This window comes from Trifolium pratense, linkage group LG5, assembly GCF_020283565.1.
Source record: "Trifolium pratense cultivar HEN17-A07 linkage group LG5, ARS_RC_1.1, whole genome shotgun sequence".
NCBI classification, from domain to species: domain Eukaryota; kingdom Viridiplantae; phylum Streptophyta; class Magnoliopsida; order Fabales; family Fabaceae; genus Trifolium; species Trifolium pratense.
In genome coordinates, this window is record NC_060063.1 from 46295190 (window position 1) to 46433026 (window position 137837).

General features: G+C 33.6%; 4 protein-coding genes, 1 non-coding gene and 1 pseudogene across 6 annotated transcripts; 5 read left to right on the forward strand and 1 right to left on the reverse strand.

The window, feature by feature from the left end:
* The first annotated feature begins 4773 nt into the window (after positions 1 to 4773).
* On the forward strand, positions 4774 to 91169 carry LOC123885090 (annotated as a pseudogene).
* On the forward strand, positions 55814 to 68457 carry LOC123885086 (probable LRR receptor-like serine/threonine-protein kinase At1g05700). Its single transcript, XM_045934310.1, has 14 exons — positions 55814 to 55952; positions 56069 to 56215; positions 59211 to 59772; positions 60093 to 60604; positions 60708 to 60849; positions 61279 to 61350; positions 65493 to 65564; positions 65671 to 65748; positions 65981 to 66108; positions 66213 to 66430; positions 66553 to 66679; positions 67025 to 67087; positions 67338 to 67527; positions 67900 to 68457. Exons 2-14 carry the CDS (start codon positions 56074 to 56076, stop codon positions 68303 to 68305), a joined length of 2712 nt encoding a protein of 903 aa, XP_045790266.1. The 5' UTR covers positions 55814 to 55952; positions 56069 to 56073; the 3' UTR covers positions 68306 to 68457.
* A 1960-nt stretch (positions 91170 to 93129) lies between the features above and the next one.
* Positions 93130 to 99810, forward strand: LOC123884514 (probable LRR receptor-like serine/threonine-protein kinase At1g05700). Of its 2 annotated transcripts, none has more exons than XM_045933624.1 (13): positions 93130 to 93384; positions 93466 to 94003; positions 94280 to 94752; positions 95353 to 95494; positions 95580 to 95651; positions 95747 to 95818; positions 95916 to 95996; positions 96722 to 96867; positions 97172 to 97389; positions 97517 to 97643; positions 98003 to 98065; positions 98145 to 98334; positions 98488 to 99810. In XM_045933624.1, the coding sequence occupies exons 1-13, from the start codon at positions 93288 to 93290 to the stop codon at positions 98891 to 98893; spliced, it is 2625 nt and encodes an 874-aa protein (XP_045789580.1). In that variant the 5' UTR covers positions 93130 to 93287; the 3' UTR covers positions 98894 to 99810. The 2 variants fall into 2 exon arrangements, with proteins under 2 accessions (XP_045789580.1, XP_045789579.1); XM_045933623.1 differs by having other exon boundaries at positions 93220 to 93384; positions 95913 to 95996; positions 98488 to 99148.
* Positions 99811 to 99906: 96 nt separating this feature from the next.
* On the reverse strand, positions 99907 to 100003 carry LOC123887822. Its single transcript, XR_006801815.1, has one exon. It is a non-coding gene; the product is annotated as a small nucleolar RNA Z157/R69/R10 (small nucleolar RNA).
* Positions 100004 to 103873: 3870 nt separating this feature from the next.
* On the forward strand, positions 103874 to 110334 carry LOC123884513 (probable LRR receptor-like serine/threonine-protein kinase At1g05700). The gene is made up of 13 exons (XM_045933622.1): positions 103874 to 104100; positions 104181 to 104718; positions 104889 to 105361; positions 106570 to 106711; positions 107882 to 107953; positions 108049 to 108120; positions 108213 to 108293; positions 108469 to 108644; positions 108729 to 108952; positions 109036 to 109162; positions 109306 to 109368; positions 109452 to 109638; positions 109726 to 110334. Exons 1-13 carry the CDS (start codon positions 104007 to 104009, stop codon positions 110129 to 110131), a joined length of 2655 nt encoding a protein of 884 aa, XP_045789578.1. The 5' UTR covers positions 103874 to 104006; the 3' UTR covers positions 110132 to 110334.
* A 4969-nt stretch (positions 110335 to 115303) lies between these two features.
* Positions 115304 to 117005, forward strand: LOC123884516 (LRR receptor-like serine/threonine-protein kinase IOS1). Its single transcript, XM_045933626.1, has 3 exons — positions 115304 to 115432; positions 115536 to 116076; positions 116169 to 117005. The coding sequence occupies exons 1-3, from the start codon at positions 115336 to 115338 to the stop codon at positions 116632 to 116634; spliced, it is 1104 nt and encodes a 367-aa protein (XP_045789582.1). The 5' UTR covers positions 115304 to 115335; the 3' UTR covers positions 116635 to 117005.
* The last annotated feature ends 20832 nt before the right edge of the window (positions 117006 to 137837 follow it).

A 137837-nucleotide genomic window follows, 5' to 3' on the forward strand; every position in this document is an offset into this window, starting at 1 on the left:
AAATTGATTCAACGGTGTTTTACTCGAAACACTTCAAGAATTCGTTCAAAGGTTTTAAGGAAAATAGATCGGAATTCTTGCGGATCCGTCGCTTACGCATCACAATGAAACATTCATACGCAAATAAATCGATCAAGTTTCTCAAGATAAGATTAACAAAATGATTTGGGCCAATTTCTTGGATCACAATCCTCTCAATTAATCACAAATCCCTAATCTCTTAGGAGGATTTGTGAGTAATTGAGGTTTTAACACGTAATCTTCAAAATCACAACTGAGAATATTATCTCCAAAGCATTGTCAATTGTTCAACAATTCCTAGGTCTACAATAAACTTCTATTCTCATAGCAAATCAATTATTGAATTCATCACATTAATGACCAGTAAATGAAAAGCATTACACATAAGGAAAAGTTGATTGAGGAAACTGGATCAATTCATTCACATACAACTCAGTTACATCATGAAGAATAAGCAATTTCACCTAAGAATTCCAATCCTAAGTGGTTTAGCTACACATTTCACCTGAGAAATCTACTTGAAGAGATGAAGAGAGGTCCATTGCCATCAAGAATTGCGTCAATCTGGACGAAAATCGCTGAGGAACTGAGATCTAAGCTCTAAAACTCTATTTCTTCTTCAAAAGTTCGAACCCCATTCCAGAAAATGAGTTTTTCTTATATACAAATCATGACCACGCCGCGCATGGTCCCTTCAGAACACACCACGCGTCGCGTGGTAGCTGTCCACGCCGCGCGTGATCAACAGCTAAAACAAGATCTTCCACTTTCCTTAATTATGCGTCACGTGGTCCATTCACGCCCCCAACGTGATAACCAGACAAAATCTCTTCTTTGTGTTCATCAATTACGCCGCGCGTGGTATCCTATCACGCCGCGTGATAAGCAGGGAAAAACTATCTCATCTTCACAGCTATTGCGCCGCGCGTGATCCTCTCACGCCCCCGGCGCAATGCAACCCTGCTGCTCCTTAATTCTTCATCTCTTTCTTCAAATCCAAGTAACTTCCATACATGATCATTTTCCTCTTGTTTATTAGCTAAAAGATACCAAAAGAGGTCTAATATCTCTCAATTGCCTTGGAATAAAGTAGTGTGACGAGGATTCATCACTTGACTTGAGACTATGTAGGCTAGGCCGCAGGACCCTGTAGGTCTGCCTGACTTGGCCTATTCCCATCACTAACATATCTACCAAATACTAAACATAAGAGGTTACCTTCGAAAAAATTACATTATTTCGAGAGTACCATTAGTCCATACAATAACATGTCAAACTAACAACCACCCCAAGTTACTTTTCCTACTCACAGCCATACCCTGAAAACTCTCCAAAGACCCGGCACTACAAGAAAATATTCATTTACTGGCGAAAATTACTGGCGGTTTTGGCCCTCAGTAGCTTACTGGCGGCCTAAGCCCCTAATAATTAAACAAAACCGCCACAAACTAATCAAATAATATTTAAATAAAAAAATTTGAATTTATTGGCGGTCCTGGCCGTCAGTAATTCTCTTTTTAATTACCGGCGGTCCAGGCCGCCACTACTTAAGCAAGAATATAAAAAAAAAAAAAACTGACGCCTTCAGACCTTACTGGCGGCCTAGGCCGCCACAAAATCTTGGGAATATAAAAAAGTAGCCGTTGGAGGACTTAGTGGCGGTTTTGACCGCCGGTAATGTTCTTGAAACTTGCCCAGCCATTAATGGCGGCCTGGGCCGCCGCAAAGTTGTTGGAATTTGAAAAAAAAAATGACCGTTGGGGCTTAGTGGCGGCTTTGACCGCCAATAAGCTCCAAGTCCAGATTTTTACGAATTACATCCCCCTCTATATATATCTTCCTTCACTTCACAACTCTCATTTCCTACATTCCTTTCTCTATCTAAAATTTCTCCAACATCTCTCTAAAAATTCTTAACTCTTTATCATTTCAACTTTTATCATTTCACTCTCTAAAAATTCTCCAACTTTTTATCATTTCACTCTTGTTTTTCTTCATTTTGGTAAGTATTTCTCTAATATTCATGCAAGTTTAATATTTGATGTTTATATTGATATGATAAATTGTGTTTAATATTTAAAAAAAATGTTTTTTTAAAACAAAATAATTAATTATTAAATTTTATATTTAAATAAATTAAAATGTTTTTTTAAAGCAATTAATATTTAAAAAAAAGGTTTTTTTAAAACAAAATAATTAATTAAAAATATTTTTTTAAAAAAAATTCGAAAAGGCTGTAGTGGCGGTCCAAACCGTCGCTAAATGGTCAAAATCTGGGCAAAATTAGTGGCGGTCCTGGCCGCCAGTAGCTCTGTCGCAACCTGCAAGTCTGTGGCGGTCTGGGCCGCCAGTAAGTCTCGTCAATTCAGTTTTCGACGGCTTTGGCCGCCAGTAGTGTTACCGTCGCCTTAATTACTGGCGTATCGTGGCCGCCAGTAATCCGCCACTAATTTGGCCGTTTCTGGCGGTTTTTGGCTATTTCTGGCGGTTTTTGGCCGCCTTGTAGTGCGGGAATACCACGAGAAGGCACCAACTCAAAATCCAACCACCTACAAATACCGTACGAGGCCAGTGAAGTTGGACTGCAATAATTAAATCGATGTTCAATCGATTCAAACGCAAAACTACATAATACACACATGGAATCACCATCATCCTCGATCATTCCCCGATGATAGGGATTTTGGGGAATCGGCAACCTATCCTGAAATATTTGCCGATTAGAAAAGAATGCCACTTTTGTAGGAGTCCAAGTTTTCCATACATTTGGCAACAACCTTGCTTCCTCCGGTGAAAAGATCACTTCATCAACGGTAAGATGCCGAAGAACAAAGTAAGCCAATTTTACTGAAAAGCAACCACTTGTGTCGTCATTCCAAGACCAAGAATCAACCACTGTTGACATTGTTTGGCCATTAAGTTCTCAATACGTGGCAAACAAAATAAGGGAGGATTTGACAAATTGAGAAATATAAATCAAAATTCATTTATGAGAAATTGAGAAAATTGAAGTTTTAATTAACAAATCGGGATTTTAGAGTTCTGCTGAAAAAGGAGAAAAGAATAAGGGAAAATTAAAATAATCACTTTACCTTAGATTTCCAATCACCATGCACAGTGGCGGAGCCCCTCATGGCCCGTCCCAGATTTTTTTAATTTTTTTTTCCATAGGTATACTAATAAGCGGCGGTTACAAACCCCCGCTAAATAGTCTGTGTAGTTTGTCAGCATTCTGTTTTGCGGGGGTTTCTAACCTCTGCTATTAGGACGACCCACAATTCTGTAACATCTTTTCAGTTTGTGGGGGTTTCAAACCCCCTATTCTGGAAGTGTTCATTCTTATTTAGAGAGCTTTTAATCTTATATAAATTGTTCTGAATTTTTTTTCTCTATTATTAATAAGTCAAATATCCTTTCTAATTTACTTTTTAAGGTTCCTTTCAAATGTTTTGTTGTTTAATAATTTATAGATGTTTTAAAATGTACAGTTTATTTTGTCAAAGGATTGAATTTTTTTTTTTTGAGAAAAAAGTACTCAAATTTTTATTGAAAATAGAGTTTTAGTGTATAAAACTTCATGTTTGATCAATCGTTTGTTAAATAATTTTAATTTTTTGTTAGAGAGATTCATATAATATTATAAAATATAAATACAAGAACTAATTAAAAAGTATCAAGTTTAAACATGAATTGACATAAAATATATTTTAAAAATTTATTTATTAAAATTGGTAATGGTCCATCTTTTGACTATTTTTAGATATTTATATTAGACACACCCTATATATGATATGCTATTTTTTTAGTAATTTTTTTAGGGCATTCGATTTATATTTATAGCGGCCCCCTCCCCCAATTTTTTGGGCTAGCTCCGCAACTGACCACGCATCGTGATTTCTAGAAGATTATTTAGGGAAGAATTTGAAAAAAGTAAATGAAATTTGGTGAATATGGGAGTGGGAAAAACAAACATATGATTAAGAATAAGACGAGAAAGAAAATGAAATTTGACTTTTTTAGTATGTATGTAAAGAAAAATTGGAAAGTTTGGTGTGGCTGTAACCACACCAAGCCACCATGTGAGCCCGCCCTTGTCTACGGTGTTTTAAAAAATAGTTACTCCCTTCATTTCATATTATATGCAAATAAAATTTTACACTTATTAAGAAATGTAAAATACTTGGTAAAAAAATAAAAGTAAAATATAATAATTGGAAGTATAATTTGGGAAAAAGAAGAGAGAGTAAATTAAATGTAATTTTGAATTTAATTTCATGAGGATAAGTAAAAAGACCAAACTTATGTACAGTTCCATATACACAGTTCTTACTGTGCTATATACATAGGGGAAAATTATTTTTATTTAAAAACAATTTTCTTTTTCTTTTTTAATTAAAAAATATAAATAACTATACATTTTTGTGACAGGATCAGGAAAACTGCATCTAAAGAAATGCATGTAAGTTTTGTTCTTGTACTACAAAATTTATGTACAGTTCCATATATACAGTTCTTACATGGTGGAAGTTATTTTTATTTAATAACAATTTTCTTTTTCTTTTTTTTAATTTTTCTATCTTAAAATTGAAAAAAAAATTATATTTTTTGCTCATAAGATGAGACAAAAAAGAGATTTGTTACTGTATAATTTTGGACGTACTACTTAAGGCATGTGGGCGCTATATAATAATCTCAGATCCTTGTATAGCATTAAATAGCTAGAAGTCATCATTCATTAATTGTCTCCCTAATATGAAGCAAACCATAATGATGAGAAGAATGTTATTACTGCATTTTCTTTCAGTTTTGCTTGCTGTTGTTTCTATTTTAGGTTTTATGCAAGCTCAAGATCAATCAGGTTTTGTTTGTGAATTTTTCTATATCAGTTTTAGATCACATAGTTGTTACTAGTAATTACTGTAGATTGTAGCTAGAGGACTCACATGGATTGACATGGTGGTAAGCCTTGGGATTTTGGAGTTTCCATCTCTCAAGGTCTTCAACTTTAAATGACACCCCCGCAAGTGGGCGGTGAAATTGTTGCCCCTCGGATTAGTCGGTCCTTGGGTTAAATACTGAGTCTAAACAAAATTTATTTTTACTAGCAGGCCAGGCAGGCGCGTTCCGCACCTGCCTGTGTCTAACTTATGTCCAAAGAAAATGTCTTATGTTATGGTGAGTTTGTTAATAAAAGATTTTTGCCGCTAAAAAAAAGATTTCTTATGTTATGATGAGTTTGTTAATAAAAGATTATTGTTGCCACTAAAAAAAATAAAGGGTATTGTTGGTATTATGAAAAGTCCACACCAAAACTCATGTATGATTATTATTACTATATAGTTGGAGTTATCATAATTTGTTGCTGTACTTTTATATATATCAGGATTCATTAGCTTGGATTGTGGTCTACCTGAAGATGTGAGCTATTCTGCATATGAGACAGGCATAAATTACATTCCAGATGCCAAATTCATAAATAGTGGTATAAGTAAGAAAACAATAACAAAAAAAGTTAAAGGAATTGCTCTTCTACAACAACTGGAATATCTGAGGAGCTTTCCTAGTGGAGTGAGAAATTGTTACAGAATAAATGTAACAAGTGGTACTAAATATTTAATCAGAGCTTATTTCTATTATGGAAACTATGACGATCAAAATGAGCCACCACAGTTTGATCTTCTTCTTGGAGCTAATGTGTGGGATACAGTGAAGCCGCTCCCCGTAGAATCATTATCCGAAACAACTAGTGAGATGATTTACACTCCATCACAAGATTACATACAACCATGTCTTGTTAACATTGGCAAAGGGACTCCATTCATTTCAGCTATAGAATTGAGGCCTTTGAACAATACAGCTTATGTCACATACGTACTCAGCTAAATCAGTATTAACACTCCTCATGAGATATTACTTAGGTTCCAACACAGACTTAGAATACAGGTAACAAGAATATATTGCATAGAGACGTACAAGCTAAATTAATTTATTATCACTTTAATATTTGTATATATAAATAACATCAAAGTAAATTATTAATAATTGTTTTTGTATCATGTATAAACAACAGGTACAAAGACGATGTTTATGACCGCTATTGGGAGCCTTATGAATTATCCAGTGATTGGAGACGATTAAGCACCTCAATTAACAATGATGATCTACACCAGAATGAATATAAACTACCAGCAATTGTGATGAGCACTGCTGTTACACCAGTAAATGAAAGTGCCCCTTTAAAATTTTATTGGGATGCAGATAATGTAAATGACCAATACTACTATTATTTGCACTTTAATGAGGTTGAGAAGCTGGCTGGAAATGAAACCAGAACATTCAATATCACATTGAATGGAGAACCTTCCGATGGACCAGATATACCTGGATACCTGGAATTAGATACCATATATAGTACAGCACCTGTGACCGGAGCCAAAAGGTATCTATTTTCCCTTTCTAAGACAGAGAATTCAACCTTTCCACCTATCTTCAATGCCATTGAGATTTATAAAGTAAAAGACTTCTCACAATTGGAAACTCAACATGATGATGGTAAGCTAGCTAGCCCTTTGCTTTATTTGAACAACACGTTGCTCTGTCTTTAAATATACGAAAATCTTGATATATTTTCAAGTACTAGCTCTGTCATTAAATATAAGTTCCGTGTGAGAAAATCACAGAGATTAAGAAAGTTTATTTGTGGTATTAAATTTGTTGATAATTGTCAAGAAAGAGAATATGTGAATGTTTTATATGTAGGAGTTAGGGTTCGAACCCCAAACGCTCTATTTATTCATCTTTAAAGTGGAATTTCTAGCCATTAAGCAATTTCACCAAAAAAATAAATTGAAAGAGGTCTTTTAAAAAGGGACCAAAAAATTTCAAGAGAATTTTATATTTAAAAACGGAGGTTGTACTAATTAGTACAGTAATTCTGAGATGTTTTGTATAAACTATACATATTTATCCTGTTTTTTAACAAAAAATACTATAGTTGATACTATCACAAACATCAAGAAATATTATGGGGTGGGTAGAAATTGGCAAGGAGATCCATGTGCCCCAGTGAATTACATGTGGGAAGGCCTAAACTGCAGTGTTGATGACAATAACATCCCAAGAATCACTTCCTTGTAAGTTCACAATATCTTAAATAATTAAGCCATGCATAAATTCAATTATCCTCTGACTGAAATCATATTTGGAAATGGAACCAACCAGGGATTTGTCTTCAAGTGGATTGACAGGGAAGATAACATCTTCTATCTCAAAGCTCACTATGTTACAACACTTGTGAGTTCCTTAGTTTCATTTGCATTTTCTAAATTAATAAAGTTATAAGTAGGGGTGTGCATGGTTTGGAAACCACACCACACCACACCTAATTGATGGTTTTGGTTCTAAACCAAAACCATTTCAATAACAAACCGGTTATTTTTTAAAACTAATTTGGATTTGGTTATTAACCGGATCGAACCAATTTATAACCGGTTTGTAATAAAATTTAAGTTATTCACATGATCCAATTTTAAATAAGTGTTTCTAAAAGTAAAACCTCCGTTTTTAAATATAAAATTCTCTTGATTATATTTTTTTTGAAATCAGCAAAGATTTATTGAAACAAGGTTATCCAAGTACAAGGAATGCTAGGTTATCCAACATTTATTGTTTCAAATTAGGAATGATTATCTATCATGTCACTACAACATTTTTGGTCTTTGGCATATGCAACATGTGTAAATTGTTGCCTAAAAATGGATCAGGTGATACTTTATAATTGTTGCCAAAACAGTATTTGCAACGCCTAACAATTGTTCCCTAATGTACTTCTGGCAACAATTTTCAAATGTTGTTAGAGACAATAAATGTTGTAGTGGTTATTACTTCAATTTTCGTAAGTATCAAATTATAGACTGAGCATTACCTATAAGGTGAGTATGTCTCTATTAAATTTGGAAATTATTCTTTTTTTATTGGAGATTCAAAATTGTAATTCTGCATATGTATAAATTGTTCTTTTCAGGGATTTGTCAAACAATAGTTTAAATGGTCCCTTACCTGATTTTCTGATACAATTGCGTTCACTAAAAGTCTTGTAAGTGCCATGAAATATAATTTCTTTGATTACTATATATAAGAAGATAATAAGGTGTCATTTTTCCATGCTAGCAGAAACGTGGGGAAGAACAACCTTAAAGGGTTAATTCCAAATGAACTCCTTGAGAAATCAAAAACAGGTTCACTATCACTGAGGTATACCTCATACTCAAGGCTATATTATTCACAATATACTCTTCCGTCCCAAAATATAAGCAAAAATAAGTCACAGAAACGTGATGTATTTGTTTAAAAATTTAGACCAAATGCATATTCACTTTTGTTGATCCATTTTTAAATATATTTTGGGACGGATGAAATATTTAGAATAATGACAGATTTTCAAGAATAGGTTTTCAATGTAAAGTTAATTTCACTCTTTTTTTTCTTGCACACTTTATAAAAATCAATTCAACAATGATATTTGAATTGTTATATATTGTGAATTCTGTCTTGTCCTTCTCATTTATAAAATTATATTTTATTTATCATTAAAAAAAATGATATTCGAGTATTCTTCCTCTCAATAAGTTAAGTTTGGTGGAGGACTGGAGGTATATAAGGGTTTTAATGATGATAATGCCATAATTGTTTGGCCAATATCATCAATTTTGCCCAAATAAATTGCAAATGTCACTAATGACATAATAATTAACATCACCATCTTGACTTCTTTCAGAGTTGATGATAATCCTGGTCTTTGTATGACGAAATCGTGCTGCCCTTACCACTAATTGCATCATTTTCAGCATTAGTTGTTGTAATCTTCTTGATTTGTCTTGTATTTTGGATATTCAAAAGACAAAAAGGTACTTTAGTTATGACATCAGTTTTTAGTTTTTACTTGTTTTCTATCCCATTCATGTTTTTTCAACATTCTTGCATATTTTTTATCACTGTTGCAGTTACGTCTACAAATTCTAAGAAAAGGGATTCACTAGAATCAAAACATCGAGCATTCAGTTATACTGAAATTATCAATATTACTGATAACTTCAAAAGTATTATTGGAGAAGGGGGGTTTGGAAAAGTTTATTTTGGTGTTCGACCAAATCACACTAATGTTGCGGTTAAGATACTTTCATCATCCTCCGTGCAAGGTTATAAGGAGTTTCAATCAGAGGTAGACATTGATATTATAATGTTATGACAACTTGTTCATTTTTTTTATTTTAGTTATGTAATATTTGTGGGGTGTGCCTCACAATTCAAATAAGACAACTTGCTTAAAATTTAAAATGCAGGCACAACTTCTAATGATTGTTCATCATAAAAATTTGGTTTCGCTCATTGGATATTGTGATGAAAGTGAAATCAAAGCATTGGTTTATGAATACATGGCCAATGGAAATCTCCAACAACACTTATCAGGTAATTTATTATATTTTGTCCTTAAGTAAACTTTTGGTTAACATCCATAATAGAGTTGCAAACCTAACCTAGGTAAACATTTTAGTACACAATAGTTTATATGATAACGAGGATTATGGATAAGGTAGGGATAGGACAATATTCAGATTTTCAAGACTAATGCCTATTATAATTTGCATACAGTGAAAAATACAAATAACTTAAAATGGAATGAGAGACTTAACATTGCAATTGATGCAGCACACGGTAATGTCCTGTTTATGGCTACATCTTTCTAGTTTCTTGCATTGTGTACACCAACATTGAACTTAGTGTTGATTTTTAGGATTGGATTATCTGCATAATGGATGTAATCCGCCTATCATGCATAGAGATTTGAAACCTTCTAACATATTGCTGGACGAAAACATGAATGCCAAGATTGCTGATTTTGGTCTGAGTAGAGCTTTTGGTAATGATATTGATTCCCATATATCCACACGTCCTGCTGGTACATTTGGTTATAAGAGATAAGTCATATTTGATCTATATTATACATCAGATATACAATAAATCTAAAAAGTGACTTATATAATGGATTTGTATGCACTATATTCGTGATAAATAGTTGAGATAAATTTATCAATATGCTTCATGTTGTTAAACTTTTGGGACACTCTCTGTTAGAACACAAGAACTATTTTCACACAAGATAGTTTCAACACATGCGCAACTATGAACAATGAATCTCTAATGCTCAGATTGAGCTCAACACACACACACTGGTTTTCAAACAATGAAGAAGAAGATAAGGAAGTAGAGAGAATCTTTTATTGATCACACTTAACACAATATCACTTTACATCACTTATTTATAATGTGTTGCTTGTACGTTAGGTTACTAACAGACTAGTAACAAACTCCTAACTACCTCCCTAAAAACAAGCAATTGACATAACTGTCAAAACAGAAGCAGTTGGTTTCGCTTAGCCAAAGCAGCACAACTAGAAAAATAAACAAAAACTAGTATTTCTATCTTCCTTAATACACAAGCAATCATGCTTTAACTAATATGGATTAATCTCAACACTCTCCACAAGATCTTAGTCAATAATCAATAATATGTCTAATAGAAGAATAGATTGAAACGATGAAAAACATAAGCGTAAGGATCACTTATGTATGTTATTTATTTGTTAATAGATTTCAGAGAACAGGAAATACAAACAAAAAAAATGATGTGTACAGCTTTGGGATAGTTCTATTTGTGTTGATCACTGGTCGTCAAGCAATAGTCAGAGAAGGTGGAGAAAATATTCACATACTTGAATGGGCTATTCCTATAATTGAAGAAGGAGATATTCAAAATGTTGTTGATCCAAGGTTGGAGGGTGAATTTAGCATCAATTCAGCATGGAAAATTGTAGAGATTCACTACAAGAAAATACAGGATTTGCTACCAGAATTTTGCTACAAACTGGATTTCTAGTTAATCCCAATTAAAAATACCTCTGTTTAACCTATTCACCTAAAAGACTTCTATTAACTCATTTTTTCTTTATTTCTTTTATTGTTCCATGATTCCATCACTTATTACTGTATTTTTCTATTATTGATTATTTTATTTTTCTTACTCCATTACTTATAACTTATAAATTATAATAACTACATTTAACAAATTAAAATTTTATTTTTAATAACTCAAAATCGCACTCTCCTTCATCTCTCAAAATCACGTTCTCTCCAAAATCGCTCATCTCCAAAATCGCTTTTCTCCAGAATCGGCTTCGATCTCTCCATAATTGCTTCTCGATTCAGAATCGCAGAATTTCAGAATCGCTTCTTGATCCATAATTGCAACTCGATCTCACACCAGAATCACTTCGTCGGAATCGCTTTGTCACTTCGTCAAAATCACTTCGTCGGAATCGTTTCCTCGATCTCACATCATCCTTGCTTCGTCAGAATCGCTTCCTCACATCATCTCAAAATCACATTCTAATTCACTCAGAATCACTTGCTTTATCTGAATCGCTTCCTCAAAACCTAGAGACTATTAAGTTACTTCTCACTCCTATTTTCTCTGTTCTGGTAATCGATTTCTTCTACTTTTTTCTCTTTTGTGATTTATCAACTAAATTTCGTGTTTTGAATTTTGATTTTGATTTTGATTTGATGCTTGTGTGTGTAAGTAAATGTAATGTGATATATATTATGAGATAAAAAGTTTAGAATGATACATTGTGATCTGATGCTTGTATGTGCATAGATGTATATTGAGTAGTAATAATGTCATTGATGATGATCAAAGATGCTTGTATGTGCGTAGGTGTAGATTGAATAATATTGTTAACCTCATAGTAGTATTAGTAATGTTTTGGTATTTGGTTGAAAATTTAAATCTATTTCCTTATTGATTTTTATTTGCATATGTCCTATGATTTCCTTTGTAAGTTATTGCTTTTGGTTATTCACTGTTGCTGCTACCACAATTGATATAGACTTAACCAGTTATGATAAATTATAAGAATGATCATTTATGTGAGAATATATTTTCATTGAAGAATAAATGTAGGGATGATTGACATATAGTAGATGTTTCTTTCATTTCATGTTTGTGTGTCCACTATCATTAACCAAATTAAGTTTAGTGTGCCTTCTAAGAATGAGTTCATTACTAAAATAAAACACTCTTCTTTGTTTCACACTTGGACTGAAACCAACAAGGAATTTGTAGGCTAATAATTTCAGGTATCATGTTCCTCATTCCTGGCTGAAACCAACAGGGAATTTGTTGGTTATGTTTGAGGAATTGGGTGGGGAATATGTTACTTTTTGATTGTGTAGTGTTGTAGAGTACTAATCTATGAAGCATTGACACTTACTAACATACATGTAAACACCGATAATAGTTTAAGAAAATCGAAGTGATTGAAATAACCACTTCTGTCTGTATCTTGTTGCATGTTGGTGCTAAATAGTTGCTAATACTTGTCCATGCGGCATTCTGAATTTATTCTCGTTTTCAGGACGAACTGGAAGCAGAACTTAAAGAATAAGGCATGGCATATCAACACCACAATCGTGCAGGTAAATCACTTTTTGCTGCATCATATTCCTTCACAATTCAATGTCGTATGATCTTCATTCTTTACTTTATAGGGAAGATACGATGTTTGCTGTCCTATGATGTCAGCCTGGGATCTTCATAAAGCTTGGCCAGAGGTGGATTTTCGGGTAAGAAGAGAGTGTTGCTTTTGGTCATTGGTCTCGCTGACATTCACAATATTGTTCTGCATGCTATGATAATTATCTATGAAGTTTCTTGATAGAGATTTTAATGTCCCATTTTATAGTGAAGCATATCTTTTAATTATAAATTTCAAATGATGATTTTGTTGTTTACTTATATATCTTCTTATCAAGAAGAATGTTTCCACTTTATCTTGTGCAAAACTTGGTCAAGTTACTGAATCATATTATGACACTTGGTTAAATGTGTTGATATTAAGTATGTAAAATGAAAAGTATGTTCTCTATATCGTATTGAGTTAAATGCTCATAGCAATACCAAATATATATTAACTACAAATAATAATCAATGCTTAAGTATTCTCTGATGGACTTTTGAAGGTAGAGCTTATCTCACTAGTTTTCAATCTAGACTTTCAGAATTTGCCTCTTGTTTCATTAAGTATCCATTATGGTGTTTTTAGGTACTTGTCTGCACAATAACTCTGACATGGGGTGTCAATCTACCTGCTCACAGGTACATTGCTACATGCACGGTGTTGTGAAAGTGTGAAGTCCACAGTATCACACAACATGCCTGCACTGTGTTGCTACATGCCTTGCTAGATGACTGCTTTCATTTTTTTATTCCAATTCAGACCAGGTATGAAAGTGAATCCTTATCTTGTCTGATGTTTTGGTTTTCTCTGGTATAGCGTACTGTTTTTCATAAGGTTGCAGTTTTGGTGGGTATGGTTTCATTTTAATATATAGTTTCATGAAATAAAACACTATATAAGCTACAGGCATACCTATTAGCCTTATAGGTTCATTTGTTCTCTGATTCACATAATCTCTGTAAAAATTAGTCAGTTTTAGTAGTGATGTTCATTAAATGATTCAAGGTTGCTGGGGAAAGGTTTATAAGTTGAAGTTAATAAGTTTTTAAAACCAATCAGATTTAGTTAATAAGTCTCTGTAAATATTTCTTTACCACCCATCATAAGTATTGTTTGTGCTATTTTGTGCATGCAGATTAGCCCTAATGCAAGAAAAGGTACTAATTATGGTGGTTGTCAAATTACTCGTGCTAACTTATTGACTAGTGACATGTTCTGGTAATGCTTTTAACATCTTGCAAAACTGTATTGAATGACCTTTAAGAACATCCAAATCGTTTGATGGACCATTAGGATATTGGTGTAGTTATCTTTCCAATATTATTTCTGTTTGGTCCATCATCATTTATGTGTTTGTCTTAGTCAACTTGAATGTGTTTTATGTGAATAGTTCTTTACAAACTACCATAATTATATTTGATTAGAAAGGCTTCTTAACTCATCATTATTCTTTAATTCTGATGAATTAAAGTTGGAAAAAAAACTAAGCCACAAACTTAGTATTGCACGTGGAAAAAAAAATATTGATTGAATGTGTCTTATTCATCATTATTCTATATAGTGTTGTCTGGATCAATAATTTCACTAACTTAGCTCATGGGAATCTACTAATCTGTTGCTCATGGGAATTTTCAGTATTCATTTATAGTGTTATCAGGAGCACATTAAAAAATTTTCTCTGAATTTATTTTGTAGTTGATGAAGAGTGATCAGTCTCGGCTTTCCCTTGAAGCACATGAATTTGTTTTGGGTAAATTGAACTTTTCTTTTTACTGAGTTCTGAATTCTTGATAACTCGAGGCATTAAATAGATCAATATATTTACTTTGCTAATCAATTTCATGTTCAAATTATGCATTACATTAGTTCTGTTCATATGTTTATTAACACTAATCAATTTCACTTCTACATATTTATGGTTTTAATATTAAAATGTATAGTTTATATTGGATTTAAAGTATCATCAATATCTTTAAGTATAACATGCATATTTGTTTCATTTGCCAGTAATAAGATGTAATGAGAGTATATGATGCACATTTAACTTAGCTTTTTTGATGGATGATAATTAATTAACAATTAGCTTGGTTTTAGGAATGGATTCATAGTAATTAGCCTTTTATAATTATAAATTTTTTCTAAAATGCTTGAATTTGGCTGCGAAATCGCTAGGAAACATAACCTTTTCAACAATATTTAACTATGTATTAATTGGGAATTAGCTATGATTTCCTATATATTAGTTGCAAATTAGCTAGGAAATATTTTTCTAGATGATTTGCCGCCCAATCCATGCTAGGACCTATACGGCAGCTAATTCACAACAAATGCGTAGCAAACACTGTTTTACTAGCGATTAGCTACGAATTAGCTACAAGTGGCTTCGTAGCTAAACGCAGATTTTCTTGTAGTGATTGCCATGTCATGCACTTCGCCAAATGCAGTGGAAAGGCCAGACATGAGCCTAACATTAGCAGAGTTAAAGGAGTGTCTATCTTTAGAATGGTTCAGAGAAACTATGAAAACACAAGAGCTAAAGATGAATTTGTTTCTTTAGCTAATATATCAGAAACCACTATTTTAGCTAGATAACCACCATTTATAATAATAGTATACATAATTTGTAATATAGTTTCTAGGAATCAAAACATTAATTAATGTGTTAACTGTTAACTACTATAGTGTATAAGTGATGCTTAATTAGAAGCACGGTTTTTCTCCTAAACTATAATGAAGAAGAATAATGTGCACATATGGGAAGATAAATAAACTGTTTTTACTACTATTGTTTTTTATCAGTAAAAAATATTATTACAGGGTGTACTTACTACTATAATATAAGTGATGCTTAATTAAAAGAACTATATATTCCTGTTAGTAGTTGAGGTAGTAGTGATAGTTAGGAAATAGTTTGATAGAGTAGAATGCTTAGTTGATAGTTGAATAGATAGTAGCAAGTAGTGTGAAAGCTAATATTGGAACAAGATGTAACACATTAGTAGTCAACTTATTGTAGGAGGAGAGTAGTATATTGAAGCCTTAATGTTATTGATATTGCATTCCACAAGCTTGAGTACAATTGTACATAGTTTACCTATTTATAGGTATGAGTGTATATTCTAGATACTACATTCTAGAATTTTCATGACATTTTCCTAATACATATATGGTATTGATTTATTCCATGATCAACTTCTAAAGTGTTATAGTTCTAGAAAATTCTAGCATGTGCATCAATGCTAAGTTATTCTATAAACTACTAATGTACTCTAGAAATATCTAGAAATGTGCATCATATTTCAACAATTCCTCCTAAATGGTGCAGCATGATAGGCTCTAATCCAACCAAGTTAATCTATGGAAAACTATGTTAACACTAATAATGAACAAGATAAACTAAATATAAATATAAATTCATTCATAATAATGCATTTATAAATTATTCTATGCTCGGTAAACAAGCATGGAAACTTCTGAGAAATCCATAATCTCTTGTCACTAAATTGTTCAAAGCTAAATTCTATCCTAGACGGCTGAACCTGACTGCCACCATACCGGACCTTCTCTTATTCATTATTCATTTTGTTCTGTTTAATCTAGAATTTGTTTGACATTTGTTGCTGTTTTAGTATCATGGGATTGAGTAGATTAAAAATGGGATCCAGATGATTGTTTGAGTAGGAATGGTAACTAGCAGTTGTGTCAGTTTTTTTATTTTTTTTTGTTCATCGAAGAGCCTGCTATTACTTTCTTTTTGGGTGTTTTTTTGTCTCTGTATCTGTTTCTTCCGGTGTCTGGTGGTTCTAACTGTGTGCATTTTGTTAGCCTTGCAGTGCTTCTTCTTTGAGGCACAATGTACATGTTGTTGTGGCTGTTTTTTGTTTGCTTAAAAAGCTTGTGGGAGATCTGGTTTATCTTGTTTTTCAAACGTCGTTATTGTTAGCTTATTTATTTTAGTTGTTCAAGAGTTTGTAACATGATAATTTGATTATCTAGTTTTCTTTGAAATTTGGTAAATGGGTTGTAATCCCACCAGGTAATGAGGATCTGTGATGTTGCGCTCTGCTAAATCGAGAATAAGCTCTTCTAATTAGATGTAGAAGTATAGATCTTTTAGTTTTATCTGAAACTATATTGGTGTGTGTGCGCGCGCGCGTGTTTTTAGATTTGATCTTTGATTTAAATTGTGATTCTCTATAGAAAATCAACAGAGGTAAAATTAAGTGGTTGGTTACCAGGGAGCCGAACAATGTTAAGCTGAAGTAGTGGATGATTGAAGGATAGAGAAGCTGGAGTGTTTGAACATAAGGGGAAATAACATTTTCTTCTAGTATTTTGAACTGATTTAAATTTTGGTGGCCTTTTTGGATATTTTGTTGTATAGCTCACAAACAATTTGACGGTGCTCCATTTTATTGTAGTCATTCAACTCTTTGATGATCTTGAAGTTTATTTGATTTGTTAAGCTGTCATTATTTGTTTGTTTAAGTATCCTAATATATACTTGTTGAGTTTTTGTATGTTGGCTACATTTTGCAAAAACATATTTTAGCCAAGTGTTGAGACATATGTGCTGACCCCAAGTGTTGTGACAAATGTTGGTACACTTTGGAACAACACTTGTCTGTATATCTGTGCGCGCCAGCTAGCGGTTATTATTTTCTACTCAATCTTTTGAAGATTTGATTGAAGAATTGTTTCAAGGTTTCTTACAGAGGAAGGCGCACGTGTTTAATGTGTTTCAAGAGGCAGCCAAACCCTAGTTATATTTTCCAAAGGAATTATATTTTTGGAAAATATATTTTTGCGTTTCAAAAATAGAACTATTATTTTCAGAAATATATCACTACTGCCGCAATTCTAGAAGCCCTAATTTTGTCTTGAAGCCCAAGTCGTTCTACTACTATAAATACGAAGACAAGCATATGGTTTCAAGCATCTAAAATCGTGTTATTACAAAGCGTGAGTTTTAGGGATTTTAGAGTGTTAATTGTGAGCTTTTCTTGTGTCTCATTGATGCAAGCTTAGGACCTGAGTGTTATTGAATTGTAAGTGTGAACTTCTCCTAAGCTTTGAAGTACGGAGATTGTTCTAGTGTGTTGTGTGGTTTGCTCGCAAGCTTTTAAGCAAGAGTGAATCCTAGTTTCTTAGAAGTGTGTCTCCACCTTTTGTAATCGTTGAGTTCTATAACAACGCTGTCTGTGTTGTTAAGGTGAGAATTGGGACGGGGTCTCATATCTAGGAGTTCCTAGGTAGAAGTGTCATTGGGTAGTGATTAAGTGAGAAGTTGTAAACGGGTGAGTTTAGCTTCGAAGTAATACTGCTGATAGTGGACTTCATTCCTGGATTGGTATCCCCCAGAGTAGGCTTTAGGCTGAACTGGGTTAACAACTCTTGTGTGTTATTTACTTTACTATTTTTATTGTTTTATGTTAAGTACTCTGTTTATAGACAAGTGTTGGCGCACCGGTAACAACATCTGTCTACAACAGACAAGTGTTGATACACCTTGATCAACACCTGTCCATTGTGTGCCAGGAATTTCAATTGGCATCAGAGCAGGCACCCTGTTCTGAATTTTAGGGTGAGCTCCAGGGAAACTTTTTCTGGCAAGGATGGACAAAGAAGGAGGGTTTGTTACCAGACCACCTCTTCTGGTTGGTGCTTCAAACTATGACTATTGGAAGTCCCGCATGATGGCCTTCCTAAAACAAATTGATAGCAAGACATGGAAGGCAGTTCTGAGAGGGTGGACTCCACCTGTGAAGATGGACAAAGATGGTAAACCAACTCTTGAGTTGAAATCTGCTGAAGAATGGTCCAAAGAAGAAGATGAGCTTGCTCTTGCAAACTCAAAAGCATTATATGCACTATATAATGGTGTTGACAAGCACATATTCAGACTCATCAAAAAGTGTGTCTCTGCTAAGGAAGCTTGGACAATTCTTGAGACTGTTCATGAAGGTACCTCTAAAGTGAAGCTGTCAAAGCTACAACTCCTAACCACTAAGTTTGAGAATCTAAGAATGAATGATGATGAAACTATTCAGGATTTTCACATGACCTTACTTGATTATGATAATCAATTTGATGCCTTGGGTGAAAAGATACCTGAAGAAAAGCTGGTAAGGAAAATGCTTAGGTCTTTACCTAAGAAGTTTGACATGAAAGTCACAGCCATAGAAGAAGCAAAGGATATCACATATATGAAGCTGGATGAACTGGTTGGTTCATTACAAACCTATGAGGTAGCTACAAATGAAAAGACGGATAAGAAAAACAAAAGCATTGGCTTTGTCTCAAATGCTGAGGAAGAAGATCAACAGAGTGACACAGAGTCTGAAAATAGCATCTCTGATGCAATGGTTCTTTTGGGAAAACAATTTAATAAGGTGCTAAAGAGAATGGACAAACGCTCAAAGACAGGTGCAGCTGACACTGGTCGCAACACTTACAGGAATTTCAGAAAACCTGTAACAGATGAGAAATCAGCTCCAAATAAAGGTGTTCAATGTCATGAATGTGAGGGGTATGGTCACATTAGAAGTGAATGTGGAACCTTCCTGAAGAAACAGAAGAAGGGGTTAACTGTAACTTGGTCAGATGAAGATTCTGAAGGAGAAGCTGATACTGCAAAGGCTATACATGCGTTGACAAGTGTATGTACATCTGACACTGAATCATGTGAGGAAGAACTGACCTTTGATGAACTTGCTGAATCATATAAAAAACTGTGTCTGAAGAGTGAAGAAGTCTGCAGAGTCTCTGAAGAGCAAAAAGAAACAATTACTAAGTTGCAAACTGAGAGAACTGCCAATCTGTCAAGAATCTCTGAATTTAGTACTAAATGTGAAGAAAGCTTAAAGATCATTGAAGAACAGAAGGCAATTATCATCAACTTAGAAGCTGACAAGGTCAAACAACTAACTGAGATAGCCCATCTGAATGAAGAGGTAACTGAATTAAACTCTCATCTTGAGAATTTAAAGAAGCATGTTCTTAGGCTATTCAAAGGAAGTGATCTAGATGAAATCCTAGAAACATTGCCTACTCCTAGCAGAGCCAAAACAGGCATTGGGTATGAATATAAAAATGTTAATAGGATTATGGATTACAACAAAGAAGGGAAATACATGCCTGAGATAAGTAAACAACCTTCTCCAAAAATGCATGACAGAATGTCGCCACAACTGACTCCTAGACAGCAGAGACAAGTGTTACCACATATGGCACCACATCAGCAAAGATGGCAGAGACCTAGATTTATACCTAGACACAGAAGCAGGTACCACTCATGGAGATGTCATCACTGTGGAAGAAAGGGGCACATAAGGCCCTACTGCTACAAATTGTATGGGTATCCAAGTGAAATTCCTCAAGAGTCTGATCCATCCATTACTAAAACAAGGATGGAATGGAAGCAAAAGGATGATACAACCAATATCAAGGAGTATACAGCTGAAAGCAGTGGGAAAAGTTTGATTGCCCATACGTCTCTCAGAGCCTCATCAAAAGAAGATTGGTACTTTGATAGTGGTTGTTCCAGACACATGACTGGTGTTGAAAAATATTTAAAGGAGGTGAAATCCTATGCCACATGTTTTGTGACATTTGGAGATGGAGCAAAGGGGGAAATTAAAGGTATTGGAAGACTGATTGACCATGGTCTGCCAAAACTTGAAAATGTTCTCCTTGTAAAAGGGCTAACTGCCAATCTAATCAGTATAAGCCAACTATGTGATCAAGGCATGAAAGTCAACTTTACAAAAAATGAATGTCTTGTCAGCAATAATGGAGGAGACATCCTTATGAGGGGTGTTAGATCAAAGGACAACTGCTACTTGTGGATCCCTCTTGAAGAAGCTAATGTATCTACATGTCTCTTAACTAAAAATGAAGAGGTGAAGCTGTGGCATCAAAAATTAGGACACCTTAACCTGAAGAGCATGAAGAGGGTCATATCTGAAGAAGCTATCAGAGGACTACCAAGTTTACAGATACAGGAAAGCAATATCTGTGGTGAATGTCAGATTGGGAAGCAAACCAAAGTGTCGCACCAGAAGTTGCAACACTTGTCCACTTCTAGAGTTCTTGAGTTACTACATATGGATCTGATGGGGCCCATACAAGTTGAGAGTCTTGGAGGTAAGAAATATGTTCTTGTTGTTGTTGATGACTTCTCTAGATATACTTGGGTCAATTTCATTAGGGAAAAATCTGAGACTTTTGAAGAATTCAAAAATCTCTGCCTACAACTTCAAAAAGAGAAAGAGTGTGGCATTGTAAGAATCAGAAGTGACCATGGTAAGGAGTTTGAAAACTCTAAATTTGCTGATTTTTGTGCTGCTGAAGGGATAGCTCATGAATTCTCTTCACCAATTACACCTCAACAAAATGGTGTGGTTGAAAGAAAGAACAGAACCTTACAAGAATCTGCTAGAGTGATGTTGCATGCCAAAAATGTCCCTTACAAGTTCTGGGCTGAAGCCATGAATACAGCATGTTACATTCACAATAGAGTAACATTAAGAAAAGGTACTGCTACAACACTGTATGAACTATGGAAGAATAGGAAGCCTACTGTGAAATATTTCCATGTGTTTGGGTCAAAATGTTATATTTTGGCAGATAGAGAACCTAGGAGAAAATTGGATCCCAAAAGTGACAAGGGGATATTTTTGGGCTACTCAACCAATAGCAGAGCTTACAGAGTCTTTAACTCTAGAACGAGAACTATGATGGAATCAGTAAATGTTGTTGTTGATGATAGTGATACAACAAGTGCAGATCCAGTTGTAGAGACAGATGTCATCACACCTGTCCCTGCACTAGATGATGATCAAACTGAACCTGAACCTGATCAACATTCTGAATCAACTACAGAGACTCCTAGACCAAACAAAGGACCATCTACTAGAACACAGAAGAATCATCCTCTGGAACTTGTCATTGGAAATCCAAATCAAGGAATTTCAACAAGAAGATCAAAAGAAGCAATCTCCAACTCATGTTTCATATCCAAGATTGAACCAAAGAATGTAAAAGAAGCTTTGACTGATGAATACTGGATCAATGCTATGCAGGAGGAACTAACTCAGTTCAAAAGAAGTGAGGTATGGGATCTAGCACCTAGACCAGTATAAATGTTATTGGTACAAAGTGGGTCTACAAGAACAAAACTGATGAAAATGGTGATATTACTAGAAATAAAGCCAGACTTGTAGCACAAGGATACACCCAGATAGAAGGAGTGGATTTTGATGAGACTTTCGCTCCAGTTGCTCGTTTGGAGTCCATAAGATTATTCTTGGCCGTGGCATGCATCTTAAAATTCAAGTTATATCAAATGGATGTAAAGAGTGCATTCCTAAATGGATATCTAAATGAAGAGGTATATGTTGAACAACCAAAAGGGTTTGTAGATCCAAGCTTTCCTAACCATGTCTACAAACTAAAGAAAGCTCTCTATGGATTGAAACAAGCCCCTAGAGCATGGTATGAAAGATTGACTGAATTCCTTATCAGCCATGGATACAAGAAAGGTGGCAATGATAAAACCCTGTTTGTAAGAAAGGAGAAAGGGAAGCTAATGATAGCTCAAATATATGTGGATGATATTGTTTTTGGTGGAATGTCGCGACAAATGGTGGAACATTTTGTGCATCAAATGCAATCTGAATTTGAAATGAGTCTTGTTGGTGAACTAACTTACTTTTTAGGTCTTCAAGTCAAACAAATGGAAGACACCATATTCATCTCTCAGGAAAAGTATGCAAGAAACATTGTGAAGAAGTTTGGAATGGAAGGTGGTAGTCACAAAAGGACACCTGCACCTACACATTTGAAGCTTACCAAAGATGAGAAAGGGATTGATGTGGATCAAAGTCTCTACAGAAGTATGATTGAAAGCTTGCTATATCTCACAGCTAGCAGACCTGATATCATGTTTGCAGTAGGTGTTTGTGCTAGATATCAATCTGAACCCAAGATGAGTCATCTGACTCAAGTGAAGAGAATCTTCAAATATATCAATGGGACATGTGGCTATGGAATACTATACTCTCATGGTAATAATTCTACCTTAGTTGGCTATTGTGATGCAGATTGGGCAGGAAGTGCGGATGATAGAAAGAGCACCTCTGGTGCATGTTTCTTCTTGGGAAGCAATCTAGTATCTTGGTTTAGTAAGAAGCAGAATAGTGTGTCTCTATCCACAGCTGAGGCAGAATATATAGCAGCTGGTAGTAGCTGCTCTCAATTGTTATGGATGAGACAAATGTTGAAGGAGTATAGTGTTGAGCAAGATGTCATGACACTTTACTGTGATAATCTGAGTGCTATAAATATTTCTAAAAATCCTATCCAGCATAGTAGGACAAAGCACATTGATATACGCCATCATTTTATAAGAGAGCTTGTGGAAGAAAAAATTGTTACACTTGAGCACATTGCATCATAAGAACAATTAGCAGACATTTTTACAAAGGCTTTGGACGCAAGTCAATTTGAAAAATTAAGGGGCAAATTAGGAATTTGCCTATTTGAAAATCAATAGCAGTTATTTGCAAGGAGAGTGTACAGTAGTTACTTTATCCTCCCTCCTACACTCTCTGCACGTTTACATAGGGAAATCATTACAAAATTTATTTTCTTTTTTTCAAAACACGCATCCAACTGCTCAACTTCCTGTACTCGTTCCAAACACCAACAAAACTTCATCTTCAACATCTCTCGCTCAAAATCTCTCCAACTTCCTCATCAACATTGTTCTAATCTCTCTTTTTCTCAGAAAATTCTACTTCCAAATCATGTCTGACTCTGCAAAGTCTTCACCAACCGAGACCAATGATGTTCCATCGCTACAACAAGTGGTGATCGATGCTATTCCTCTCAACACCATACCTTCCACAAGCCCAACGATGAGGAGAAAATCAACTACAAAGAAGGATAAATCATCACGAACAAGTACAAATCCTTCATCTCCTGCTACAATTAAAGGTTCAAAGCGTAAAAGCAAGAAAGCGAAAGGTGAATCGAGTAAGTCGTTTACAATGTCTGAGCTTCATACTGATCCACTCCCTTCAAGTGGTGCTGCAACGCCTGTCACTAATCCTACAGTTGAGAATGTTGATACATCTGGTAAGACTTCTGTTAATTTAGGTTTTAATATACCAAAATCTATTAAAACCCTAGGTGTAGAGACCCCTGCTATATCTGGAAATTTGGGGAAAAGTATTCCTAACTCCCCTATTGCTGTTGATACTAATATTGGTGCTTCTACTGAGACCAATGCTGATGTTGCTGATGAGTTTCCCACAAAAACTGGTGCTGAGACTCATGTTACGCCAAGTGTTGCAACACATGGCGCTGCGCCAAATGTGGTGCCAGATGTTATCACATCTTTGGCACAGGAAAATCTGGTGGACTATTCTGAGTCTGATGAGAGTCCCCAACCTAAGGGTGCTGATAAAGAGACTGTTCCTGATAAGGTTGTCAATGAGAATCCTGAAGTTGTAATAGTAAATGAAACAACTGTGAGTGACAAGTCTATTCCTGCAAATTCTGAAGCTAGTGTGGCTAGGAGGACTAGAAGTAGGGCTGGTAAAGGTGTAGAGACTGCTAACACACCTGTCCAAACACCCAAACCATCTAGGGCTGGAAAAGGTACTGGTAAGAAGCCCCTATATGGACCTCCAAAACCTGTGAGTAAGGTGATCCCTAGAACAGAGGCTAAGAAAAGGAAAGCACCACCAACTAGTGACTCTGAGTTTGAACCAGAGACTGATGTTGCTGCATCTGGCAGCACATCTAGAAAGAGTATAGGAAGAAAGAAAGTTTCTCAATCTGTTCCCTATGCTCCCTTGGACAATGTTTCATAACATCTGGAAAATGGGTCTACTAGATGGAAATTTGTATATCACAGGAGGCTGGCTCTGGAAAGGAATTTAAAAGATGATATTCTTGATTGTCAAAGTGTTGTTGAAGCTCTTGAGTATGCAGGTTTGATGAAAACTGTGGTTGGTTTGGACAAGTGCTATGATAGGCTTGTTAAAGAATTTTTGATTAATGTGGCTGACAACTGTAATGATCCAGCAAGTCCTGAATATAGGCAAGTATTTGTTCGTGGGAAATGTGTAAAGTTCTCACCAACTGTGATCAACCAATATTTGCAAAGAAATTCTGACGAAGTGGCTGCTCTAAAAGTCACAGACAATGAGGTCTGCAAGGTCCTCACAGGTGGCAGGATTAAGGTATGGCCAAGCAAGGCAAAATTGGCTGCAACCTCTCTCTCTCTCCATTTTATGCTGTTTTGAATAGGATAGCTGCACACAATTGGGTCCCTACAACCCATTCAGGTGATGTAGCCAGAGGATTGGGAAAGTTCATTTATGCTGTGGGTACAAAGGCAAAATTTGATTATGGGTCTTATTTATTTCAAGAAACTTTAAGCCATGCTTTAACCTATGCTGTTGAGAAACCATTAGCTCTTCCCACTCTGTTATGTAACATCATCCTTGAGCAACACCCAGACATTCTGAGAAGCACTGATATTCCTTGTAAAAGGAAAGGGGTTTTGGTTATTGAGCAGAGGCTGCTTGAAGGGACAAATGTTGCAGCAGGTGTTGGCACATCTGTCCAAGCTGGGGTACTCACTAGGAAGCAGATGATTGCAGATCTGACTGAGACTAGCAGAGCTCTTGAGGCCAGAAAACTGAAAATAGATCGTGTGATTGAGGCCCTCAAGGCTAAGGAAGAGGATGACATTGAGGATTTGGAAGAGGACTCTGATGAAAATTCCTCTATATGATTTCTGATGTTCTCTTATTTTTTTATGTACTTTTGGTATTTCCTTTTTGTTCCTTTTATGGGCAAGGCCCTGGATTTCTAGCACCTGTGTGTGCATTATGGTCTGTAATAACTGCACCCTAATACTTCTATTATCTGCTACTCTATGTTTTCCTATGCATGATGTTTGTCTAAATTATGGCTAAAAAGGGGGAGTAGTGTGCGTGTGACAAGTGTGTGGACAGATGTTCTCACATCTGGTGACTGTTTCTGTGCTAATGTTCGTATGCTCGTATTGAGGGGGAGTGTGAGTAATATGCATGTGTTGAGGGGGAGTATTGAATATTCTTTCTCTATCTGATGAATTCAGGGGGAGTGTGAGTGATAGTATCTCTTGATCGCCTGAATATGTTTGATGACAAGTGTTGTGCCAAGTGTTATGGCACCTGACTAACGAGTCCACTATCCACTATGACTGAGAATTTATTTTTCTCAGATGATTATGGGAATTTATTTTTCCCTGTGGTTCTTATGATGAATGGATGAGCTTAAACTATTAGGAGTTTATTTCTCCTACTTCTTATCATCTGCTATGGGAGTTTATTTCTCCCTTGTGTTGTTCCATGAGGCTAGTTGTGTTTTTATTCCGCTGTTGCATTGCCTTTGATGCTACTTACCTCTCTTGGAAGTAGTTTTATTATGTGTTACCTTCTTTCCTAGTTGTGTGATCATGTTGACTCGAAGGAAAGGTAATACTGTATCTCTCTATATACTGGTCTAATATTGTTTTAGCCAAAATTTGCCAAAGGGGGAGATTGTTGAGTTTTTGTATGTTGGCTACATTTTGCAAAAACATATTTTAGCCAAGTGTTGAGACATATGTGCTGACCCCAAGTGTTGTGACAAATGTTGGTACACTTTGGAACAACACCTGTCTGTATATCTGTGCGCGCCAGCTAGCGGTTATTATTTTCTACTCAATCTTTTGAAGATTTGATTGAAGAATTGTTTCAAGGATTCTTACAGAGGAAGGCGCACGTGTTTAATGTGTTTCAGGAGGCAGCCAAACCCTAGTTATATTTTCCAAAGGAATTATATTTTTGGAAAATATATTTTTGCGTTTCAAAAATAGAACTATTATTTTAAGAAATATATCACTGCTGCCGCAATTCTAGAAGCCCTAATTTTGTCTTGAAGCCCAAGTCGTTCTACTACTATAAATACGAAGGCAAGCATATGGTTTCAAGCATCTAAAATCGTGTTATTACAAAGCGTGAGTTTTAGGGATTTTAGAGTGTTAATTGTGAGCCTTTCTTGTGTCTCATTGATGCAAGCTTAGGACCTGAGTGTTATTGAGTTGTAAGTGTGAACTTCTCCTAAGCTTTGAAGTACGGAGATTGTTCTAGTGTGTTGTGTGGTTTGCTCGCAAGCTTTTAAGCAAGAGTGAATCCTAGTTTCTTAGGAGTGTGTCTCCACCTTTTGTAATCGTTGAGTTCTATAACAACGATGTCTGTGTTGTTAAGGTGGGAATTGGGACGGGGTCTCATATCTAGGAGTTCCTAGGTAAAAGTGTCATTGGGTAGTGATTAAGTGAGAAGTTGTAAACGGGTGAGTTTAGCTTCGAAGTAATACTGCTGATAGTGGACTTCATTCCTGGATTGGTATCCCCCAGAGTAGGCTTTAGGCTGAACTGGGTTAACAACTCTTGTGTGTTATTTACTTTACTGTTTTTATTGTTTTATGTTAAGTGCTCTGTTTATAGACAAGTGTTGGCGCACCGGTAACAACATCTGTCTACAACAGACAAGTGTTGATACACCTTGATCAACACCTGTCCACTGTGTGCCAGGAATTTCAATACTCATGTTTTTTCAAGGTAACTGAATTAGAAGAGTCAAGAGATAGTAGGCGTTCTAAGTCTAGCTAGCATTAATTAAGGATCATGAAGCAACATCACGAACTAGGGAATATTTAGATATTTTGTGAACTTATTTTGAATGTTTGAACTACATTAGATTTTTTTTTTTCTTTTGGAGTTTCAAGTAATTTAATTAACTTTTTTATGTAGGGATGTTGTCACTATTGAATGAATTATATGAATGAGATTAAGTTATTCATATTTATATATTTGTGGATTTTAATTTTCTTATTCTTGTGTGGATGTTGTAATTGATATTTAATAAGCCATTAAAATGAATTACAAATGTTTTGAATTAATATTTAAAAAAAAACAACTTTGCGACGGTTTTGTAACTGTTGCAACCTTTGCTATTAAATATGGAAAAAACATAGGGACGGTGTGAAACTGTCGCAGCATCAATTGCGACAGTTGTAATGACGGTTTTCAAAATTGTCGCAAATTCTCTTGCGACACAAAAACTCGTTGCGCCAAAAACTCCTTCTCATTGGCGTCTCTCATTCTCTTTTCAGCATTACTTTCTTCTCCCTTAATGTAACACTCTGCCCTTTTGTTTATCTCCTGCATAGAGATGGCGGGCTTTTGCGCCAATGACTCGTTGAAATGTCCTGCTCTTAGGCCATTGTGAAATGTCGCTACAAACATCTCCTGGTTGGGATTTGAAATCTTAATAGTGGCTTCACTAAAACGTGTCAAGTATTCTCGGAGTGACTCCGTGTAAGCCTGACGTGTTGAGAAAAGACCGGTGGATGTCACCTTGACATGTCTAGATCCTGCGAATTGGTGGATGAACTTCTTATGGAAATCAGCGTAACTCTCAATGGAGTTCTTGGGAAGGTTCATGTACCAACGCAGCGCAGCATCTTTGAAAGTTCCTGATAGTAACTAGCATTTCAAGTGTTCCGGGGCGTTTACGATGGCGGTTTGCGTTCCGACAGCCATTAAATGCTCTACTGGATCTGTTTTTCCGTCGAAAGAAGGAAGGTGTGACGCTTTGAAGCCATCTAGCACTTGTGTTTCCCAAAGGACTTGAGCCAGGGGTTAGGAATCTACTACGGCTATACCTTCTTCCTCCTGAGCGGCTAGTCTCACCCTCTCATGCTCTTGCGTCTTGTCTGCCTCAAAAGATGCCATTTGCCTTTGGAGGCGTTGAATCTCTTGAATGGCGGCTTGCAAGGTTGTAGCATGATTGTTGACGTTTTCTCCAGCCATGTGCCAATGCTTTTTCTACTATGAGGTTTAAAATTTTGTGAACTTGAGGCCTAGGAATCGTTTTACCGGGCCCCATGATGGGCGCCAAAATGTTCTGGTGAACACTCGAAGGGGGTTGTATTATTGATATTGGATTAAATATTGTTACACAAGCCTAGACCATAGAAAGGTCCATATGCTTGAGAAATAAAAAAGTATGTATATCCTTGACCGTGAATGGCGCTCTTAGGGGTGGTTATTTTCCTCCTTATCCTCTGTTCCGGTGGATCATGGTGGGTGGTTGCTATCTTCTTCCTCAAGAATTGTCAGAGTGGGAGATCATGGGGGGGGGGGGGGGGGGGGGGGGGGGGGGGGGGAGATATTTTCCTCTGCTTAACGCCGTAATTTCCTAATATTGGTGCCATCCTAGTTTGTCCCGCCTTGCATTATTTGAAATTGTGGATTGGATCATATTGTGCCACTTCTTGTTGGGCGTTGGTAAAATCTTTGTATCCACGTCCGGTCCATACATTATATAAGAAAAATGGAATTAGTACAAGAGGTACTAAACCCACCTCAGTAGGAAAAGGATAGGTAGTACTCGTCACAAAACTATCGGACAACTTCAAAATTATGGCCTATACATACTTACAAAAAACTAACTAGCAATACAATCAAGGGGTTTTATACACCATTCATAGAATAAACACAAGGCATTAATCTTCTTAGCAACCAACCATTTCCACGAAGTAATTTGAATAATAAAGTTAATTAGTATAAACTTACTAAATTATCCTAAATATTCTTAATAAAATTTATACTTTTTTATTAAAAATATACATGGGACCATTATTTATCACTGAAACATAAAAAAATTGAATAAATAAATTTAAAATAAAAAACACAATAATTCCACTTATATTTTAACAATATTATATAATAATTTTTTAAATATTTAATTATAATATTATATAATTTTTTAAAAAATATTTAATTCTAAATAAATTTTCTACCTTAATATAATGACAAACTTAAATATTAAATAAAATCAATGGACCCGTGCGAATACACGGGTCTTTAAACTAGTTTAGTAACTAACAGAAAGGGGCTTTTGAGATTTCTTAAAAAATTTCTAAATATTTTAAAAATAAAATCATTTTATCTTTATTTTTTGGTTCTTGTTGTTAAAGTTCAGAGAGAAACACAAAGTGACGGCTAGGGTTTCAATAATATTATAATAGCATTACTTAACAAAATAAGGATTACAAAATAATTTATATTAATTCCTAATGGACTACTAAACTACTAACATATAAAGCCCAATACTTAAAGCCCTAATAATATTATTATCTAACACTTCCCCTCAAACTCACGATGCATTATCAGATAATCATCGAGAGTTTGTCAAACAAAAAACGAAAATCAAACTACTCTAACTAAATATTTTATTTCTAATACTACCCCTCAAGCTAAAGCGTACTAAGCTTTGAGCTTGTTACAAATCAACCCGAAAATAAACTAAATTAACTAATAGCTTCAAATTCAATTTCTTCAGATTTCAGACTTCGAATTGTGAGTATTCCCTCACCGGATTCAATGTGAGTATTCCCTCACCGGATTCAATGTGAGTATTCCCTCACCGGATTCAAATTTCAAATTGTGAGTATTCCCTCACCGGATTCAATGTGAGTATTCCCTCACCGGATTCAGATTGTGAGTATTCCCTCACCGGATTCAGATTGTGAGTATTCCCTCACCGGATTCAGATTGTGAGCTTTCGCTCACCAGACAGATTGTGAGCTTTCGCTCACCAGACAAACAGATTGCGAGCTTTCGCTCACCAGACAAACAGATTGCGAGCTTTCGCTCACCGGACAGACAGATTGTGAGTACTATCTTAACTCACCAGACAGAACCAAACAAAACCAACCATAACAAAACAAAACCAACTCAGTCAGAACCAAATCAAATCAAACGGAACTGAACCACAAAAACAAAAGATCCAAAATCAATCCAGAAAAACAGAACCAAGACATGGACAAAAGACCAAAATAAAATCAACTCAACCACCACACAGTATTACATCAGCATCACCCTTGTTTCTAAATCAAACTAATCAGGTTGAACCAAACAGATCAACAAAACTATAAATACCAAAGTACACGCATAGATAAAAACGACTAGAATTCCAAGCACTAAATCCAGAACAAAGCAAAGCATTCCGGCCACTAATAAGTCACAGCGGCGCTACTTGATGAAAACAAACAAAACAAAATCCAACTAGAAAGAAACAATTATCACGGCGATAACAGTAACACAACAACAATACTCTAACCTTCACTTTTTTTCTTCTTTCAATACAACCGAGCATCAAACGAACACAATAAACATATCCCCAAACTTTTAGGGATTTGATAGCGGAAGCGACAAATAATTCAAGGCGGATCGTACCATGCTCTCGATACCATGTTAAATTTCAGAGAGAAACACAAAGTGACGGCTAGGGTTTCAATAATATTATAATAGCATTACTTAACAAAATAAGGATTACAAAATAATTTATATTAATTCCTAATGGACTACTAAACTACTAACATATAAAGCCCAATACTTAAAGCCCTAATAATATTATTATCTAACACTTGTATGAAAAAGGAACAAATATTAAAACTCCCGAGTACTACACCAAAATAATTGTTGTGAGAAGTCAGAATCACCAACATTTTAATTTTCTTTCCTTCGTATTCTTTTCTCATCAACAGTATATGTGAACGGGCCTCAGTGCTATATCTTTTGGGATTGACGAGGTTATTTTAGAGAATTATTTTTGTCATTCTACTGGTTATTCACGCGTCTACATGTTTTTCATTTTATCCTTCTGCTACTTAAGTAGCGGAAGTTATAAAAAAATGAGAAATTTCGAGGAAAAAAATACCCTATCAAGATTTCAACCAATTTTCTACTTAATTAAGTAGCAGATTTCGAGCACGTCGTTCTCTTCTGCAGCTCATTTGGCTTGCTTTCGTTTGAGTTGTGTGGACGGAAAGAAATCATAGATTATTTAGAGGCTCAACAAGCACTTCTCATCAAATGTTGGATAAGATCAAGTTGTTTACCTTTAGGTGGTTGAAGACGACTGTGACTTTAGTTTCAAACTACCATAGCTGGTGGTCTGATCATCTGCTTTGTTTGGGTCTTGTATGATTTGTTTTATGATTTTCTATCTTTGACTCTTTGTAAATATTTGTAGTCTACCTTAATACGCTTGTGATGAGGGGACTGTTTTATTATTATATATCTCATTTTGGCTTGTTGAACAAAAAAAATCTTTAACCTTTTAGTTCAACTACTTAACCGGTTATTTATAAGGAGCTTTAGATGTTGGTTTTGGACTTAATCATATGCGGTGCCCAGTATGAAAGTTGATTTATATTCCTGCGCATGCTTCGTGTATGAAGCAATTAGCAGCTTTATAAATTTTCTTGTAGTGTTAGATGTTTGCTTCATTATTGATTTTGGTTTTGGAGTTAATTAATCAATCAAAACAGGTTGACCGGTGATTAACAATAATTCTATTAATAACTCCTAGATTGCATTCCTAGATATTTTGGACATATCTAGATAGATTCCTAGTACTAGTTTAATTCCTCACTACAACAAAAATGGGTCTTTAATAGCATTTTTTTTAACTTTTAACAGCGCTTAAAAACGTTATTACTGGTACCGCTATTATAAGTCATGGGTGCCTATAATAGCATTTTAAAGCGCTATCAATGTGCACTTTTAAGAGCGTTTTCCGAGAAAAGCGGTATCATAAGTCACATCTTTAATAGCGTGCACACAAGAAACGCTATTGTTACCTGTCAAATAAACACCTTTCATAGCGCCCGTGTGAAGGGAAATCGATATATCAGAGGCAGCGGAATTTAAAAAAAAAAAAACGATTTCCTTTCCTTGGATCATTACGAACTTAGAATGAATCAGTGATAGAATTGTTACCTCACAAAGTATGGAAATAGTTTCGATCACTAGCAAAGCAAAGAAGCGATGCATCTACTCAGTCCACACGAACAGAACTTCTCCGATGACCGGTGCTAGCCAATTCCACCAGAAATTCAGAGAGAATAGAGTTTAGAGAGCGGCGGCTAGGTTTTACTTTGTGAATTAGGTTAAGCTAACAAAACTTCATCACAAGGGTTCTATTTATAGAACCACTTGTGTGGTCATCAAACCAAGCACTGCACCGTACCTTACGGTGGACCGCATTTCTCTATTTTCATAAATTAAATAATAAGTCATACTTAATTAATTTAATTACTAATAAGTCCTACTTATTATTTTATAAATAAGTCTTACTTATTTATTTCTCTCATCTATCTGTTCTTTGTGTGTGACCCTATAGGTTCTCGTAACGTTGACAATAATATTAAATCACATATTTAATATTATAAACAGTGAGCGGTATCTAGCAACACATCACTGCTACCCAAGTGACGAGAATGTCATGTGATCTGACGAAACCTTTCCGTGATAACGATCTTGTGTATAATTACCCCTTTGCCCTTATATCTATATTGAACACAAGACATAGATCGTGTCACCCTTGTATGGTTCAATATCTTATTTCTTGATCCCAGAATATACTAAACAACGAATAAGCTCAATATCTCATATTGACTTAGTTCGGCGTGGCCACGCATTTTATCAGTTATATTCAATCAAGAGGCCTACAGATATTGCTCCTGTTATGTAAGAGGGGCAAATTCCATCTAGGTCACTCATGTCCCTCAGCATGATTTGTAGAGTACCCATCAACCGACTTTATAGTCATCCTGTTACGGACAATGTTTGAACGGCAACTAAGTATTCTACTCCACATCTAGGGTCCATAGTGGTTTCAGGTCGAAGGGTGGTATACACCATTATCACTATGAGAATAACTTATGACACTTTTCATAACATACAATGTAGCATTCTCATGGCGGGTCAATCCAATATAAATATTACTCCTAATATTTATATCTATGTGAAGACTTGATATCTCATATCCATGACTCGTGAGATGAAGTCATCGGTCTACTCACATAATAGTCTCTATGTTTTACTGTTATCCCACATCATAGTAAAACTTGACTATGGATACTTTAAGAATAGTGTCATTATGTTTAATGGAGTCTCACTATTAAGTCACACTTAATGTTCCATTAATTAGACTAGCTATTCTAGGGACTTTATTAGTTTGAAACAAACATAATAAAGAAATGCCTTATTATATATATTAAATATATAAATCAAAGTCATCATACAAAAGACGATTCTATCAAAATAGATTGGCTTTTAGGGCTTACTCCAACAATCTCCCACTAGCACTAAAGCCAATCAGATATTAACTCAACATCTATTGGACTAGCGTCATCATCAAGCATCTTCTATGCAAGATTTTCTATTAGTGGATAAGAAACTCTTTCCTATGTTGGTACCCGATACATCTTCCAATTTACACTTTTGATCTTCTATAAAAAGAAATCAAGTGTCAAAACTTGTATTTTAATCGTTGGTGAGATCTGGTTTTCCGTTGCTTGCAAGATTAAACCATTACCATCTTTAATGAGGTCAAGGGAATCTGCAATGTAAGGAAAACAATTTTCTGCCTCATCTTATGAGACAAACGATTCAAATCATATATTTGACCTTTGTAATAGATATATCAATCTTCTGAAGCTTGTAAGCTTATAGATTTGACATTCGAGCATAAAGTTTATTCCAGACTACAATCTGGGTATACTGTTCTTCGGTTTTGGATAATCAATATCATTGTAACTCATTTACAATGATCATTTCCAGATCCGATCAAGAAGTCATCCTTAGTGATTTTAAGATATCCATGGATATTCTTGATGGTGATCTAATGACAATCACTAGAAATAATTGGTACATATTGTTTATACTAATAGCATATAGTACATCTGGTCTAGTACATATCATGATATACATGATCAATCCAATTGCCAAAGCATTTGGATACTTCTCATGCATCCCTTTCTCATCCAATGAGGTTGGATATTGTCTTTGAGACAAAAATACATCATGTGGTGTATGCAATAATTTCAATAAAATTAAGCACATGAGGTGTCTGTACACTTCATCAAATTTGTACATAGGCTAAGGTTGATATATGTCAACAATCTATCTCTATAGATCTTGATTCCTAACTTTTAGGAAGTCTCACCTAAGTATTTCATCAAGAAACAATTACCTAATCATGTCTTACATGTGTAGTGTATGAAAATTGTCTTGATGATCAGTACGTCATCCACATACAATACCAGATTAATTTAAATACTCCCACTGACTTTCTTGTGTGCACAAGATTTCCTTTATTAATCTTTGTTTTCATAAAACTTGATCAATAAAATTGATAATTCAACTTTGAGAAATTTGAACAAATTCACAAATGAATTTTGTAATTTATATACTTTTCTAGCATCCTTTAGATTAACAAAACCCTATCCATATGTCAAATACATATGTAATGTCATTCCAATTAAGGAATAGAACCTCGTTATCTATCCGCCAGAAGTGTTATGGTGAGGCCATGTCCTTCAACTTTTGATAGGACATATTAGACTCATCTTGTTCTTGTGCTACTCGAACCGGCAGTCCAACAACAACCTTGTGGAATTGATTCGTGTTCCAATTTTGAAAGGATATGTGTTTTGTGTTACTTGAATTTACTCAAGTTTTACGTCACTCCCACTGTCTCTTTTAGAAACATATTTCTTCTAAAGAAATATTTCAGTTCATGTAATAAAACAACTTTTATCCTAGAGAGTGTCGTAAAATTAGTATCCCTTAGGTACTTCCACAAATACACATTCATTCAATTTGGGATTAAGTTTATCTAATAAACCTTACAATCTCAAACTATCATAAAGTCAAATAAGGTACTCTTACCTCCATATCGAATATGGTGTCTTTATGATTTGATTTATTGGAACTTGTTGTGGGTAAAGAATAACTGTAATTAAAATAATTTTTCAAAAAGAGTCGTAAGAGATATAAATGAACTATCTTATATGTAAACATGTCAAACATGATGTAATATAAATAGTTATTATTATACTTCTTATTTAAGCATTTACCATCACGACATGTTCGTATGGTCTAAATACTTTTCAAAATTTCCTTTACTTCATTCATTCATGAATTCTTTGAACAAATTCAAAGAATCATAGTTTGTGTCAAATACACATATTCACATCTATTAAACTTATTAGCATTGTAAATGAAGTAAGAGAAATGAAACAAGTAGTCCTTTTCTTGTCAATACAAGGTTTAGGCTCAATGCTTCTATTATTAAATGAAACTTAATAACAATTATTTGGTTCCATGTCAAACTCAACTTATACGATCAATGAAACTATTTCATTCTAAACGTAAGTTGACTTTATCTATAGTCAAATTTTTACTTCTTTAAAACAATTTCATATTTCAACAAATATGAAATTTGCATCTAGTATCATATACCTTAGATGTAAAGTAAATAATTTAACTTTCTATAACAAGATGTATGAAGAAGTCTTACTTCTTTCTTCCATTTTGACTCTTTCAAAACTATTAGTAGTTTTTCTCGTATTTGAGAACAATTCTCAATATATGTACCAATTCAGAAACTCTTTTCCGAACCTTATGTCCTTCGTAAGGACCTTTAGTAAAATATAAACTATATGCCAAATATATCTAATTATGAAGATAAGAATATTTGTATCATGATTAAAACATATTTAACTAGGTCTTTAATTAAATATGCTCCCACTATTTTACTCAAAACAAATGACCCTCGACATTTGATTCGGAAAATCCCGTTGAAAATTTTCTAGTGAGAATGAGATCCATATTTCACTTTGTTTTAAGTCAGCGTTGGGCTGATTACACAAAACGTAGTTATTTAGGTAGGAAACTGTTTCCAATTGTATCTCATACAACTCTCATATCCTTTCCGTTGGGTGAATAACACTTATTTTAATCCATCATATGAAATAACCCAACATTTGCTTCTAAAGTCATATAATCATATTATATTTTTCTTTAGTTAAGTTAAACCCAATAAATAGCAATCGGATAAACTGGTTATCTCACCGCAACTTATCAATATTGACAATGCACTTTACGTTGGCAAAACCTACATTAATCGATATTGATCTTGAAGGGTGCTATTGTTTGGAAAACATAAAACTTAATATAGACACATCTTACTAGTATAGAAAATGCACCTTGCGTTGGCAAAACCTACATCTTCAATATTAGTCTTTATGAGTACTTGAAGGATTTTTAATTAAATTTGATCTCACCGACATGTGTATCTTATACACGCGTTTCACTTTACATGACATTCATGTAAATATGCGTTTAATAATTATATAAAACATACATGGCAAATATAATTAAAACATACATCTCATGCATCACATACATAAAATAAAATAGACTAGGTAGTATGGTTATGACCTCCTAACGCACAAGAATTAAATAAACTACTTTATTACAATTCTTTGACCCTCGAGCAAACTTCTCAAGCTTCTCCATCGGTATCATCATTTGGCGTTGTCTCTTTTGAACTCGAGCAATTACATTATTTAAGTAACTAAATAAATAAATAAATAAAATGCACGACACGCAGGCCGTATTTTAAAATAAACCACGACACGCAGGCCGTATAAATTAACGCACCAAATATCTAAGGTCATAACCATATACCATATATTTAATGAATAAATAAATAAGTAATAATAACATCTTATTATTACTATTATTATTAAATTAATATTACATTGTTATGCCAATAACAACGTATCTTAACAAACTAGCGCAAAAAAAAAAAAATTATTCTTTCTGTTTTATTGGCATAACAAACTAATATTATTTCAAAATAATATCGCATCACATGGATATATATCAAATAAAAGTAAAACTGATTCAAATCTTTTAATCTACAATCAAATCTTTTGATTCATAAAAAATAAAATTATGCTAAATTTATGCTAAACTTTTAAATCAAATCTTTAACAATTAATCAAAATACTTTTGAATTAATTTAAATCAGAATCAAACCTTTTGATTCATCATCGCTTTAAAAGTACCAAATCAATTTTATTTGATTCAAATCTTTTAATTCTAAATTAAATATTTTGAATCAAATCTTTAATGATTCTATAATCATCAAATATGGTAATTTAATTAATCAAAACTCCTTTTGAATAAACTTTAAATAATTCAAATAATTAATTTTAAAAACAGAATCAAACATTTTGATTCATAATCGCTTTGAAAAACCCAATTAATTAAATTTGATTCAAATCTTGTAATTCTAAATCAAATATTTTAAATCAAATCTTTGACAATTCTCTAATTATCAAATATGGTAATTTATTTATTCAAAACCCTTTTGAATAATATATTTGCAAAAATTGATAATATTATCTTTTAAAACAATTTCAAAAGATATTTCTAAAATTTTGAAACAATTTCAAAATTAAATATATTTGTCAAAATCACTTTGAGTTACCATCTAATTTATGCATCAACATTTGATACGTTTTGCAAACCCTAATTATAATGGCACAACACATGCGCCGTTTATGAATCCTAATTGCAATAACATGATCATACCAAATCAAGTACTCTGATTTTTATTCTATATGATGATCGAATATTTTAAAACTTCACCAGATTCGGTTCCGAAGCACTTCACCAGATACGGTTCCGAAGTACTTCACCAGATACGGTTCCGAAGTTTCAAATATCAATTATCAAATAAACAAATATCATCTGACTTAATTATTTTATGATAAAAACCAGTATATCACATATACTATTATTGCTTAAGGTTTAAAGTTGTTGCGATGTCGATTTTAATTCCCTTTATTATTTAATTGATTCAAAAATGTTTAAACAAATTTAAACAAATTGTTTAAACAGAAGCAGTTCTAAACAGAGACATGTTTAAACAGAATTGCAATTAAACAATATAAACAAATCGCGTTTTAAACAATTTAAACAGAATAGCGATTTAAACAGTATTATGTTTAAACGATTTAAACAGAATTGCAATTGCGATTAAACAATTTAAACATAATCGCGTTTTAAACAATTTAAACAAATCGCGTTTTAAACAATTTTAAACAGAATCGCGATTTAAACAGTTTAAACAGAATCGCAATTTAATCATAAACATGTTTAAACGAATTAAACAGTAAACAAAACAATCCGATTCAAGGTTTCGTAATTGGCTCTGATACCACTGAAGGGAAATCGATATATCAGAGGCAGCGGAATTTAAAAAAAAAAAACGATTTCCTTTCCTTGGATCATTACGAACTTAGAATGAATCAGTGATAGAATTGTTACCTCACAAAGTATGGAAATAGTTTCGATCACTAGCAAAGCAAAGAAGCGATGCATCTACTCAGTCCACACGAACAGAACTTCTCCGATGACCGGTGCTAGCCAATTCCACCAGAAATTCAGAGAGAATAGAGTTTAGAGAGCGGCGGCTAGGTTTTACTTTGTGAATTAGGTTAAGCTAACAAAACTTCATCACAAGGGTTCTATTTATAGAACCACTTGTGTGGTCATCAAACCAAGCACTGCACCGTACCTTACGGTGGACCGCATTTCTCTATTTTCATAAATTAAATAATAAGTCATACTTAATTATTTAATTACTAATAAGTCCTACTTATTATTTTATAAATAAGTCTTACTTATTTATTTCTCTCATCTATCTGTTCTTTGTGTGTGACCCTATAGGTTCTCGTAACGTTGACAATAATATTAAATCACATATTTAATATTATAAACAGTGAGCGGTATCTAGCAACACATCACTGCTACCCAAGTGACGAGAATGTCATGTGATCTGACGAAACCTTTCCGTGATAACGATCTTGTGTATAATTACCCCTTTGCCCTTATATCTATATTGAACACAAGACATAGATCGTGTCACCCTTGTATGGTTCAATATCTTATTTCTTGATCCCAGAATATACTAAACAACGAATAAGCTCAATATCTCATATTGACTTAGTTCGGCGTGGCCACGCATTTTATCAGTTATATTCAATCAAGAGGCCTACAGATATTGCTCCTGTTATGTAAGAGGGGCAAATTCCATCTAGGTCACTCATGTCCCTCAGCATGATTTGTAGAGTACCCATCAACCGACTTTATAGTCATCCTGTTACGGACAATGTTTGAACGGCAACTAAGTATTCTACTCCACATCTAGGGTCCATAGTGGTTTCAGGTCGAAGGGTGGTATACACCATTATCACTATGAGAATAACTTATGACACTTTTCATAACATACAATGTAGCATTCTCATGGCGGGTCAATCCAATATAAATATTACTCCTAATATTTATATCTATGTGAAGACTTGATATCTCATATCCATGACTCGTGAGATGAAGTCATCGGTCTACTCACATAATAGTCTCTATGTTTTACTGTTATCCCACATCATAGTAAAACTTGACTATGGATACTTTAAGAATAGTGTCATTATGTTTAATGGAGTCTCACTATTAAGTCACACTTAATGTTCCATTAATTAGACTAGCTATTCTAGGGACTTTATTAGTTTGAAACAAACATAATAAAGAAATGCCTTATTATATATATTAAATATATAAATCAAAGTCATCATACAAAAGACGATTCTATCAAAATAGATTGGCTTTTAGGGCTTACGCCAACACCGTGCCCCCCAAACGCTATTATAGGTCTACTTTTAATAGCGCTTTTCTAAAAAACGCTATTAAAGGTCTTCTCTAAAAAATAAACTTAAAAGAGCTACACAGATTTCATTAATCATAAAATCAAAACACTACATAAGACATTACCATACAAAATTTTGGTTAAGAATCTCAAACAATATAAATTAATCATATATATATATATATATATATATATATATATATATATATATATATATATATATATATATATATATATATATATATATATATATATATATATATATATATATTACAAACACTTGTATAATGACACAAGTTAACTAGCATGCCACCAATCACAACAACATCTGCTAAAATTAAGCAGATAACAACACAAAGAAAAACATAAAAGGAAAAATTGATTGAACTATATGGTACGAACTTTGCAGCACTCAAATTCATCATATATAGGACCTCTATGTTCTTGTCTAAATAACAGGTGTACCGGTTCTTTTTCTTGCCCATATGAATGCATCATTCCTGAAAGCATCACAAAAATATCTCAAAAGATAAACATTTCAATTGATTCAAGCAGAGACTTGCACTAACAGGTATTCCTTATTCCACACACATACAAATTCACAACTATAAAAAATTATATTAGAAATGTGAGACAACACTTATTATTGGATAATTGGTAGAGTACTTGTGATGAACACAACCAGAGTATTGCATTTACCTGGGTTATTCTCAAATTCTAATATCAAAATCACCAAGGCAAAACTTCCAAATGATAGAGTTTCACACTATTCTTTTCCTTTATGTTCACATCATGTAGTGTACTCAAATTAGATAGAAACAAAAATGATTAACAAATTGAACTAAATCTTTTGCAAATCATGCTTTACAATTGAAATGTGCTCTATAACTGAACATAAACCAGAACTTAAGCTTATGATGAACAAGAATGAAATTTTACCTAGCATTTTGCATTTGCATTAGAAATTCAAATTGCTCCTTCAAGACATCAATTTGTGAAACTTTCTCCTTGAATGCATTAATTACAGTCTGTATTAACAACAGCTGAACCTTTGTGATATAAGCTTCTTCATTGATTTGTTCCTGTGAGCAAATTAATATATGAACAAACCACAAATCAATAAAGCAAAAATCCAATGGGACAAAAGATGAATTTTAAACCCTCATCAATCATTTTATTACAGGTTTTATAACAAGCTCCTAAGATGATACATTCATAATCCACGAGTCAATTTTCCATAATAAAAACATTGATCATATTCCATATGACATTCTTCTACCAACACAAATGTTTAAACCATACATCATGATAATATAACCCCAAAAGTGAGTACTATTTCTACATTAAAATTTAAGTTCTAAATGTATAAAAACCACATCTAAACATAAAAAGAAGAATAAAAACTGAAATAAAAAGAAGAATCGGAAACAAAAGAAAAGAAATTCAGAAAACAGTAAGCGAATGCGTGAGAAAACTTACTAGAATTATGTTACAGAATTTATTGATAAGCGATGTCAACACAACTGTTTTCAAAATCGAATGCCTACGGATGAAAATCTTGATTGGACGGGTTGGATTTGGCATAACTTTGTACCACCTTCATCATCTTTTGTAGTTTGGTGCTGCTTTCAAAATCGAATGCCTACGAATGAAAATCTTATGAAGCGGGGATGTGTTGTGGTCTCTGCCTGTGACCTCTGCCTATCTCAATCAGAAACAACGCCTCATTTGTTTCTCACGTGCAGCTTCGCGAATAATTTATGGAATTTGCTGGGATCGATTCTGCAGATCCAGTTTAATTGCAGTAGTTTTCATTCGATATTTGAAAGTTTGGACGAAAATTGGAGTGTTTTCGTTACTGTAACGACCCGATTTTTAGTAAATCGATATTTTATATATTTGCATATATTTTGGGTTAGTGTTAAATATTTATTTACGCGACGCATAATTATTTATCGCGAACATAAGTTTGTGAGCGAAACCTTTGCCATGTTAGTGGGCTTGGGGCGTGTGATAGAAGCTTAATGGGCCTAAGCCATTGGGCTTGGTTCAAGGTCCATAGAGAGTGGTATAAGTAACCAAGTCAAACCAATGAATAGTATCACAATTCATTTTTCATGAGAAGTTAGAGTTTGTGAGCTTAGAAGCAAGAGCAAACCCTAGGAGAGCAAGAAGAAGAACACGAGCAAGGAGAAGAGATTTAGAGGTCAAGAATCATCATTCAATCCAAGGTGAGAGTGGTTAAGCATAAGCTTGGGTGATCCAAGAGAGGGGAGGTGTCTAGCCTCCATTCCTAAACTCTCTCATCCAATTTCTTTGGGGTTTGGGTGAAGTTTCTTTATCATAAACATGTCTTTTCATCTTAGTATGCTTAATGAACATCTAGGAGGGAATATGTATATGTTTGATGATGGTTTTGCATGTTTATGCAACTTTGCTTATTTTGCAAGAAATTGACATGATTTTGATTGTTTGATGTATTTGGATGTTTGGAAGAGATGATTAATGTTCCTTGATATCATATATGCTTGGAATTGTTGTTTAAGAGAATTTATAACATGTTTGAATGAATTTTTGGTTGGATTCAATGTTAAACCGCCTTATTGAAACTCAAGAACAGATATTTTTCTGGTGTAGTTCGCTAAGCGACCAGGAGTTCGCTGTAGCGAACATGTTCGCTGAAGCTCGCCAATGCTCGCCATGAGCAGGTGACTTCCTGGTGAGGTTCGCCATGTCTCGCTGAGGCTTCGCTTAGCGAAGGCCTCTGTGACAGCAATTTTTGTTAATGTTTGTAAAGTGTGTGTATCCATGTATTTGGTTTCGTTTTGGTTTGGAATTATTATATGTTTAATAATTGTGTTGTGTAATGGCATTTATATAAAATGTCAAAGAAGTATATGTATTTTGTATATCGGGTTGTCCGATAAAGAAGAATATCAGTTTGTCTGATAAAGAAGTTTAATGGATTATGTTATCCATGTAGTGAGCAGTAGCTTCGTGCTAAGTGATTATCATATGTTTGGTAAATGCATGACATTCATAAATTCATGCATTATTTAGGGATATCAGACTTGTCTGATAAAGAAGGATATTGGACTTGTCCAATAAAGAAGAATATCAATGGTAAGTTCCTTGATAAAGAAGATGGTACCACATGCATTAGTCGTGTCTAGGTTGGCATGACATTGAATGTTTGGCATTAGTCGCATTTGAGTAAATGTGCAATTATGTGTTATGTGTTATGTGAGTTCTTTGTGTTGTCCGAAACGACGTGAAACTATCTGGTTGTGTATTTGTGAGTATGTGTTATCTGGTGTATTGCTTATTGAGGCATGTGTGTGAGTTAGTAATGCGTGATAGGTTGAATATAGGTGCGTTTCTATATTCGTATGTATGTGATTATGTTTACTAACTCTCTACCTATTTGTTATGTGCTGGACCTTTAGGGGTTCAGGTATTTAGGTCGAGGTCTCGTTGAGCTTTAGCTGCAGATCGTTTTGGTGTGGAGCACTTTTGTGAGGAGCTAGTGTAGGCTACCTTTGTATAGCTTTGTTAAGTTTAGATTGGTTGTGATGTATATTAGTGCTCTGGTATTTGTAACATCGAGTCGGGGATCGTTTGTATTCCGTCGTATATCGATGCGAACATCTTAACTTATGTTTTATGTAGATGAATTATCTTTTGAACTATTTGGTTCATTGCTTTGAAAATCCTTTATGTTATGTTTTCCGCTGCGACGTTTCGTGTCATGTGCACGATCGTTTTGAAAAATGTTTTTCCGTGGCGCTCCGGCTACTTATCTTTAAAAAGTTTTTAAGATCACGTTTTTAAGGGTAGTTAGTTCGGGGTGTTACAGTTACCAACACTGCTACAGTCGCAGTTCTTCATGTTTTCCATTCCATTTGGTTGGCAAGAAATGACATTCTCTTCAGAAACACAAAGATAACTATGTACGCTGCACAATCGAAAATTCTAACGGCAAGCAATCTGAGCGCGACATTGGCTCCCGGGCTGTCAAACGCAGCAGACAATGCGATTCTGCAGAAGTTCCAGCTTGCGCCCAGGCCAGCAGCTGCATCATCGAATAAATTGGTGTTTTGGCGGTCTCCAATCTTAGGATGGATGAAGGAAAATACAGATGGAACGAATGTCTCGGCTGCTTGTGTCGGACTGTTTCGCGACCACACAGCAAGGTTTAGGCAAATTCACAACTTGTAAAGCATGATAAGAAATCAAACATGGTAGGCATAGTCTTATCCTCCATTCAATTTGATTTCAAAGTATCTTTTTCTAGAGTTCTAATTCTAACATATATGAAATATATTCTTTGTTAATATAAAGTTCAGTACATTCAAATTGGGATATGCATAATAGGTCCACTAATCCAAATATCAAAAATAACCAAGTAACAAACCACAAATACAAAACAATTGCTTTAAACCCTAAATTAATTGTACTAACAAACCACAAACACAAACCAAACACCTAAAACCCTAAATCAATTGTAGTAACATACCACAAAGCAAGCAAAAGTGAAGGAAGAAGAGGCAACCTGCAGTAGTCAGAGCTAAAAAATTGAAAGAAATCTGCAATTGAACATAGGGCTCAACATCAAATTTCTGCAACTCAGGTAAAATTGAAAAGTGAAAACAAGGATGAACGTAAACAAAAGCAGAAAGAAATTGATCAAAGGAATGACCTGTTTCATATAATTGTTCGCAGCGAGGGAGAAGGGAGGCGTAGTCGTTGATAATAAAAACAGAGTGGATGAAAATTCGAGTACTGTGTTGCTATTTTTAGAATTTATGAGTTCTGGGTTCAATTGATTTTTCTTTTAGGGTTCAAGGAGGGAAACGATGGAGAGAAGGAGGTTTATAGGGTTCAGGTGAGTTTAACTGAGAAAAGACAGTTTATGAGTTCGACGGAGAGGACAAAGGTTTCTAGGGTTTAAGTGATCGAACTGCTGAGGGAGAGAAGAAGAAAGATGAGTTCGATACAGAGAAGAAGGTGACTAGACTTTGATGAAACGCGTGATGAATGTGTGAATTTTGCGTGATATTTTTTGTTACATATTTATTTTTATTTAATAAAGAATCCTATAATAACGCTTAACAAAAAGCGCTAACAAAGGACCACCTCTTTAATAGCGTTTATCCACAAAGCGCTATTAAATGCCTCCGTTATTTTCCAGTTAGCACCCTATAATAGCATTTGTTTAATAAGCGCTATTATAAGCCATATCTATAATAGCGCCCGACCCTAAAACGCTGTTATAAGTCGCTGGGTGTAATTTTTAATAGCGTTTTACATAAAAGCGCTATTAAATTGGCGCTATTATATGTCAAAATTGTAGTAGTGCCTCCAAGCAAGCATGTCTGTCTTTTAGTCTGTCTTTTAGTATCTCCTTTATTCTATTTATTTAGTCAAAGTGTCTTATTACATGACTTTGTTACTTGGCGTTATCTATGGGTCTTCTGAATCAAACAAAGAATATTCTTGTTGTTTGATTAGTTTGCTCTTAACTTCGGTCGTTAGCTTCCGTTAATTGACCGACTCTACTTCGCCACCACTTTTCTTTTCTGAGTTTCCACAACATTATACATACTTGACCAAATTTGCACCGCACGGTACTCTTCCATGGAAAATTCTCGTAACCAAGCCATATAATATATCTCTATCTGATGTATTTGACAAGCATGTCTAATAAATTCTTCTAGACACATTTCTTATTGTATTTTTTGTTAATCTATTTTGATAAAATTACAAACATTTTCATATTTTATAAAGTGGATATATTAAATTTTTAAAATAAATCAATTAATGATCATAAACTGTGTTGAGTGTGAGTTAATTATAAATCTCACTTATTAGAAGAGTTAATGTTGAACGATATATATAGGTGGAGACCCTCTTTGTCCTATTCATGGTTGATCACTTGATCCTTGTCTCTTTCTTTTTGAGGAGTTTTCTTTTTCACACATGATGGTGCCTTTGAGGGGTTATTGTTTGTTGCTGGTGTGTCTTCTTGAAGTTTTATTTCAATGTTTATTTTTCTGTCTCACCTTATAGATTGTTATGTCTGATGGAGTTTTTTTTTTTATAAGCAAAGATTGAATTATAAGGAGTACAAGGGGTACCCAACCCTTACAATTCTTATAGCAACCATTACATGCTAATAATGCAATTTAAAGGATCCTTACACCAATCTGAAAAAACACAAGAAGACTTACTAGCTATTTTACCTATAAACCAAAACCATGAAATATAAATAATCTTGTCTTCTAAGGCTTTCCAATTAATAGCTTCTCCTCTAAAAACCACATTGTTACGCGCACGCCATATACACCAAGTGGTGGCCAACCAAATAACGTGACGAGCTTTTACATATTTCTTATTTTTCAATAAAGCTCCAAAAGAGGAAAAATGTTTCCACCCGTCATCAAAAGAGATGAAATCCACATTCATCCATTTAAAAATCTGCTTCCACAACTTTTGAGAAAAAGAGCAATTAAAGAGCACATGAGATAATTCCTCTTGTTCTTCAAAACAAAAAATGCAACATAGCTCATGCGGATTAACATGGATAGATTTTCTTGCCAAGGCCATTCGAGTTGGAAGTCTTGATAATAATAACCTCCATCCAAAAATGCTTACTTTGGATGGAACATCATTTAACCATAATTGTTGTAAAGCTTTCACTACATTTTCATCAATAGCCACAACAACTTCGCGAGAGTGAAGGAACTCGTAAGTCGAATTCACCGAAAAATACCTGATTGAGTAAGCCTCCATCGTCTGTTATCTGCGTCATTGCTCACATTAGTCCTGAACCACGCATCATTCTCAATACCCCCAATCTTCATAATATCACGCCACCACAAAGATTGACCTTTGACATTGCTAAGATTAGAGTGCAAAAAATTATCAGCCAAGCTCCCATATCTATGCTCTAATAGTTTGGTCCATAAGGTATTATGATCACACAAACCTCTCCACTTCCATTTACAAAGTACAGCTTGGTTGAAATAATTTAGATTCTTTATACCCAAACCACCTTTATCTTTTGGAAGGCAAATTGTGTCCCAACTAACCCAACAAATCTTCTTAATATCAGAACATCCTCCCCAAAGAAATCTCCTTTGGATAGTAATCAATTCTTGTAACACACACACCGGTACCTTGAAAAAAGAGAAAAAATATAATGGGAGACTAGAGAGTACCGAATTAATGAGTGTAACTCTTCCGCCGAATGATAAATTTCGACCACTCCAAGTATTAAGTCTTTTCTTCATAGCTTCCTTTATAGGATTTCAAGTGACCTTTCTCCTTGGGTTAGCTCCAACTGGAATTCCTAGAAAACGAAAAGGAATTGATTCTACTTCACAGTGTAAAAAGGAGGACGCTGCGGACAAAAAATTATCATCAAGATTAATGCCACAGAGTTTACTTTTGTAAAAATTAACCTTCAGTCCCGATACTAATTCGAAACTTCTCAACACAGTTTTAAGCGACCACAAATTCTCCCACTTCCCTTCACCTACTAGAACGGTGTCATCTGCAAATTGAAGAGTGTGAAATTGTAAGTCATCATGAACTTTAAAACCATGATAATTGCCATTGTCAACAGCCTTCTGCATTAAGCGAGTGAGACCTTCTGCAACTATATATCAAGAAAAGAAAGGGAGATAACGGATCCCCTTGTCTCAGCCCTTTACCAACAACAAAATCCGCTGTAGGACTACCATTTACAAGCACAGACAATGAACTAGTAAAAATACAGGCTCTCATCCACTTCATCCACCTCTGCGCAAATCCCATTCTCCGCATCATATACTCCAAAAAATTCCAATTAACCGTATCGTACGCCCTCTCAAAATCTACCTTCAATAATAAACAGTTGTCTTTTCTTCTCTTGGCAAAATCAATCAGTTCATTCACTACCAAAACTCCATCCAGAATTTGACGATTAGGAACAAAGGCCGTTTGACAATCTGAGATCAATTTACCGATAACTTTTTTTAGACGAGCCGCCAACACCTTTGAAAGGATTTTATACAAACAACCAACAAGGCAAATGGGTCTATAATCTGATAAAACCTGAGGATGATCCTTTTTTGGTACTAGTGTCAAGAAAGATGCAGTGATCGCCTTTGGAAGGGAAGCACTACTGTGAAATTCGTTCAGAAACTCCATAACATCTGTTTTTAAGATGTCCCAGCAAGTTTTCAAAAAGTTAAAGTTAAACCCATCAGGACCCGGACACTTATTGCCATCACTATTCCACACAACCTCTCTAACTTCCTCAACCGAAAAGGGAGATAATAAAGAAGAATTATCTGCTTCCGACAAGGAGTTAAACGAAAGCCCATCTAGAGTAGGACGGTTACGCCATTCTTCGGTGAAGTTATTAGCAATATAATTTTTTACAAAATACTTGATCTCATCGACCCCTTGAACCCATTTGTCACCATCTCTCAACGCCACTAGTTGGTTATTCCTCCTTCTACCCTTTAAAGTCTGATGAAAAAATTTGGTATTAGAATCCCCTTCTTTAACCCACTTTGATCTAGACTTCTGTTTGAGTAAGCTATCCTTAAAATGAAGTTGCTTCCAAAACTCCTTATTTAGACCCTCTAACAAAAGGTAATCAACATCCCCATTAGTACTTGAAAGAAGGCCTTCAAACTCATTAATATCGGAGACTGTCTTCTCTATGTTTAGATCCAAATAACCAAACACCTCCTTGTTCCACTTCTTTAGACTCTCTCTAAGAAGTTTTAGTTTTTCTTTCAAGACAAAAGCTTTTTTACCCTTAATATCGTAACTTTTCCAAGCTGATTCCACAAAACCCTTAAACTCTGGATGTTCTAACCAACCGTTTATCACCCTAAAAGGTTTAGGGCCCGAATTACATGACGAGCTGAGGAGCCAAACCGGACAATGATCAGATATATCACGGTCTCCGACCCATTACCCCTTAACATCATTCTTCTTCAAGAAGCCCTCTGATAACAAGAACCTGTCTAAGCGGCTCATAGCTATACCGTCTGGGCTAAACCAAGAAAACTTCTTCCCCAGCACAGGTATATCAATAAGCTCCATGTCATCCACAAACTCTCTGAAAAAGTTAACCTCACTCCTCCTAGTAGCAACACTACTTCCTTTTCTTTCGGATAAATGAAGAATAGCGTTAAAATCACCACCAATACACCATTCACCACTCTCCCCTCTTCTAAGATTCAATAAGTCTTCCCATAATTTTCTTTTGCCCGCTAGATTACAAGGAGAGTACACATTAACAATGTTCACCCTCATACCCTCCCAATCAACACAAAGCCCCACAAAGCCATCACCATAAAAGATATTTAGCAATTTGAATAAGTTAGAGTTCCAGATTGTTAAAATACCTCCAGATGGTCCTACTGCCTCCTTTGCCGCCCAGTGAACATCTTGATGCCCCCACAAATTATGAATCATAGAATCATCAAAATGTGCTCTCTTTGTTTCTTGTAACATACATAAATCAAACATACCTTTTTTGAGAAACTGACTCAATCTCCCCCTCTTAGCACTCCCCCCCCACCCTCTCATATTCAAGGAAACTATCTTCATTTGGCACTCTTTTTCTGTTGCGCCCTTAGAATTCTACCATCCTCATCTCGTCTTTCATTATTTTGAATGTGGTGAATACAGACATCTTCATCTTCCTCTCCTCCTACACCTAAGTCTCTGGCCCCCTTCCAAATTTTTGACGTAACTTCATTTTCTCTATTCTTTAAAAACACCTTGTTACAATTTCTAATATCTGACGATTGCAAGGAGCTACAACAAAGTACCGTGCCTGCTGAAGAAACAGAGTTGGATGCAATATTTGGTTTCTTAATTTTTCCAACAGGATTACGCGTGCACTTGTCGTTCTTTACCTCGAGACCTTTAGCAGATAAACCAGTAGAAGTTTTATTTCTACTAGTGTCACACAAAGGGGGGCGATGATGAATTTTGTTATTCTCCTTAATCAAACCAATGCTTTTTTTCTTCGGGTTGTTTTTAACCCCTCCTTGCGCAACACAGACAATAGGCTCCAGAATATGATTCAGCTTAGAATTAGCTACGGAATTAGCGCATCCCATGACTCCCTTAGATACTGGCTTGCAACCCATTCCCCTTTCTTGAGATAAATTCAAGTTGCTGGACAACACTGGACTGTTAGCCTTGGGTTCACTGCTAACTGTACCTTTCTCCACACTATTGACCGCCGGGCTAGAAATAAATTGACTATTATTAAAAGAACCATTATCATATACGCCCAACTCACCCTGGTCATCGTGAGAATCTGAATGTAACGAAAAAACATTATTATTGGGTTGATTAGGAATAACTTCTTTAGGCAAACTTTCCTCTACGATTTCTACAACCTCAACTCTGTTAACATTTGAATTTGGAAGAGCAACCAAAGCCAAAGAATGCATTGTCTCCTCATCCAATACTCTATCTTGCTCAACGTGATCAAGGTTATCACTTGCTGAAACAACGTCCTCCATAGATCCCAACTCTTCTTCCTCGTTAGAACTATCAAACGAATCATCACGACCGTCATAATTGGGCTTTGCAGGACTAAGAATACGCATAGGCCCATAAGAATCCTCAATAATTCTCATCGAAAAAATTTCTCCATTAATAATTGCCTCAAAAACATCATCAATAACCTTGTGACTTTTGGTCCGCAACATCAAACGTGCAACATCCATGGTGTTTTTCTTCATGGTGCCATCATCCGCGTTAATAAACATACCATAAGCCTTGCAAATGAGGTCGAAAAAATCAACATTCCAAGCATGTGCTGGAATACCGTACACACGAACCCACGACACTCTTTCATTATCCACTGCGCTAGTTTCCCATGGTTTTATAAAGCTGAACCATTGTTCCAGCCAGTCCTTTGCGTCTGCCTGAAGTGCCTGGAGCTCGCCCTCCTCTTGTTCTTCCATCAAGACCAGGTTCGCACCTAGAGGTGTGATCTTTACTCCATAATAACCTTGACTATGAAAACCTTCTTGAATATTATACGACATTCCAGGTTGGATAACTTTTCCCACAAAAGCTCGCTTTAGACGTTGTAGTTCTTCTTCGTTTGCACCAAAACTCACCCTACGTAATCCTTGATTGATCTGGTATGAAGCACCAATGTTCTTCGCCCCTTTCTTGACAGCATGCGCATAAGAATTGTTATGATCTTCAACGTGAATATGAACAGCTTCTCTGCCATGATGCCTTTCTTCCCTCCTAGCCCCTGTGTCATTGTGGCCCTTACCTCCAGTCACACAATCTCGCTGCCTATCCTCTCTCTGAAAACGTGAAATGTTAACAGAGATTTTGTCCCTGCCAATTATGACCCCGTCGAGTTCATACTCAAAGCTCCTTGAGTTACTAACATTTTCAAAACGTGCAAACTCAAAGCGCCTACCTCTCTTGTCCCTCCGATCTGGGATAACAACTTCTACGATATCTCCGTACTTGTGAAAAATGTTTGACATTGCCTTCGCTCCGAAACTATCCGGAAAATCATTGAAAAAATAAGTGACATAAGGTATCTCCTTTTCCCTATGTTGTCTTGTGGTTGTTGCAATATCGATTCTGTTGTGGCCGTTATTTCTTCGTCTCTGTTCCTGCCGATCACTCACTACAAGAAAACATCAATTTACCGACAAAATTTATTGGCGGTTTAGGCCCTCTGTAAGTTTCTGGCGGCCTAAACCCCCAGTAAATGAAACAAACCGCCAAAAACTTAAAAAAATAATATTTAAAAAACTTTCTTTAACTTACTGGCGGCCTTAGCCGTCAAAAACTTATCAAATTTTTTCTTTAAACTTCTGGCGGCCTTAGCCGTCAAAAACTTATAAATTTTTTTATTCTAAAAATTGAGAGATACTAGGAGGGGGAAAAAATGAGGGGAGTTATTATTTTTTTATACACGTTTTAGATTCATCAAGTACCCACCACCTCTCACAAAGACACTCTCTCCATGCCAAAGTTACTCTACTGCAAGTCTGCAAAACAAGAAGAAGAAACAAGAGCAAAACCAAAAATGGGTTTTTCCTTCATCAATTTCTCTTCTCCACCATCAATTTCTTTGCCTTTTCATCATCATCAAACAAACCTCATCTTGTAGTGGAATTCCTTGGTGACACCTCTGATGAGATTCACGACGTGACAGAGGGCAGTATCGACGACGGCGGAGGTTTTCCGAACGAGACATCGATCTTGAGCTTCTTCTTGCCATTCTCATCGGTGATATGAGATCAAAACCACTGTCATCAGATCTGGTCTTTCTTGTTCTTCTTTTAGCCATTCTTGCGGCGGAACAAAGCGTTTTCACCGGCCAAACCAGTATCATTTCTCATCCGATCTGCATCTTCATCTCCCTCAGCTACCGATTTAAAACAAAGTTTTTCATTTTTTTTATTTAGTATTTTACAGTTAAATAAATAAAGGGGCAGAACAAAAAAATAAAATAAAAAAATTAAAGGGACATGTGATTACTGACATACATAACTGACACATTCTGATTTGCTTGCAAAACATAATATACATATATAATATATGGGCGGTGTATGCCGCCAGAAAAGTTAGAGAACAGCTGTATAACACTTTTTGGCGGTCTAGGCTGCCAATAAGTTTACCAACGAGCGTTTTATTGGTGAATTTTGGCCGCCAGCTGGCCGCCAATAAATTTGAATAAAGTGGCGGTTTTACCCACTTACAGAGGGTTTTTGGCCCTCAATAAATTGTGTTTTTCTTGTAGTGACTTCATTCCAATCTTGCTCGCTATTGCGTCCCATAGTTGTGGATATAAAAAGATAGCTCTGATCGCTAGAGTGTAGACGAAAGAAAGATGAAAAACATAAACCTGGGCATCAAAACACAACTCAAAAGATCAAAAGTATACTGATAGTTGTTATATCCTTGATGTTGCTTGATTTTGCTAATACTGATCGTCGTCCCCTATCCTTATGTCTGATGGAGTAATAGGAGTATACTTCCGATACTTTCTTGCTTTCCTAAACTTTTTTTTTGTACTTTTTTCAATTCATATATCATATGTTTGTACTTTTTTCAATTCATATTTAAATTTATATATCATATGTGTGAATTCTACGTTAACTAGAAGAGTATATATAGAACATTATTTTAAGATACGTAGTTTACATTTTTGATGATCTACATTATTCTTATTATGAGGTCGTCTAATATGAATTTGGTTCATGGTGAATTCTACTATTTTTAGTAAATTTTAATAAAAAGATATTTTTGTTTTCAAATTTTAATTATTATATTTTTTTTTTACTAAAAATGGTCATGTTCAATACTAAACATCCATAATAGAATGATATTAGTGTTTTTTTTTTTTTTTGATTAAGTAAAGTTTCTTTCAGTATTTAATTTTCATTCCTTTGTCACTTTTTTAGTACTCGTTAGTATCTACTTCTAATATATTAAAATCGATTATCACTAAATTTACTTATTTATCCTTATTAGTATTAACCATATTGTAACTTTTATATCATTCATTGTACTTTCACAAAAAAAAAAACTAAAATGCACTTTTGGCCCCATAAATTTCACAAAGTTGCAATTTTAGCCCCTTAACTTTAAAAATAACAGTTTTGGCCCCTTAACTTTAGTCCATTTTGCAAAACCTCAATTTTGACTAAGCCAATACATAGGTGGCAACTGAATTAGCTGACTAAGACGCCATGTGTGTAATTATTTTAATTTTAAAATATAGGGGGCAAAAAGAAAAATATAGAAAGAATATAAGATAAATACAATAAAAAGATGATATACTTAAAAATATGAACAAAACAGATTATAGATAAGAATTTTTGAGTTTTGATTACCCTAAATATTCCTAATAAAATTTCTAATTTTTGATTAAAAACTATACACGGGACCATTATTTGTCACTAAAATATAAAAAATTGAATAAATATGTTTAAAAGAAAAAACACAATAATTACATTTATATTATAACAATATTATAGATAGGAATAAAATAGAACAATCTATACGTATAAAAATAGCAACAAAACATATTAATACGAACAAACTTAAACAAGAAAAGAAACATAAACAATATTACTATCAAGTTTACTACTAACCACTAATAATAATATAATAACGTTAATTAGTAGTATAAACTTACTAAGTTTGGGAGAAAAAACACAATAATTCCACTTATATTTTAACAATATTATATAACAATTTCTAACATATTATATAACAAACTTAAATATCGAATAAAAGTACAATGGACCCATGCGAATGCATATGAGTCTTTACCCTAGTTATTACCATAATATAATACTATAATAAATATTAAAACTTAAATATTTTTTTTAATTATATATTTTTCGTGAAAGAGGAAACAATCCTAGTCTAGTTGAGTCAAGTTTCTCTCCATTTTATCTCTTTATTTATTCTCTCTATTACTGTAATTTTGAAAAATAATACAGGATCCATAAAGTGTCATATTATTACATTTATATTTTTAATTTTTTTTTAAACGATAAATATATTAATATTATTAATAATCAGATCTCTACGTATTTTCAAAACTTTAATAATTATAAAAATGGAGAGATTAAAAAATGAAGAGGAGTGGTTGGTCCTTAAAAAATCCTACAAAAGAAATTTGAAGAAGATTGTGTAATAACTTGGGATCACTTAAGTCTCTTTTATGCTTTGATATTACTTGAAAAAAATTGTGGCGTGTAAAATAGCAATGAATATTTTTGAGTGATAATGTTGCACATCACATTTCATGAAAACGATTAGTTACGTGGAATTATCTATGTGTATTCTGAATAAACAGACAAAGGTTCTTTTTTTTAGCACACACAGACAAAAATTCTTGTGTGACAATGTTGTCACTACATAGCTTATGTTAATTGACTTGGGTTGACTGACTCAATGTCATGCCTGCGTTCTACTAAGCACCACACACTCACACAATAGTTTTCTGTGGAATATTTTTCCTAGCCAAGGGGTCATCAAAGTCTGTCTCTACGCAATTTATCTCTTTCAAAATGGAATCTTCTATATATTGTATATTAAGCTATTAAATTAATGATTAATTTTATGAATAAAAATATTATTGATTATAATATATTTTAGAGATAAAAATTTCATAAGTATAAACACAATTTTACTGTCGTCTAACGAAATAAAAACACAATTTTATTGTTTTAAGTATTATATTAATTAATTTGTGTCAAAAAAAAGTATTATATTAATTTTTTACATTTTTTCATAAATTTTTTTTAATATTGACTATTATGAGAAATAAAAATTCAAAAAAATATCAAACTATATATTTTTTATAATTTTGATAAATAACATTGACTATCATGACCGAAAAGGTTGTATTATATCTTCTTTCCCTTTGTGAAGGTTATTATAAAATTTTTAATGATAGAAAAAATGATTTCTTTAAAAAAAAAAGTATTTATTAATTTATCCATTATTTTAATGACTAATGTACCCTTGAATTTTCTATTTTATTATTGTTTTTTAAATAAAGAGGAGTTTTGTAGTGTGTGTATAACTATATATATACCAAAGTATGTCTGTGAAAAAGCTGGTCATCTTTGAATCATAAATATCAAGTTAATTTTTGGTGAGTTCATTTATTATGATTTTTTCTTTCTTTCTTTCTTCTTCTTGTTTAGTAACATATGATTCCATGCAGAATCGGCTTTGAATTCTACATTTTCTTATAATTTGTTTTTACAGATAGCATGGAAAGAGAATCACCACGACGGATAATGTTAAAGGCGTGCATATGGCTTGCCTTTGTGCCATTTATTTGCATCAGTCAAGCCAATTCAGAACAACTAGACAAACCTGTTTCAAGAGAAATTGCTATCAATGAAAATCCAGGTATATATCAAAGAAAAATTTATTAACCATTTAAACTTAATATCTTGAAAGAATGAATTATAATCTTAACATGTTTTTTTTACTAATTATAAATCTCAACTAAACAAGGTCATTGTTACAAATCAAAGGAATATATTATTGGTACATCACAACAAATAATAGGTTGTTATAATCTCAATCTTTGAGTTTCTCACTTTACACTTTACTCGCTTTAGAGAATCAAAATCCTAACAATACATATTATTTAATTATTTTTAAAATACATATTATTTAATTTTTTTCTCTTTCTACTTTTTCTCAATTATGTGAGTGACTAAATTAAGTGTCTAAATATTGGTGACCATACAAGTATTCCTATTACATTAAAAAAAAAAGTATTCCTATTGATTGTGTCCCTTCCGGTCCTCCTCCACAACAAAAACCTCCGCAAGTCCACTGTAAACTTCGTCGACTACTAACCCACATCTACGACCAGCCAGTTGTTATTATATGGTGACAACTAACAATGTCGGTGGAGTGGTCTCGAACATATTTGGATTTCGTGAAAGGAGTTGGCGGTGTATTCATAGGAATTTGACTTTAATTGAAACTAGCATAATACCTATGCGTACGCACAGGTCGTGGCGTTGTCGCGATTTCTTTTATGATATTTTTGTCTATAATTAAAAATTGATATTTTAGTTACTTAAATTTTTCATTAGTAGTGACTTGTTTTTTCATGTATAATGGTTAATTTAAATTTTTATCAACAACATTTTATCATGTGTATAATAATTATTTTAAAAAAATTATTGATGACAACTTGTCACACACGTATAATATATTAGTTATTAATAAAAAATCATATTTAATTCATCCTTAATAAAAAAATTAACTTTTGCAAAAGAGATTTCTAATGTATTTAGGATGCATTGACTGTGGAAAAAATTCAAAATTTTTAAGCGTAAAAATATATAAATTCATATTTAATTCATCCTTTTTTAAAATAAGTATATTTTATGTATCAATGTCAAACATCTATCATATCATATCCATGAGATAAAAACTAGGCACACGTATTAATATATGGGTATAAATATAGATCTACGCAGAAATTATAAACAAGTAGCACATGTATTAATGTATAAGTAGAAATATATGTCCTCATAGAAATATTGGTCCCCGATAAAAAAATAGGCATGCGCATTATCATATGATTAGAATATAGATCCCCATTGAAATTATAGAAAAAATAAACACGCATATTAACATGAGTATAAATATGACCCCGTTGAAATTATAGAAACTAGTTTGGACCTCATGCCAAGCACGGTATAACGCTTCTTTCGAATAATTTAACTATTAAATTTATTTGTTGGTTTAAATATACTTTTAGTCCTCCTATTTTATAAAATGTGAAATTTTGGTCATATTTATTATTTTTTGACAAATTTGGTCATATATTTTTTTGCCCAATTTTTGTCCATTTATCGTAAAAAAATAGATATTTTATCATTCTCTTTATTTAACCTTCAATTTGATGACTTTACACATTTTTTAATGACATGACACATGATATGTGTTTGTGGCAACTTCATATTTAATTTATTATTTAAATTAAATTTGATTATTTCTTAAATTAAAAACATGATTATTACCATAAAAATTAGATTTTCTTTTAAGAAATAATCATCATCATTACCATCAAGGATAAATATATTTTTGGTCCGTTTAAATATACAAATTTTCATTTTTATTCCTTCTAAAAACTTTCTTTAAACCGTGGTCCTTTTAAATATACCAACTTCTAATTACAATCAAAGTAGTGTTTTTTATAAAAGTCCCTGTTTCATTTTTTAAAGGATGAATTTGCAAACAGACTCACAACATCTAAGTTGATAGCATACAACAACAAAATGCTTACAAATATGATGAAATTAAAGAGTCTGAAATACTAAGTTTCCAAATATGCAACTTGATAACGCCAAAGTCATTGGTTGAATTTGCATTGAATTGAATCTAATCTGACAATTTGAATCAAATAAACATCGCACACGACGGGAAATTAAAACAACGCCGCACCAAGACAACGAACGTCGCACTTGGATCTCAATTCCAAAAGCTAGTTCATAGGGTGGTTTTATAAGCATTTATAGAGTTTGTTTGAAGTCCCACATTGCTTAGGTTCCCGGACTGTGGAGTGTATAAATAAGTGAGGGCAACCTTGCCCGATAAGCTAGCTTTTGTGGATGAGATCCGAGCATATTTAACATGATATCAGAGCCGTGGTTCGGCTTGGTGGGGGAGCGGGAGTGGAAAAATGTTGGATTTATAAGAGAGGTGAGCTATTAACCTAATGCTTTAAGATTTTTGGTGGAGATGTGGCGTCTCTCTCTTGTAGTGCTAGAGCATTGACCCCATGGTTTCTCGCGGTCTCCCCAACAAATGGTATCATAGCCGGGTTAAGAAATGCAATGTGGCCATTTGACCCAGGACCACACTAGGCGTGAGAGTGGGTGTTGAATATGTATGTTGTTGGAGTTTGTTTGAAGTCCCACATTGGGGTTTGGTTCTCGGGCTATGGAGTACGTATAAATATGTGAGGACAAACTCACCTATGAGCTAGCTTTTGGATGAGATCCGAGCATATTTTTAGGTAAAAATTACTTTAAACCACCCGTCTGACGAAGAAGAGGAAAAAAAAATTAGGTTAAGAGAATGTTTGGCTGCTGTGAGAAAGAAGAGTAAGAAAAGATTTTGTGTTGTTGTTATCATCAACATCGCGACTGGAACCCTTTTCATAAACTTCTAACATCCTTTACAAAACCCGTGTTACCAAGTTCTTTCCCTTGGGAACCGAATTGAAATGGTAAGACAAAAATTTACACAAACTATAATTCACAAATGCAAGAATTAATATTACAAGCGTTTGTACTATGATGAGTTTTTCTAGCTACTAAGAACTTAAAGATTACAATTTGCATCTGAGTATAATATATAACTAACTTGTTTGTAGGTTTTATAAGCATTGATTGTGGATCAACAGTTGGTTACTTGCATAATGAGACTGGAACTTGGTATAACGCAGACAAAGGATTTGTTGAAACAGGAGAGAATCACGTGACTTCATCCACTATTAACTTAAACTATCTCTACTTTGGGAAACAGTTGACAACATTGAGATGTTTTCCAGAAGGAGATAGAAACTGTTACACCTTGAAACCAAGAGAGGGAAAAAATAATAGGTATCTCATAAGGGCTTTCTTTTCATATGGAAACTATGATGGAAAAAATCAAACACAGTCATTTGATTTGTATCTTGGAGTCAACCTTTGGGACAATATTAATTTCACTTATAATTACCATTTTACTGAGATCATTCACACTCCTTCAAGTGACACTATAAATGTGTGCCTTGTAAAGACTGGTCCAACAATCCCTTGCATTTCTTCATTGGAATTGAGACTTTTGAACAATTCAATTTATCAGAGTCATCAAATAATCTCCACCAGTGATCCACAGCCTCTGTTGAAAATGGAAGCTAGATTCGATGTTGGTCCCTCGTCCTGTTCAACCAAGTAATCATCAACACCTTAATTACAATAGTACTTTTTTATTTTATTTGCCTTCTTATCTTTGAAATGTTGTTAGTTATATATATGCATGTGAATGTGTGTGATAATAAAAAAGAGCTAACTCTGGTTGGTCATAAAATTTAAGGCAATAGGAATAACTTGTTATATTATGTGTAACTCTCTCCGTTATATATTATAAGCAAAATTTAGATTCTTTCAATAGCACATGTGATTAACTTATGCCCAATTTTTAATAGCATGTAAATTGGTGTAATGGTAACTTTTTCACTGAACCATTTGATTTCTTCTTGCCTGCACAAAAGACACTCTAGGTACAAAGATGACGAGTATGATCGAATATGGACTTGCGACAAAAATTTGTACGGAACAAACGATTGGTATCCGTCGGGTTTGGATGAATCAATAAATATTGATCCTGAAACCAATAATGATGCTTATAAAATACCAGCTCAAGTATGGAGAAGTACAGTCCAACCAGAGAATGTTTCACGCCCCTTGGGATTTGTCTATACTTATACGTATACACCACCCCTAGACAAAGCTTATGATTATTATGTCTACTTTCACTTTTCTGAAATAGAAAAACTTTCAGATGGAAAAAAAAGAATCATCAATATCACCCTCAACTACCAACCTGTGTCTCAGCCTTTAGTTCTGGATTACTTAAAACCTGTTACACTCAATTACAAAAGTCAAAGTAATGTTTGGTTTAACATCAGCGCAGCCCCACATTCTGATGCTCCTCCTATACTAAATGCGTTTGAGATCTATAAGTTCATAACTCAGGTTGATTCACCAACAGATGCTCGAGATGGTACATTACTTAAACTCCGTACTTAATTTTTTTTTACTTATAATACATGAGACTAGAATGAATTCCTTACAATAATATATTTAATAACTTGAATTATGTTAAGTTGGTGCAATCATGGATATCAAAAGTTCATACCAAATCTATAAATTGAGTTGGCAAGGAGACCCGTGTCTTCCTAAGCAATATGCATGGGAAGGTCTTGTTTGCAAAGGCGACAGCGACACCATTCCAAGGATCACATCTTTGTGAGTTATATTGTCTTACTAATAATATTTATTTTCTTCAAGTGTTTACACTGTTAAAATTAATCTAATTTCAATTGATACCACCTAAGAATTGAGAGTTGGACCTAACTCAACCTTACAAAACCAGCTTGTAAGGTGAGGATTGCCTCTACTTTATAAAAAAGACAAAGGAACCAGAGGGACAAATGATTTAGGGTTTCTCTTCTTATGATCATATGGATCAAAATCTCTCAATAATATGTTTTCATGATAAAATTCGGATAATTTGTATTTCAATTTGGCGGAAATTTTTGAATGTAAAGTTATGTCCAATGGCGTAAACATTTACAAAGATTAATCCTGACTCATAAAAAAGATAAAACTTGAGCTAAATTAAAATGAAATACAAAAATGCAATTTTGCCTTATGTTAATGGTAAATGATGAACAGGAACCTGAGTTCAAGCCAACTAGCAGGGGAGATAAATATTTCGTTCTCATATCTTACAGAACTGGAGTATCTGTGAGTGATTATTATTGCTTATTAATTTCTTTCTATGTACAAATTATTATAGTAAATATTTAACCATTGTTTTGTTTCGTTGACAAATTAACAACAAGCATCACATGCACTTTTATGGACCAGTACTGAGAAGCTTAATTGTGAACCCATCTCTTTATCCTTAATGATTAAAATGGGGATTACAAGTATACATATAAAATGAGGGTGAGTTCACAGAAAGAGAATAGATCATATTGCAGGGAATTAAAACTACTAACTGTTTAGAAAAACAGAATTAACTAGCTGAAACTAAGTCTAACTGTTATTTGAAACTGTAACTGACTTAATAGTCCCAACAAGTTGGAGCTTGGTAGATATCCATGCCTAACTTGGAAGCAAAAGTAGAAAAATGGTTTAGGCAGAAGAAACTTCGTAAAGAAATCTTCCAGTTGACCTTGGGATGAGATAGGAAGCAAACACATAACTCCCTCTTGCAATTTGTTGCGAACAAGGTGGTAATCTATCTCCACATGTTTAGTTCGCTCGTGAAAAATTGGGTTTGTTGTAATATGTAGTGCGCTTTGGTTGTCACAATATAGAACTGGAGCACAAGAACTAATAACTTGTAAATCACGCAATAGGCAAAGTAACCATTGTAATTCACAAATAGCTTCTGGCTGCTGCGAATACTCGATATTCAACCTCGAAGACGAACGTGACAGTCTGTTGTTTGTTGGTGCACCACAAGTTCATGGATGAACCAAGAAAGAAGCACATTCCTGAAATTGATTTACGTGAACCAAGACACCCTGCCCAATTTGAATTGATGAATTCCGAGGGAAGAACAGGCCACAACCAGAGCAAACTTTGAGGTATCGTAGAACACAACAGCCTGCATTACATGTGATGAGCAATGGTGGGTTTAGCAAAAAACTGGCTGAGCTGTAGATTAAAGAAGGTAATGTCTTTGTTAGTAGTTGAGGCATTAGTGATAGTTTAGAAAATAGTTAGATAGAGTAGAATGCTTAGTTGATAGTTCAATAGTAGTAGCAAGTAGTGTGAGGATCACTTAGAGCAAGGATATATTGTATTGCTCTCCACTTGGATTCAATTACAAATGATCCATGGTTACATAGTTATAGGTGTGGATGGCACATTCTAGGTCCTTGATTCTGGATCTTTCATGATATGTCCTAGTACTTACTTATTCCACTAACTACTCAACTAATCTAGAAAGTTCTACAAGTTTACATCATCACTTATTAACTAATAGTTATAAATTCTACAAGTTACTAATATATTCTAGAAAATTCTAGAAATGTGCATCACATTTTAACAGTCTTGACGAGTAGTAGCTAAGTAGAGCAAGCGTCCTAGTGTCCTACAAGTCTTCTGTGAAAGGGAATGTCATCATATTGTTTACGATTGTCATTATGCAGCTTTATGGATGGATCAGATGGGGTGGTGAGTGGTTTAAATGCTAAAGATCCTGAATCGGCAAGCAGATCTAAACAATATTTCCGTTGACTCAGTGAGATTCCAAGTGTAGAATGAGCTACGTCGAAACCAAGGATGTACTTCAAAGTTCCAAGATCCTTGATTTTGAAGGAAGTGTCAAGGGTTGTCTTGATTAATTGGAATTCATGAAGAGAGTCTCTTGCCAATATAACATCATCAACATAGACTACTAGGATAGTAAATGTTGAATGTGTTTTCTTAACAAAAAGAGAGTGTGTTAGAAATAATATAAAACCATTGATGTGGCTCTATCCTAACAGCTTAAGCTTTTGGGATAATCGGTTATTTGACAAAGTGATATGAAGGGGCTTGAGAATAACCATGTTGGATTAGGAGGGAAGCTAGTTTTTCATACCATTTCCTACTAGCTTGTTTGAGTCCATAAAGTAACATGAGAAGCTTACACACTTGGTTTGGTTTAGATGGGGTGATACCTTGAGGTAAAACCATATAGACATCTTCTTGAAGATCACCATGAGAAAAGCATTATTTACATCAAGTTGATGTAGATGCCATTTGTGAATAGATGCCTATGCAAGTACCATGTGCACTGTTGTAGGCTTTGCCACATGAGAAAAAATATCACAGTAATCAAGGCCCTCAATTTGGTTATAACCCTTTGCAACCAAACTTGTTTTGAACCTTTCTATGGATCAATAGACTTGATATTTGATCTTGTATATCCACTTGCATCCAATAGGTTGAATATTAGGAGGAAGTTTCCATTTGCCGGTTTTCTCTAAAGCACTAATCTCAGCTTGCATAGTTTGAATCCAACATTTATACTTACTTTCCTCAACATAACTCTTTGGTTCAATGTGAGTGATAATGAATAAAGAGAAACAATAGTGTGAAGGTGAGAGTTTAGAATAAGACACAAAATTAGAAAGAGGATACAAAATACCCGATGAAGATTGGGGAGGTTGATCAGAAAATGAGCTGCATATGTAATCTTGAAGATATGATGTAGGATGCCTGTCTTGAATGATGACTGTCTGGTGACAGGTTAATAGTCTGTTGTGATGCATCAGATGCAGTATGTTGAGGTGCTGCAGAAACAGGGTTATGTGCTTACAGGGACAGGATCATAGCAGGGAGGAATATTAGAGTGATATTGCAAATTGTAGGTAGGATAGGTATTGGATTTTGTGTGATATGGGAGTATATGCAATGTAAATCAAATAGAGCATAACTCTTAATTAACTCCTAAAGAATAACCTACAAACAAAGATTTCCTAACTCTAGGGTCAAGTTTTGTGCTATTTACATGCATAGAAGATGCATAAGACAGTGATCCAAAAAATTTAAATTCATCTAAGGCAAATAAAGAATTATTTAACAGTTTAAAAGTAGATTTATTGTTTAGAACGGGGTGCTGATTCTGTTAATAAGGAAATACAGCATGTAAAGTGCATAGGACCAAAAAGACTTCGGTAATTTTGATTGAAAAAGTAAAGCTCTTCCAACATTAAGAATGTGTTGATATTTCGTCTAACTTGAAAGCATGAATTAAGGGCCGTTGTCAGTTCTGATGATTTTAGGTACATTATTGTGTTGATTTTCAACCAAGTTTATAAAATTTTGAACATGACTCTGGATCTCAGATTTTGATTTCAATAGTATGATCCATACATATTTAGTACAATAATCTAAAACAGTTAAAAAATACTTGTGACCATGATTAGAACTAGTAGATAAGGGACCCCAAATATCAAAATGTAAGAGATCAAGTTTATTAGATGCTCTGGAGGTACTAATTACATATGGTAATTTTCTTTATCTAGCATAGTCACATATGTCACAAGCAAAATGCTGATCTACATTTATAGGTGAATACAAGTGAGGCATTTAGGAAAGTCTATCATTTGATAAATGCCATAACCTAAAATGCCACAAGGCATTCTGAAAGATAGAAGTAGAATTAGCAGAAATATTTGAAGCAGCAGACTTGGTGACAGGAGCATCATCAACTTTGGCATCAATCACAAGTCTGTAGTACAATACCTCGATTTGATCACCCAAACCAATTGTCCTCTTGAATTTCAAATCCTGTAAAAAACAATGATGAGGGAGAGATGTCATGCTTACTTGATTGGATCTAGGTGAGGGTATTTGCTGATTCAAGTTTGTGTGTTGGATTTGGTCTCATCACCACCTGAGACATTTGCAGCATTGTGATTCTTGAAATAATTTTGTGGAAAAATTGGTACCGGATCCTCCACGATGACCTTCAATTTTCTAGCATCAGAAGCATTAATCAATGTGCTAGATTCATCAGGAAGTTCTAGGGTTTGAGTGTTGCTCTCTTCTTGAACAACTAAAGAATAAATCTTGTTGATTGATGGAAGAGGATTCATCAAGAGAACTTGTGTTTTTAAAAGAGAAAAATGGTTGTTTAAACTGGGGATTACAAATATATATATAATGAGCGTAAGTTCACAGAAGGACGATAGATCCTATTGCAGGGAATTAAAACTACTAACTGTTTAGAAACATAATTGACTAGCTGAAATTAAGTCGAACTGTCATCTGCAACTGTGTCTTGAGGCTTGTTTGGTTGCTTGCATTGTGTAAAAATGGCTTGCTCCTAATTTCTATTGATCAGATCAATATCAATATTTTGACTATTTATATGTATATTCAAGGGATTTGTCACACAACGAGTTGGAAGGACCTTTGCCGGAATTTCTAGGAAATCTGCCAAAGTTAAAAGTTCTGTAAGTTTGAAGTTTCTCATTTAATATTAACTACAATAAGTTGGAAGGATCTTTGCATTCTCTTTGATCAATAATTCAAGCTATATATAATTCATTTTCATTGTAGTAATCTAACCGGAAACAAGCTTTCGGGTCCAATTCCGGATGCTCTCAAGCAAAGGGCAGATGCAACTTTGCAATTAAGGTATACATTAGACTATTTCATATGTTGTGGGTTATGTTGTTTCACACTTTTTTTATCAATACATTTTCCTTAAATGAGGTTTAATCACTATAATATATAGGTTTATCATCTTAATCAAATAGTATGTATAGTGGTTTCTGAACCAAATAGTATATAATGCAAAGATCAAGAATGATGTGATAACTAATATCGTGAAAACTTTGGCTTCTCTTGGATTTTGGCTATTCAAAAGACATACTATTTGTATAACGGGTTCATGCAAAAAGAAGAAAATTGTTGTACCACTTGTTGCATCACTTTCAGCATTAATTGTAACCATTTTGGCCTCTCTTGGATTTTGGCTATTCAAAAGACAAAAAGGTACTTTGTAGTAACATTTTACCTAGTAAATGAATTGGCATTACTGTGAAGTCATGGTCAAATTAAAGTGAATCTTTACTGTTTGAATAAATTTTTTCATGTAGCGGTGCTTTCAAATCCTAAGAAGTATGGTTCATTGAAATCAAAACATCAAGTATTTAGCTACACAGAAATTCTTAATATCACTGATAACTTCAAAACTATTATTGGAGAAGGAGGATTTGGAAAGGTTTATGTTGGCATTCTACAAGATCACACGAAAGTTGCTGTTAAGTTGCTTTCACCATCGTCAAGGCAAGGTTATAAGGAATTTCAATCAGAGGTTAGACATTGAATTTCAATCAATGCAACATATTCAATTTTTATATTGGTCAAGTAACATAACATGGGGATCCTGCATTATTTTCACAGTTAACTTTGGTAGAAATAAAATTTAAAATGCAGGTACAACTTCTAACAGTTGTTCACCATAGAAATTTGGTCTCTCTCGTTGGATATTGTGATCAAGGTGAAATCAAAGCATTAATTTATGAGTACATGGCCAATGGAAATCTCCAACAACTTCTATCAGGTAATTTATATTTTCTCTGAGCCATCGGTTAACAGTGTTATCATGCATATATAATAGATTTAGTACTTCAAGATTATCTACATTTTAAAGGTTAACCTCAATAAGAGTCATTGTCATAAGCGAAAACTAACATAACATTAACAGTGGTGGAAGTGGAATTCAAGATTTATATTATAACCTAGGGATTTTAACCTAGAGTCATTGTCATAATAAAACTTTTTAGTACAAAATAATGTATGTCATAACAATTTCTATCAAGATTTATATTATAACCTAGGGATTTTAATTTTGACATGCGTTTGTTTTAAAGACAGCATGTTTCAACTAATGCCTATATGCATGCAGAAGAAAATCAAGATATCTTAAGTTGGAATGCGAGACTTAAAATTGCAGTCGACGCTGCACATGGTAATGTACTATTTATGAGCAATGCTATTTGTTATGAATGATTTATACAAGAAAGAGAAGAATACATAAAAAAAGGAGATTTGACGAATCAAGTTCGGCCTGATTATGCATGGAGAGTGAGCGGTTATTACTTGAAGAGACATTGTCTTTCTAGTCAATCTTCTATGATAACAATAATCATTTTCCATTAATTATTGCACCATCTTGCTTGCATTGTGTACCCTTATATTTACACTTTGTGGATTTCCAGGATTGGAATATCTGCATAATGGATGTAAACCACCTATTATGCATAGAGATTTGAAGCCTTCCAACATACTACTAGATGAGAACTTGCAAGCAAAGATTGCTGATTTTGGTCTAAGTAGAGCTTTTGGTAACGATAATGATTCTCATATATCCACATGTCCTGCTGGTACATTTGGTTACCTTGATCCAGAGTAAGTGTAACATTTCAAATTGAATTCGATCAACCAAATTTAAATAATTTTTGTAGCATTTATGTCGCATAAATATTCATTTCAAGCATTTAATTTCATGACTTCAACCCAAATCCTTTTAATTAATAAGTCTAACAGTAGTTGCAAAAGAAATGGTTGTACAAATATTTCAGTGGTAATATTACATGATAGCTAGTGTGCAAAAGAGTTAGATTCCTATATTCATTTCATTTTAGTGTAGTTTTTTTATTACATATATTTGCACATTGCACTTAGTTTCATTTGGTTTGTAATTTGTATAATAAAAAGAAAACAAGAAATACATAAGCTTAAGGATAACTTATGCAGTTTATTTGTCTGTTTTCATAATAGATGTCAAAGAACAGGAAACACAAATAAGAAGAATGATATCTACAGCTTCGGGATAATTCTATTTGTGTTGATCACCGGAAAGAAAGCCGTAGTAAAAGTACCTGGTCAAAACATTCACATACTTCAATGGGTTATTCCCATAGTTAAAAGTGGAGATATTCGAAACATTGTTGATACGAGGCTGCAGGGTGAATTCAGCATCAATTCAGCATGGAAAGTTGTCGAGATAGCCATGTCCTGCATTTCACAAAATGCGGATGAAAGGCCGGACATTAGCCAAATATTGGTAGAGCTAAGTGAATGTCTATCTTTGGATAGAGTTTGGAGCAATGGTGAAAGAGCAAGAGATATAAATGAAATGAGTTCTTTAACTGCTGAAGTAGACACTGCTCCATTAGCTAGGTAACCATCTTATGATGATCTCTTCATCTTATATTCAGTGTCACTCTGAAATCTGAATGTCCTAGTATATATAGTAGCCATATTTTGTATGATATGTAGTATAATAATTTGTATCTTTGAAGTTCTCTAGGAACAAAAAGAGTTGTGTGCCAACAACAACAGTACGAGTGATGTTTAATTAAAAGTACTATATAATTCCTCCTAAACTATTAGGAAGGTCGCATGAAACACAAATAAATTGTTAGTTGTTACTCTAAAGACCAAAATTTTATTGATGCATTTATTTTACTAATTATACTCTGAATCACAGTGTCACAATGGGTTACTGATATCCTATAAGTGTCTAAGTTTGTAATTACAAATTTTTTATGAAAAAGGTAATCGATACAAGAAAATATAAAGGTTTTAGATTGCGGTCCGCAGTATTGCTGATGCGGTAGCATCCATAACTGCATCACACTGCAATTGCGGTGTAATTTTAATTCACATATACGGCCGCAACGTAACCGCATCAGAAGCTGCATAAGACGATTTCATCCATTTTTGTTATTTAAAAAGAAAATTGAAGGACTAATAAGTTAACTGAAGGACTAATAAGTGCAAACTGCCTATTAACTCTTGTTTGGATTGATGGAATGCGATGGAATGGAATGGAGTATAATAATGTTTTATTATTTGGATTTGTAAAATAATAATTGAATGGAATGGAATAGGATGGAATGAATTCCATCAAATACCACCACTTACCTTTAATTTTGATCATATTCTTTTTAAAATATCTAAACAATGGAACGGAAGATTTATTTCATTCCGCTCCATCCCATTCCACCACACCCTATTCCGCTCCGCTGTATTTCATTATATTCCATCAATCCAAACAGAGCCTAGATCATCTACGTTTGAGTGTGTGAGAGGTTGAGTACTTTTTCATTCTTGAGTACTCGATAGCTGCATCTGAAATCAACTAGAATATAAATAATTAAAATTAAACCATTTGAATTAGTAAAACATGTTTAGGTATTATATATGATTTCGACTCTTATGCTTTGGAAGCTATGTATACTAGCGGCCAAACAAGCACGTTTGTGTGATCCACGTTTTATATTCTGCTAACGTAAATAAATTGTAAACAGTACTTTATCATAAGTTTGATTTTTATTTAAATTAATTTGTATATTTTCAGGTTTGCTCAAAATAAAAATTGTACTTTACGTGTATTGGTCGACACCATAGATAAAGTACCAACTTTGAAAAAAAAAAACATAGTAACATGAATTATGTAAGTTTACCGATAGAAGTAAAACTAAAAGAATGAATTTTTTTTTTACGGTACCAAAAGAAGCATTTTAGTTATATTGTGTTATTCAAAACATAGTTACATAGAGATGTTGAATCCAATATAAAAATTCCTTTATTAATGAAATGTGATGAAATACGACTTAACAATAACAAAAATTTAAACATATCTAAATTCAATCGAACAACCAATAGAGCATATATTACAAGCATATCTAAAGGCAATCTTAAAATAAACATCAAAATTTCAAATTTAAACATATCTTAAAATAAGCATATATTACGGGCATATATATATGCTTATCAAAAAATGCAACAAAAATGCAAAAATGAAAGCATGTGACATGAACTTAGTTAAAATGTGATAAATATAATTAAAAACAACTTGGCTAAACTTCACCACATTTTTTTCCTTATAAAAATGAAGAACTAAATGTGGACCAATCAAGAAAAATAGAAGAGGGAATAAGTTAGAGAAAAAAAACCAAATGAATGTGAATGAAAGCTCAAATTGGAAAAGATTAGCTTTCCATTTTCAATTTTATAATTTCCCTAGTGTCTTTGTTGGTTACACAAAAGATTTGAATGAGGTTTTCAAAGAAGATAGGTGATCAACAAAAACTTAAAAAAAGAAAATACCTTTGATACTATTCTAATTCTTCAACAATATCAAATATCCCATGAATTATAGAATCATGTGGCGCAAAACACAGTGTGTAAGAATTTTCAGTAAACAAAATGATGCAAGCGGTTTCAAGGTATGGTAGTGATTATGTTATGAGTTAGTTCCAATATTATTGAAGGACAAAATTGACAAATAAAAATCCAAACTAAAAAATGATTATGCATGCAGTTATCAATTCCTAGAATCAACCAAAGTTAAAAATAAAAAAAAAGTTCACACCAAAAAAAGTATCATCTTTATTATATGTATAGATATCTTAGTAAAAAAAAATTGTATATACCGCAAATCTTTTTATTTTTTTACTTTCCTGTTGTTTTTTCTATGTATGAATTGTACAATTGACCCGAATGGAACACCAAAGAGTACTTTTTTAAAGTATCGCTATTTTATTGCAATTACCATGTAGCACGTGCTTTGAACAAAATTAATTATCATTAGGATAATACAACATTGGTTGTTCATAACAGAATAAATTTATAATAGTTGATTGATTGAATAATTAAGTCAATGTCTCCTCCTTATAAACATTGTACCAGAAAAATAAAAAATAAATAAAAAAGACGACTCCGTCACCTCTAGATGGAAAAACGAGAAAAGTATTCGTCAAAATAAAACTTAAAAGCAAAATAGGTGATTGATAACAAGTAATTGAAGTCTGAAGAGAAACATATAATATAACCCACCATTTCAATTTATTTTTAAAGCAAAAATTAAGATATCTCAACTATATATATTGACACTTTAAATAAGTCATCTAAAAAGTATTATAATAAAATATACTGTATTAAATAAATAAAAATACAAAAGAATTTTGGAGAATATAGATTAAAATTTGAGGTTTGCAAATTTTTCTAACTCATTAAAAAAGTTTAAAAAAAAAAAAAAAGATAAAACTTTAATGAAGGAAAAAAAATTCAAAGATAAGATATAAATTCAAACATAAATATTTCAAATTAAAAAATATATAAAAATAAATAAACAATTAGTTCCTCTAAATATACTGAATTTTATTTTTAATCTCTCTAAAAAATTTCTTCAAACTTTGTTCCTCTAAATATGGATTAATTTTCAATTTTAGTCTCTTTTACAAAAGTTCATGTAACATGTTTAAAATGACTTATTTTGATGTCATATATTGTTCAAACCTTAAAATATCATTTGTTTAGTTATTTAACTATATGTTATGAATCCGGAGAAATCACACCAATATAAATTCTTTAGTGTGTGGAGCAAACGAATAAGCAACCAAACCAACAATAGAATAAGCAATTAAACTCAAAAGCTAAAACTATGAAAGCGATAAAGAACACGATGAAATTGTTTACCCAGTTCGGTTAAAATCAAACCCTCATTTTCTCTCTCATCCACTCTCTCCTCATATATGCAAAATGAACACAGCAACATATATACTGCGAACTACGCATGGGGCGCAGGAACTGGCGCATGGTGCGCCAGTGGCAGCAAGCAATCCTGCTTCTGCGACTCATACCCTGCAATCTTGCGTCTCATGCTCCACAGGCGGTGGCAAAACCAGTTTCCTGCATTTTCTGCATCAATTTTAAGGCAAATTCTCAACAAATTAACTAATTATTCTTTATTTTAACAATTTAATCTTTAAGTTGAAGTTATAGATAAATTAACAAAATATTCCTACCAAGTAAACTACAATCACAAGATTGAAAGTTGATAAAGGGAAACCAATACCTATTTAACTCTATTATATATATATATATATATATATATATATATATATATATATATATATATATATATATATATATATATATATATTGGTTTACAATGAGCTGAGGATCGAACCCAGTACCTACATGCATGTATTCTTTAATTTCGTACTCCCTTCGTCTCGAATCTTTGATCCTTTTAGATTTAATTTTAGTTTTGTCTCAAATCTTTTTTTTTTATTTTTTTTATTTGTACTTTCACCACCAGTTTAATCTGGTTCGGGGGTCAGTTTTGACATCAAGTGATTTTAGCTCCCTCCCGATCGCAGTTGCGGGGGATCGAACCGAGGTCCTCCCTACCAAGTTCAACCTCAATCACTACTAAACCAACTAACGCGATGATAGTTTTAAGAAACCGGGGGTCTCAAATCTTTGGTTCTTTTAAGAAACCAATTCACAATTAATGATACTTTACCATTTGTACTTTTACTAAAACTAAATTATTAATTAAATAAAATTTCTCTTTTTTAATAAAGTACGTAAAAATAACTTAATATATCAATCTTTATTATTTTTTAATTTGCATGAAAATTCTAAAATGACTAAAATTTTGAGACGGTGAAATATATAGTATGGAATATATATTCCATACTACTTGTGTATATAATTATGATATGTGAACATAGAAAATGAAAATCTACACCATTGGTCAGACTTTTTGAAGTTTTATTTTTTTTTTCTCAATATTGAGGTGAAAACTTCAGCTGATGGTGTGGTTGTTTCATTTATTTTATTTTTTCTGAATGGCAAAATAATGTGGTTGTTGTTGTATAGGGACTATATGCTGATGTAAGATGTTCATGAACATGATTCCGTGTTCAAATAGCAACACTGTTGTGTATATATAGCAATAACGGCGTGTCTTAAAAAGGTATATCTATAAAAAGTTGTTCATATTTTGTATCCATTTATATAGAAGGAACTAAGGATAGTATATATCAAGTTTTTGGTGAGTTCATATCTGTTATAGTTTTTTTTTTTTTTAAAACTTTTTACCACCAATTTAATCTTGTTCAAACTATAGTTCTTTCTATCATATTCAACATCAATTACCACTTAACGAACGGTTATTTGTTATAGTTTTTTCTTTCTTCTTCTTGTTCATTAATTGATATTAGGCTTTGTCTAACATGCACCGTTTGATAGTTTTTAAATTTTTTTGAAAATCATTTAATATCTTATTGAAACTCATCAAGATTAATGATATTGAATAAAAATCCATAAACCGTTAATTTTGACAGGTCTAAATAACATATCAAATGATTTTCAATTTTTTTTTTAAAATTTATTGATGATCTATATAATATAAACTTTCTATCCAACGATGAATTTTATAAAATTCGTATTCATTATAGTGTTTTTGGTGACTTATACATGATGCACAACTTAAGACATTTTTGGCTGTATATTATTATACATTACATATTGATGGCAGATTACATGGAAAGAGAACCACCAAGGATGATGACTTTAATGTTAAACGCGTGCGTATTACTTACCTTGTTGCCAATTATTTGCATTAAACATGCCAATTCGGAAAACACACTTGTTTCAAGAGAAACTGTTGAAATTAATGAAAATGAAAATCCAGGTACGTACAAGGAGAGAATTTTTTTTTTTTTTTTTTTGGTACATACAAGGAGAGAATATCTACTCGGTCTAAAGATGAATCTTACTACTTTTGATAAATTTTATTAAAATATTATATTTATTATCTACTTTTTATATATTAAAAAATTTATATACCCCCTCTAATAGAAAGTTTATATTTTAGATTCATTGAGAATATAATGTATCTGGCTCATATTATGTACCAAATACATATTCTTAATGAATTTAAAAAGTAAATTTTTTCTTATATCTAAGACTGGAGGGCGTATATTTTTTTTGAATGAAAAATATATTATATATTAATATAAAAAATTAATAAAGTAGAAGAGGAGACCTTTTGAATGGCTATTAATTTGGCATATTATTGTGTGGACTTCCCTTGTTCCTTTTATGAGTACACTCTATTTTATGCTGGAATCGATAAAGTTTGTTGGGGTGTCATGTTGGGTCTCGACAGATTAGGAATATTGGAGGTCCTCTTGTTGTTTTGCTCTACTTGTGATTGATCTTTGTCTCTCTCTCTCTCTTCTTGAGGGAAATCTTTCTTCTCGTGGTGGTGCCTTTGAAGGGCTCTACCGTGGTTGTGGCGTGCCTCCTTTGTAGTTTTATTTGTCGGTTTGTTTATATCTTATACCTTAGAGATTGATAATTTTCGATAGAGTGTACGTCTGGTATTTTCTTATTTTTCTGAACTTTCAGTTATATTTTTTTTCATTTCTATATTTAGATATAATATATTTGCCATTCAAAAAAGAAATGACTGTGGCTTATTAAAATATAGGTTTTATAAGCATTGATTGTGGATCAACAACCGATTACTTGCAAGAGGATACTGGAATTTGGTATAAAACAGACAATGAATTTGTGGAAACAGGAGAGAATATTCATGTTAACTTAAACTTTGATTACATTGGGAAACAATTGACCACATTGAGATGCTTTCCAGATGGAGATAGAAATTGCTATACGTTGAAACCAAAAGAGGGAAAAAATAATAAATATCTCATTAGGGCTTTATTTTCTTATGGTAATTATGATGGCAAAAATGAAACCCAATCTTTTGAACTGCATCTTGGAGTCAATCTTTGGAGAAAAATTAATTATACAACTGACGATGATTACCATGTTGTGGAGATCATTCACACTTCTTCAACTGACACTATAAATGTGTGCCTTGTAAAGACTGGTCCAACAATCCCTTGCATTTCTTCATTGGAATTGAGACTTTTGAACAATTCAATTTATCAAAATGATGACATAGTTTCCACAAATGACAATGCTCCACTACCTCTTTTGCAACTTGATGTTAGGGTTGATGTTGGATTCTCGCCATGCACTTCTTCTTCGTCCAAGTAAACATCCATACCTTTAATTACGATGCTTTTTAATCTGCTTTCTTAACAATTTTATTCATGCTTATGCGCATAGATATGTCATGAATCCTATATATCAACCTAATGAAATACTTTGTCATGTCTTAAATATAAGTAAAAGTTTGGACCAAAATCATGCTAAATTAAATTAGAAATATATATATAAATCCTAGATAGTTGTGGAATTGTCTATCTAAACCCTAATTCACAAACCAATGAAAACTTTTCATTTAGCCATATCATCCACTTACATTCATTTAATGTGGGGTACTAATTGTAATTATTATTATTATTATTATTATTATTATTATTATTATTTTGGGTTATTATTCATTTACATTTTTTTGTTCATTTTATTATTTTTTGTATTTTATTGTTTTTTTTTCAAAAAGGTTAATGTTTTTGCTAATAATTTTTGTCCAATCTTTGTAAATATAAGGAGTTGGTCGATTGTCAGGACTACTTTCTAATGTTAGTAAAAAAAATAGATAAAATAAAGTTTACTAATGGTTGTTATGTCCTGTATGATTTTTATCATATTCGATATTTGAGTATGAGTTAAGTTGGTTTATTTTTGCTCAAATAAGTTTCAAATTAATATAAATGTCAAATTCGATAATACAGTAGTTTTTTTGTAAGAGATAATAAAGTAGTTTATCCAACTCAGAATCCTCCAATGAGATTTATAATATAAATAAAAACTTATGTTTCAACATCGATTGTTTTCCATGGTCAATTATATTTCCATAGTTATTTTGAAGAATGAGTTAAAGATATTGCTAATCAATGTTAATGAAGAAGATACCAAAGTAACTTCAAATCTGTTGTATAAATAAGTTTTTTAAATGTATAAACATCGATATATATAATTCCTAGATAGTTGTGCAACCACTAATCTAACTACAGTGTATGAGTATGACCATAAATCGTTTTCATAGTGACATGATAATTTATGGATTACCAACTTATTTTGGTAGCTGTAATAGGATCCATTGTAATCTTTTCGAAATGTATAAACACATATTTAATATCTATCTTATATTTACATCACTTTATTATATTTTTTTTTAATGAACATCACTTTATTATTATTATTATTATTATTTTGTTTTTATTGATGTTATTATTATAATTTTCATAATACTTATTGTTTCAATTTATATGAATGATTTTTCAACATTATAATATAAAATACCGCATAACACCCGTGCATCGCACGGGTGTGGGACTAGTTAATAAAAAATAAAAAACAAATGATATTTAGCGAGGCTACTATTCCGTCACACAAATGCACCCAGATTCCGTCACAAAGCTATTTAATGACGGAATTTGTTACGGCCCAAAATCCTTAAATATTTTCAACGTCGCAAAATATTTGGTAGATAGAATCAAATAAGATGTGCATATGTAGTTTATTGAAATATGAATGCCAGATAAAAAAACTCAAAAGGCACACCAAAAGTTAAACACTTCTACCAGACCACCACAAGAAGATTCAAGGACCCTCCGAAAGAGAAAGGGGCAATGATCAACCACCAAGAAAGACAAATACAAGAGGCCTCCAGTCAACTAGATCTGACGACAGGGACAAAGCTAGTAGGGGGATCAGTAGAGGCTACAGTCCCCAACTCAACAACCCGACGGACTTTATCGGTTCCAGCAAAAAATAGGGTGCATATCCCACTCAACAACCGCGTTTTCAAAGATTATAACGAGTCGCGGTAGCCTATCCTAAAGAAGTTTCCAAGAGAATACTGCCACTTTTGAGGGGACCCAAGTTTTCCATACTTTTGGGAGCAACTGTTTTTCCTCTTTAGAGAAAAACACCTCATCAACAGTGGACTGGCGAAGGACCATGTATGTAAGCCGACTTTACTGAGAAGAAACCACACGGGTCATGCTTCCAACACCAAGAATCAACTGCTATAGAGATTGGTGAGTCTATTAGAATTTCGAGAAAAATGCCCAATAGATTAAGCTCCCAGACAAAAAGATCTCTTCTCCACCTTAAATCTCAAACCCATTTATATTCAACCCAACTATACCCATCTCCCCCACCTTACAAGCACTTTGAAAATGCCCCCACCCAAGGATCGAACCAGAAGGAAGTTGTGTGCCCATTACCAACCTTTTTAGTGAACCCCTTTAAAAACCAATTTGAAATTGTATCCACGAAACCGTCTAGTAAGAACACATTCCTCCACTAGCCCGAGGTATTCCTAAGACCCTCAAGCCTCCCTCTAAGATGAGGCGATGGAAACAACGGGCCATATATTGCAAAAAATATATTATACAATTAAGAGGTTCTATATTTTCGTTGAATGCATAAGTAAACATATTACATTGAAATTGCATATAAATTAAATATATCTTTTTTTGGGTACTAAATATCTTTTTCTTTTGTCTAAAAAATTATATCTTATTAGTTACATTTAGACTTCCTTATTTGGTCTTTATTTTTTATTTTTCTCTATGTACGAATACTTTTCTTTTTATTTGGCATTAAAAAAGAAGTAATAAAAAAATCTCAATAATATTTTTTTTACGGTAAAAGGTTTATCTCATTTCATTTATAATAATATTGATAATTTTGTTTCTTCGTGTACAAAAGATTCTCCAGGTATAAAGACGATGTGTATGATCGGATGTGGTCGTACGACTGTGATTTTTCCGCCTACAATCAAACGGATGGTAATTGGTATCCGTTGAGTTTGGGCGCATCAAAAAATATGTCCTCTAATAATTCATACAAATTACCAGCCCAAGTAATGCGGACTGGAACCCAAACAAATAATGTTTCATCCCCCATGACATTTACATACGAAAATTTATTTATTCAACCCCAAGTCACAAATTATGAGTATTATGTCTATTTTCACTTTATTGAAATAGAGAAACTTTCAAATGGAAGAAAAAGAAAAATAAATATCACCCTCAACTCACAAAATGTACTATCTCAGCCATTAGTTCTTGATTACTTGAGGCCAGTTACTCTCAACTTCAAAACTCAAAATGGTGTTTTGTTTAACATTAGCGCAACCTCGGATTCAGATGCTCCTCCTATACTCAATGCTTTTGAAATCTATCGAATCATAACCGAACTTAATTCGCTGACACACGCTCAAGATGGTAAGTAAAATTTTTACTATATATGAGACCACATTATATATCCGGTGTAATATTTGAATATATGACACTTTTCAATAACATTCGATTACATACACATTCTACGAAACTCAAAGTTGGATTCAATGTGTATGAAATTTAATGTTGAATTTTGTAATAACTTATTATGTTAAGTTGATGCAATCATGGATATCAAAAGCTCCTACAAGATCGATAGATTGAGCTGGCAAGGAGACCCTTGTCTTCCTAAGCAATATGCTTGGGAAGGTCTAGTTTGCGAAGGTGACATCATCCCGAGGATCACATCTTTGTGAGTACTCGTCTTCTTTTTTTCTTTTCTTTTTTGTACACCGAGGGTCTGTTTGATCTGCAAAATATAGAATTGGACAGAACAATCCCTTATTTTTTAGCAAATCAAACACACCCTGAGTGAATATTATTTTGGATTTTTCGTTATGTGTACTTTTGCTACTTATTGGGAACTAAATTAAGATACTTTTGTCTTTAATTTCAAACACTCTAAGATATATATCACTTTTTTTTTTTAATAAGCAAAAGATATATATCACTTTAATTGTCTCTAAAAATTGATTGATGGATTATTTTTCTTATGATCATTGCAATCAAATTCTTTCACTTATTACAGCCCAAGTTTAACTTCAGGTGAAATTTTTTTTATAATTTTTTTTTATGGACGAACTCTGAATTAATACAGTTCACTTTCTTCTGAGAATCAGATATTTAATACACACAAAAATTAATAATTACACAATTTCTGGATCAAATTTGGATAATTTGTGTTTCAATTTGGCGGGATTTTTTAAACTTGTATTATGTCCAAAGGTGTAAACATTTACAGATATAAAAAGCCAACTTAACCAATAGAAAAGATAAATGAATAAAGTAAAATAAAAAATTTAAAATTAAAGATATAGAACCAAAAATATATTTTTTCCTTATGTTTTTTATGAAAAGGAATTTGAGCTAAACTAATGAGAAAAGGTCAGATTAAATTGCAATTTTCAGCTTAAATTAATATTAAATGATGAACAGGAACTTGAGCTCAAGCAAACTGACAGGGGAGATAAATATATCTTTCTCATATCTTACAGAATTAGAATTGTTGTAAGTATTATTATTGCTGAATTATTTTTGTATGTTCAAATATCATAAATATATACTTAATATATATATATGTATGTTCCAGGGATTTGTCACATAACAATTTGGAAGGACCTCTGCCAGATTTTTTGGCACAGTTGCCAAAGTTAAAAGTTCTGTAAGTTTGAAATTTCTCCATTTTAATTTTTAACTTCAAATTTTCTCATGTTTTGGTGTGCTTAATAATATCTTTTTTTTCTGCTCAAAAAAAAAAAACTTCAAATTTTCTCGTCCTAACTAATTAAGAGCTCATGTTTTACTGTATTTAGAAAATAGAATACACAAGTTTTGAGACTTCACTTGATATATTTTTGCATTCTCTTTTATATATCAATAACTCAAACTCAAACATACAATTGATTGTAGCGATCTAACGGGAAACAAGCTTTCCGGTCGAATTCCAAATGCTCTCAAGCAAAAGGCAGATGGAACTTTGCAATTAAGGTATATCAAGTGGTTATGTTAATGTTGTTTTAGTGGAAAATGTTGGTTGCTATTATTTTGTTAGCGAATTTGAAACTATGACATTCTTATCGCTCTAACTGCTGTGTTTCGCAAAAATGTTCTTATGCGATACTGCTGTGTTTCGCAAAAATGTTCTTATGCGATTGAAATACAACAGTTAGAGCGATGGAAAATGTTCCACAATAACTACTAATATTATTAATTTTTTCAGCGTGTCCGATAATCCTGATATTTGTACATCCGGTTCATGCAAGAAGAAGAAGTTTGTTGTACCACTTATTGCATCAATTTCATCATTAATTATTATAATCCTCTTAATCTCTCTTGGATTTTGGACATTCAAAAGACTAAAAGGTACTTTATAATTCAATTTTTTCGAGTAACCGAATTGACATTGAATATTTATTATATGATATGGAGTATTTTTTTAATGAATTTTTTTTCTTCACTCAGTTGCACATTCTAACCCTAAGAAGAGAGGTTCATTTGTATCAAAACATTTAGCATTCAGTTACACTGAAATTCTCAATATTACTGATAACTTCAAAACTATTATCGGAGAAGGAGGATTTGGAAAAGTTTATCTTGGTGTTCTACAAAATCACACCCAAGTCGCGGTTAAGATGCTTTCACTGTCGTCAATGCAAGGTTTTAAAGAATATAAAACAGAGGTTAGAGATTGTACTGGTACATATATATATTCAAGTTTAAAAAAAAATTCAATTTTAATTTAAGTAATATATTAAAAGGATAATTCTGCGCCATATTGAAAAAATTTGATAGCTAGAGAAAAAATTTAAAATGCAGGTACAACTTCTATCAGTTGTTCATCATAGGAATTTGGTCTCTCTTATTGGTTATTGCAATGAAGGTGAAATCAAAGCATTGATTTATGAATACATGGCCAATGGAAATCTCCATCAACATTTATTTGGTAATTTATATTTTATAGTGTCAGCAGCATGCATAATAGATTTGGACTTTCAAGACTAATGCCTATTTGCATGCAGTGGAAAATTCAAATATCTTAACATGGAATGAGAGACTTAACATTGCAGTTGATGCAGCACACGGTAATGCATTATATTTAAGGAAGTATGAAGTATCTTTAATTTTGTTCCAGTACACCTAGTCACACATCAATTGTGAAATCTGGCACGCAGTGAACACAATGCTGCACAAGATGCTATAGCACACGTTGCAGCAAGACAGTCGCAGAACACAGTAAATAAATAAATAAATTGCAGAACAATAAATAAGACAGGAAATTGTTAACCCAGTTCAGTGCAACGTCACCTACTCTGGGGGATACCAATCCAGGAATGAATCCACTATAATAGCTCTAGTTCAAAGCCCTCGACCAACACCCGGTACTTGACTTATCACCTAGACACTATCCGTGCAATCCTACCTAAGAACCTCTTAGATAATGAGACCCCGTCCCAAATTCCCTCTAACAACACGTACCATGTTGCTGTCAATAATAATAATCAAGATGGAGACACTCTCCTAGAAACTAGACAACACTCTTGCTTAAAAGCTTATGAGTGAATCACACAAACTAACTCCGTGCTTAAAAGCTTAGGAGCAGCTTACAATAAACAATACAAACACAGTCCTAAACTTGCATCAAAACGATACAAGAAAGGCTGACAAAAGACACACACTCTAAACCTTAAAAACTCACACTTTGTAAAAAACACGGTTTAGAATACATGAGTAGAATAGCTTGAGGCTTCACATATTTATAGTCTTCAATTGTCTTGATGGGCAAGTTAGGTCTTCAGACTTGTACAGCTGTGAGAATTGCGGCCCAACCCTAAATTAATTTCAAAAATATAATTTGTTTGTTTCATGTTGTACCAAACAAAAAAAAACGCCAAAAATATAATATAATTATATTTTTGTTTTAAATCACTTTCCTTTGACCGACTTCAATAAAACTTGCTGAGTAAGTCTCGTCTTGCCTAGACGCACGTGCCTGAATATATAATTGAAGCAAATCTTGACTCAGATTTGAAATAAAAAATTCTGCACGAAAACAGAGCTTCAGTATGCTGTACTATAATGCTACAGCATCTCAGTTCAACATCTGGCTGGTTGGCTTTTGCAAAATGTAGCCAATCAAAACACCAACAATCTCCCCCTTTGGCAAATTTTGGCTAAAACAACCTTAGGCCAGTGCATAGAGAGATACAGTCTAAACTTTCCTTCGAGTCAACATAAGCACACAACTAGGAAAGAAAGTAGAACGATGCTAAGCTATTTAAACTTTCCTTCGAGTCAACATGAGCACACAACTAAGAAAGAAAGTAAGAAATTCATCAGATGAAAAGATAGCTAGCACGTAAGCATCAGAGGCATGCAACAGCGGAACATAACACATCTTAGCCTCAAAGTACAGACAGAGAGAAATAAACTCTCACATAGTGGATTCAAGATCGGAGAAATAAACTCCTTAAAATTTAAGCAATGCCACAGAGAATAGGAAAAATAAATTCCTATATAAGCATGCATATTAAAAGTAGTAGAAAAATAAATTCTACCTACTCCCCCTCAATTTATGCATAAACATTCACTCCCCCTCAAAACATGCATATCACATAAAACATGCTATACTAGATGCTATAGCATTTTTCATCACATCATGCACACAAACACTTTTACTCCCCCTTTTTAGCCATAAATTCTGACAAATAAAGTCAGTACCACACAGTAGGAGCAGAACTTCCACAGAGTTATCAGATCATAGAGAAACATAGAGTGCAGAGAGAATCAGAGCATAGGAACTCATAAAGTGCATATGACAGACCATCAGGGCATAGAAAACCTGGAGTATCGGAGCCAAAAGACATGGATTGTACGTGTTACAACCCAGAGAGTCATCAGGGCGTAGCCCTACAAATTAAAATCCAAAAGGACATGCAAATAAAGCATAAGCAGGTCACATAGAAGGACTTGCGTCAGAGTCCTCCTCCTCTACCTCAGTATCACCACCTGAAATATCATTAAGAACACCAGGATTGACATTGAAAAAAACACCTTGAGGTCAACAATCATTTGCTTCCTAGGCAAAACATCAGTTGACTGATTGACAGAGGATGCAGCACAGTCTGCAGCATGTGTTACTCAAACAGTCTAAAATCAAAAGACAAATCACAACCTCTCTTACTAGAAACACCAGCCTTAGTACAAATGTCAGGATGTTGAGCTAGAATAATGTCACACATCAGTGTAGGAAAGACTATAGACATCACAGTACATGACTTACCATGCAGAACAGTTTCATCAAGAATATAAGAACCAAAGGCAAAAGGTGATCTGGTCCCTACAACATATATAAACCGAGCCAAACCTGTGGCCAGAGTATTGGAATGAGTAGTTAGAGCCCAGTTGTAGTTTTCATCAATCCGGCTGCATTAATCAAATCAACAAGCTTTTGGCATTGTAAAAAATCTTCACTTAAATTCCTTTCCACATCAAGCCTTCTTTAACCTCCTAGTACTAGAAGTAGGAGTCCTCTCAGTAAGGTTGAGATTGTCCACATAAATAACATTTGAATCTTTCTCAGCAGATTCATCAACATTCAAAGGAACAGACATAGTTTTACCACTATCATCAACATAAGGGATCACATAGATATCATGAACAAAAACATTATCAGTAGTAGTTGCTTCAGAACCCTTTTCTTTGTCAGGAACAATAACATCATCTGGAGACTCGGGTATCAAGATGTTATCCAAATTTTCCCGTGCTGCAGTAGTTGTAGCATCATGTGCAGCATCTTTCTCAGGAACACTCTTCTTGACATGTTCCAACACAGAGTCATCTTTGACTTCAATTGGAGCGCTAATATCATTACCAACAAATGTTAAACACAGTAGGGGAGAACACCACATAACTTTCTCTGACAAATACTTTCTCACCACAAGAAACATCCTTATCATTAACAAACACACAGTTCTTACCAAATCTTCAGATGTTTCAACATTACCCATAACAGCGTGCATTACTAAATAAATTGAAGAGAAAACTGCACGCCACACTTGCAATAATTGCTATAACTCTTCAGATAGGCAAACACCAAGTTTGCCTCGCAATTTTTCAAATTGAACCGCATCTAGAGCCTTAGTAAAAATATCAGCCAGCTGTTCTTCAGTGGCAATATGCTCAAGAGTTACAATACCTTCTTCAACTAGATCTCTAATAAAATGGTGCCTAATATCAATATGCTTCGTCCTGCTATGTTGGATAGGATTCTTTGAAATATTGATGGCACTAAGATTGTCACAGTACAATGCCATAGCATCTTGTACCACATTGTACTCCAGCAACATTTGTTTCATCCATAATAGCTGGGAGCAGCTGCTACCGGCAGCTATGTACTCTGCTTCAGCTGTAGATAAAGATACACAATTTTGTTTCTTGTTGAACCAAGATATAAGGTTGTTGCCCAAAAAGAAACAAGCTCCTGAGGTGCTTTTTCTATCATCTGCACAACCTGCCCAATCAGCATCACAATATCCTACTAGCATAGAGTTCTCACCATGAGTATACAAGATCCCATAATCACATGTACCATTCACATACTTCAAAATTCTTTTCACTTGAGCAAGATGACTCATCTTTGGCTCAGCTTGGTACCTAGCACATACTCCTACAGTAAAAGTAATATCAGGCCTGCTGGCTGTAAGGTATAATAAGCTTCCTATCATGCTTCTATAAAGACTTTGATCTACATCAACTCCCTTTTCATCTTTGGTAAGCTTTAAATGGGTTGCTGCAGGTGTTCTTTTATGAGTAGCACTTTCCATACCAAACTTTTTCACTATATTTCTTGCATACTTGCTTTGGGAGATAAAAATAGTATCTTCCATCTGCTTTACTTGGAGCCCAAGAAAGTAGGTTAGTTCACCTACAAGACTCATCTCAAACTCAGACTGCATTTGCTGCACGAAATGCTGTACCATCTCACTAGACATTCCTCCAAAGACAATGTCATCAACATAGATTTGTGCTATTAGAAATTTGCCTTGATCTTCTTTCACAAATAGAGTCTTGTCATTTCCTCCTTTCCTGTAGCCTTGACTAGTAAGGAAATCAGTCAATCTTTCATACCATGTTCGAGGTGCTTGTTTTAATCCATAAAGAGCTTTCTTTAATTTGTAAACATGATTTGGAAAGCTTGGATCAACAAACCCCTTTGGTTGTTCCACATATACTTCTTCATTTAAGTACCCATTGAGGAAGGCACTTTTCACATCCATTTGGAATAACTTGAATTTTAGAATGCATGCCACTCCTAGAAGTAATCTAATGGATTCAAGACGAGCAACCGGAGCAAAAGTCTCATCAAAATCTATCCCTTCAATCTGTGAATATCCTTGTGCCACCAGCCTTGCCTTGTTTCTGGTCACAGTTCCACTTTCATCAGACTTGTTCTTGTAGACCCATTTGGTACCAATTACATTTGCATTTTCAGGTCTAGGAACCAAGTCCCAAACTTCATTCCTCTTGAACTGATTTAGCTCTTCTTGCATAGCATTTATCCAGAACTCATCAGTCAGAGCTTCCTTCACATTTTTTGGCTCAAATTTAGACACAAAACAAGCATTAGAAACTATGTCAAGTGTCCTTCTAGTAGTAATTCCTTGATTGGGATTACCAATAATCAGGTCTGTAGGATGATTCTTTTGAGTACGAGTAGACGGTCCTTTCTTTGGAGTAGCAGAGATTTGGTCAGATGCAGTAACCTCTGTATCATTCTTTGATTCATTAGTAGTTTCACAATCTACATCACCTGGTATAGATGCTGTAGCATCTTCTGCATCATCTTCAGCAGTTTCACTTGAGGTGTCATCTATTACCACATTTATAGACTCCATCATGGTTTTGGTTCTATTATTATATACTCTGTAGGCTCTACTATTTGTTGAGTATCCCAAGAATATGCCCTCATCACTTTTAGGATCCATTTTGGTTCTTGGTTCTCTATCAGACAAGATGTAGCATTTACTACCAAACACATGGAAGTGCTTAACAGTAGGTTTCCTCTCCTTCCATAATTCGTATAGAGTAGTTGTTGTTCCAGATCTCAGGGTGACACGATTATGAATATAGCAGGCAGTATTCATAGCTTCTGCCCAAAAACCATGTGAAAGCTTCTTTGCATGTAACATTACCCTTGCAGACTCTTGTATAGTTCTATTTTTCCTTTCTACTACACCATTTTGTTGTGGTGTAATGGGAGATGAGAATTCATGTATGATGCCTTCAGAGGCACAGAAGTCAGAGAAACTGGAGTTCTCAAACTCCTTACCATGATCACTTCTGATCCTTAACACCACATTGTTTTTCTCCCTTTGAAGTTGAATACATAGATCTTTGAACACATCAAAGGTTTCTGATTTCTTTCTAATAAAATTTATCCAGGTGTATCTAGAAAAGTCATCAACAACAACATATGCGTACCTTTTTCCTCCTAAGCTTTCAGTTTGCATAGGACCCATCAAGTCCATGTGTAGAAGTTCAAGAACTCTGGTGGTGGTAAGATGCTGCAGCTTTGGATGAGGCATCTTGGTTTGTTTTCCAATTTGACAGTCTCCACATATGCTACCTTCTTCAATTTTGAGGTTTGGTAGTCCTCTGATGGCTTCTTTAGATATTGCTTTCTTCATGCTTCTTAGATTAAGATGGCCAAGCTTTTGGTGCCACAGTTTTACTTCATCTTCTTTAGTGATTAAGCATGTTGACATATTTGCTTCTTCTTGAGGAACCCATAGATAGCAGTTGTCTTTTGATCTGACACCTTTCATCAAAATCTCACCTTCGTTATTTGTAACCAAACATTTAGACTTGGTGAAGTTTACTTTCATTCCTTGGTCACATAGTTGACTAATACTTATCAAATTTGCAGTCAATCCTCTTACTAACAACACATTGTTTAGTTTAGGCAAGCTATTACTTCTGAGCTCCCCTATCCCAACAATTTCTCCTTTTGCACCATCACCAAAAGTAACAAAGCTAGTTGAATAAGACTTTATTTCAACAAGAAATTTACTTATCCCGGTCATGTGTCTTGAACAGCCACTATCGAAGTACCAGTCTTCCCTTGATGAAGCTTTAAGTGATGTGTGAGCAATCAGAGCAGTAATCTCTTCTTCAGGTTGAGTTGTATCACTTTTCTTCTCATTTTCTCCTTTAGGTTTCCATTCTTGTTGAGTAGGAGCAGTTGTGGAAACAGGTTTGTGCTGAGGACGTCTGTTAGGGTACCCATATAGCTTGTAGCAGTAAGGCCTTATGTGCCCTTTTCTACCACAGTAATGACATCTCCAAGCATGGTGCTTTCTTCTATTTCTTGACATGGGATGCTGCTGATGATGCTGCGGCTTCTGATAAGGCATCTTTTGCTTTTGAGTTTCTTTAGGCTCCATGTACATGAGGTTAGGACTGTAATTTTTGAATTTGTTGACATTTTCATAGCTAAGCCCAATATTTCTAGGCTTTCGAACATTTTTCTCTAAGATTTCCTCCAGTTGTCCATCAGCCTTATGAAGTTTGTCAAGATGCTCATCATCTTTATACAACATGTCAGAGAATTTTCTCAGCCGCCAAATGTCAGTATTTAATTTTTCAATGACTTCTTTAGCTTCTTCAAGATCAGAGGATAGATAGTTTACCTTCTTTTGAAGTTCCTCCATCTTTGAGGTATTCTCAAACTTTTCTGCTTTTAACTCATTGATGGTTACCTTTTGTTTCTCAATAACCCTGCAGATCTCAAGATCAGAGGATAGAAAATTTACCTTCTTTTGAAGTTCCTCTATTTTTGAGATATTCTCAGATTTTTCTGCTTTTAACTCATTGATGGTTACCTTTTGTTTCTCAATAACCCTGCAGATTTCTTCACTTTTAAGACAAAGTTCCTTGTAGGATGCAGCAAGCTCTTCATAGGTTACCTCTCCATCATCAGATTCTGTATCAGATGTAACAATACCTGTTAAGACTGAGATATGTTTAGCAGTTACAGATGCTGTATCATCTTCTGAGTCATCATCCTCAGACCAACTGACAGTTAGTCCTTTCTTTGCTCTCTTCTGATATGTTGGGCACTCAGGTCTGATGTGACCATATCCTTCACATTCGTGACATCGAATGTTTCTGTTTAAGTTTGATTTTTCATCACCCTTTGGTTTTCCTTGACTCTCATTGCTGCGCATAGTGCTTGGAGCATTGTTTTTGAAATTTGATCTGGGTCTCTTATCCATTCGTTTCAGAACTTTGTTGAATTGTTTTCCCAATAACACCATGGCCTCAGAGATACTCTCATTAGATTCTTCTTCATCCTCCAGTTCTTCTTCATTATTTTTAGATGAGAAGGCAATGCTCTTATTTTTCTTTTCACTTCTTCCATTTGCAACACTTTCATAAGTTTGGAGTGATCCAACCAGTTCATCCAGCTTCATCTCAGATATGTTTTTGGCTTCTTCCATAGCTGTGACTTTCATATCAAATTTCTTTGGAAGTGATCTAAGCATTTTTCTTACTAACTTTTCTTCGGGAATTTTCTCCCCCAAAGCATCAAATTGATTATCATAGTCTAGAATAGTCATATGAAAATCTTGAATTGTTTCCTCCTCCTTCATACGTAAATTTTCAAACTGAGTAGTAAGAATCTGTAATTTAGACATTTTTACCTGAGGAGTACCTTCATGAACAGTTTCAAGAATCTTCCAAGCTTCCTTTGCTGAGACACATTTTTTGATTAGTTTGAAGATGTGTTTATCTACCCCATTGTATAATGCATATAATGCTTTTGAGTTTCCCAAAGCAAGCTCATCCTCTTCTTTAGACCAGTCCTCCTCAGCTTTTAGTTTAAGTGTTGGCTTTCCATCCTTGTCAATGACCACGGGGGGGTCCCATCCTTTCAGAACAGCCTTCCAAGTTTTGCTATCCATAGATTTTAGGAAAGCAATCATGCGCGATTTCCAATAATCATAGTTGGAGACACCAACTAGAAGCGGTGGTCTGCTTACAAGCCCTCCTTCCTTTTCAATGTTGCCAGACATTTTCCCTGGAGCTCACCCTATAACCAGAAAGGGTGCCTGCTCTGATGCCAATTGAAATCTGGCACGCAGTGAACACAATGCTGCACAAGATGCTATAGCACACGTTGCAGCAAGACAGTCGCAGAACACAGTAAATAAATAAATAAATTGCAGAACAATAAATAAGACAGGAAATTGTTAACCCAGTTCAGTGCAACGTCACCTACTCTGGGGGATACCAATCCAGGAATGAATCCACTATAATAGCTCTAGTTCAAAGCCCTCGACCAACACCCGGTACTTGACTTATCACCTAGACACTATCCGTGCAATCCTACCTAAGAACCTCTTAGATAATGAGACCCCGTCCCAAATTCCCTCTAACAACACGTACCATGTTGCTGTCAATAATAATAATCAAGATGGAGACACTCTCCTAGAAACTAGACAACACTCTTGCTTAAAAGCTTATGAGTGAATCACACAAACTAACTCCGTGCTTAAAAGCTTAGGAGCAGCTTACAATAAACAATACAAACACAGTCCTAAACTTGCATCAAAACGATACAAGAAAGGCTGACAAAAGACACACACTCTAAACCTTAAAAACTCACACTTTGTAAAAAACACGGTTTAGAATACATGAGTAGAATAGCTTGAGGCTTCACATATTTATAGTCTTCAATTGTCTTGATGGGCAAGTTAGGTCTTCAGACTTGTACAGCTGTGAGAATTGCGGCCCAACCCTAAATTAATTTCAAAAATATAATTTGTTTGTTTCATGTTGTACCAAACAAAAAAAAACGCCAAAAATATAATATAATTATATTTTTGTTTTAAATCACTTTCCTTTGACCGACTTCAATAAAACTTGCTGAGTAAGTCTCGTCTTGCCTAGACGCACGTGCCTGAATATATAATTGAAGCAAATCTTGACTCAGATTTGAAATAAAAAATTCTGCACGAAAACAGAGCTTCAGTATGCTGTACTATAATGCTACAGCATCTCAGTTCAGCATCTGGCTGGTTGGCTTTTGCAAAATGTAGCCAATCAAAACACCAACAAATTGGAAGTCGAGGTTAAGGGTAGTTTATATACAACACTCGCACATCTTAACCCACCGAAACGCCTTTTACAAAAGGACAAAATTGTGAGGGATCAAACACGGCCCAAAGTGGACAATACATCGGAACGTGGTGTGGTGCACTCGGAACATTAGCGTTAGAAGGTGGGGGCAGACGACATATGCCTTCTAGCCCCTTAGCCTCGACTAGGGGCAACTGTTCCAGTAAACCTCGAGGCTAAAGGTAGTTTCTATACAAAATCCACACACCTTAATCCTCCTCTTCTCACATCGCTTGAGAATCGAGACTAAGGGTATATACAACACCCACACACCTTAACCTACCAAGGTGCTTTTTATAAAGGACACTTGTGAGGGATCACACATGGCCCGAAGCTCACAATACTTTAGAACGTGATGTGGTGCACTTGAGGGTAGAACGAAACAAATTTATTTCATTGTGTACCCTTACATTTTAATTAATATGGATTTTCAGGATTGGATTATCTGCATAATGGATGTAAACCACCTATTATGCATAGAGATTTGAAGCCTTCCAACATATTGCTAGATGATAACATGCATGCCAAAATTGCTGATTTTGGTCTAAGTAGAACTTTTACTAATGATGATGATTCTCATGTATCCACACGTCCTGCCGGTACATTTGGTTATGTTGATCCAAAGTAAGTGTTAATATTAAATATTAAATAAGATTAACCAAATTTCAATATTTTGTTTAGCATTTCCATGACTTCGATCAAATGATTTTTTTTAAATTAACAAGTCTATATTTTAAAACAATTTTAATTACCTTATTTAAAGTTGCAATACATAAGCTTAAGGATTACTTATTTTTATGTTTTGTCAAAAGATTTCAGAGATTTGGAAAGGCAACTAAGAAAACTGATATCTACAGTTTTGGAATAATTCTATTTGAGTTGATCACTGGCAGAAAAGCACTAGTAAAAGTATCTAATGAATACATTCACATACTTCAATGGGTTATTCCCATTATTGAGGGAGGAGATATTCAAAATATTGTTGATCAAAAGTTGCAGGGAGAATTCAGCATCAACTCAGCATGGAAAGCTATAGAGATTGCCATGTCATGCACTTCAACAAATGCAGTTGAAAGGCCAGACATGAGCCTAATTTTAGCAGATTTAAAAGAATGTTTATCTTTGGACATAGTTCAAACAAACCGTGATGAAAACACAAATGCAATTGAAGAATTGGTTTCAGTGGCTACTATATCAGAAACCACTCTTTTAGCTAGATAAATAACCACTATTTATAATGATATTTTTGTTCAATATTATTGTCACTCTAAAGAATAATGTGCACATATATTTGTTGTATCATATATAATGTCCTAAACTCTAAAGAAAAATGTTTGTTGTCCAAAATTTGTTATCAATAAAGCTATTAGACCAACAATGAATTAATCCAAACTTTGTTCTTGATTTATTTGAAAATGCAAAATTGTCTTTCAATTTACTTCCGATCTATCAAATAAATGTTTGATTAACATTGCACGTCAACATTGTAAAATATCGGGGTCTTACATTCTACCCTCTAAAATAGTTTCGTCCTCAAAACTGCTGGGTCTTACAAGTAGCGCCTAAAGCATAACTAAAATGAATTTAAGTAATGTCCCTGCGTATAAAATAAAAAAGCTTGTGAGAACAAGAAAAGCCTAGCTTCCCCTCAAGCTGAAATCTGAACCCAAACTCTGAGTTGTAGGAAAGAAAAGGTAGCTTAGTATCCTGACTGTGTAACTTTTTAGAAGAATCATGCCATGACTCTGGTGGACAATAATAGGCAGTACACAGACGCATGATTATTATTGACGGTTGATATACAAGAGTTGGGTATCAGACCTGCTGATGTTTCTTGTAGCCTGCTGGTTTTGAGACTGTGTTTTAGTTTCCCAGTTTTCGATTACATGGTTATTCAATGTTTTGAGCCTCTGCCATTATTGGAGCTTTTTTTTGGCTTCTTTGTTCTTCTTCTTTTTCACTGGCAGCTTATTGCTTTCTTTTGTGGCAGCAACTTATTCATAACAATGAACTGATGTTATCTAATATATTCTTACTCTGCCCTTTTATGCAAGAGATATGTTTGATGATTTTTAAAACAGAACTGTATGAACTAAGATTATGTGCTAATTTTTTTGACCAAATCATGTTTGTGATGTGTGGTGCTTTATCATTTAATATGATATACAGGGTTATTATATTACTTTTCTGTGTAAGATCGCATATGAAGTAACCTTTATTAGCGCAGTTTATGAGTTTCTTGCAATACAAGCAATCGTTGAAGAATGTTCTAACATCTAAACGAAAAAATAGATGATTGTTATAATATGAGTTTCTCATTAGTAAATGAAAGACCATTACAACTATTTATATGGAAGTGAGCGACATTTTTGCTATTTCAAAAAATTGGAGGGATTTTTTTTTTAGATGACATATATAAGAGAGAGAGAGAGAGAGAGAGAGAGAGAGAGAGAGAGAGAGAATAAGAGGATTAAATTAACCGATGATCACAAATTCAAGTATAAAATTGCATATCTACGTTTGAGTGTGTGAGAGATTGAGTACTTTTTTATTTTTCAGCATTCGATGGCTCCATCTAAAATCAACTAGAATATAAATAATTGAATTAGTAAAATATGCATGTTTAGGTATTATATACTTTTTTGAGTAATAAGTATTATATATTTGGACTCTTATTTTTATGGTTATATTGGAAATCAGCTACATGTGAGTGTGTGACAGGTTGAGTTCTTTAATATTAAGCAACGTGTTTTTTTATTTAAGAGTTACATCTGAAAGAAAATAAATAATTAAAATTACACCATTGAATTAGTGAATTATGGTTGGATTTTTAGGTACGACATACTTAAAAATCACACCATTGAATTAGTATTGGAAATAAATATGAATTGATTGCTTAGATATTATATAGTTGGTTTTTTAATAATCCATTGTCAAAGTATAACTCGATAATTGCTTATTATATTAGTAAAATCACACCATTGTCAAAGTCCTAGATTATTTCTGATTCTATTAATCATCCAATAGTTGGTTGTTTAAGATTTTATCATTGGAGATTGAGTCAAAACAAAAAGGAGAAGAAAAAAAAGTCTCTTAAACATTTTGTAGAGTATTTTGAAAAAAAAAAAAAAAACAAATAATACTAAAACATGACACTTGTTTTCTTTACTTTGGATTTACCGTACTTCTTGTACTTCTTGTACTTATATTTGCAATTAAAAAAAAAAATAGAAAAAAAAACATGACCCTAATAAAATTGACAGCATTGGTCATTGGATATGTAATTTGAACCGAAATGCGACTCTATAACAGTATATATTATTACTTGTGACTTGTGTATTGCTAATTATCTTCTTAATGAAGCAAACAATGGTGCCAATGTTACTGCATTTTCTTTCGGTATTGCTTGGTGTCCTTACTATTTTGGTTTTGATACAAGCTCAAGATCAATCAGGTTCAGTTTGTTTATGAATTCGTATATAGCTAATTTATGTCACATAGTAGATACTAATTTTTCTTTGTTCATATGTCTCAGGATTTATTAGCTTAGATTGTGGTCTACCAGAAAATTCAACCTATTCTGAGAAGCTTACAGGCATAAATTACATATCTGATTCCAAATTCATAGATACTGGTGTAAGTAAGAGGGTACAAGGCAATATAACCGGTAAACAGCAACTAGATTATGTGAGAAGCTTTCCTAACGGAGTGAAAAATTGTTACAGAATAAATGTAACAAATGGTACTAAATATTTAATCAGAGCTTCTTTCTATTATGGTAACTATGATGATTTAAATGATCCACCACAATTTGATCTTACTTTTGGAGCTAATGTTTGGGATACGGTGAAGTTCACCAATATATCACTCACCACAGTAAGGGAGATCATTTACACTCCATCAAAAGATTACATACAAACATGTCTTGTTAACACTGGCAAAGGGACTCCATTCATTTCAGCTATAGAATTGAGGCCTTTGAACAAGCAAGCTTATGTTTCATACTCAGATAAATCAGTATTATCGGTCTTCTTTCGATTTGATGTAGGCTCCGTCACAAACTTAGAATACAGGTAAGATGGAGTCAATTAGCATAGTCATAGACACAGATACGATAGTGACATTTCGAAACTCGTAACAATTTGTGGATATCAACTAATTGAATGACACTCCTCATCCTCACTCGTGTTAGTAATAAACACTAACACGTATCAGACACCGGATACGTCTTCGATAAAAAATGTCAAAGCTACAGAAATAGCAACAAATTAATTAATTAGCTAACTTTAATATTTATATAAATAAATTATTGATAATTTTTTTGGTCATGTACAAAATATAAATAACAGGTACAAAGATGATGTTTATGACCGCATTTGGCGACCTTTTCCGTGGAACGAGATGAAACAATTAAGCACCGACGATGATCTATTATTTCAGAACATTTATAACCCACCAACAATTGTTATGAGCACCGCAGTTACACCAGTAAACGACAGTGCCCCTGTAAAATTTAGTTTTGATGCAGAAAATGTAAATGAGCAATTCTACACATATTTGCACTTTAATGAGGTTGAGAAGCTAGCAGAAAATGAAACTAGAGCATTCAACATCACAGTGAATGGAGAGCTTTTGGCTGAACTTGAAGTACCTATATACCAGTCAGCAGATACCAGATATACTCCAACACCTTTGACTGGAGCCACAAAATATATATTTACCCTGTCTAAGACTGAGAGTTCAACCCTTCCACCTATCCTCAATGGCGTCGAGGTTTATAAAGTAACAAATTTCTCACAATCTGAAACTCAACAGGATGATGGTGAGCTAGCCTTTTAGTTTTTGAAAAACATACTTCCTACCTAAATATAACACTCTCTTGATGTATTTTCATTTGTTTTTTTTTTTTTGTTTGGTCAAGCAGTTTATCGGCTAGATATTCACTTTTAAGATGAATAAGTGGGAGTTTCAGGGTTTAAACCCCGGTCATGCATATAACATGCAATCTCCCAAGTCCCAACCAACTAAGTTATCCTCACGACGGGGAATATTTTTCATCTGCTTTAATTACTACCTCCGTCCCAATATATATGACCTCTTTTACAAATGCACAAGAATTATGAAAAGTAGTTTTTACGTTAAACTTGTCAATAATATACATTCTTTTTCAAATATTACCCTTCAATTCTTAATAGTAATAGTCAACAAATTATTGAAAGAGTAATTTCAAAACATTCTTCCATCGAAACACACCGAGTATTTTCAATAGTGCGTAATTTCTTCTGGTTCACCTATTACTCTTATGGTTCTCTTTAACTCTTTGTACTTTTCTTCCATTCTCTGTTTTAATATATTAATTTGACATTTAAAATAAAAATCTATTACCAAATTGCTTGATTTTAATGATTTACTCAAATACTAGTTGATACAATCACAAACATCAAGAATGCTTATGGGGTGGCTAGAAATTGGCAAGGAGATCCATGTGGTCCTGTCAAGTTTATATGGGAAGGCCTAAACTGTAGTATTGATGATGGCAATAACCCTCCAAGAATCACATCTTTGTAAGTTTACAAACCCTTAATTAAGTCATGCATAAATTCAAAAACTTCAATTATCCTCTAAAATTATATTTGTAAATGCAACCAGGAATTTGTCTTCAAGTGGATTGACAGGGGAGATAGCATCTTCCATATCAAACCTCACTATGTTACAATACTTGTGAGTTTCTAATTAATCCCGTTCAATTTGGAAATTATTCTCACTTTATTGGGGATTTAAAATTGTAACTTTTCATTTAAATGTTTTCATTTCAGGGATTTATCAAATAATAGATTAGAAGGTCCTTTACCAGTTTTTCTGACGCAACTGCAATCACTAAAAGTCTTGTAAGGCCAATGTGGATGCATCAAATGTAACTTCAGTGATTATTAGTATAAAAGATAATGTATGATATATTGATATTTATTTGTCTTGTGTTAGCAGAAACGTGGGGAAGAACAAACTTACAGGGTTGGTTTCAAATGAACTCCTTGAGAGATCAAAAACAGGTTTACTATCACTAAGGTATATCTCATAATCAAAGCTACATTAATTCACATTATATTCAAGAAACGTGAGCCTCTGTAGAAGCTTTTAAATTGTGGTTGGGGTCGCGGTTGCGACTGTGGCCATTGCGGTTGTGGCCGTTGCAGTGTGAAATAATTTTCTACCCGCACAAACACAGAATAAAAACTATAATTATTGTAATTTCTTATATATCTTTTATTTATAATTCTCTCTATGAGTGACAAATTTACCAAACCCAGTGCAGAAACCAAACTTCCATACACAACCTAGAAACCTAGGCCAGAACAACATTAGTGAAAATTCAGTTGTTCAGTGTGTTTCATCTTCTTCTTTTCTTCAAATGTTCATCTAGATTCTAATTTTATACCTGTTGCGGTTCGTTGCGGTAAAAACATTGTTGCATTGCGGAAAAATGTTGTTGCATTGCAGTTTCGTTGCGGCATCGTGTGTGATTTAAGTTCACACCGTAATTGCGGTCTGATGTGGTTGCACTGCCGTCCGCATCCGCAATATTGCGGCCACATCAGGTGGTGCGGTCCGCAATTTAAAACCCTCTGTGCTGATTTTTTGTCGCACAGTTGTTTTTCTCGTCCTGCCAGTGCAGTGGTGTTTATTTTATCTGTACCTATTCGAGTACATCTTGTGTCCGGATATGTCCTATCAATATATTAAGAAAAATAAAAAAAGATAACTAATATTTAAGCACTTTTGATTTCTTTCAGTGTGGAAGATAACCCTGGTCTTTGTACACCAGAATCATGCAAAAAGAAGAAGAAGAATTTATCTGGACCACTTATTGCATCATTTTCAGCATTAATTGTAATCCTCTTGATTTCACTTGTAGTTTGGAGATTCAGAAGACAAATTGGTAATTCTTGGAATACATATATACATGTTCATATTGATTTGGTTTTAGTAACTCAATTAAAACTAGCATTTAACCTTAGACCATTTGATCTTGATCCAACGACCACGAATGTATCTGATGCTTGAATGCTTTTCACTATAGAAAACATGACGTTTCCTATTCAATTCCACTCTCTGTAAAATTACCTGCATTCATGTGCAAAATAGTGTTTTAAATTTATGTCATCTTTTATTGCTTTTCTGCCACAAAATATTTTTCCATGTTCTTGCATACTTTCATTCGATTTTCTTTAACATTATTGTAGGTACATCTTCAAATTTTAAGAAACAGGGTTCCATGAAATCAAAACATCAAGCATTCAGTTACACTGAAATTCTCAATATTACTGATAACTTCAAAACTATTATTGGTGAAGGAGGATTTGGAAAAGTTTACTTTGGCACTCTACAAGATCAAACTCGAGTCGCTGTTAAGAGGCTTTCACCAACATCAGTGCAAGGTTATAAAGAATTTCAATCAGAGGTTAGATATTGTATTCAAGTTTAAAAACAACATATTCTCAATTTTTATTTTAGTGAAGTGATATAATTAAAAGGAGAGTCCTACATTATATTCAAAGTTAATGATAGAGATAAAATTTAAAATGTAGGCACAACTTCTAACGATTGTTCATCATAGAAATTTGGTATCCCTCATTGGATATTGTGATGGAGGTAACATCAAAGCATTGGTTTATGAATACATGGCCAATGGAAATCTCCAACAACTCTTATTAGGTAATTTATATTTTATCAACAATATCAGTTATTATCAATAATAGATTTACTATGATCTGGTTAATATGAATTTTAAAGGTTAACATATGTGAAGAATTTTTTTCATCAACAAAACCCAGATAAAAATTTTAAGTGCACAATAGTTTATATTATTACTAAGGATATACTAATGAATATTTTACAACTGTCTGTTATGGAATTTGAACTCCGTTTCTTATGGTTATAAAATCAAACTCTTCAATGGACGACAAAGATTAAGAATAAGGCAGGAATAAGGGCAAAAGAAATGATTTTTTCTCCTATGCCTTCTTTTTAAATGCTTGTCCAGAATTTCAAGACTAATGTCTATTTTTTTGCAGTGAAAAATTCAAAAATCTTAAAATGGAATGAGAGACTTAACATTGCAGTTGATGCATCACACGGTAATGTGTTATATATGGAAACGTCTTTATTGCATTGTAGTGTACCTTTACTTTCCTTTTAATTAGTGTGGATTTATAGGACTGGATTATCTGCATAATGGATGTAAACCACCTATTATGCATAGAGATTTGAAGCCTTCCAACATATTACTGGATGAAAACATGCATGCCAAGATTGCCGATTTTGGTCTAAGTAGAGCTTTTGGTAGTGATATTGACTCTCATATATCAACGCGTCTTGCTGGTACATTTGGTTACATTGATCCTGAGTAAGTGTTCGATATAAACGTCAAATAGCATTTACTTTACATTAATAATCATTTCAAGCATTTGATTCCATGCCTTTGTACACAAGTTCTTTTTAACATAATAACTTTAAGGATTAATTACTTATACAATTTATTTATTTGTTTTGTCAATAGATGTCAAAGAACAGGAAGCACAAATAAAACAAACGATATCTTTAGCTTTGGAATAATTCTATTTGTGTTGATTACCGGTCGTCAAGCAATAGTAAGAAAGGGCGAACAAAGCATTCACATACTTGAATGGGTTACTACTCTAATCAGAACAGGTGATATTCAAAATTTTATTGATCCAAAGTTGAAGGGTGAATTCAACATCAATTCTGCATGGAAAATTGTTGAGATAGCAATGTTATGCACTTCAAGAAATGTTGCTGAAAGGCCAGACATTAGAAAAATATTGGCAGAGCTAAATGAATGTCTATCTTTGGAGATAGGTCAGAGAAATAATGGAAGAGAAAGAGTTATAGTTGAATCTATTTCTTTAAATGATCTAACACAAACAGCTCCCTTTGCTAGGTAACCATAATAGGATGATCTCTTCGTTATATGATCAATGTCATTTTGAATGTCTTATAGTCTTAGTATAGTAGTCCTGGTTTGAATGAAATGTAATATAGTATATATTATTTTGTATTTCGAAAGTTTTCTGGTTCTAGGAACTAAAAGAGAGTTGTGTGCCAACTACTATAATATGAGTGATGCTTAATTAAAAGCACGTTTTCACTCCTAAGCAATTAGGATTATTTATGTGCACATTTTCCGCCGATTGTCTCGTTGATTTGGTGAAACTTTTATCTTGAAAATGAGTTTTAAGTAAAAAACCTGGCACCCCTTATTCCTTTTATGAGTGGGGTATGCAACCTATTTGTTGTCGGTACTGATAGAGTTTGGTGGGGCGTGGAGCTAGTTCTTCTGAGGTTTGGTTGGTTGGCGGCGTCTTGTGTGTGTTGTATTTCTTTGTAGTTGATCCTTGTCAACCTCTCCGAGGGAGAGATTGCACACTTTATAAGTGAGAGGACCCATAAATCTAATGTCTTAAGGTTTTTGGTTAGAGTGTGGTATCCAACTCACAAACTCAATGTGCATGATCCATCGGTTGCCCTCTCGTGATCCAACAGTGGTATTAGAGTCGATGGTTCGACAAAGGGTTCGACCGGCTCCTTGTATCGAAAGTTTTTCTAACAAAGGTGGTCAGACGGCGGATCCCATTGAGCACAGCAACGACCGTACAAGTTCAATTATGTGTGCATTTGGCTTTGCATGTGTGTGTTTTCTAGATAGTTGTATGTTGAATGTTCTTCTGATTCCTCTTATTTTCTATTTTGTTCTTGTACTGTTTCTGTATTTTTTAATATTGTTTTTTCCTCCATTAATAAAACTTTTAAGTGGTCGTTAAAGGTAGCTCATATGGTAGTTACTATAACGACATTATTGAAAGGGTTAAGATTCGAACTTTAAAATTTTCACTTTTCTACATTTATAGTGTGTGAGTCTAGTCGGTAGACTAAAAAAAAATTAAATATAATCAGATTGTGTGTGCTCAGACAGCCAAGGGGTTGATAATCAGATTCTGGGTGAAGTTGTCCAGATCAGAAACTCTAGTCCACATAAGTATCGTCACCGCACAATATTAAAAACCAAAATTCATAAACAAGAAAAAAAATAACAAAATTGACATTGAAAACATACTCTAAAATTAATTTTGTAAAAGGGAAAAGGATTGTGTGTGTGTGATGATGAATGAGAAGTGATTGATTAAGAATTGAGGCAATAGGATGGATCTTAAGCTTCAAATTGGAGGGATATTAATTTTTTGAAAAATTGAAAAAAAGGATATTAATTTAAATTTTATAAAAAATTAAATATAATTCTTTTGTAATAGTAGTTTTATTATTTACGTATAAGATATATCATATATTTATTTGGCTTATCTAACATGTATATATTATTGAGTTATTTATTTGATCACGATTTATATCAAAAATTAAACTTGATTATTTTCTCATGATTTTTATTTGAAATTATATAAAGTTATTTGATTAGTTATTTAAATTTTTTATTTATAAAATTCAAAGTTTTAAAAAAATATCAATTGTTTTACAAGAGTAATTTTGTCATTTAAATATGTAATATATCTTATCATATTATTATGAGCAAGTACGTATTAAAAACAAAATATAATAGTTATCATGGTTGTTATCCTGTGTGCACCAAACACGGGATATGATAACTGAGTATAACTGTTATCCTACTGTTATCATATCCTATCTTTATCCTGTTTTATATTTTAAGCTGTCACTATGCACACCAAACATGCCCTAAATGCATTATATCCTATATTTTCAATAACTGAAATATTATCGGATCACATACATGTGTTTGTGCTTCATTGTCTATCTATGTTTGAGTGTGTGAGAGGTTGAGTACTTTTCCTAATTTTGAGTAGTGGATAGCTGCATCTAAAATCAACTAGAATATAAATAATTAAAATTAAACCATTTGTAATAGTAAAATATGCATGTTTAGGTATTATATATTTTGACTCTTATTTTTGTTATTATATATTGGACATCAGCTACGTGTGAGTGTGTGACAGGTTGAGTTCTTTAATACTCCCTCCGTCCCTCCGGGTGCAAAGTGAGCGACTGCATCGGGTCTCTAAATTTTGAAGACCTCAACCCAAAATTTTGAGGTTGTATAATAATAGTCATATATTGTTAGTATTTATAAAATACAAGCAAATATAATCAATAGATTAATTTTAAGAGCCTATAATAATAGTTATATATTATCAATGTTAATTTTAAGACCCTACAATAATTACAAAGATTCTTGATTAGGAATTTTCTCACCTCGCAACCGAATTTTCTTCATAAGCATGAGCCATGGAATCGAATTCATGACCACGTGTTTAAGGGGACGAACATTCTTACTACTTAAACCAATTCATTGTTGAATGTTTCTTATGTTACTTATAATTTAAATAAAGGATAATTCTTTTTAATTTTTTAACATTTTCTTATATAGGGTCCAATTTTAATTTTTAAGCCGGGCCTCCAAATAGTCGGGACCGGCCCTGCCCTTTTTATAAGACTTACTTTGACTAAATGCACTATTCATATGTCTTGTTTTGACCGTATTTTTCTAAGAGGATATAAATGTAAATATTATCATATAAGATCTTGTTTGATTTGTTTCGATGAATATTTTCAAAATATCAAATTTTTATAATTTTTACTCATTGACAATTAAAGATATTTGCAATTAAAATCATGTATTGACATACATGCAGTGATAATTGAGTTCTTATATTTTGAGAAGGATGAAGTATTAAATATTAATCAACTGCTTTTATATTTTGGAAGCAACGTCTTTTATATTTAAAAGTTACATCCGAAAGAAAAATGAATTTGTTGTATTCAACTAGAAAATAAATAATAATTAAAATTAAACCATTGAATTAGTAAATTATGAATGAATTTTTAGGTATGACTTACTTAAAAATCACACCATTGAATTAGTAAGAAATATGAATGAATTTTTTAGGTATGATATAGTTGGTTGTTTAATCATCCATTGTCAAAGTATTACTCGATAATTGCTTATTATATTAGGAAAATCACACCATTGTCAAAGCACTTGATAATTGCTGATTATTAATAATCCAATTGTTGGTTGTTTAAGAATTTGTCATTGGAGATTGAGTCAAAACAAAAAGAGAAGAAGTTCTTATTTGAGTTGTTTCTAAAAACTACTCTCTCTAGTAAACTATTAAAATTAATAAACATTTACCAATTTTAATATAAAATAAATTTTATAATAATAAAAATTAGAGAACAAATTAAAATACCATTCTATTAAAATATAGCATAAATAGTAGAATCTATCTTCAAAAATTAAATGACCCCTAAAAAATGCAAAAAATAAATAAAGTCGTTGTCTATTTAAATTATAAATAACATAAAAAAAAAATAAAAAAAAATAAACAGATTTTAACCAAGGACCTTGCAGTTAGGGGTGATCGTATCCGAACCAATCCAAAAGTAAAACCGCAAATCGAACCAAACCAAACCGAAAACCGCAAAAACCGCATTTGGTTTGGATGTATTTGGATGGCTTTCTTACTGAACCGCAAACCGCAAAACCGCAAACCGCAAAAACCGCAAAAACCGCGGATAACCGCAAAAACCGCATTAAGTTACTATTATATATTTATATTCCAATATCGTAAAAGAAAATATATTTATATTTCAATATACATGCCCAATTACCAAGTCAGTCGACCAAATTAATCGAACTTCAAGTTGTTTTTATTTTTTGTACTGAAATTTTATTTTGGTGTTGTAATGTTATTTTAAATAAACAAATTTTATCGGTACCGTGATGTTATTTTGAAAATTCAATTTTTTTATATATTTAAAATTGTAAGTTACTATAATGTTATTTTGGATAAATAATTTTTGTTGGTACTACAATGTTATTTTGGAACTTCAATTTTTTATTTTTTTTTATGCTTAAAATTGTTCAGTACAATCGTTATGTTTTAAACCGCACCAACCGAACCGATCCAAACCGCATTGGTTTGGTTTGGTTTGGTTTGGATGACTTTTTAAAAATCAACCGAACTAAACCGAACCGCATGCATTTTTATCTCGCGGTTAGGATGACTTTTATGCTCAAAACCGAACCAAACCGCACCGCGATCACCCCTACTTGCAGTAGCAAACATTAGAGCCTATCACTAATCTATTAATACATATTTAATATTTTATAAAACTATTTTTTTTTCTCTTGATTAGAATTCTATCGTTTTAAGATTTCACCTTCTTAAAGTGAATAAATTGAATATCTAGAACTGATGTATAAAAAAATAGAATATCTAGAACTCAAACTGTTATGCATATAATGCGATATCTTTATCAATTGAGTTAAACTCACGTAAACTTTTAAAACTACTTTTATCACAAATTTATATGAATCGGACCAAATGTAATTCGGTTCACATTCCTCTTGCATACTACATGAACCCCTCGTCGGATTAACAAAAGTTTATTAATCACACACTTGAACCAAAGTACACAAGAAGCATATGGACAAGCTAACAATAGAACAGAACAGTAAAACAGATCAAGTCCAACAGGGGCCAGAACAGAGTCACACCACACCAGGAAAGGCAATCCCAAAAAAAACAGAAGAAAAAAAATTCTCCTAAACATTTCACAGAAGTAAGGTCTTCTTAATTCTCATGACTTAGACTTTTTATATCTGTTAAGAGACTAATTCTCAAATCCGCAGCAACAGTACAACAGATACACATTGAATTTTTTATGAGACTTTCTGTATCTGCTAAGAGACTAATTCTGTCTAGAAAATAATATATATATTTTGTACAGTATTTAAAAAAATAATACTAAAACATGACACTTGCTTTCTTTATTTTGGATTTATCGTACTTCTTGTACTCCAATTTATATGTACTTGTTTAGACTTATATTTGCATATTAAAAAAAAAATGACACTAATAAAATTGACAGCATTGTATATTGAAGCATAATGCGACTTTATAAGATTACTTAATTTACTTGTGTATAAGATTATCACTCATCATCACTATTTTGTGTATTATATTCCTAATGAAGCAAAGAAAAGTGGCAATGTTACTGCAATTTTTTTCAGTATGGCTTGGTGTCCTTACTATATTGGTTTTGATACAAGCTCAAGAACCAGGTTCAGTTTGTTTATGAATATGAATATAGCTGATTTATCTCACGTATATAGCTGAATTTTTTCTTTGTTTTATGTGTCAGGATTCATTAGCTTAGATTGTGGTCTACCTGAAAATTCAGACTATTCTTCATTGGAGACAAAGATAAATTACATTTCAGATGCCAAATTCATAGATACTGGTGAAAGTAAGAGGGTAAATGGCAATATTCCTGTTAAACAGCAACTACAATATGTGAGGAGTTTTCCAATTGGAGTGAAAAATTGTTACAGAATAGATGTAACAAATGGTACTAAATATTTAATCAGAGCTTCTTTCTATTATGGTAACTATGATAATCTAAATGATCCACCACAATTTGATCTTACTTTTGGAGCTAATGTTTGGGATACAGTGAAATTCACCAATTTATCAGGAATCACAACCAGTGAGATCATATATACTCCTTTACTAGATTACATACAACCATGTCTTGTCAACACCGGCACAGGGACTCCGTTCATTTCAGCTATAGAATTGAGGCCTTTGAACAAAGAAGCTTATGTTTCTTACTCAGCAAAATCAATATTATCACTCTTCTTTCGATTTGATATAGGTTCCATCACAAACTTAGAATACAGGTAAGATATAGACACGACACTAGCACATATCAGACACCAGACACGTCTTCAATTGGAAGTGTCAGACTGTCAGTGCTACGGAACTATCAACGCATCATTAATTAAATAGCTAGCGCTAACTTTGATATTTATATAAATCGATTATTGATAATATTTTTGGTCATGTACAGGTACAAAGATGATGTTTATGACCGCGTCTGGTTACCTTTTGAGTGGAATGGCATGAAACAATTAAGCACCGATGAAGGTCTATTAACAAAGAGTATATATAACGCACCAGCAATTGTTATGAGAACTGCTGCTACACCAGTAAATGTCAGTGCCCCTGTACAAATATTTTTTGATGCAGAAAATGTAAATGAGCAATACTACGCATATTTGCACTTTAACGAGGTTGAGAAGCTTGCAGAAAATGAAACTAGAATATTCAACATCACAGTGAATGGAGTGTCTTTGTATGAATTTGAGGTACCTGTATACCGGTCACCAGATACCATATTTAGTCAAACACCTATGACTGGAGCCTCAAGATATATATTTTCCCTTACTAAGACAGAGAATTCAACTCTTCCACCCATCCTCAATGCCTTTGAGATTTATATAGTTAAAGACTTCTCACAATCAGAAACTCAACAAGTTGATAGTAAGCTACCTCTTTTTTTTTTTTTGAATGGCAAAGATATATATATATATATATATATATATATATATATATATTTATAAATATAAAAAAGGGGATACACAATACAGTGATAAATCCAAAGTAAAAATGAAAGCCGGAAGTACTCACAGTAAGCTAGCTCTTTGATTTATTTGAAAAAAAGAAGGGTCATGCTAAACAGTGTCCCTGGGGCACTTGTTAAGTATACCTAAAAAGGAAATAAAAAATAAAATTTATATTAAAAAGACAACTTTTTGTACTTTTGAGGCATTGAATGTACGCATTTCGAGACAAAATTTCTATTTTAACATGCTTAACCAGTGCCCCGGGGGCACTGTTTAGCATTTTCCAAAAAAGAATACTATACACCTCTTAGATATTTCTTTATCAACATGATTATAACTATTTTTCATCTTTTTCAACAATCCGTAATAAATACTATCATGAAATTATGTGATTGAATGAGGGAATTAGAAATTTTAGAGAATTAAGAATTATAAGCAATGTTTTGACTTTGTCAAAAAAAAAAATGTTTTGAGATAATTTAAATTTTTCGGTCAAAATTCCCTTTGGATGATTAATTTGGAAAATTTTTAAAATAATAGTAGAAATTTATGAAGTATTTTGTCCAAGTTAAATTTAAGGAATTTCAAACGACACCAAAAAGTGAGGAATTTGAACTTCCTTCCTACAATATGTTTCGAAATTTTTAAATTGACCCCTATATTTTTTTAATTGCAAATTGACCCCTAAATTTGTTCAAATATTGCAAATTGGTTCTTAAAAATTTTCAACTCATAATATTTATAGCCTTCACATGATTAGTTGGTTGATTTCAAGCATATTTATAGAATGGTTACAATTTTTTATAGAAATCATAATGTTACGTAGTGCTTCAAGGAAGCAAAAGTTATGGAAAACAGTTGTGTTTGAAATGCATTGATAAAATTCTTGTAGGAGATACTATAATTCTTTCTTTTGAAGGATAGACTTGTAAATAATATTAATAATCAACAAATTTAATAATACTACTTCTATTTTCTTCCTTTACTAGTTGCTTTATTTTTTTGATTTTGAGTACTTCTGATTATCTTTGACTCTTTTACTTTTTTCCATATTTTCTTTGTTATAATATGTTTGACATCCCAAAAAAATCCTTTTGAACTATTTGTCTTAATACCAAATATTAGTTGATACTATCACAAACATCAAGAATGCATATGGGGTGGCTAGAAATTGGCAAGGAGATCCATGTGGTCCAGTGAAATATATGTGGGAAGGCTTAAACTGCAGTATTGATGATGGCAATAACCCTCCAAGAATCACATCATTGTAAGTTTACATTCCCTTCAATAAACCATATGCATAAATTCACTTGATCTTTTTGGAAATCTCAAAATGACTTAATTGGAGGAAATCCATTTGTCGTATATTTGGTTGAAGGTTAAAAACTCTCCTAACCCTTGTTTCTACTATGAATGAGAGTTGCAATCGATTTTGTACTGAAACTGTTAGCGTCTTGTGAGGTGGTGACCGTGGTTCTTGGTGGTCTTGGTGAGGTGTGAGTCTATTCCTCGCCTTCTATTCCGATGATTTCTTTGTTGAGTGGCTCCAGTTTAATTTGGAGCCGCTATAAGAGTACTCTATCTAGAAATTGTTTATATATTGTACTTTCATTTATCCGTACTTCTCTGCAACGTTGTTTTCTTATCTTTTTTTTCTTCTCTATATAAGACGAAGAATGGTCGGGAAAAACAGAACTACAAAATAAATACGCCGTATATAAGCGGAACACCGGTGAATAAAGCCAAAACCATACGCCACCTAATAGAGGAACCCTTCTAATCTCATTCTAAGAAGGAAAATCCTCGGCCTCCAAACCACTGAAGACCATCAGCCTAAGCCAAAAAGATGCAACTAGACTCAACTCCCGAACTCGAATCAAAAGTGCTCGGCACATCAGAATCTAAAAAGCAACTCCTTGAGCCAAAATTGATGGGGAAACGGTAGAGTGAAAACATATGCAGATAAGTCTCAGCTCGCATTCCGCCTCCAAACAGTCAACACTGACGCGAAAAAGGTCATCCAGATAAGAAGAAACCTGTAAATCTCAGCAGATTTGGAAATCATTAGAGATTCAAAAATGAAACCTCCAAATCTTAACAGATTTGAAAGCGGTCAGTTTATTATCGAGTATCGAAGAAAGCCCACCACACACGGCATCAACCACACACCCAGTGGCACCAAATCCAACACTTCCACGTCATGCACCTCACCACCACACCCCGCATCGCCTCTAACTCAAATCCATCGCAGCCGCCATCAAACCCCTGTCTTAGATCCGTCGCAAGCACCACACCCCTTGAACCATCTTTGAACGACGAACTCCTTAATCACAAGAAGCCAACAACCTCCACTAACCTTGCCATTAAAAAAAAAAACCTTGTGCATAAATTCAAAAACTTCAATATCCTCTAAAATTATATTTATAAATGCAACCAGGAATTTGTCTTCAAATGGATTGACAGGGGAGATAGCATCTTCCATATCAAACCTCACTATGTTACAATACTTGTGAGTTTCTAATTAATCCCATTCAATTTGGAAATTATTCTCACTTTATTGGGGATTTAAAATTGTAACTCCTCATTTAAATGTTTTCCTTTCAGAGATTTATCAAATAATAGCTTAGAAGGTCCTTTACCAGATTTTCTGACCCAACTGCATTCACTAAAAGTCTTGTAAGTCCAGTTTGGATGCATCACATATACTTTCAGTGATTATAATTAGTATAAAAGATAATGTTTGATATTGATTTGTCTTGTGTTAGCAGAAACTTGAGGAAGAACAACCTCACAGGGGTAGTTTCAAGTGAACTCCTAAAGAGATCAAGAGCAGGTTCACTATCACTAAGGTATGCTCCTAAATCAGCCTATTCCTGAAATTTTTCCTGATCGACGCTTCCAAAAAGCTTGAACTCAATATCTTAAAAAGATGTAATCTTAGTTTAACTTAAAGCAAGATAATGCAAAATCATCATTCACCAGTGATATGATAACTAATACCTAAGCATTTTTTACTTCTTTCAGTGTCGAAGATAACCCTGGTCTTTGTACGACTGAAACATGCAACAAAAAGAAGAAGAAGAAGAAGAATTTGTCTGCACCACTTATTGCATCATTTTCTGCATTAATAGTAATCCTCTTGATTTCTTTTGGCTTTTGGAGATTCAGAAGACAAATAGCTAATTCATGGAGGACAATAGGTATTTTTTGCATCAAATGTGTTTTATACTTATTTTTTCATGTCATTGCATACTTTCATTCAATTTTCTTTATCATTATTGTAGCTATGCCCACGTCTTCAAATTCTAAGAAAAAGGGTACCATGAAATCAAACCATCAAGCATTCAATTACACTGAACTTCTCAATATTACTGATAACTTCAAAACTATTATCGGAGAAGGAGGATTTGGAAAAGTTTACTTAGGTACACTACAAGATCAAACTCGAGTCGCTGTTAAGATGCTTTCACCATCATCAGTGCAAGGTTATAAGGAATTTCAATCAGAGGTTAGACATTGTATTCAAGTTAAAAACAACATAATCGATTTTTATATTCATAGTTAATGATAGGGATAAAATTTAAAATGCAGGCACAACTTCTAACGGTTGTTCATCATAGAAATTTGGTCTCCCTCATTGGATATTGTGATGAAGATGAAACCAAAGCATTGATTTATGAGTATATGGCCAATGGAAATCTCCAGCAACTCTTATTAGGTAATTTATATTTTGTCAATAATGTCAGTATTTGATCTCTGTCTCTTGAAGTTATAAAATCAAACTTTTTCCACTGTGCTATCCTATGCCTTCATTTTAAATTCTTGTACAAAATTTCAAGACTAATGTATATTTTTATGCAGTGGAAAATTCAAATATCTTAAAATGGAATGAGAGAATTAACATTGCAGTTGATGCATCACACGGTAATGTTCTATTTATATATCGAAACATCTTTATTGCATTGTAGTGTACCTTTACTTCGCTTTTAATTAGTGTGGTTTTTTAGGATTGGATTATCTGCATAATGGATGTAAACCACCTATTATGCATAGAGATTTGAAGCCTTCCAACATATTACTAGATGAAAACATGCATGCCAAGATTGCCGATTTTGGTCTAAGTAGAACTTTTAACGATAATGACACTCATATATCAACGCGCCTTGCTGGTACATTTGGTTACATTGATCCTGAGTAAGTGTTTATATAAAAGCTAAATAAATGATATCTAAAGCATTTAAGGATTACTTATACAATTTATTTACTTGTTTTGTTTAATAGATGTCAGAGAACAGGAAGCACAAATAAAACAAATGATATCTATAGCTTTGGAATAATTCTATTTGTGTTGATCACCGGTCGTCAAGCAATAGTAAGAACGGCGGAACAAAGCATTCACATACTTGAATGGGTTACCTCTCTAATCAGAGCAGGAGATATTGAAAATCTTGTTGATCCAAAGTTGAAGGGTGAATTCAACATCAGTTCTGCATGGAAAATTGTTGAGATAGCAATGTTATGCACTTCAAGAAATGTTGATGAAAGGCCAGACATTAGGAAAATATTGGCAGAGCTAAATGAATGTCTATCTTTGGAGATGGTTCAGAGAAATAATGGAAGAGAAAAAGCTACAGATGAATCGACATTTTTAAATGATCTATCACAAACTGTTCCTTTTCCTAGGTAACCATTATATGATGATCTCTTCATCATATGTTCAATGCCACAAATTGAATGTCCTAGTGTATATAGTAGTCCTAGTTTGTATGAAATGTAATATGATAATTTGTATTTTGAAAGTTTTATAGCTAGGAACAAAAAGAGTTGTATGACAAACACTATAGTATGAGTGATGCTATATTAAAAGCATATTTCCCTCCTAATCTATTAGGAAGATTAATGTGCTAGAAACAAAAATAAATTGTTGGTTGTTTGCTCTAAATACTAAAAGAGACTTGTTGAATATTTTCAAATCCTTCACCCCTAACTCTTCCATCTTTTAGGCGACAAATCTTCCACTTTACCCAAACTTCCAACTATATATCACCTTCCAATAATAAGTTCGACTCAGACGAACGGTGGACACTACCAAATCTTGAGACCTCCATCAACTCATCTTCAACTTCCAAAGCAGGAGAAGAGAGATGCAACACCAACACTGCAACAAATATGACACCTGCAACTGACGAGAGGGCGGAGAGCTCAGGGCATGTAGAGACAACAAACAGCTCCTAACAACTTCCCGTCAAAAAAGATGGCAAACAAATGAGTTGAATTCATATCAGAATGAGTGGGATCCTAAGGCTGTGCAAGTATGGGACTACATGGTTGTAAGAATTTATTTGCACCACGTATACCCGAGTTAAACGTGCTTGACCTGGAGCACTCTTTTGGATGGGTACTCTTCAGTTCCCAAAAAATGTGAGTAAAGACAAAACACACCGTAAAGACCCGTTTTAGTTTGTGGGAATAGTTGACATTACTCCTTCAAAGTAGTCTAGAAGCAAAGATGTTGTTCCACGAAGCACTATATTTTCTAATGCATGACAAGTTTCATCTCCCACTCATAGAAGGAACATGGAGGTCAATGTGGTTAATTACATAAAAACTATTTCTATGAGGAGAACTTAACCCAATCTACAAGGAGCTCTTTCAGAGGTTCTCCTCATAGCAAAGATAATATCATTGTGGGACTTCCAAGTAATCCACACCCTAACCTAACTTTCATTCAATTGAAACATGTCAAACTAAAAGTCAAACCTAACCTAACTTTCCGCCCAACCCTTAGACTCTCAAAACCTCGAACCCCCAAAATGTTAGGGAATAAGATAAACTTCCACATGTAACAAACAATCTATATATATAATTCCTAGATAGTTCTCCTACTATCCATCTTAACCCTAATCCACATCACTCACTTACATCCAATTAAATCACACAATAATGCCACATCACTTCCTTATATTATATCATTTTCATCTCTATTTTTTTTTGTTTCCACATCACTTCCTTATATTATATCATTCTCATCTCTATTTTTTTTTTTATATTATATCAATCTCATAATAAATAATAAAGAATTATGTTTCTCCAATTATCCAAAAATTGATGTCACAAGATGTTACAATTTTCTACGTTATTATTGAATTATACCTCTCCAATTATCCAAAAATTGATGTCACAAGATGTTACACTTTTCTACATTATTATAACATTTCTTAGTGACAATGAAGATGAACATAGTTGGATTCTCTTTCAACATTTATCCCATTTAAATGTCAACCGTTTTCATAGAAACAACAAAGAGTTTATAATTTAGTCACACAAAAAAATACGAAGAGTGTATACATTATTGACTTAATTACATTATAATTTTAGAGAAGAGGGAAGGTTATGCAAAAAGTTAGGTTATGGGATTGAAATATATAATAACCATTATCATTATCATATTTCATTCAATTTTAGTGTGTCGCCTATGCGTTGCACTATTGCATTGGCTGGCGCACCCCACAAAAAAAAATTCATTCAATTTTGATGGTCCGTACTCATTCTCTATACATATAGGTATATATATTGGTTGGAGGAAGTGATAAGTACATCACTTTTATATTATTATTATTATTATTATTATTATTATTATTATTTTCATTTTATAATACTTATTGTTACAATTTATACGAATAATTTTTCAACATTATAATATAAAATACCACATAACACCTGTGCATCGCACGGGTGTGGGACTAGTTGAAACAATAACTCCACAGTCAACGATCACCCTTCTCCTGAAGAAATTTTGACCGATAAGAATTTTATTTTAAAGAAGCTACTAGGAGAAGACAATAATTTTATAAGGAGCCAAAACTTTCACATACAAGCCAATATATTGAACTCTCCATTAGGTCTCCCATTGGACAAGGTCCTACAAAAGATGAACAAATAGGCCAACTTAGCGGAATAGAACCCAAAATGGTCATATATACTTCCAAACCAAAAAAATGAATATATGACCATAATTTATATTTTTAGATCATCTACGTGTAAGTGTGTGACTGGTTGAGTTCTATAATATTAAACAACGTTTTCTATATATAACAGTTGCATACGAAAGAACGGGCTTAGCCCTCATTGTTACCAAAAATAAAAAAGAAGAAAGAATGTGTCAAAAGAAAAAATTGCATATTAAAGAAATTTTTTTTGAAGAAGCATATCAAAGAATTTGTCAAAAGGAAAAAAACATATATAGTTGCATATATGAAAGAAGAAAAAGAATTTGTTATCAATCCACTAGACAAAAAAAAAAACAGTTACATCATTATTATCTTAGGTTGGAAATCTTTAATAAATCAGCAAAGAACTAAATTGAGTTGGACAATATCATTAAGCATCATTATTATCTTAATTCTTAACAGTTGCATTTAAAATTTTAATTTAAAATAAATTTGAGTTTAACCAAAAATATTGTTTTTGAAACTTGCAAATAAAAATACATTATTTTCATTTGTCTAAATATATTAATTTTTTTTGTCAAGTAGTCTAGTTACTAGAAATTTTCGCATATATAATGCAATGTCTCTGCCAACTAAATTAAGTTCACGGAACAAAAAAAACATATTAATTTATTAAAGGTATACATTATTTTGTATATATAAATATATATGACGTAGAAAAAAATTATGAGCTACATGACTTAAATTTACACCATTGAATTTTGAATTAGTAAAACACGCATGAATTATAATAAGATAAGATGTAATATATTACTGTAAAGTCATTCAATGGTTGCTGATTATATTAATCATCTAATAGTTTCTTGACTATATTAATCATCAATAGTTGGTTGTTTATGAATTTGTCAATGGAGATGTTCTTAAAATCTACTCTCCTCAACCCTTACTAAGAGGATAAATTAAAAGAGTTTCTTTATAAAATGTAATTTTCTAAGTGCTTAAGTTTTATTAAATTTTCAGTCCTAGGTCACTATTTTGTAGGGTCCAAAAACATATTTAACTCATTAAAAAATAATAAAGGAATAATCAACTTAATTACTCTAGGAGTCTTAGGTTCCATTTGGCCTGACTTTTTTTCCTCTTATTTAGAGTTTATGCAAACAACTTATGCAATTGTTATATATTATTATAAGTTTGTCAAGGTAGTTTATGATAAAATAGCTTATAAAATTATAATTTTTACTAGTGTGAACTTATAAAATAACATAAAACTTAATTTATATTGCATAAGCTATTTGTATAAGCTAAAAAAAGTTAGGCCAAACGGACCTTTAATTACCGACAAAAAAATATTACTCTATGAGTAATTCTGCGTAGAATTAATCCACTAATAATATAATAACTCTTATATAAATATTAAATTTATGAGATGTCCAATTAAATTTTACCAATTTGATTGATCGATTAAAAGTTGTTATCAAATGGATCAACCATACCAATTTTTAACGTTATTTGGTATTTCATCAATTGAAGTATAATATATGTTTTTGAAATACTATTATCTATTTCATTACATAACTACGATCGATGAATTTTACTATTAAAAAAAAAAAAAAAAAAAACTAACTATAGGATTGATGAATTTTTAACATAATTTGTAAAATTAATCTGCTCGGTAACAACTTTAATTGAACGGTTGGATAGATAAAATTTAACGTTTATAATGAGTTATTAAGCGGAATAACTCCCTTTATGATAGTTCAAAACCCTAGAAAAACACCTTAAAATGTGCAGAAAACAATATATATATGGCTGCACGCCTGGCGCAACACACCAGCCACGCAGGGCGCAGCCCACAACTCAAACCAGCCATTCTAGGATTTTTCATTGCGCCTAGCGCAGCTCAATCCATGTGAGAGTATATCCCTCATCAAAATGAATATAAAAGAGAAACTAATCCAATTAACTTCTAAGAATCGACTATTGGGTCTAACTCAACCCTACAATACCGACTTATAAGGTGGGGATTGCTCTCACTTATAAACACACATTCAGATCATCGCAATCAATGTGAGACTTCTTAACACATCCCCTCACATCCAACACTATTGGGTTTGGTGTGTGGATATAAATAGTGGGTGGCCCTCAACCCTACAAAACCGAATTATAAGGTGAGGATTGTCCTCGCTTATAAACACACATTCAAATCATCTCGCAACCGTAAGACTTCTTAACACCAATTCTATAAGTTACTCCTAAAAAATCTTAACTTAGGGCCGGAATATAAGTAGTAGAACATTTTCTCTAAAAATCAAAGGGTTAACATAAAAAAAAAATGTTGAGCTATATCGTACGAGCTAAATTAGCTTATTCAAATTGACACCAGAAATAATCGAACCTGAAATCTTAGAGAGATGCACACTCCCAGTGTTGGGGAGTCCGGGGAGCTCGGGAGAAACAATGAGTCAATGCTCCAGGACCACACAAGAGAGGGAGACGCCACATCCCAACCCAAAACCTTAAGGTGTTAGGTTAATGGGTTATCTCTCTTATAAATCCAACATTCTTTCCACACATAGTCGATGTGAGACTTAACCACTCACACTAACACCGAACACCCAGGTCCCAAGTTAATACCATCAGACCAACCCATATGAATTAATTTCTTAAAAAACCTATATGTTACAAACATCGGATGCATTTTGCCTTCTTTTAATCGTCTTGTTTCCCTCTTGTACATATTCATACTTTTTTTTTATCAGTAAGAGAAGTACATATTTGTTAGTGTTTTCTATTAAAAAATAGTAATAACACATGACACTGATAAAATTGACATGTCATTTATATATTAAAGATAAATGCTACTCTCTAGCAGTATAAATTGAATTGTTCCTTGTATAGGATAGGATAGGATTATCATTCATAATTAATTGTATTACTAATGAAGAAAACAATGATAGGAATGTTACTACATTTTCTTTCAGTATTGCTTGGTATCCTTACTCTTTTGGTTTTAATACAAGCTCAGGATCAATCAGGTTAATTTGGTTATTATGAATTTCTATATTATATTATATATAGTAGTTGCTTTATGTCACATATATAGTACTAGCTAAAATTTTCCTTGTTAATATGTCTCAGGATTCATCAGCATAGATTGTGGTCTACCTGAACATTTGAACTATTCTGACAAGAGTACAACCATAAATTACATTTCAGATGCCAATTTCATAAATACAGGTGTAAGTAAGAGGGTACAAGTCAATATTACTGTTCTGCAGCAACTAGAATATGTGAGGAGTTTTCCTAATGGAGTGAAAAATTGTTACAGAATAAATGTATCAAATGGTACTAAATATTTAATCAGAGCTTCTTTCTATTATGGTAACTATGATAATCTAAATGATCCACCAATATTTGATCTTCATTTTGGAGCTAATGTGTGGGATACGGTGAAGTTGCACCTCAATGTATCACGCTACACAATCAGGGAAATCATTTACACTCCATCACTAGATTACATACAACCATGTCTTGTTAACACTGGCAAAGGGACTCCATTCATTTCAGCTATAGAATTGAGGCCTTTGAACAATAAAACTTATGTCACAGACTCGGCTAATTCAGTACTATCACTACACGGCCGATTGGATTTAGGTTCGGTGACAAACTTACAATACAGGTAAAAATCAATACATTGCCTGGAGTCATCAGCTTGCAGCACATTAGTTAGCTAACTTTAATTTTTTTTTTTTGGTTATGTACAAACAACAGGTACGAAAATGATGTTTATGACCGCCTTTGGTTACCTTTTCAGTGGATTGATACGAAAAAATTAAACGCGAGTGATTATCTATTACTTCAGAATGATTATACACCACCAGCAATTGTAATGAGGACTGCTGCTACACCAGTAAATGCTAGTGCTCCTTTACTATTTCATTGGAATGCAGATAATGTAACTGATCAATACTACCTCTACCTGCACTTTAATGAGGTTGAAGAGCTGACACAAAATGAAACTCGAGCGTTCAATATCACAGTGAATGGAGAGTTTTTCTATGGACCTATGATACCTGGATACCAGGTCACAGATACCGTAATTAGTTCAGCACCTTTGACCGGAGCCGCAAGATATCTAATTTCCCTTTCTAAGACAGAGAATTCAACCCTTCCACCCATCCTCAATGCTGTTGAGATTTTTAAACTAAAAGACTTCTCACAATCAGAAACTGTATAGGATGATGGTTATTAGTTACCCCTAAAGTTTATCTGAACGCATATTCATATCTGCGTTGACGGGGAATTCTGGATTCGACCCTAATTTCTAAAAATTGTAATGTCTCTGTCAACTAAGTTAAGTTCACCTCATGTGGACATGTAGATATAGACATGTAATTTACTCTGATGGAGCTTGTTTAAATTCTAATTTCTGTCATTGATTTTCTGTTATTGTAGCTGTTTGAAGGTGGTTCCTCTGTTATTAAGTTTTCTTGGTCAGTTTGTATGTTTGTGATTTTTCTGGTCCTTGTCATATGAAGGGATCAACAACTGTGGTGGATAATTACTAGAATTGGTGTGGAGAAGTTCCCTTGTCTTTGGGTTTGGAAATAGTTGATTTAAGTGCTTTTGATTTTGGGTTATGATCACTTGTGATTGTTTATGATGTGAATTCGTCTAAAAAAATAACACCAATAAAAATTTGATGTGTGCAGCAATAGAACGACAGCCAATATCAAGAGAAATAAGCAATAATAATAACCGATAAACAAGAACAAATTAATGTTTACTCAGTTCGGTCCAACAATGACCTACTCTGGGAGATAGAGCAGCCCCTCCATTCCACTATAATCAAAGAGTCACCTTACAAGAAATTCTCAATTGGATTACAAGACTTAATCCTAATTCTTGACACCAACCTCCACTTACTTCCAACAACCATTGCTATACCCGCAAGTTTCCCAGTATAGCCTTGTTAAGTGGTTGGGATTCTAGTTTGCTTCCCCTTAGGGCTAGGAGTGGGTAGGAAGTCTTCCTAAGAGTGGTTGCTTATATGGCACGTAAGTGTTTAGTCTTCCTAAGGGGAACTGTTTCTATCAACACTTTGGTCGAAAAGGTAAAATTTTCATCTTGGCAGTGATATATGTCTAAGAATCCTGGGAACCCCTGCTCCTTTTATGAGTGGGAGGTGCAACCTATCATGTATTGGAGCCGATAGAGTTGAGAGTGAGGCCTGGGTGATGGGTCCAAATGTCTGTATTGGTGAGGTGGCTAGCTCCCTCCACTTTTTCCCTTTCGTCCTTTCGTTTTCCTTGTTGTCATCCGGTCTTGGTTCTTTGAGACGTCATGTGCCCGGAGTTGTGTCAGTTTGTGTCTAGTGTGTGTTGTTGTCTTTGTTTTTTCCTTTGAGTCTCTTTTTAGTGAGTACTTCCGGCCGATACTCCGTTTTTATTAGTTTTGGTCTTGTTATTAGTGTGTTTTTTTTTTTTGTATCTTTGTCAATCCTGTATTTGTCTTTATATCAATGTTTTAAGAACCGGACCGGACCGGCCGGTTCAACCGGGAACCGGACACAGCAACGGTCCGGGCTAGTGCTGAGAACCGGTAGTCTGCAGAACCGGAAAAAAAACCGCTTGAAACCGGTACGAACCGTCCGGAACCGTTCGAACCGGTGAACCGGGGGCGGTTTGAAAAAACCGGCCGGTTCGGAATCTTTTGAAAATTAAAAAAAAAAAAAATAATTTCAATTTTTTTTTCGTTTTCTTTAATTAATATTTTTCTGAAGGAAACAAAGGAGTAGTAAGGAATTAATCCATGGTGAATTCTTCGGTACACATATTATGTGGACGTGTACCGATACACCGCTGATGTGGTTAACAAATGACGAGCATTTAATGCAGATTTTGTTTCTTTATTAAGTTTTCTATTTTAAACGTTACTTTTTAATATTTGCAAATATATCCTTATATAATCATCAATTTTTGTATACAATAAATCAAAGCATGCATCAAATCTTTCAACCTATATTTTCACTTTTTTTTGCTAACGAGATTTAAATATTTTAATTCATAAATTATTAAAATGTGTATCCTTCAATTTTTTTTACCGTGATATAAAAATATGTATCCATATGTATCATTCAAATATTTTAATGCATAAACTATTAAATTGTGTATCCTTATGTATCCTTCAATTTTTTATTAATTTTAGTTTATAAAGTTTAATATCGATTTATTTTTTAACCATTAATACATATAATTTTTAGGGTAAATAGTGTTATACCCCCCTGCAAAATAACAGAGTTTTGCGTTACCCCCCTGCAAAATATTTTTTTGAGATTACCCCCCTGTAATGTCAAGATTCTTTGCGTTACCCCCCTGGCTCAACAAGTGGGCATATGACATGGAAGAATCTTGACGTGGCATGACACGTGGAAATTAATTTATTTTTTATTTATTTTTAATTGCCAACTCATTAATTAATGTGGGTTTTTAATTAAAAAAACAAAAAAAAAAACTTAAAAGTTGTTATATTTTTATGAACTTACTTAAAAGAAAGTTTTTTTTTTGACTAAAAGTTGTTATTATATATATAAAAAAAATTCTTATATATATAATAACTAATAATAGAGTAACAAAAAAAAAATGAAGATGAAAAAAAAACTAATAATAATAATAGAGTAACAAAAAAAAAACTGCAATCACATAGTAACACAAGAACAATCGCTTTGCCCTAACCCCCAAATTGAAATTGAAAACGAAGAACAATCGCTGCATATGAACGAAACAAAAAAAAAAGTTTCTTTAAATAAAAAAATTTCTTTAAAAAAAAAAGTTTCTTTAAAAAAAAGTTTTTTTTTAAAAAAAAGTTTCTTTAAAAAAAAAGATTTCTTTAAAAAAAAGTTACCGTAAAAAAAAATTTCTTTAAAAAAAAAAGTTTTTTTAATTTTTTTTTAATTAAAAAATAAATAATTACTGAGTTGGCAATTAAAAATAAATAAAAATTAATTAATTTCCACGTGTCATGCCACGTCAAGATTCGTCCATGTCATATGCCCACTTGTTGAACCAGGGGGGTAACGCAAGGAATCTTGACATTGCAGGGGGTAATCTCAAAAAAATATTTTGCAGGGGGGTAACGCAAAACTCGCCTATTTTGCAGGGGGGTATGACACTATTTACCCTAATTTTTAAAATACATTTATTTTTTTGCAAAAAAAAAACTTATAATTTTTAATATGTTTATATATTTTATTGTATTATTGTTAATTTTTAGTGATTCACAATATTTTTTAAGGTTAAATAAGGTTTTTGGGCAAAATTACTAAATTTAATTTTTTATCTTCATAAAATAATGTCATGTTCTCATCCCTACTAAGTTTTCATGTATGCAATTTTAGTCATGTTATTTAAGTTGATGTGTATTTATGATTATTTTGCAAATATGTATTAAGCATTATTAAAAGTTTGTCCAAAAATAAGGAACTCAAAATTTAATTTTTTGGTTAAAATATTCATTACTTTTATCTTAATATATTTTGATTTAGAAAATTCATATTTAATTCATCTCATTTTGAAAAATACAAAAGTTTTGTAAATGAACTTTTTAATATTGTTATATTCTAAACATACTTGATTATCGAAATCTAACTAGTTGAGGTTTGATTGTCGAAATTTGAATTCTTAAGTGTTTCTCATTCCAATTTAGTAAAATTGAACAGTCAGATTGACAATATTGGATCTCCTTAGTCCCTTTCAGTCTAGTTGACTGTGACTTAACATTCCTTTCGTAACTTGTTCAAAAAAACAATCATCTCGTGATAACTAGGTTTTTTGAGTAATAATTAGTCCAACAATATATGAGATTGAATCGTTAGATTGTTGAAATTCAACTTCTTAAGTGTTTATTATTCCAATTAGGTCAAGTTGATGAACAAATTTACTGAAATGATTTGATTTCCTTAGTCACAATTGAGAAAATTATTTGAGACTTAACGGTCATTTCACATGAACTAGGTTTCTAGAGTCATAGTTAATCTAACTAGTTAATATTGAACTATAAGATTGTCGACATTTAATTTCTTAAGTGTTTTCCTATTCCGATTTGGTCAATTTATTTCTTTGGTTCTTATCAATAGAATTGGTAGAAACTTAATAGTATGTTCTTGGTAATTAGGTTTTTTGAAATAATTGATCAAACTAGTTGATATTGAGCTGTTATACTGCAAAAAATTTGAATCTTGTGTGTGTCATTCCAATTAGGCGGTATTAAATTGTTTGAGAGAAAATTTGATTTTCTTAGTCACTAGGTCAATAAATTATTGTCTTAGTTGATATTTGGTGGTGGAATTAATTTTTTTTGACAAATCACGGCTGTTAAAATTAGTTGAGATAACTATTTATGAAAAAATAATTTATGAAAATATAACATTCGGTAGGTAAAACTTATAAATTAATATAAAATTTAATTTATTTGTATAAAATATTTTTTTATAAGCTAAAAAATCAAAGCAAAATATGATTTGGTCCATAGGGATTCTTAAGTAACAAGTTTTTTTTTTAGGTATAAGTAACAACTTAAATCAAATAAAAAAGAAAAGAAAAATGATAGATTATTCAACAAAATAAAAAGTAAAGTAAGAATTGGTCCATTGAGGGATTTGAACCCAAGACCACAGATTGACACAGCATACACCATACCACACAAAGACAAATGATTATTTTAGAGTATAAATCTGTTGCTTATTATTTTATATTAATCTTGTGTTTTATATTGTTAAAATAAAATACATTAATCTTGTGTTTTATATTAATTTTTGTGTTTTAAGAGCATCCACAATGGAGCACTCCATTTTTGAGTACTTAAATGGTCCCACATAGACACATCATCAATTTATTATTTTTTTAATAATAGTACCTAATAGGTACTCAACCCCTCCAATGGAGCATTTTTTAAAAAGTTCAAAAATGGGTCCCATCAATAACTCCACATCATTAAAATTTGAAATTTAATTTAAAATAATATTGTCAAATTAAAATTTTTTGAATATATTAAATAAAGTGGGTCCCATAAAAAGAAGAGAGAGAGAGTTCTTATATTAGAAGTGGTACCTATTAGGTACTAAAATATGTTGTGCTCCAATGGTAGTACCTAATAAGTACCATGAGTACCTAATAGGTACTACACCATTGGAGATGGTCTAACATCTCATAAAAAAGTCGGTTAAAACATGCTAGTTGAACTTTTTTTTTTAAAAGTAGGAATTAAAATTTAAAATAAAAAATGTCACTGTGAGCTTAGCTTAACTGGTAACGACATCGCAACAGAGTTTGAACTCCTAACTTTTTACTTCTTTTTATTTAAGGAGCAAAATACTTCATTTATTCACTTTAAAAGCGGAATTTAAGCCAATAGGAACTTAAGATAAATGTTGATATATATTACTAATTAATATGAGGAGGGATCCGTTGACTCCAAGAGTAAGTCTCCATTGACTTACTCCTCTTAGTAACTCGATATCGACATTATATTTCTTCAATCCAACCGTTGAATTCAAAGATCTCATTGAGTAAATCAACTCCACAAGTTTTTATAAAAATACAAGAGAAAGTTCAGAAAAATAAAGAGGTATAAGAAGTACATTCCATCAAAACCCAACAAGAGGCAAAAAAATAAAAACACTAACAAATTAGAACCTATCAAAGACACCACCACGAGAAGAAGAATAGCCTTAAAATAAAAAGAGACTACGATCAACCACATGTAAGACAAAGTGTCGAGGGATATAATTTTTTCTTAGAAACCACTTCCAAACAAAAGTTTCATCCTGTTAACTTTTGTTACATGTAATAAGAATTGCATCGAGAAAAAAAAATGTCTTTGTATGAATTTGACTTTCGAACTAAAGTTATTAGGGATTATTTACCCGGTTGATATAAAATAAAAAACAAAGATATTCTTGTTTTTGTGTGATAATGATATGCTAATTGACACAAACAAAGATATTCTTGTTTTTGTGTGAAAATGATATGCTAATTGACTTGGTTGCCTGAGTCAATTTCATCCCGTCATTCCTCTATGCTTGCTTGCTTTGCATGCAACATTACTAAGATTTGCACCATTTATATATACTAGCGGGCTAGACAGGCGCATTCCGCACCTGCCTATGTCTAACTTATATCCAAAAAAATGTTTTATGTTATGATGAATTTGTTAATAAAAGATTTTTATTGATAAAAAAATAACGATATTGTTGGTATTATGAAAAATCGACACCAAAAATATTTGTATTATCTTTTGGAAAATGCTAACCAGTGCCCCCGGGGCACTGGTTAAGGATGCAAAAATAGTAATTTTGCATTGAAGTTTGTGCAGTCAACTCATCGAAAGTTTAAAAAGTGCTCTTTTCTTTTCAAAACTTTCTATTTTTGGTTTCCTTAACCAGTGCCCCGGGGGCACCGGTTAGCATGACCCTTATCTTTTTATATAGTATAGATGTAGTATTAAGTTGGTAATCATTCATGTATAGGCAACTCATTTGCCACTTATTCACATTTTTATGATTTGAATTTATTTTTTATTTTTTTAAATTGATTAGTTAATGGAAGTTGTGAAACTAAGTCAATGGTAAAATAGGTATATTGAAAAGTCCATCCCAAACTTACCTATCTTTTTTATATATTGTTATAGATAATTAGCTTATATTTAATTGATGGTTGTTTTGTTATTCTTTTTTATTATATTGAGATAACATTTGTATTTACTAGAAATAATATTATTCTTTTTTTTTTGTTACAAGAAATAATATTATTCAGCACCACATAGATACACACACATATTGAGAATAATATTGATTAACTTCTAAGAACATTGGACTCCCTCTGGTCCTTTTTATAACGAACAATTTGAAAAAAAAAACACAAAGATTAAGGAACTTTATCTTTCTTATTAAAAATTCTAAAATTTTACAATCTATTCCAAAATTAACTTTGGTGTATTAGTTTATCCTTGTTAATTGTAATATAGGGAATATGCCACTCTTGTTGGAACAAAATTGATTTAAAAATGTTTGCCCCTAAATATATAAAGGTTTTGATGATAACAAAGTATTAATTAACAATTGGAAGGACTAAAAATTTATTTTAAGTGCGCAGATATAAGCATCATATAAGCTCTGAGTGAAGTTCAGAGGATGTGAATTCAGAAGTTCACAAAGCGCTCAGAAGATGTTGGACTTCAGAAGTTACAACCTTCAGAGGATGAAGACTTCAGAACTTCTTGTCTGTCTACAAGCTTCATCAACCTCTGAAGATCTCTTTGAAAGCTGTGAAGATTCTCTTTACCAGTCAATTCTTCTACCAATGAAGAAAAGGACCTTTCAAGCCTGATCAGTTCAGCTACCTCTGTTTTGTCTGTCCTAACTTGAGAACGTGGGTCTTCAGTTTTGTTAGCTGAATAAGGAAAGTCCACTCTGCAGTAGTCAAAGTAACTGAAACTCTTTCTTAGTTTTGGATACAACCAAACTGCATCAAGACAGACTGCTTGAAGACAAAAGATTATCAACTCCAACGGTTCTTTTTGCAACGACTCTTTTCTAGTGGTATATATACTAGAAGATTCAGCTACAACAAAAATAATACAATTATCAAGAATTGAACTCGTGCTGAACAAACTCTGAACTCTGTGATATACAAGCTCTGAACCTCTGTCAAGTGTTTTTGCACTTTAGTCAAATACTCTGTACTATTTGTATTTGCTCTCTTTAGGTTCATCTAAGAGCACTTGTATATTTTTATATACTTTACTATTACTTGAGGAAACTTAAGCTTGTGTGCTTAAGTGTGAAGTCTCTTGCTTGTGTGTTTGAGCATTGTTGAGAAGTCTCTTGCTTGTGTGCTTGAGCATTGTTGAGAAGTCTCTTGCTTGTGTGCTTGAGCAGGTGTAATCTTGTGTGATTATAGTGAAATCCCTTGGAAGTGCAAGGGGACTGGACTACTCTCGTTTTGTGAGAGGAACCAGTATAAATTGCTTGTGTGATCTCTCTCTCTCTCTATCTTGTTATTATTTGTGTTATTTATCCGCTGCTAACGTAGTTGAGTTAAGAACTTGAAAAAGTTTTAAATTAGCTAAAACACAATTCAACCCCCCCCTTCTTGTGTTTTCACACCTTCAATTGGCATCAGAGCACCTGGTCTGTTACTTTCACTTAACAGTGAGACAGTAAAGATCTTGTGAGAACACTATGTCTGGAGGAGACGATAGTAGTACTAGAACCGGTGAGGCCAGTGGTGCTGGTGGTGGTCCTAGAAATGCTTTTGGTTATGACTACTTAAGTAATGAATCACATGAACATAGTGGCAACAGAAAAGCCCCTATATTCAATGGTGATGCTTCATTATTTGAGTGGTGGAAAGAGAGACTGTATAGCAATATTACTGCTATTGATCATGAGTTGTGGGATTTGGTTGAGTTGGGAGTAACTTTTGAAAACTTAAATGAACATGGAAGGTTGTCCATTGAGCATAGAAAGTTACTCACACCAGCTAACTTAAAAACCTACACTAAGCATCATAGAGTAAAGGACATTGTTGTTGGTGCTATTAGACATGAAGATTATGTCAGAATAGAGGACAAGTCTACTGCTAAATCTATCTTTGATTCTATGTGTGCTACCTATGATGGTAATGAAAAGGTTCAAGAGGCTAAAGCTAGTCTTTTGATAAGGCAATATGAACTTTTCACTATGCAACAAGATGAAAACATTGAGACTATGTTTACAAGGTTTCAAATCCTTGTATCTGGTCTTAAAGCTCTTAAGAGAAGTTATTCAACCTATGACCATGTTCAGAAGATTCTGAGAAGTCTTCCTATTGCTTGGAGACCTAAGGTCACTGCAATAGAAGAAGCTCAAAATCTCAAGACTCTGAGTCTTGAAGCTCTGATAAGCAATCTCAGAAGCCATGAGATGGTTCTGGATGCTGACTCAGAAACTAAGAAGAAGTCTAAGTCAGTGGCTTTACAGTCAACTAAGACTACTTCTAAGGCTCTTAAGACTCAGCTTCTTGATATTGAAGAAGAATCTTCTGCTGATGGTCAAGAGGATGAGATGAATGAGGATGAGTTTGCTTTATTCACCAAGTTTCAGCAATGGAACAGATTTAACAGAAGAAATTTCAGAGGTAACAGCTCCAGAAATTTTGTCAGCAAAAAGGATGATCAGAAAAACTGCTTCAACTGTAAGAAGCCAGGACACTTTATTGCTGATTGTCCAGAAATGTCTGCTAAAGACAAAAGCAAAAGATACAGCTCAAAGAAGCAACAATTCAAGAGTAAATTGAGGAAGAGTCTGATGGCTACCTTTGAAGAGCTATCATCTGAGGAAGAAGTTGAGGAAGAAGAAGAAGCAAATCTAGCCCTGATGGCTTCAACTGACTCAGATGTAGACTCAGACGATGAATCAGAATCAGATTCAGAAGTAACTGATGAGGTATTTTCTGACTGCTCTAAATCTCAACTCATAACTGCACTTAACAAGGTCATTGAGAAACATCTCAGAGTGTTAAGTAAACAAAAAGTTTTACAAGAAAACCTTAACACTCTGACTGAACAAGCAGAACATTTTCAAGGTCTATATCAAGAAAATCTGAATAGAGTAAATGATCTTGAAAAAGGTTGTGCTGTGTGTCACAAACCTACTGATGAGCAAGAAATGGCTCTTCAACAGTTTGTGCATCTCAACCTTGGTAAGAGCAAAGCTGCTAATCTTGTTTATAATGTCATGAGACATAGAGGAGAGGGACTTGGCTATGAATATGGTAGAACATATTCAAAGCTAAAGACCTATCCCAAAAAGGTTGGAAAATCTTGGGTTTACTATGTTGTACCTCAGAGTGAAGAAGGAAAGAAATTTGGTACTCTGGAAGATGAGGATAATAATCTGAGAGATTTGGGAAATGACAACTCAGAGGAACCAAGTCCCTCAGGATCTGGGAAGAAAAGCTCAGAAGATAAAAGCTATTCAGAACTTGACAATATTAGTTCAGATGTTCTGAAAGTTTCAAAATCTGAGGCTTCAACTTCTGGAACCAGAGGAATTCTAGTTCATGAGAAAAGTCAACCTAAAGGCTCAGAAGTTTTTAAAAGAAAGTCAAACCTCAAACCTCAGAGACAACATAGGACTAAGGTTATTTATGATTCTAGAGTCAGTAAATATAACCAGTCAAATCAATGGACTGGTGATAAACACAACTTCTGGAATCATAAACAATTCAAGTCCTGGAATAATAACAAAACTCATACTAAGAAATATTTTCAAAAGAGTTATTATTCCAAACCAAAATCTTTCTCTCACACTCAACAACACAGTAAACATTTGTGGACTAACAAGCGTGGACCCAGAAGATGGGTACCAAAAGCTGAAATTATGTATCATTCAGATTTACCAACTAGGAAAGGATATGTCCTACCTAGAGTATGGAAACAAGTCCTATGCAAAGGAAGAAGGGCTTATGTCCTAGACCAATGGCTGACAAGTTCTCAAGTTAACAATCAGAACTTGATAAATGAAGAGGAAGAATATTGGGATGACTTTATCATTAACTGTGATAAAGAGTTCCACCTTAGTGATTAAAGTTGTTTCTCATACAGCCTGCCACTCAAAGAAATATCATGAAACACTCATGGTATCTGGATAGTGGATGTTCAAGGCATATGACTGGTGACAAACAACTATTTTCTAAGCTGACTATGAAAGAAGGAGGATCTGTTGGCTTTGGAGGCAATCAAAAAGGAAAGATAATAGGTACAGGTACAGTAAGTAATTCTTCCCTATCTATTAATGATGTTTGGTTAGTTGATGGACTTAAGCATAATCTATTGAGCATAAGTCAATTTTGCGACAATGGTTATGTAGTCATTTTTAATAAGGAATCATGTACTGTAACTAAACAATCTGATAACTCCATTATATTCAAAGGTCTGAGAAAGAACAATGTTTATAAAATTAATCTTTCTGATTTGAATGAACAAAAAGTGATGTGTCTTTTGACCTTGAGTGAGGAAAAATGGATCTGGCATAAGAGGTTAGGCCATGCTAACTGGAGGTTAATCTCTAAGCTTAGTAAGCTTGACCTTGTCAGAGGTTTACCTAAAATCAAATATCACTCAAACACACTTTGTGGTTCATGTCAAAAAGGAAAGATTACAAAATCTTCTTTTAAACCTAAGAACATTGTCTCTACCTCAAGACCATTGGAACTTCTTCACATTGATCTCTTTGGGCCAGTTCACACTGCCTCTATCAATGGAAAGAAGTATGGATTAGTAATTGTTGATGATTACAGTAGATGGACTTGGGTAAAATTCCTAAGAACAAGAGATGAAGCTTATGATGAGTTTAGCATCTTCTGCAAACAAATTCAAAATGAAAAAGGCTACACTATTTTAAAAGTTAGAAGTGATCATGGTGGAGAATTTGAAAATGAACCTTTTGAAAACTTTTGTGAAAAATATGGCATTCTGCATGAATTCTCTTCTCCTAGAACTCCTCAACAAAATGGGGTTGTAGAAAGGAAGAATAGAACTCTGCAAGAAATGGCCAGAACCATGATGCATGAAACTAATGTAGCAAAGTTTTTATGGGCAGAAGCTGTAAACACAGCATGTTATGTTCAAAATAGAATCTATATCAGATCTAAGTTGAACAAAACTGCTTATGAATTGTTCAAAGGAAGAAAACCTGACATTTCTTATTTTCATCAGTTTGGATGTACATGTTATATCTTAAACAACAAAGTCCATCTAAAGAAATTTGATGCTAGAGGATATAAGGGTATCTTTATAGGATACTCTGAACGCTCAAAAGCATACAGACTGTATATTTCTGAAACACACACTGTGGAAGAAAGTATGCATGTCAAATTTGATGACAAAGAGCCTGACCAAGTGTCAGAGCTTGTGGAAGGTTTGTCTAGATTTCAGGTATCAGAGGATCAATATTCAGATATTCCAAACTACTCAGAACATCCATTCTCTGAAGAACCTCTGAATACAACAGTTCCTACAGACTCTGAACAACAAAGAACTAAAGCAACTGCTGAACCTGATGTTGATGAGTCTGAAGATGATGAGCCCCCAAGAAACACCTTCAAATACAAATCATCACATCCAGAGGAACTGATCTTAGGCAACAAAGATAGTCCAAGAAAGACAAGATCTCAACTAAGAAATGAGGAATCATTAGTTGGTCTTATCTCAATGATGGAACCTTCAAAGATTGATGAAGCTCTGAAGGATGATGCTTGGATTGTAGCAATGCAAGAAGAGCTGAATCAATTCCAAAGGAATGATGTATGGACTCTAGTGCCTAAACCTTCACACAAGAACATTATTGGAACAAAATGGGTATTCAGAAACAAGCTGAATGAACAAGGTGAAGTGGTAAGGAACAAGGCTAGATTGGTTGCACAAGGTTATAGTCAACAAGAGGGGATTGACTATACTGAAACCTTTGCACCAGTTGCTAGACTTGAAGCAATCAGGTTACTTCTATCTTATGCTGTTAATCATGGAATAACCTTGTATCAGATGGATGTTAAAAGTGCCTTCTTAAATGGTTTTATTTCTGAAGAAGTGTACGTTAAGCAACCTCCTGGTTTTGAAGATGTCTCAAACCCAGAACATGTTTTTAAATTGAAGAAATCACTGTATGGTCTGAAACAAGCTCCAAGAGCTTGGTATGATAGACTCAGTAATTTTCTTCTTGAAAAGGGCTTTGAGAAAGGAAAGGTTGACTGCACACTCTTTAGAAAAACAACCAAAGAAGACATTTTAATTATTCAAATTTATGTTGATGATATTATTTTTGGTTCAACTAATGCTGCTTTGTGCAAGAATTTTTCTAAGATAATGCAGGATGAATTTGAAATGAGCATGATGGGAGAGTTGAAGTTCTTTCTTGGAATTCAAATCAATCAGAAGAAGGAAGGAACTTATGTTCATCAATCAAAATACACTAAAGAACTTCTGAAGAAATTCAATCTAGATGACTGCAAGATAATGAATACTCCTATGCATCCAACTACCAACATGGGCAAGTCAGATGATGAAGGAAAGGTAGATCAAAAGATCTACAGAGGTATGATTGGTTCCTTACTCTATCTGACAGCCTCTAGACCAGATATTTTATTCAGTGTTTGCTTATGTGCAAGATTCCAGTCAGATCCCAGAGAATCTCATCTTACGGCTGTAAAGAGAATCTTTAGGTATCTGAAAGGAACAACTAATCTTGGACTTCTTTATAAGAAATCCAATGATTATGTGCTAAATGGATTCTGTGATGCTGACTATGCTGGAGATAAAATTGAAAGAAAATCCACAAGTGGCAATTGTCAATTTGTTGGTGAAAACCTTATCTCCTGGGCTAGTAAGAGACAAACTACTATAGCTTTGTCTACAGCAGAAGCAGAATACATTTCAGCAGCTAAGTGTTGCACACAACTACTCTGGCTAAAATATCAGTTAGAAGATTACCAGGTAAGCAGTAACAATATTCCTTTATATTGTGATAATACTGCAGCCATTCATTTATCTAAAAATCCTATCCTACACTCTAGAGCCAAACATATTGAAATTAAACACCATTTTATCAGAGATTATGTTCAGAGAGGCATTATAGATATTAAGTTTGTTGATACTGAAAATCAATGGGCTGACATATTTACTAAAGCTTTATCTGTTGAAAGATTTGATTTTATAAAGAAACATCTGAACATGTTTTCAATCTCTGAATGAAAATTTTTTTTGGCAATTAAAGTGTAAGAGGTTATGTATATCAGAACTTATGGTTCAGAACATCTGAAACACAAGCTCTGAAATACTTAACTCTGATAGAGAATTTTAAATAACTCAGAGGCTCTGAACTATTTAAGTGGGAAACGTTTAGTATTCACTGCTGAACAGTTGTCCATAAAAATAGCGGTTACCGAGTAAATTTCTGCACGTGGTCTACGTGTGTCAGGTAGTGGGTGGTTAATGATGATTTTTGGTATTCAACTTTCTGTCAATTAGCGTAACTTCCCAAATTTGCTATTTTCGTGTTAACTGTGTGCTTTTAAATAAAACTTACACAATACACTTGCACACTTCTCACTTTCACAACCTACACTTTCATATTCTCTCTAAACCTCCAACAAACTTTCTTTCTCTCTCTCGTTAGTTTCCAACCCTACCCTATCTCCAACAATGGCTGGACCTTCGTCTTCGTCGTCAACAAGGATTCCACCATTTTTGTTCAAGAACCTTCAGATTGTTGGGAACGAGATGGAATTCCCAGAATCTGAACTCACGTTTCTGTCAGAGAAGATAGTTGATTTCGACGGTTTGAAAGCTAATGGTTTCGACGTTAAGCCGTACTTTATCACTCAAGGTTGGGATAAGTACTTCGATATGCTTAACGGTCCTATCTACCCAGATTTGTTGAAGAAATTCTGGATGAAAGCAAAGGTGTTTGATAAGCATGAAGCTAAGAAGGAAGAGCTTGCTGCAATAGAAAGGAATCCTAGTCTGAAGGGTAAAACTAGGAAGGAAATGGGTTTGCTGGATTATACAGGTGTACAGATTAGGTCTAACATCTGTGGAATGAATATGAGTCTCTCGCCCATTCATTTCAATGCTCTTCTTGGTCTGCCTAACTCTGGGATAGAGTTAGATGTGTTTGAAAAGGATACAAGATACAGAGATGATCTTTTGCATCTCATATGCACAGACTTCTCCTTAAAAGGGAAAGTAAAGGGTTTGACTGATGAATGTAGAGTTCTCTTCAAAATCATCTTAGCATCTATCAGTCCAAGAGTTGGAGGGACTGATACAATCTCCTGGACTCATCGTCATCTGCTGTATTTCCTTCTGACAGGAAAGAAGGTAAATCTTGGAGATTACTTCTTTGAAAGGATTTGTGAAGCCGTTTTTGCAAGTAAATCTCAGAGGAAAACTACTATAGTTTATCCTAGGTTGTTGTCAGACCTTCTGCATCAAGGTCATGTTGTTCAGAACTTAAAGAAATTCCACCCAGAATTGGTTCAGAAGAAGTTTTATCCAGAGATTCTGAACGCTAGTTTTCTGTCCAAGATGCGTTTGATTGCATCTAAGCCTGTTGCTCCCCCACAAGAGTTCTCTGTTAGGCTTGAAGATCGTCTGTATGTAGAAGGCTACCCAGTTATATCTGAAGCTGATGCTGAGCATGTGATTCAGGACTACTTAGAAGTGCTCAGACAAGAAGGTTTTGTTGTTGACAGGAGTATGGTTCCTCCTGCTCCTGCAAATCTGTATAATCCTTCTAGGAAGCAAAAGAGAAAGGCTGGAACTCAAGAGGATCTACCCAAGCCAGATCTTTTGGCTCAAAAGAAAGTTAAAGTTGAACAATCTATGGCTGAGCAAAGGACTAAGAGGAAGCATGAAGAAACTGCAAACAAAGCTGCTGAAGGAGCTTCCAAAAAGTCTACAGTTGTTGAAGTTGACAGTTCATCTGAGGAATCTGAATCTGAAGATGAGACTGAGTCTGATGAAGAGACACTAGCTGAAAGACTTCGTAGAAGACCTGTTCCTGTTTCTAAAGATAAAGGTAAGTCTTCTAAGTACATCTTTAATGAAAATGAGATTGGAATAGGTTACACCAAACCTCTCAGAACTATTTTACCAACCTCTGATATTCCAACCTCTGATAATCCTCTTTCTGAATTGGAAAAACATCTGAGCCCTGACCCTCTCAATAATCAACCTCCTTCTCATGAAACTCAACACAAATCTAGCTCACCTCCTAAACCTAAATCACCTCAACCTCAACCTCAACCTGACATTCCACCATCTGAACCTCAACCAGATATTCCAAATGCTGAACCAACCTCTCCTATCAAACAACCTTCTCCATATAAATCTCCTAACCCAACCCCTGAACAAATTGCTCCTGAACCAACCCCTGAACCTAAATCTCCTGAACCATCTCCTGAACATATTTACCCTGAATCAACTTCTGACATCTCATCATCTGAACCAACCCCTGAACCCCATCCTAACCCAAGTGCTGAACATGCTTCTCCTGAGCGTATTCACACTTGTGCTCCCAAGCCTTCAGATGCAGAAGTTGTGATTATTGACAACTCTGCTACTGAAACACCTAATCTCTCTACCTTTCCCAATCCTTCACCCTCATCATCCCACCCTGTTTGTAATCTATCCACTCAGTTTCATGATGACTTGGTTAGATTATCTCTGTTAAAGGACAGGTTTTTAGTATGTCCTTCTGATGTGGATTTGGAAGTTTCAAGCATTAAGGCAAGGATTTGCAATGCTTTGGATGGTGTTGCTGAGGAAATCAAGGCTGTGGTTGGTAGACGGGATCTGGATGTGATAAGCTTCATGAGGAACAGTTTGGCTAGGGCTGAGTTGAAAAGATTAACACCGTTCAATCATGAAGAGCATGAGCGTGCTAAGCTTGCCGCTATAGCTGCTGCTGTGAGGCGTATGTCTGCATTCAAGGATTGCTGGGTTGATTCTACTCTTTTGCAAAATCTTGAGGATCAACGGATTGAGAATGAACGTCTAGCTGAAGCTGCTGCAAGGCTTGCTGAAGAACTTTCTGAGATAAACCAAGAGGATGCTACAGATGATGTGCTTGCTTCTCAGAATCAAGATGATGTCCTGATGATTGACTATCCAGAGGAAGGTGAACCCTCTGATAAAGGCAAGGCACCTTTGGTTGAAGAACAAGCACCTGTGATTGAAGATCAAGCTCCTGTGCTGGCTAATCAGTTGCAGATATTTCAAGAAGCCCTGAGGGAACAGCAAGAAGGTTTAGAACGTCAAAGAGCTGCTCAAGAGACATTGGAAACCAAGGTGGATGGTTTAGTTTCCAATGTGGGATCCTTGAATGACAAATTCGACCAACTCTTAGCCTTTCTTAAGAAACCCTAGGATTCTATGCACATTTTTTTTAAGCTTTCTTTTTATTCTTTGTTTATCCTCTGAACAATTTTCTTTTAAGCTATGTTTGTTTTTCTTGATTATGTGGTTTGTTATATGTTTTGTTTGTTTTGCTTGCGCTTATTTTCTTTGTTAAATTAGACCATAAGAACACAAGATGCTTTTTAAAACGAAAATTTTTATTAATGCTTTGACAATGTTGAGTACATTGGTAAAAAGAAAAAGAAAAAGACAACCTAATCCTAATCAGATGGATAAAACTCAGAAGAAATCTCTGATTTCTCCTCAGCATCATCTGATGAAATTTCTATGGGATCTGGGTTTTGCTCTTGTTCTTCTTCTTCTTGTTCCTCTTCTGGAACATAGCTAGCCAGAAACTCAACATAGTCAGCATCATCTTCCTTCTCTTCAGCTTCAGATTCTGATGAGATGTTTATAATCTCAGCATCTTGTGGTATCTTGTTGTCTTCTTTATCTTTTTCATCGTTTTCGCGTTTCTCTTCGTCTTTCTTTCTCTTAAACTCTGCGATGCGTAAACTAAATCTTTTCATTATTCCCAATCTCTCTTGCTTCACTTGTTTATTCTTGTTTTTACGTGAAGCAGGCATGTTAACTCGTTCACCTTTTTATACACCTTTGAGCGCGTTGGTTTTCGTTTTTGAATTTAATTCACCTTTGTAACAACCACTCTTCTTTCTTTGACTGTCTTGGTTTTATAATTTTTTTTTACTTTTTGATAATGACAAAAGGGGGAGTAGTTACGCATTAATTGATAAGTGATAAGTTCAAAACTGAAACCACTCTTTTATCTCGCTTTTATCCGTTATGTTAAAAGTTGTTACTTTTAAGTTGTTTTACGTATTTTAATGCGGAGACTAAGTTAGTTGAAACTAAAATAAATTTCATAAGTAAGGATAAGTTAAGAGTGCAATTTTAACTTAGCCTTATGAGACTTAGGGGGAGAGCTTGCAAACCTCTCACTCTGAAGAAAGACATGAAATTTGTTTTATTCCAAACCATCTTAATCTTATACTAAATTAAAATATCATGGATAAAACATAAAGTTCAGACTTTATGAAATATCAATCTTAGGGGGAGCTTGCAAACCTCATAAACCTAAGAGAAACATGATAAGTTAATTTAACAACAATTGTCAATTAATACTTATGTTTGTCATCATCAAAAAGGGGGAGATTGTTGGAACAAAATTGATTTAAAAATGTTTGCCCCTAAATATATAAAGGTTTTGATGATAACAAAGTATTAATTAACAATTGGAAGGACTAAAAATTTATTTTAAGTGCGCAGATATAAGCATCATATAAGCTCTGAGTGAAGTTCAGAGGATGTGAATTCAGAAGTTCACAAAGCGCTCAGAAGATGTTGGACTTCAGAAGTTACAACCTTCAGAGGATGAAGACTTCAGAACTTCTTGTCTGTCTACAAGCTTCATCAACCTCTGAAGATCTCTTTGAAAGCTGTGAAGATTCTCTTTACCAGTCAACTCTTCTACCAATGAAGAAAAGGACCTTTCAAGCCTGATCAGTTCAGCTACCTCTGTTTTGTCTGTCCTAACTTGAGAACGTGGGTCTTCAGTTTTGTTAGCTGAATAAGGAAAGTCCACTCTGCAGTAGTCAAAGTAACTGAAACTCTTTCTTAGTTTTGGATACAACCAAACTGCATCAAGACAGACTGCTTGAAGACAAAAGATTATCAACTCCAACGGTTCTTTTTGCAACGACTCTTTTCTAGTGGTATATATACTAGAAGATTCAGCTACAACAAAAATAATACAATTATCAAGAATTGAACTCGTGCTGAACAAACTCTGAACTCTGTGATATACAAGCTCTGAACCTCTGTCAAGTGTTTTTGCACTTTAGTCAAATACTCTGTACTATTTGTATTTGCTCTCTTTAGGTTCATCTAAGAGCACTTGTATATTTTTATATACTTTACTATTACTTGAGGAAACTTAAGCTTGTGTGCTTAAGTGTGAAGTCTCTTGCTTGTGTGCTTGAGCATTGTTGAGAAGTCTCTTGCTTGTGTGCTTGAGCATTGTTGAGAAGTCTCTTGCTTGTGTGCTTGAGCAGGTGTAATCTTGTGTGATTATAGTGAAATCCCTTGGAAGTGCAAGGGGACTGGACTACTCTCGTTTTGTGAGAGGAACCAGTATAAATTGCTTGTGTGATCTCTCTCTCTCTCTCTCTATCTTGTTATTATTTGTGTTATTTATCCGCTGCTAACGTAGTTGAGTTAAGAACTTGAAAAAGTTTTAACTTAGCTAAAACACAATTCAACCCCCCCTTCTTGTGTTTTCACACCTTCAACTCTAATTAATGCATATCTTTGGAATAGATTAATTTGATACAATGTGATAAGGGTAGTAATGAAATTGTAAGAATAAATTTAGTGATTATTTCTTATAAAAAGACTAAATTTTTTTTCAAATTGTTCCTTATAAAAAGATCAAAGGGAATATTTCAAATTTTAAAGTTTTTTTTTTTTTTACAAGTTTTAACGTTGTTGTAGAGTTTCTTTTGTTTAAAGTTACTTAGGAAAAGATAGTTCCATTAATATATTTCTCTATTTGCGTAGAGAGGACCTCTAATACCCCTCAGAAAGAATGTCTTCATTTGATTTGATTATCTTGCATGTTGTCAATTTCGAAGCATCAAAATCAAGTGATTTTGGCCGGATTTTTTGCTAGGGATGAGCATCATGGAAAAATCATAATAATCGTCCATAACCAGATATCATAATCAAATATTAAAATTAAATATCATAATCGGTTTGATTTTCACAAAACCGGCTATAAAATCGGTTATATCCATAACTGGTTTTTGCTTTAAAAAACTGGTTTTTGGTTTAATAACTGGTTTTTTTTTTTTTTTTTTTCAAAACTGGTTTTTGAGTAAAAAATTCAGTTTTCAAAAATGATTTTTAAAAAATTCAGTTTTCAATTCTCAAGTTTTTTCAAGAAAAAAAGTATTCGATCATTTTTTGGGAAAAAAGTTCTGATATTTTATACGAAAAAAAAGTTTTCGTTTTTTCCCGAAAAAAGTTTTTGATTTTTTTTTTGGAAATGTTTTTTGATTCTTTTCAGAGAAACAGTTCCCAATTATTTCTGGGAATAAAGTTTCGATTTCAGAGAAACAGTTCTCAATTTTTTCAGGAAAAATTGATTTGAATTTGAACTTTGAGAAATTTAGATATAAAATTTGGTTGTGGTTATCCACCAATTGGATATGGATATCCAAATAAATAAATAAAAAAAAGAATTGGTTTGGTTATAAAACTCGAACATAATTAACCAGTTTTTAAAATTGGATATGAATTTGATTATGGTTAATCCGTGACAACCGGTTAAAATGAGTCACTCTAGTTTTTGCCTCTTATTTGACCTTTGGGTTGAGTACTCCATATGTACTTTTTCTATGAAGGTGGGTAGAATATTTTTTTTAATGACAAATATAGATATAAAAGAAAAGCAGTTGTCGGAGTACAAATCAAGAGTACCAGTAGTACTCAACAACTAAATAAAAAGAAAACATACAAAATAAAAGCTGCATAAAAGGGCTCTCAAATGCTAAAGACCACCCAGGACGACCATCAAAGAGAATGAGAGAAAAAACCAATAAAAAGATAGCACCCCAAGAGATATCACTCAACCTATACCAGAAGTAGCCAGGCAAGACTCCTCACCTCGCTTTGCTAGACAAGCACAGCAGAGGTTGCGCCTCCCACTCGTATAGGGAACATGGGCTATCAGGGTTTTTACCTAGGAACTATTTCCAAAAGGAGAGTTTCACCCTATTCATAAAGACACCCCTCTTAAAACATTGGGACGACCTGCGAGATGTAGAGCTGGGAATAAGGATCCATACCTAGCCAAAAGTATATCTGGCTAGAGGCCTACCTTCAGTAAGGATCCTCCACCGCCAAGGTGGGTAGAATATCTCTTGTACTAAATTCATGTTCCTCTTTCGCTTATATATATATATATATATATATATATATATATATATATATATATATATATATATATATATATATATATATATATATAGGGGTTTTCTAACTTAGACCCTAGTTAGGTCTAAGTTAGCAAGGTGCACCTTTTCAATTGGACCAAAATACCCATTCTTTTTAATTAATTAACCAAAATACCCATTAATAGACGCAGATCCAGTGTCGCGCGCGTACCGAAGGACCATGGTTACAGACCGTTGATTTCCATCAGACAGCCAAGATCTGATCTCATCCAGACTGTCTGATCAATCAGACAGCCCAGATCATCCTGATCCATAAGATTCCAGCGCCTGCGCCACACTGGATTACAACCTGGAGAGAGAAAAATTTGCTTTTTAAAAGTAGAACACGTGTCACACAATGGTTGGCTGGGCGTGATTTTTGTTCATTTAATACTTTGAACTCAATTATTTCGTTGTAAATTAATTTTTTATT

Bases quoted from the DNA above. Each gene is read 5' to 3' on its own strand.
- LOC123884513 (XM_045933622.1), top strand. From the start codon at position 104,007: ATGAAGCAAAGAAAAGTGGCAATGTTACTGCAATTTTTTTCAGTATGG. The intron at 107,954-108,048 runs GTGAGTTTCTAA...TTTTCCTTTCAG, and splicing joins CTCACTATGTTACAATACTT to AGATTTATCAAATAATAGCT. The intron at 109,369-109,451 runs GTAATGTTCTAT...GTGGTTTTTTAG, and splicing joins TGCAGTTGATGCATCACACG to GATTGGATTATCTGCATAAT.
- LOC123885086 (XM_045934310.1), top strand. From the start codon at position 56,074: ATGGAAAGAGAATCACCACGACGGATAATGTTAAAGGCGTGCATATGG. The intron at 60,850-61,278 runs GTGAGTTATATT...AATGATGAACAG, and splicing joins ATTCCAAGGATCACATCTTT to GAACCTGAGTTCAAGCCAAC. The intron at 67,088-67,337 runs GTAATGTACTAT...GTGGATTTCCAG, and splicing joins TGCAGTCGACGCTGCACATG to GATTGGAATATCTGCATAAT.
- LOC123884516 (XM_045933626.1), top strand. From the start codon at position 115,336: ATGAAGAAAACAATGATAGGAATGTTACTACATTTTCTTTCAGTATTG. The intron at 115,433-115,535 runs GTTAATTTGGTT...AATATGTCTCAG, and splicing joins ACAAGCTCAGGATCAATCAG to GATTCATCAGCATAGATTGT. The intron at 116,077-116,168 runs GTAAAAATCAAT...TACAAACAACAG, and splicing joins GTGACAAACTTACAATACAG to GTACGAAAATGATGTTTATG.
- LOC123884514 (XM_045933623.1), top strand. From the start codon at position 93,288: ATGAAGCAAACAATGGTGCCAATGTTACTGCATTTTCTTTCGGTATTG. The intron at 94,004-94,279 runs GTAAGATGGAGT...TATAAATAACAG, and splicing joins GTCACAAACTTAGAATACAG to GTACAAAGATGATGTTTATG. The intron at 97,390-97,516 runs GTTAGATATTGT...TTTAAAATGTAG, and splicing joins ATAAAGAATTTCAATCAGAG to GCACAACTTCTAACGATTGT.